Source organism: Podarcis pityusensis (genome assembly GCF_964106645.2).
Source record: "Podarcis pityusensis genome assembly, chromosome: 3".
Lineage (NCBI taxonomy): Eukaryota > Metazoa > Chordata > Lepidosauria > Squamata > Lacertidae > Podarcis > Podarcis pityusensis.
In genome coordinates this window covers 45,251,573-45,395,751 of record NC_138026.1, presented here as the reverse complement: position 1 = coordinate 45,395,751, position 144,179 = coordinate 45,251,573, and the positions used below count along the sequence as shown (strand labels likewise).

At 41.7% G+C, this 144,179-nt stretch overlaps 1 protein-coding gene and 1 long non-coding RNA gene across 3 annotated transcripts; both read right to left on the bottom strand.

The window, feature by feature from the left end:
- Nucleotides 1–95,895: 95,895 nt before the first annotated feature.
- On the bottom strand, nucleotides 95,896–114,494 carry MANEA (mannosidase endo-alpha). 2 transcript variants are annotated; one of them, XM_080997539.1, is made up of 5 exons: nucleotides 114,251–114,494; nucleotides 109,498–110,080; nucleotides 107,887–107,996; nucleotides 105,845–105,921; nucleotides 95,896–105,310 (listed from the first exon to the last, which is right to left on the bottom strand). In XM_080997539.1, exons 2-5 carry the CDS (start codon nucleotides 110,042–110,044, stop codon nucleotides 104,674–104,676), a joined length of 1,371 nt encoding a protein of 456 aa, XP_080853665.1. In that variant the 5' UTR covers nucleotides 110,045–110,080; nucleotides 114,251–114,494; the 3' UTR covers nucleotides 95,896–104,673. The 2 variants fall into 2 exon arrangements, with proteins under 2 accessions (XP_080853665.1, XP_080853664.1); XM_080997538.1 differs by having other exon boundaries at nucleotides 109,498–110,084; nucleotides 114,251–114,492.
- Nucleotides 114,495–134,786: 20,292 nt separating this feature from the next.
- On the bottom strand, nucleotides 134,787–142,255 carry LOC308474076. Its single transcript, XR_013984485.1, has 3 exons — nucleotides 142,121–142,255; nucleotides 138,754–138,804; nucleotides 134,787–134,917 (listed from the first exon to the last, which is right to left on the bottom strand). It is a non-coding gene; the product is annotated as an uncharacterized lncRNA (long non-coding RNA).
- Nucleotides 142,256–144,179: the final 1,924 nt, after the last annotated feature.

Below are 144,179 nucleotides of genomic sequence, written 5' to 3'. Positions count from 1 at the left end.
TGAAACTCACTCCATGGGAAAGACAATTAGATAAAGTACTTTGACAAATTGAGGAACTGCAGACTATAGAAGTAACCAAAGTAACCCTTCTACAGATGTATAGAAGTAACCCTTCTGCATCTCTCTCTCTCTCTCTCTCTCTCTCTCTCTCTCTCTCTCTCTCTCTCTCTCTTAGTTAGCAACAATGACTCATCTGCTGGGAAGCTATCATAGCAGTTCTGTATCACCCGGAGAGTCACTTCACAGAGGTTCTTCTTATATACAGTGGTACCTCTGGTTACAAACTTAATTTGTTCCAGAGGTCCGTTTTTAACCTGAAACTGTTTTTAACCTGAGGTGCCACTTTGGCTAGTGGGGTCTCCCGCTGCTGCCATGCCGCCGCCGCACGATTTCTGTTCTCATCCTGAGGTAAAGTTCTTAACCCGAGGTACTACTTCTGGGTTAGCGGAGTCTGTAGCCCGAAGTGTTTGTAACCCGAGATGTTTGTAACCTGAGGTACCACTGTATATTACGGCTAAGAGCAGATGACAGACAAACCCCTCCAATAATTTGTCTAATCCCTCTTTAAACCCATCCTTTAAAGCTGTGTAGTGCCCATCAGTATATCTTGTGGCAGTGAATTCCACAAGTTATCTCTAGATTGTGTACAGATGCACTTTCTTTAGTTTGTCCCAAAGCTAGTGATCATCAAATTCATTGGCTTTAGTATTATGAGATGAGAGCCAAACAAAAAGGCTCTTCCTCTCCTTTCTTCATACATCATGCATAATTGTGCAAACCCCTTCACTCTCCCACCCTGTAAATCCTTATTTTTCTAAACTCACAAAGCCAGAGCACTCTAAGCTATACTCATGGGCAAGATTTCCTTTGCTCTTTTCTACACAACTCTGCAGCATACTTTTTGAAATGGGCCAACCAGAACTGTCCAGAGTATTTCAGATGCTGTTGCACCACAGATTTATACAAAGGCATGGGAACTGACAGTCTACATCTATGAGCAGATATTAATTCTTAATGATAATTAAATGATTGTGCGCCTGTCCCCATTAGCTGATTAGAGTGCTACATTTAGGCAGCGAGATGGAAACGGCATTAGAAGCTTTCTTCTGTAATAATACGCAAAGCTGTCTATTCATCTTGTCCTGAGCTGGCATGGATGAGAGGAGGCATTTTCTCAAAGTGGGGAGGAATGGGGAACTGGGCTGCCTTGGACCCAACAAGGAGCCCACAAGGCAGCAGTGAAGGCTGGTGGTTCAGTGCCACAGGTAGCTCTTAGTTAGGCACGAAGGGGGACTGTGTTCTTTTGGGCATCTGTTTCCAGTCCAACTCTCCTGTGCTCTGCCCTTTTTGCAGGACCACTAGACACTCTTAAAAGGCATTAAGATGGATACCCCTTCATTATGTGGCCTCTCTCCTGATGCTATCCCTGCGGCATGGCTGTGTGGTCCATAGGACTCAAGAAATAGCGCCCGCTTGTCCTTTAAAGAGGAATGGTGTGTTTTACAACACAAAATTTGTTGAGAGGTGGACAATTTTTGTGAATTGTTGCAATGCAAATTTAGGAAATATTAGACTTGAAAGTCATTTATTTATGTAAAGTATGGGGAAAATGTCAGCAACCTTAGCAAAGCTTTCTATGTTGGAAGAATTCTCTGTACTTGAATTTGGTCATTCATTGCTCTTCCAAAGTAGCCAAGAGGTGTTAATGAGGTTATGATATGCTTTGTATATAACAGGTAAACTGTAATGATGATTTTTGCCCTCATTTCAATTTGATGTACTTGCTTCATGTAGGCAGATTTACAAATAGATAGATATAGAAATGCTTTGCTTTTCATTTAAGATAGATTGTAATGTGTCCATGCTAACCCAAAGAGTAGATCGTGGCTGAAACAAAACTACTGCTAAGGACAGGATGCAAATAATGTAACTGAGAAGAGAAGCCTGACAATATGATCTAGTCCTTAATCATTCTCAATGTTTGAGGTGGAGAAATATCACTTATGGGAATGCTAATGTAATTATAATTTTCATCCAGGTTTCTTCATTTATTATTAAAACGGGAAGATAGAAGTTATTGTGTTGCAATTACTTACCTGTCCTGAAGCAAAAAAACCCCAGTGACTAATTAGGGAACTTTTTTTAGGATAAATGTTGAAGCCAGATGTGGTCTGCTGACAATACATAACTTGAATGTTGCTCATTCTGACATGGGAAATGGTGAAAAGATTCAAGTAGAAATTTTAGGGTTTTCTAAATAACCCCTGTATCACTAGCATCACTAGGTTAACATCTGCAGTGTTTAAATTAACACTGATTTATCCATTGGGCAAAATATTTTTGGATGACACTGAGTCAAAGGGGTTCTCTGAAGCATTGGAATAGTAATAATTACATAGGTATGTGATGACCAATTTTAATTATTATGGATATCAGATGTAAGTAAAGGAATGGCAAGATTTAGATTGTGAGAACAAACTAACTCCATCTGATCCTTACAAGAGACCGAGAGGCTTGGCTTGCTTTGTGTGCTGAATCCAAAACTATGGCTTTGAAGCAAAATCTGTTGGAGTGTTAATGCTGTTAGTCCTTCCATCTTATGCTCAGCTTGCATAGAGGTGTAAATAAAACATTGTCTCATAAAAATGTCACAGTCTCCCATGGTTTTCATTGCAAGGAAACTAAACCCAAGGTAAGTGCTGGAACCCATGAAGTCTTTCGCTGATCAGAAATTGAGTGGCGCGCAACATGCAACAGTCTGATTTTTCCATTTTTCTTTCACTTAGCAATCTTGTAGTACAGTTATGCAAAAGTTCTCCCCCCCCCCCTTACATGTAGTTTTGGCTTTATTTCAAAGTAAAATGCTATATTAAAATAGAGGAAGAAACAAGGAACAAGGTCATCTGGGATGGTCTGTGTGAACCTTCGGCAAAAGGTCTCTTGTTCAGTTCCTGGATTTCTGTATACTCTGATGCTTTATTTCCCTTGTTTCATTACCATCAGCAATAATAATTGCCACCCTTTTAATAATACAGAAGAGGATAAATCACAGACTACTCTATTGCATTCTAAATCACTGCATTCTTTCAATATTTGTTTACAATATGCCTGAAATGATGAATGGTTAAAACCCCTATTATGTGTGATGATCCATTCTGAAGGAGGTTCATTTTCCTGCTTTGTGGTGTTTTATTGCTCAGCCAGGGTATACATCAAGGTGAAGTTCAGGCTGGGCACAAGAGAAGGCAGAGTTCAGACTAGATACAGGTCAAGGCTTTGAGGAAATACAGAGCTGTGAAGTTGTTCCAGCAAGGAAGAAGCTGAGATAGAACCCTTTCACAGCAGAATCACCAGACACACCCTAACTATCAGCACCATATGTGCTGCAAGATGATGCTCCCCTTAAAGGTGCCTGCCCTTCTCTAGTTATCTGCGACTGCAATGAAGCCAGGAAGGCTCAGGTCTTCCAAGGTCTCCCACAGTGGAGCCCTCAAGGTAAGAGGACACTTGTGCCTCACCAGGGAAGAAGAAATTATTCAACAGAACAGGTGACAAAAGAGGGCAAAGACAACCACAGTATATGCATATGCTAACTTCTATGCACAGATTCAAAGTTAATTTAGAAATAATTGATGCAGTTAAGAATTTTTTGTGCTATTCAAGAGTCAGAGCAGGAGATGGAGTGACTGCAGTCTAGGAGCCTTAGGGAGAAGGAAATGAGGTGACCAAAGGGGAGAAGCAAGGGGGAGAGAGGGAGAGAGCACCAAAGAGAGAAAAAGAGAAAGTACATAAGCATAAGATAGAACTGATAAAGCAGATCCGCTTCAAATTGCATAGCTTTTTCATTACCACCATCACTATCAAATGACAGATCACACCTGTCTCCATTGGCTAAACCCAAACAATCACTGATTTTGTGCTTTCCACAGTGCTATAGTGCAAAAACATGTTGGCACATGTTGCTATTCTCTGAATTCTCTAATTATTATTATTATTATTATTATTATTATTATTATTACAAGGGATCCCCTCAAAATGATCGATATCAGAGCATAGGTCAGTGACGGGTTCTGTGATTTGTTGTTTTCTTTGTCATCCTATGTGAAAAATGTGAAGATCCATGAAGATCTGCTGTGGTGCTGGCAAGTACCACATCTATTGTTCTACTGTGCCCTCCCAACACTGTAAACTTTAATGTGATGGTGTTTGGAGGATTGACCCTGTATAAAATCATGCAGATTCAAGATGATGCATTTTAATTCTAGTAGATTGTCTGCCATGGAATAACAAAGAATGTGAGTGTGCATGTGTGCTCATGTGCTTTCTCTCTTTCTCACTGTTGGAAGGAGTGGGGGAAAGAGTGTGTCAGAAAAGGAGAGGGTGGTGCCTATTATACTCTCAAAATTCCAAATGTGCCCACAAACCCCTAAAAGGCTGGTGTCTCTATGATATAGCCTTTCACAGGCTTAGTGGGCACACCTATAAGGAAACCACATGAGAACGCCGTTGTCCCTCTTAGGAATGTAACAATTGCCTGGATAGCCTTTACTGTATTCAGAATAAAGCTAAGCCCCATGTCACCAAGAGGCTAAAATATATAATTACCCTGTGGGTTCTTTTCATCAGCTGCTATCTTCGGCAAAGGTAATATATTTTTCCCAATACTCTAAAGCCTAAAAGAAACATAACCACACCAGAGAACTGGAAAGAAGATTAAATAATTTGAGTAATCACTTTGTCACTCCCTTACACTAGGACACGATGCACAATGCATTGCACTAGGGATGCTACCAGTAGTGGAGATATTCCCAAGAATCATTGAATGCAGTGACTGATTTTTACAAGTGCTGCATGCTGTTCTCCATACCTCATTCTAAAAAGAGTCACTGTTTAAGATGAAGGAGACAATCTGCCCAACCTGTAGTGTTATCAATATTATAAATTTTGGGGAAGGATGACCTGTGGAGGGCTAGATGTCTGCTACCTTCACTGCCACCAACAAGGAAATGCCATCATATTAATACCATTGCCTTAATATGATCTCTTCCATTACTGTTACTATTTAACTGAGTGCCATTGCAGTGATTCCTCCAAGTCTATTTTGTGTGCCAACATTTTCTTTCACTGCTCCTTTTTACATTAGAATGGCCAACTTAGCACCCAATACTGTATATAGGCCAGCAATACGTTGCACTAAATCCATCTGCTCTCCACCCCCTATATACCCATTGCATTTGACATCTGGCAAGGAAGGGTGCAGCCTACAAAATGCTTTTGAAATGCAGGATTTCTGATTATGTCATGTGTTTGTTCTGGCTACAGTGGTACCTCGGGTTACAGATGCTTCAGGTTACAGACGCCGCTAACCCAGAAATAGTACCTCGGGTTAAGAACTTTGCTTCAGGATAAGAACAAAAATTGTGCGGCGGTGGTGTGGCAGCAGCGGGAGGCCCCATTAGCTGGTTAAGAACAGTTTCAGGTTAAGAACGGACCTCCAGAACGAATTAAGTTCTTAACCCGAGGTACCACTGTACATCTTTGGGTAATAAGTGACTAGGCTTATTTATGAGAATCTCTGAAGTCACATGTTGGTGTGCCAGTTGTCTTTGTTTCAGCATCTTTAATTAATAAACTAATACTTCTTTTTATATACAGAAAAACACTCTATCTTTCTTGTCATTGTTAACCCCAGGGGTGCCATACTTTGGAGTGCATTCAAGCCTCAGTGTGAAAAAGATCCTAAAGGGAATATCAGAGTTGCATGTGAGAATGCAGGTTGTATGCAAGCTACATACTTCAGAACTTTAAAAATAGTGAATCTAGTCTCTTACTTTTAAAGTTATGATGTGCTTTGCTAGTAAAAAGTTATGGTGACATTAGAGACACACTAATATTATAGACACAGAAAAGAAAATCCTTTGCTGCCATTTTGTTTGTTCGGCTTGGATGTAGCCCTGCCAAAATACTTTAGCTGGGATAATGGGCCAACAGTGAGAATAAATCATGGGGGGGGGGGGGGGAGAGAAATTGTACAAGAGCAATAGATTTCTCTAGGTCACCTTTAATCCTAGCCTCAAGTTCATTTCAATTTCCACACTGCATTTCTTTCTTTCAAGTATGTTTGCTAATTGTATTTAATTTCCCAATTATCTGGTGCTTTGGGCATGGGCTGGCATACATGGTCATTATGGTTTAGGGTGAAAAGAAAGTAATCATTCTTTGTGTCACTCACTTTGGAAGATAATTATCTAGGAATGGGAGCACATGAATCTATTAAAATGTTCCTTACACAATATTCCTGGTGCGAATGAATTTGATCCTTGTAGGGACCTGCTACTTTGTTTGCAATCAGACACAGTTGTCTATTTTAAAGTCCCATCAATTTAAAAGGGATTTTATGATCCAGGAATAATTCAGAGGGATGTGCCTATTAATTCTCACAGATAATAACAACTAATTTGGATGTTTATTTTATAATAAGCATTTGTGCACAATCATCAATGTTACAATATTCTGTAGAACAGAGGTGGAGTACCCTCTTCAGCCTTAAGACCACATTCCTTAATGAACCACCTGACATTGGTGGGTGGGGCCAGAAGCAAAAGTGGGTGGAACAACCAATGCAAATGTTTACCTTTGTAAAGAGGCTAGTTTATACACAGACTCACATACCCCACACTATCCACCAGCCCTACCAGTTCCATTCCCAAGCTCTCTGCAATTGAGTATGAAAATATGAAGGAATCTAAGTCTGGTTGGCATTCCCAGTCACGGGGAGTCTTCTAAATGCATTCAGTAGAACATGCAAAGAATGTTCAGTCCTTCTACCCAATGGGCAAAGTTCTGAGGCTACACCTGGCAGGGGAAGAGATACTGGAGGCAGGGCTAGGATGTACAGTCCTACTCCTCCATTGACACATCTTTAGGTCGACACCTGAAAAGGGTTCATGGAGAACCAGAATGTGGTTTAACCTAGGCTTCAGGCTTTCAGCTTGCTTCCCCGCTTGATACAAAGTATGCATTTGCATATTTTCAGGAAGATTATGTGTCAGCTGTTCCTGTGGTCCTATACTTACAGCTTTGCCAAATGAGCAAATTAATAGACATTCTGCTCTTAGCAAACATGTAGATTCTGAATGTGCAGTTCCATTTTAGGAAATGCAGTAAGGTTCAGGTGAGTTCATGCCTAGCTCAAATGGTCTACAAATAATACATGTCTCTAAGCCTTGTGATCTCTACCTCAATGAAACTCAAAAAGTAAGCCAACCACTGATTTCTGTACCAGAAGATCCCTTTTTTAAGGCTCAGGACAGGCAATATACACTAAAACTACTTACATTAAGACCACATTCCTATTTCTAGCCATTAATGCCTGCTGAAAAGTTAGCATTGTGATTCATTTTAAGGATCTGCATATAAATTTTGATGGACCCCTAAAAAGGGAGTTGCCGAGCTAAGGAGCAACTCTCAGTAACATCTTTTTTTCACTCCTTTGTGCCACCAACTGTGGTTGTGTTGATTGCCACTGTTTTTATTCTAAGTTTTAACACTGCTGTTTAGTACACTTCTGTTCCATCAGATTTCTTACACCAGATGTATCATGGGTGTATTTATTTCCTGATTGACACACAACACCTTCAACAGTTTCATGAAATGCATAGCAACAGTGCAAATTTCCCATCATGACATTTTCATGCCAGAAAAATCTGCACCTATTTGATTTATGTCACACAGCTGTTAAAAACAAATCTTTCTATCAAAAAGGATATTGCAGTCTGAAGCTGCAGATGAAAATAAAAGTCTCAGGTGAATATATGTATGCATATATGTTTGTAAAATGTCTTCATGGGTTGTCAACACAGTGCCCATGGGTGCTCTTGTTCCCTCTAGTGCAGCCTTTCTCAACCTGTGGGTCCCCAGATGTTGTTGAACTACAACTCCCATCACCCCTAGCTAGCAAGGCCAGAGCTTAGGGATGATGGGAGTTGTAGTTCAACAACATCTGGGGACCCACAAGTTGAGAACCGCTGCGTCTAGTGCCTCCTATGGCACCTGCAAAAGGACTCACCAAATATCCCCTCAAAAAACCACAATTCATGAGAGACTGTTTGGTTTTCTTGCTCAACTTCTGTTTACACTGGCTCAGCCTTTCTGACATGCCGTCATGGCAGCCATTTTGTGTTATGCCACACCCCAATGGCAGCCATTAAACTTACTTTACTTTTGACAGAATGGCACCTGCAGCCTGATCTTCCTGAAGTGATATGATTCATTCTACCACTTCAGGATTCTACCACTTCATTTAGCTAAACACCTAGCAGTCCAACATTTCGTTGCCCCAGACATAGAAAAGTGCCTCTCTTTTCCACTTGCAAAACCAGCTGTTGTCTGCATTCAACTTTGCTGCAGTAGCCCTTGGCCTTGACAACTTCCAGATAAAAAAATCAAGATAAAATTTACATTACATAAATGACTATAGAGCATCAACAACTGCTTAAAACATTTACATTGCATATATAACTATTGTTATTTTAACCAGCCCAATATAGTCTCCATTTAAACCAAATTAAAAAGATCTGTTATCTGCTGAGGAGTCCCCTACATGCCCTGGTTCTTTCCATTTTGTTCACTTGGAGTTTCCTTGTAACTGAAGCATACAGTACTATTTAATCGGCTACAAAAGGATGAAAATCTTCTGATAAAAAACAGAGGATTTCTCTATCAGAATAAGTTGTTAACCTAGACAAAATCTTTCTCAAGCATTTTTTTCTCTTGGCCCATCGTATAGCAGACATTTCAGTACATAATGACATTTCCCTTCCAATTCAAATTGCAGACACAAATCTGTTGGGTGACAGGAGCCTGTCTGCATATGCCATCCAACATGGCATGAATTTTGATCTGTAAATGCAGTTTGAGAAAAACACTATGAAAGGGAAAGAATGTCAAATTTTCCTCAAGTTGTCAAATTTCCTTCCAGATACCTAGATTTTTTGATGGCCCTTTGAAAAAAAATATGCTGCTGAGATAATTTAAATGGTCACAACCGCCTCACATCAGCCCCATTTTTTACTTCAGATAACCTTTCCCTTAGTTTGTTTTTGCCTAAAGCTAGGTGATCCCAAAATTTGATCGGACTATTATTTTCAACATTTGAGGGCTCCAGGCTTTTTTAAGGTGGACTGGGTAGGCTGCATGACCACACACAAACCTGTTCTCCAGCAGAGGGAAACAGACAGGAAACAACTCATGAGGAACAGCAGTTGGTCCTGCCCCCACCCTGCCAGCACCTGGGACAGCGGTCTCACTCTGCCTAACAGCAGGGACAGCTCTGGAACTGAATTATGGGAAGTGAGAGAGAAAGAGAGAGAGCTTTACAAAAGCCACTTTGCATACTGAAAGAACAGGGAAAGGCGCAGCCCTTGGAAGCATCTGCAGAACAACCTTTTGAGCCTTCTCCCCAATCTGCCTGAGTTATCCCAGCGGTGAGCTCAGCCCATGCAGAAAGTAGGGTGCCTTTTAGCATAGCCATCTGCTCATCAGTCTGTTTGTTGGTTCGGGAGGGTCATGAACTCAAAGCCAAAGTAGTTGTTCCTCTAAATGGCATGGCTGAAGGAAAAGAAAGTGTGCTCATTTCTGATGCTCCCAGGACCCCAAACAAAATCAGTGGACACTTTCCCCTCCTGTTGTATAATTCCTGATGCACTTGCCATGTTTTCCAACCCCCTTCACTTCAAGCTGGTCTTTTCCCAGTGACCAGCTCTGTGCCAACGCTCAACAACTGCTTAAAACATTTACATTGCATATTCATATGGCAGAGAATGTATTTTAGGCTACAACGCTCCATTTAAAGAAGAAGTGAGGCATGCTGCATTATCACTCTTGCTGGAAGAAAACAAAGCAAAACAAAAGCAAGAACGCCACCAAGGTCATTTCTTTTTATTTCCTTTTTTTCTGTAGTCACTGCCATTTACAATTATCACTTAAGGTGCAGCCCTGGTCCAGTCATGACATCCATGTCACGAGCTGAAAGATCCCTCACTATTATTATGAGTGCCCTCTCCGCTATCCAAACACACACAGCTAATGCTGCTCATAGTGGAGTTAGCTGAGGGCAAAATTTATTTTTAGAAAAATGATACGTTTGAAGCAGCAGCCCTCCTGTTTAACAAATGAAAAGAGGAGTTGGCGAACTCATTTGAACTCTTCCTGCACATGAAATGGTGGACATATAAAGCGTTCTGACATTGATGCAGAAAACATAAGAGGAAAGGCTAAGGCTGTGTACGCATTACTGTTTATTCTGGCTCCGGTGCAATCCCACTGCTGGAGTCCGAAGCTGTGTGCACATGACGCTAGCCACAGTCCATATCTATGCTGTTGTTTCTTGAGAAATGCTGCTGTGTGGTGCATTTCCTCCCAAACCAGCTTCCAGCTGAAAGGAAAACATAAGCCACATGCACTTGAGACAGTCAGTGTGGATGACAGCACATGCACAGATGGCAGCTTCATGACTATGAGTTTAGGTGCAGGGAAACCAAATAGGTAACGTGCATTGGCTGAAGATATCCCTACCCCTTCTCTGGTGTGTATAGCAATGTGTAAATGTGACTTGAAAAGAAGCTGGAGCGAATGGCCTCATTGTACTTTAAGCCACTAATGTTGCATGGGCCTCAAGGATACTGCAAAGGAAGGGTGACAGCGTGACCCTCTGCGTATTTACTCAGAAGTAAGTGAGGCATAGGCTGTGTCCATGCTTCAGCCTCCCAATTTTGTATACACTGGGGGAAGGAAGTGTTGTGTATTGAGTCAAAGGATTTTATATCTGTATTATTATTGTCTGTATTTGCATTAGGGTAAAGTAACTGCCTTTTGGTTCCAGAGGGTACAGCTACTATTGGTTCATTTAAGCTGCTGTATTTGGATCCTCTGTCTTATTGGTTCCCTCCAAAAGGCAGGACTGTGACTGCGTGATATTGTTCCCTCCAAAATGTATCCTTTCTTGCTAGTTCCCTGTCCCTATAAATGTAGCTTTCCTCTCCCCAGTCTTGAGTCTTGTTGCTTTAATAAAGAAGTGTTACTAGAGACTGTCTCCAGCATGTTATATCAGGAGAGCTGAAATCACAAACCCCACGTCACAACAACTGGCGACGAAGGTGGGATCCGGAATGCTGAGGAGCGGTTAAACGCAGCCCTGCCTCAGAGTCCGGATTGCAGCTAAGAACAAGACTCACTGGCCAGCTGAGAAGACGACCCTGCCACAGGACAATGGAGAGTCCAAGGGTATTGGAGCCCTTCCAGCCATCAGAGCCCGACACGTGGGAAGACTACGTCGAGCGCTTCGAGTTCTTCGCAGAGGCTCAAGGGATCACCGATGCCAGCAAAAGAAGGGCCACATTCCTGAGCTACTGTGGGCCGGAGACCTTCAAGCTGGCCAAGGCATTGCTTGCTCCAGCGAAGCTAAGTGAGACATCTCTCAAAGATATTCTTGCCTGCCTAACAAGCCACTTGGCGCCTACTGAGACCAAGATGGCTCGGCGAGGCAGCAGCATGCTGGGGAGTCTGTATCTGCATTTCTGGCTGAACTGCGGAAGCTCGCTCAGCACTGCGACTTCCAAAATCTGGAAGAGACTCTCCTGGATCGGTTTATCGGTGGTCTGAGCAGCAAGAAGGCCAGAAGACACATCGTGGCTAAAGAAGAGGTTACCCTTGCTTCAGCCTTGAAGGAGGCCACCGCCACGGAGAATTATGAAAGAGAGGAGCTTGATGCCAGTCGCAAGGCCCCTAAGCCACAGATAGAAGTTGCGCATGCCATGGACGAGCTAGAGGCTACTCCGAGCCAGAGCCCAGTCTGTGGGGTCGAGTCAGTGAGTCAGGCCTGCACAGTGCACAAAGATCACCGAGGCAGGTGCCCAGGTTGTGGCGGAAACCATGAGCGGAAGAGTTGTCGTTTCCGGGATGCTATGTGCCGGACGTGCGGGAAGACAGGTCACATCGCCAGGGTCTGTAGATCGGCGGCGTTGGGAGCGACAGGAGCACCTAGACCGGAGCATCGCAGACCGCCCGCAGCAACCCATTTTCTAAAGGACTGCCACTACGTTACGGAGATCAACGGGAGGGTCGTGCAGTTCCCAGCACAAGGCAAGGCACACGTCAAGGTGAAGATTGAGGGTCAGCAGTGCGACATGGAGGTGGACTCCGGATCTGGATTCACTATCGTGTCGGACCAGACCGCGAGGACATTCTTCCCCAGGGGTAAGTTGCCCCCTCTGGAACCCTTCCCGGCAACCTTGCAGTCATACTCAGCGGGCCGCATCCATGTTATGGGAATGTGTGCCGTGAGAGTACAGTTCCGGGACAAACAGGCTGTACTCAAACTGGTGATTGCGAAGGGCAGTCGCCCCAGTCTCCTGGGCACTGACTGGTTCCCCGCCCTGGGACTGAGTATATCAGGGCTTAATTCAATCCAAACCTGCCCTGAGATGAGCGAGGCATTATGCAAAGAATTTGCTGGTCTCTTTAATGGAAAACTGGGTTGTTATAAAGGGCCTCCAGTTGACTTCGAGTTGGACCCTGGGGTGGCCCCAATCCGACTCAAACCAAGGCGAGTGCCATTTGCACTGCAACCCAAGATCGAAGCAGAGCTGGATAAATTGGTCAAGCAGGGAGTTCTCTCACCCGTGGACTCTGCTAAGTGGGAGACTCCAATCGTCACGCCCCTTAAAGCAAATGGGGAAGTCAGGATCTGTGCAGATTACAAATGTACTATTAATAAGGCACTCAGGGGAAACTCATACCCCATTCCAGTCGTATCACATCTGTTGGCTAAACTGGCTGGGGGCAAGGTGTTCGCCAAAATTGACCTGGCACAAGCTTACCAACAGCTGCCAGTAACCCCACAATCAGCGGAAGCACAGACTATTGTCACACATAAAGGGGCGTTCAGAGTTAACAGATTACAATTTGGAGTTTGTGTGGCCCCAGGGATTTTTCTAGGGCTCATGGAACACCTGTTAAGAGGTCTGCCGGGGGTCTTGCCATTTTTTGATGACGTTTTGATTGATGGAAAAGACCCACAGGAACTGGTTGCGCGTGTTCGTGCAGTGTTGCTCAAGTTCAAGGAGGTGGGGTTGCAACTGAAAAAGGAAAAATGCAGTTTTGGGGTGCCAACTGTGGATTTCTTGGGGTTTAAAATTGATGCATCAGGCATCCACCCCACAGATGCTAAGATTAAGGCCATCATCGAGGCGCCACGACCACAGAACAAGACGGAGTTGCAGTCATTCCTGGGACTTATTAACTTTTATCATTCGTTCTTACCCCAGAAAGCTTCGGTAGCTGAACCATTACATAGACTGTTGCAGAAAAAGACTGTGTGGCGATGGGGGCAGGGGCAGCAGAAGGCTTTTGACTCCTTGCGAGGAATGCTGAGTAGCAGGAGTGTCCTTGCTCATTATGACGAGTCAAAGCCTCTGGTCCTGGCATGTGATGCCTCTCAATACGGCCTGGGGGCGGTGCTAAGTCATAGGGAACCGGATGGGTTGGAAAAGCCCATCTCTTTCTATTCCCGTACGTTGTCGCCCACGGAGCGCAACTATGCTCAAATTGACAAAGAGGCGCTTGCAATTGTGGCAGGAATCAAAAAGTTCCATGATTATGTGTACGGTCGCCATTTCTACATTGAAACGGACCACAAGCCACTGTTAGGGTTGTTCAACCCGAACAAACAAACGCCACAAATTCTCTCCCCCAGAATGTTACGTTGGTCTATATTCCTGAACGGGTTCCAGTACACCTTGACCCATGTGCCGGGGAAACGGTTGTGCCACGCGGATGCGCTGAGTCGATTGCCCCTTCCTGGCGGGAGCACTGAGGATCCTGCTCCAGCGGAGCACATAATGATGCTGGAAACACTCCCGGGGGCTCCTGTAACGGCTACTGATATAGCTGAGAAAACGAGGAAAGATGCTGTTCTCTCCCGTGTGCTCACTTGGGTGGGGAGGGGGTGGCCAGGTGGTCCGCATGAAGACAAATTCAGGCCTTATGCGACTAGGCAGCACGAGTTGTCCATGCATAAGGGTTGTCTCCTGTGGGGAGATAGGGTGATCATCCCAGCACCACTGAGAAACAGGGTTCTTGAGACGCTTCACATGGGACACCCGGGAATGGTCAGGATGAAGTCGCTAGCCCGATGTTATGTGTGGCGGCCTGGAATGGACCAGAACATAGAACAATGGGTACGAACATGCAAGGCATGCCAAGAGGTGCGGCCAGAAGTGGCCAGAGCACCAGTCCACTGGTGGGAGCAGTCCAGATCTCCCTGGAGCCGGCTGCACTTAGATTTTGCTGGGCCATTCCAAGGAAAGGTCTTTTTGGTTATCGTTGATGCATATTCCAAATGGTTAGAAGTGGCGATGGTCCCTAGCATGGCATCAGCTGCCGTCATCAAGGTGTTGAGGCAGCTGTTTGCAACCCACGGGTTACCTGAGACCATTGTATCAGATAATGGGGCAGCTTTTGTATCCCAAGAATTCAGGGCATTCTTGGCTGATAACTTCATAAGAGGGGTCACATCCGCGCCCTTTCACCCATCCTCCAATGGGCAGGCTGAGCGCATGGTAAGAACAGCCAAAGAATCCATTGCGCGCTTAATGGAGGGTAACTGGTCAGCTCGCATCGCGCGAATGTTATTTTTGCAGCATGCGACGCCGTGTACCGCAACGGGCAAGTCGCCAGCTGAGCTGCTCTTGGGTAGGAGACTGGTAACGGTGCTGGATTATGTCCACCCGGATAAAATGCCAAACCATAATTCAAAGGCAACCCCCCCAGGCTGAGACTGACACAACAAGGTATCTCGCCCCTGAAGATCTGGTCTGGGTGAGGAACTATTCACGAGGTTCGCGGTGGGTGGCTGGTGTGGTCACCCGGGCTAGTGGACCTGTGTCCTATTATGTGACCTTGGAAAATGGGCAAGTGTGGAAGAGACATATAGATCAGCTGAGGCGTCGGGCGCTCAGCAGGGAGGAGCCAGATAATTCATCCCTGGCTAACGACGCAGAGCTGCAAGACCAGAGTGAAAATGGCCCAGAGGTGCAATCACCAGGGGCTTTAACAAATGAACCAGGGTCTGCTAGTCCTCACGATGACGAGGTACAGATAGGGGACCCTGAGATGTCAGGGACTCCATCTGTTCCTGACGAAACCCCTAGAGCAGCCCCTCTACCACAGGTAACACCCAATCCAGAACCTGCAACACCTGTTGTCAGGAGATCAAGTAGAAGTTGTAGGCCCCCACAGTACCTGAGAGATTACGTCTGCTGTGCTCACTAGGGGGGAAGGGGTGTTGTGTATTGAGTCAAAGGATTTTATATCTGTATTATTACTGTCTGTATTTGCATTAGGGTAAAGTAACTGCCTTTTGGTTCCAGAGGGTACAGCTACTATTGGTTCATTTAAGCTGCTGTATTTGGATCCTCTGTCTTATTGGTTCCCTCCAAAAGGCAGGACTGTGATTGCGTGATATTGTTCCCTCCAAAATGTATCCTTTCTTGCTAGTTCCCTGTCCCTATAAATGTAGCTTTCCTCTCCCCAGTCTTGAGTCTTGTTGCTTTAATAAAGAAGTGTTACTAGAGACTGTCTCCAGCATGTTATATCAGGAGAGCTGAAATCACAAACCCCACGTCACAACAGGAAGCACTCTGGGTTGTGGCCAACTAACATCTATTCACAGTAGATCCACTGTAATTAATGTGGTCCTGAGTTTGCCACATCTATTAATTTCAGTGGGTTTACTCTGAGCATGACTAATATTAGGTACAACCCTCTGTGTTGTATCCAGGGGTTTCCTTCCCTTGTACCATGCAGGCAACTTAGTGACTAGAGACATCTTTTCTTTTGGCAGGGCACTCTGAGTATGTTCAGGTGTTGCCTGTTCTGGCACAGCTAATTACTGATTGCAGCGCACCTTTCATTGCAACATGCTTGGGGTATTATATTCTCAGAGTCTCCTTGCACTAGGCATGCAGGCAACAGTCCACTGTTTGACTTATTAAATGAGGAGCACAAAAGGTAGGGGAGGCACTTCAGACTTCCAATCTATCTTCTACCTGTAATGCCAGTTAATTCCACTGGAGGCATTGTGGTTTCTTAAAGGGCAACATAAACAGCTAGCAAAGTGCCTCCAATCTGTCAAACTGTCACCATATAACCAGTCAGATGGTGTGGTTCTTGGAGGAAAAAGTGCATTGTGATTGCAAAGCTAAGTTGGTCAAAGCTTCAGGATTTCAATAAACTGGAGGGGTTACTTAAAATAACAATTTAAAAAGTGCCATGGCAGATGCCAGCCAAAATTTCCAGTTGTGTTCACAGACAGAGGAGAAAGAGTTAAAGGGGACTGTTTTCACTTGTCCTTTTAAAAAGGGCAAAAACTTAATGGAGGCTGTTTCTGGCCACCTTTTTCAAGAGCAAAACATTAGTGAAACCTATGAGACACTTCAAATATTAAAATATCACTATACTTATATAGTGGAAAATTAGTATGAAAACACAACCTGATTATCTTTGAAGCAGTCCAGAACATCAAATGGCTCAGGTTAACCTCCACAGATGTGTGTGTGGAGTGGCTACAGAGGTGTAGCCAAATAATATGATAAGACCCTCCCACAAAGGAGTTTCTTAGAGAAGGCACCCTCAGTTTCCGCACGAGTCCAGAGCTGGTTCAAGATGCGCTGCAAAATGTCAGGCACCTTATAACTGTTCCAGCAAAAAGCACCCACAAAACACCAAAGGAACAATATACCAGCAATATGAAGGCACAGGGTGTGTACACTGCTCAAAAAATGCATCTGCAGAAGGCAGCAAATCACACTTATGGGCTGTGTTTTACTCCCAAATATATGGGCAAAGGATTGGAACCTAAATTAAGTATTTGCAGCCAGCCTTGCATTGAGAGATGCAAATAGCTTATCACGTTGCTTTTAAATCATCCAATTTTCAACCCTACACGCTCCATCACTTTTCTTGCCTAGTAATGATATTTTAATTAGACTGGATTACTTAAAGAAGGAATGTTATAATAGAGAAATGAACAGCAACAATGTATCACACCCAGGTAGCATCAAACCACAAATTTCCCAAGGGCTTAAGCTGGTTCTTGTGCCTTCTATCTTATTTTATTCATGTGCCTCTAGACAATTCTCTGGACTGTTCTTTGCAGCAGGAGATATGCAGATGTCTTCCTGCTATGGAGATGTGAGGGATGATGGATTTTTTTGCTTGCCATCATGCCATTAAAAACACAAGAGCCCCACTGGAAATGAAGTTAACAATTCAGATCCTAAGCATGTTTATCTCAAAATAAGTCTCATTTAACTCACTTGGATTCTATGTTTTTGACCTGATTCAGAAATTCCTCCTAGGCCCAGGAATATCAGTGTGTTCACTTCTGTTGAATGGGGCAGTTCTATGCAAATAATCAAATGTGAGCATGGAGTCACTCCTTCCATTGAGATGAAAGGTGAAACCTTCCAATGCAGATGCTGATGTGTCTCAGATTGCACACAAAACTTTAGATTAGGTGTTCCATGCTTCGGATGTGAGAGTGGGACAGGATACTTCCAGATCACCTGCTTATTGTGCTTTCACCCTGATTTGGTTGCAGAGAGATTAGGGAATGCTGAATATTTTATAAGCATTCAAAGATTTGTTTATGGGGAGATTAGATGATGCTGTGTCAAAGCAAGTGTCATCCCACACTTTCCATTTTACTGCCACATTTTACTGTCACGAAAAGCCCAGTCTTTTGGGGAAGCAGGCTAGTTGCGCAACAACTCCAAATCAGCTTTAATTGCCCAGCCTATCCTGAGCATTTGCGGTGAGTTGACTTACCACACATTTAGCAAAATAAAATACCCTAATACCTTTCCCCTTCCAGTTCTATAGCACCAGCTTAATACTGGCAATTAAGGGCTCAACCCTTCAAATATCCATAGGAAGCAAGTGGCACAGCCCTTCTTTGACCACACACTTTGATACGCAAGTGAGAAAATGCCTGTTTGTATGACACATAGTTTTAAACAACCAGGCATGTGGAGAGGTAGGAATAACGAGGATGACAGGAGGTTGGATGCATGTGAGCTGTGCCGGGGCAAGCTGAAATGCAAGCTTCGTGGAGCCTCCTTTTATTGGCAGAGGTCAACAATTGGAAACAGTAGTGAAACCACTCTGAACATGACGTATTTCCATCTAAGCACATTTAGCAAATACACGTGTTAGCAGGTGTTTCCCCAAAATGTTCCCTGATACTTGATTACATCTGCGTCCCCGATCATGCTCCAGCCAAGTGTTATGTCTAGTAACCAAATCTGTGAGAGGACAAACGGTCAGGGGGAAAACCCTGTTTTCTAACGAAGAAGGCAAAAGGGCAGGGAGTGTGGGCACAACGCTCCTTGGCACACTGTTGCATGCCTCATGCGAGGTTTGCCTCAGCACAAGTGGAGCGTCACCTCCACATGGAGAGGTAGCACAAGCTGCTTGCTTTCAACACAATGAGAGTTTTTGACTTCATGGTGCATTCACATATCCCACTAGCATTCAGAAGTAGCACAGTGGTTTGCTGCGTGCATGCATGATAGGGCTGTCACTGTCAGCTTAAAAAGTATGGTTGTGGTTTGTATTCAATATGCAAAGCACTTCTGCTTGTAAAAGTTGGGACATCTGATTTTTGTGAATCTGCTGAAAAACTGCTCCTGCAGGTTAGGCAACCTTCTGGAACTTTAAGGGATAATCATAAAGTATCCAACTTTATGCAAGCACAAAGCCAGTAATGGATACTGCACTTTAATTTTGATGCTACTTTAAAATGATACTCAAGCTCAGATGCTGACACACTTCCAGAGGTATAGGGAGCTTTCCAGGTTCAGAACTGATGGTTTGTTTTTCTGTTATTCTTACAAACTCAGTAAATACCATTATTGCGAAATAAAATACTTCTGTAACATTGTCATTTGAACCTGGCACATGTGCAGAATTTGTCAGTCAGTTTTAAAGATTTTCAGCAGAGATATAGTAAGGAGCATTCTCACGGCTAGACAAATGTAGTATGAAGTATATAGACTCTGAATTGCAACTGCTGCTGAGTTTGCACTTTATGTATGTGTCAGGACTCCAATCATTTCAACCAAAACATGTGCTTATGAGAAGAGTTTCATCTTTTTCAAATCACCTCGGTGTATATCCTCCAAGTTCCTGCTTAAAATCTGGCTTTTTTTATTTTTTATGTAAGAGGAAACTAAACTTGGTGTTCCATAAATAATTAGAAGCAAATGGATACAGAAAAAACAAGACTTTTTAATTTACTGAGACTAGTAGCTAGCAAAGGAAGGGCAGTGGAGATTAGTGTTAGACAAGGAATTTGCTAGGGAAGAACAAAAGGATATGTTTGAGTGAGGCAGAGGCAGCAGCATACTAATTGTGAGAAACGGGGGGAAAAACCTCCACAGACTGATGCCCAGAGTACCACTGAAAAGAACACCAACAGAATACTAGTGTTGTCTCTGGAATCATAAAACAAGCTGCGATAAATAAAAAAGTGGGGAACCCAGCCTTCTCAGAACATGTGGAATGTTGTGGGGAGACAATGACAACAGCTGTGGCGGATTTAAAGAGTAATAAACCACATCTCATAGGCACTTAACATGTACTAGGAGATGATATATAATGCTCCCCCCCCTTCATTCCTTGTATCTCTGAAGTGGGGTATCCCTTTGATAATACATTACATGATTGCTGACAGCAACTTATAGCACTAGACTATTTCATTGCACGTTCACATATATGTAACGGAATGTAGAGTGTGCTCTTAATGAATCACTTGCCCCTCTTTGCTGCATCTTCAGCAATCAAGACAGAGGGATGTCTAGCAGCTACTTTGTATTATTTGTGTAGCTGAAGAAATACCTCTTTACCCTTGTCTTTGACAATGAGGATATTTTGTTTTACGGGGCCCATCCCTTTTGCTAAATTTACACAGTTTTGTTACGGTTGGAATGATTTTGTTTGTTCTTATAATTTTAACTGATTTTTGTGGTTTTTTTATAGTTGTATAATTATTGTCACCTGCCCAGGGCATGTGCGCCGCTTTGCCCCTGTGATTGAGGGGGGCTGGGCCACGTGATATCACCTTTAGTGCACCCAGCAATTATTGGAACTACTTTCAGGTGTGATTCAGAGATACTTGAACTAGTTTAGTGAACTTCATTAAACCAACCTAATTCACTCCAAGATAGAGCCACAGTTTAGAGCCCCCATGTAAAGGTACAAGAGCCCCATTCTCCCTTGTATCTGGCTAACATCTCCCCTGCCTTCCCTTTGCGTACCATAGATGCATGTCATGTTGTGTAAACAATCTCAGGCAGGTACTGCACTTGGTTAAGCACAGTCTTTAAGAGACTGGAAAAAATAGGAGGAGATCTGGCCAGGTTCCTAAAGGTGACTGTAGGAGAGTCCAGATGGCCAGATCTGATTAATTGGCACACTGTTTAAAAATGTGTAGTACAGCCATTAATCGTTGTGGCATCATTGTTACTGGAAAATATAAATTATGCTTTTACCCAGTAACATTACCAATCTAAAATTAAACTGAGGAGATACGCTCCTTCCCCTCTTTTTTTGTTTCTTAACATATACATAGCATCTAAAAAGTCAGTTTTATAGCACACATGGCAACTGAGGTGAAAATGTTATATGATAACTACTAGAGGGCCAACTTTAAGGAATAAGAAGGCAAGGTATCTGAGCGCACATTAGGGTAAGAGAGGGTTGACATGGAAAGCTAGGGTAGTAGCCAGAGATGTCTGTCTGTTGCAAGAAGGCATCTCATTTCCCCATTAATCATTCCTTAACCAAATGTTACAGGCAACTAATCTCTAGCTTGTCTTTCTGTTTCATGCTTTCAAAACAAAAGCAATGTTCAGGGAACAATCAAATTGAGTGAAGTTTTAAATTGGTTGCTCTCATTCGTTAGTTTCAGGAGGACTGTTAACTACAAACTTCCAGATTTGATACCCCCCCCCCCAGAATACAAAATTTTAACATCAGACCACTGATTCTGATGAAACGTTGAGTAAAATGAGTAAGCCTATGCAGCCCGTAACTTCTCACTCAATATTGACATTTTGTTGAATTCTGCTATTAAATTTTAAATGGAATATCTACAAGCACTTAGTCTTCCTTGCATTTAGCAGGATGTTTTCTTCTGCTGCCCTCTTAGTCATATAGATATAGAGATATAGATGATACTGATATAGATATAGATTGGTAAGTCATCACTTAAAAATTGATGACTGGTGGTAAAACATAATAAGTGCTTTAGTTGGAAAGCTTTGGTTATTTGAAGTGACATGAAAGCTTTGTCTTGGTTTTTAAGGTTGCCAGCTGATCAGTAAAAAGGCTGTTCCTACTCCTGAGCATTTAAGAGTATATTGATATATAGAAATCAGTAAATGAAGCTTGTGACTGCATGGCAATATCACCTGCTATTGTTGACTGAACCCACTTCTGTCAAAGACAGAGCTTAAAGGGAAAGATTAGCATCCATCCATTGTGTGTACTTTCACACATGCAGGTAATGCCTTGAAGTTGCAATAATCTGAAGCGGAAAAACAACTTGTGTTAACTTCTATTTACAGCTGAACAGAGGAGGCACATTTTTTCCAGGAGTGCCATTATATGCATTTAGGTTAATTCAGGCCCCATTGGATTTTTCCTGAAAACATCTGTGGGATTGGGATTTCTGATATTAAGCATGTTCTTCTTTATCTTGTTTGGTACACCTTAAGTGTAATTCTTATGCATAATGAAAAATGCCTTACAATTGAATTGGTTTTATTTTTGTTTTTTGCAGGAGGGAGGATAAAACACTTTGCACGATTTTCAGGCTAGCTAGCACTTGGCTCATTTGCCCTTTGGCTTCTTATCACGATCAGTTTGCAGAAGCCAATACCATTTTAAAAACAATGTATGTTTTCCAAATGACCGCACTTGTAGGAAGAAGGTAAGTAAAGAAGAAGAAGAAGAAGAAGAAGAAGAAGAAGAAGAAGAAGAAGAAGAAGAAGAAGCAGCAGCAAAAGGTGTGTGGGAGCATGACCCGAGGACCCAACAGGGAGCCAATTTAGGGCAGAGAACAGAGGGTCCAATTCAATTAACCAGCTCTGTTGGTGGAAGCCCTGCACAAGGACCTCTGCTTGTGTGATGGGGCTTTCCCCCTCTGTTCCCCATGCCTCTTCTGAAATTGACTCTGGGAGGGTTGGGAAGCGAGGGGGTGGTCCTTCCACCTGACAATCTGCAATGCTTGCACAGATGGAATGATTGGAAGAGTCCAAAATTGGATTCCATCTGGAGACTCATAGAAGAAGGAACGCAACAGCAGATGGAGTAGAGGTGGGAGTAGGGTAGGGGATTCACAGCTGGGATGCAATGCAGGCCACTGCAGTGTTTGGATTATTCCATACTTTAAGCCCATAAATAGAGTAAATTGAAACACAAAGCTAGACTTTATCAGCTAAGTGGCAGACAAATAAATGGCTGTTTTCCCTGCCCCTGCGTCTCCGTGCCAGAAAATATATATCCAGTTCTGGTGCCAGCTAATTGTGGAAAAGTAATGTCTCAGCATTGCTAAAGCACTGTAGTGTAGAAGCAACCAATTACTATTGAGCAGCACCAGTTAGAAAATTGAGAAAGTTAGGCACAAATAAAAGTCCTGTCTATTTCTGGCATGAGATATGGGAACTGAATACTGTGGGGCTATTCAGGCCTGGGTTTTATTCTTACTGATGACTGCTAGAAAGGAAATTCTGTATAGAAATCTTTAGGGGCTGCTTTCAAAGATCTGCTCCAAACTCTTCAAGCTCTTTTCAGACACCTGATCTACAATCTGTAGCCTTCCTGGGTGCCCACATGTCAATTAAAGCCCTTGGCCAATTCACAACAGTAAGGTAAGCTCAAAAGGCTGCAGACACCAAAACTCTAAAATGGGTGGAGGGGGGACCTTTGGCCTTCCAGATATTTTTGAACTCCAGCTCCCATCAACCCCAAGCAGCACAGCCCATGGCCAGAGGTGATAGGAATTGTAGTTCTCCAAATCTGTTCTAAATACATTATAAATCATCTTGAAGACAAGACAGAAAAAGGGAAGTAAGATTTGAGTATTTGGAGAAGATATTTAAACCTAACACTCTCTGTGACCCAAGTTAGACCAATAACTGAGATATTTTTAAAATTAGGTTGCACATGCCCAATTCTCAAGTCTGCATTTTCTGCCCTAGGCTGTTAAACAAGAAAGAGTTACATTAATAGAAGAAAACTGAAGGAGACCCTTTAAACTAAATGGACTTAACTTAGTCATGTTGATTGATTTCAATGAGAATGCATTATTATTATTATTATTATTATTATTATTATTATTTTATTCTGCCCTATACCCAAAGATCGTATGGTTCACAGAATGTTTTTGCCTGGCACCTAAAGGTGTATATTGAAGAGCCACTGCAGAGAAGGCTGGTTCTCATCTTGCCACCCTCCAGACCTCTTGAGGAGGAGGCACGTGAAGAAGAACTAACAGTGAATACAACCTGTGTTTTGTATATGTGTGTGTGTGCCGCTTTTCTTACACATTCAGTAAAGTTTATCATTTCAGACACACTCCTTGGAGATAGTTTGATCACCCCCTTCACCTAATTAAAACAGAGAAGCAGCCAAAATCCTACCCCCCCCCCAAGTTAAGTCCTGTATTCAAGGGTCCTTCCAAGAAAGTGTGTGCAGAAGTGTGGCTGAAAACATATAATGGCTCCTTTCAGATTATCCCTTTCATTAGCACAGAAGCCTAACTTTTGGAGCTAGCTCTCCAGGCCCTTCAGATGTTGACCCATCATCATTATACCTTTCCTCATGGCCCTGAAAACACTGACACTCTGGGAAGGCTTTTCCTCCCCTCCCAGTTTCTAAACTCTAATTTCCCTATGAACTACTCCCTGACTGGGCCAGAAGAGGCAGCCAGAATGCCTAATGAGCCATCACTGACTGATCACCTGACTTATACATCCTGGCTGCCTCTGGAACTGCCAACCTTTCTCCTTTAATTGCTCCCAGCTCAGGTTGGTTAGCCATAAGTGAATTGACCTGGCTGTTGCCTCATAAGGGCAGGCTCAAAACCCCACCATGCAGTCGTTGAAAGCACATTTATTTCTGCAATGAAAGAATTAGAAAAGGAGATGGAACGAATGCCGAGCATGCTTTCTTTCTTTCTTTCTTTCTTTCTTTCTTTCTTTCTTTCTTTCTTTCTTTCTTAAATGTTTGTGAATAAAACGTACTGAAATGAATGGATAGAGAATTGAATGTGAGGAAATAAGGCAGGGGAGGGGATAGCCACTCCAGTAAAGGTAAAGGGACCCCTGAACATTAGGTCCAGTCGCGGATGACTCTGGGGTTGCGGCTCTCATCTCGCTTTACTGGCCGAGGGAGCTGGTGTACAGCTTCCAGGTCAGGTGGCCAGCATGACTAAGCCGCTTCTGGAAAACCAGAGCAGTGCACAGAAACGGTGTTTACTTTCCCACCAGAGTGGTACCTATTCATTTACTTGCACTGCATGCGGTCGAACTGCTAGGTGGGCAGGAGCAAGGACTGAACAACAAGAGCTCACCGCCGATCTTCTGATCGGCATGCCCTAGGCTCAGTGGTTTAACCCAAAGCACCACCTGCATCCCAGCCACTCCAGTACTGCATTTTAAAAAGTGATTAAAACACAAGGAGTAGGCATGGGAACTTCAAATACATAATGTTAGAAGCTTTCATTCTTGCAGCCAAGTCCTACACCTGTTTACATAAAAGGAAGTTACCCAAGTTCAATGAGACTTACTTTCAAGGGCTATAGATTATATCACATAAGTTTATTTAGTACATTTATATACCACCTTTTCTCCAATAAGCAGAAGGTGTGGTATGTGATTTCCCACAGCATTTAATCCTCATGACAGCCCTGTGAGGTTGATAAAGCTACAGTTATTCAGAAACCATCATGGCCAAGTAGGGAATTGAATGAGCAACACCCCAATTCTAATCTGACATGCCAACTGCTACATCACACTAACTCCAATTAGTCAGCACAAGGCAGAACACTGCATTGATTATCTAAACAAAGCTGATCAATTTTTCAATATCATTTATCACCATCTTCATCAGAGGCACCTTTGCAATTGTTAATCATGCTACAAAGGAGTTGTCTGTGTACAGGTAACCTCGTAATACTTTTCACCATTTTGGATTTAGACCTGAGCCCATTTCACTTATGTTTAGGAACAGAGAATCAGAGTCAAACTGCTTGCCTTATAGGAAATTTTTGAAGCTATATGAATCTAGGGGAAAAGCTTGGTAAAATGATGAGGTGGGATGAGCAAATCTGTAGAGGTTTAAGTTAGGGATAGGCTAACTGTTGTTGTTGGGAAAAGCATCTGCGTCTCATCCAACCTGATTTAAAGACACCACAGACTCCACGGCTGCTAATAGTCCAAAAGGGAACACAACCCTGGCAAGTATACCTGGTACCCCTGGAATGTCGCACTGCTGAGAGATTGCTGTGGCATGTAACAATATTCTTGTATTGAGCTAACTGATGAAATGTTTCCTGTTTGTTCTGAAGATCTTTAGGGCTGCATAGCAGTGTCAAAGAGGCAGATAGAAAGTAATTTGTGTTTTGGAAGACACAAGATCTACCCACTCTGGAAGAATGGCAGATGAAGGTGATTGACTACATGGAACTGGCGGAAATGACTGGCAGAATCCGAGACCAGGGAGAAGAGTCGGTGAAAGAAGACTGGAAGAAATTTAAAGACTATTTACAGAAATATTGTAAAATTAAAGAATCTTAGAAGGATGTTGGATAGAAACTAAGAGCTTTTTAGCTGTAATGCTTTAAGAGATATGAAAAAAGGCTTACAATTGGGCAAAAGTTTAATGGTAAGGATTTGCTGAACCAACAAACTGAACTGGAATACAAAAAAGGGAGGTATGAGGAGGTCCGGGGAAATAAGTCTAGAGAAGATAGGTTTGGAAAATTAATGTCTTTTTAACTGTTTTATTTTGTATGTTTCTTTTTATCCTTTACTTTTTTGTTATATTTTAAAAATTTTTACTCTTTTTTCTGTATTTTGTATTTCTTCTATTTTTTGTAACTTTAATAAATATCATTTATAAAAAAGAAAGAAAGTAATTTGTGTTTTAATGAGTTTTTGAGTTTTTAATATGTTGCGTGAGCTGCCTTAGGAGACTTAGTTGTGAAAGGCAGCAGGTTAAATGCTGGAAAAATAAATAAATAATGAATATACATGCATGCTTTGAACATAAAACATACATGGTAGTTCTCGGTGTGTCTTTTCTCTGGACGGTCTTTGCCTCTACACCTATTGATGCTGTGCATGATGGTCTGTATTGTTGTCTGAAGGTGACAGTATCTTTCTATCAGGAAGGTTGTTGATTCGCATTAGGAAAACCTCTGCCTTATTGGTGTAATTTCTGTTAATTAACATGGACAGGATAACTCTTACGATGGCTTAGTGTAAGTAAAATAAATGGGTTTGTAGCCAACTAAGTTATACTCGGAATAAAACCATTGAAATGAATGGACCCAAGTAAGTCATATCTATTCATCTCAGTGGGTCTACTCTGAGCACAGCATAATTAATATGGTATATAACCTACGGCTACATATTTGATGTGTCTTATAACTGACACACCAAATGAAAACTGATTCACTTCAGGTACTGTTGCCTCCTAATTCTACTCCTGAGAGGATGAAGAAAGTAAGAAAGTTTTGAACTTTTATCAGTCAAGTATTGGTTGGTGAGAATTAAGGTAGAATCTCTGCTGGGCAGACAAGCAAGCCAACAGAGATGTTGCCTTTCTTTAACCCTACAGCATTGCTATGTTGTATATGAAATTGAGCAAAGAAGTGTGATCTTCTGGCCTGCTTGAAATATGTATTCTGATCTGGCTTGGTGCCAGAATGATGTGTAAATAATATTGAGTAACAATGAGGAGTTTACTAGAGAGTATTCAGAGGATAAGGAACTGCAAAAAAGAGCACAGAGGAAGGTGTAAAACAAATATTAACAATGAAATAATTATTTTATTATCTCTAAGTAATCAGAAATGCTCAGAGCTCATTGTTTGGAGAGGAACTCCTCAAAGTGGTAAGCTCTAATATAAACAGCAGAAAGGCTAACAAAGAACCTAGGGATTGAGGTTTAAAGGATTGTGTTGGGACAGAGGGATTTTTTAATACAAATATATCTGCCCCCACCTGCATGCATCCAGTTTCTTGTGTGTGGAGTAGATGTAATTCCATTAGAGATGGGCAGAGGAATGTATTTGCATTGTGCTGGTGCCTGTAATACTCTAGCATTATGCTGGCAGAATGGATACTGTTCCAGTGGCTGAAAAGGGGAAAGACGTGGAAATAGAAAACATAAAAATGGCATAAAGGTGTAGTAACACTAGCTTCCCAACAGTTGGGGGGAGGGGAGAGGAAGGGTGAGGCAGAGGGGATGTGGAGGCTGTGTGGGCACACTGGTGCAGAAAGATGATTTCAACTCCCCTGCCTCCTCACCTGTCCCCGTCCCTCTAGGTGGCAAAGACACCTGAAAAGCTAGTATTGTTGCTGCACCCCATCAAGTGAGCCACTTCTGTAAAAATGGCAGATATATCCTGCCCTGTGTGCTTGGAAATCACTACAACCCACCAGTGAGACCATCCCATCAGCAGCACCTACGCCAACACAGAGGAAGCCACACACGCCAGGGATGTTTGTGCCATGCCCCCAACAAACAACAAAGACTGACCACCAGGCAGCAACTATAGGCACAGCCAAGGAAGCCCTGTGGAACATCAAAGCAATAATAGAAGAATCTTGCTTGGAATCCATATTTTCTCTATTCAAATTTACCTCATTTAGAACCCTAAAGTCAAGGACACCACAAAAGGTTTTGAGCTTTTTTTAGACATACCCTAAAGCCACCTTTCCTTCGGACATCAATTCTGCCTTCAAAGTCCTGGTAAGGTCCAGGTAAATCCAGACGTATGGCAGTCTCATCAGTCCACACACGCACACACGCACACACACATTTGCCTTTGTATCAAACTTGAAAATTAAATCTGATTTTTCTCATCCACAACAAACAGACATTTTCTTTTCTCTTTGTCTCTGCCTCCAAGTTGTTGATTTGAATGTGTTCATTTTGCACAAACAGGCCATATATACAGGAATTAGCTGAGCAGTGCATGCACCCTTAAAAAATACCTTCCCCGCTCCCTCAAGAATTGCACAATATCACACACCTGAGAATTTGAAATGCAAGACAAGCTTGCACGTGCACACTTTATGTTAAATTCTGAAATGACAGAGATTTCCAGTTCCAAAACAGGAAGATGGTTGTGGGAGAAATCAATACAGTAAAGCAGGGACCACTACTGCCAGAACAGAACTAGTGTTAAGGGGAGAAAGGGGCATAGAAAGAGGCCAGAAAAACATGGATGCTTGATCCATCCTCAGGGGAGGGGAAGGCAATTGTCTATTCTGTAAACTGAAGTAGTTTCGGAGTCACATTTTTTAAAACTTATTGCGAAAACGTGTGGAATTGAAGCTGTTTGACAGAGATGTCATGAGGACAACACTGGGCATGCAAGCAGCTTCAAGTACATACTCGAGAAACCTCTGAATGCCTGTTCCTGTTGCCAGTTCCTATAATGAAACTGGGCATTTCTCCTTCTGAAGGTTGGCTATTAATGGTAAGACATCTAAGTAATCCTACCTGCCTTGTTCACTGCAATTAATTCCAAGGGTTCATAATCTCATATTTTCTCATGCCCGGGGAATGACCTGACAGTGCTTAGTGACAAATATCCAGCATTAAAAAATATCATTGCCATAAATATTTTTATACTGCTTTATCTAATGCTGACTAAAGGAGCTGTGAGCCAGAAGTCTTAATTCCCAGCAAATGCTACATTCCTCTCCCAGCAAATGCTACATGGGGGTGGGAAATGTCATACAGAATGATGTTCATAATATGTGGGTTACCCAACTGTTTTACACTTGGTGGACAGATGCTTTTCCTGATCTCCTTTCCAGCAGTGGGTCATAGCTGAATATATGAACTACCCTAAATAGGGGGGAAATAGTGTGAAAACTCTTCCTGTTGTGTTTTCATCTGCAGTAACTGTTTCACATGTTGCAGTCACAAGGTGAATGATAGGCAAGTGTGATCCCACCTCATTGCATGATGTCTGTGCAAAGGTGTATCCATTTGAAATTCTCACCTCTGATTTAAAAAGAGTTTGCCTTTGTTTCTTTATTTTTGTATAGTGGTACCTTGGTTCTCAAACTTAATCCGTTCCGGAAGTCCGTTCCAAAACCAAAGCATTCCAAAACCAAGACGTGCTTTCCCATAGAAAGTAATGCAAAATGGATGAATCCATTCCAGGAAAATAGCTTGTTAGGGAAACAAGCAGTAGCAGATGCATGTGGCAATATTTTCCAAAAGAGGACATTTTGTTTTAAATAGCACCAATACTAGGGCAGAATGTGGGACTTGGGTGGATGAACAGCTGCTGCTGCTGATGACAGGAACATCTGTAGGAATGGAATGGATGCTTCTGGTGGAGCATGACATGGTGCAGAACCAGGTGGGGATACCAGTCTAAAAATCTGGAAGATTCTGGTAAGAAACCCACAGGCAGTAGCAGTTGGTGGGAGGGGCAGGTGGGGCTCTGTTGCTCTCCCGGCTTCCCAACATAGTGGGTCACCACTGCTTGCTGAGAGGGGGAGGGACAGAGAGTATGGGGCAGCAGGAGCATCTCATTGGCCCCACTGCCATGTATCATATTTCCTGCACTTCCAGCCTCCCCCTCTTGATCAGTGGCAGCGACCTACTGTGCTGGGAAGTCAGGAGAGCAACAGAGCCCCACTCACCCTGCCTCAATGGCCGCTACTGGCTGCAGGCCCTTGTTTAGTGGTTGTCTTGTTGCTGGCACCATCTGCCTCAAGAGACAATGGAGTGTGTCTCTGGGAGTGAACTATTGTGTTTGTAACACCGCAGTGGCTTCTCACTGCAAGCCTGGGCAGTGTGTATGAAGGTCCTCGGCTGTTCAGATGACAGGACCCCCCTTGCTGATGTGGTCCAAAGGAAAGCAGAGCAATACGTTTGGCACCAGCTTGGCTGCAGGAGTCGCCAGAAGGAGAGTACAAAGCACCATCCAACTGTTTTAGAGACTCCACTATAAACTGACTGCTGCAGTGTGTGGATGACTCTGAAATATTTTATTTCTAGAATGTTCTATTGCTAACAATTTTAATCCTCAAACTTAGGATGTCATATTATGGCATGAATGATGTTCTCTGCAGGCACAACTTGTGATATAAAATGACAAATGATTTTGTTCTATATTTTACTCCCAGTGGAACTATAAAACCATACACCTCCATTTGTACCAGATCTGGCTTCAGTGAAATAAATAAATAAATGTGTCCTATGCTTTGCTCCTGCTAAACTGCAACATCATCATCAACAACAATGTATTAGAATGACCTTGATTCTTTTCAGGCTCATCTATCATGAACAGAATATTGAAGAAATAGCATGAGATAATTCTATGCCACTAGTAAGATTGACTCCTGTGCCTTATATCAAGAAATATGCATGAAACTTCAAGAAGGTAAGTCGTGTTTCTGCTTCCAATTGTCTGTGGCCTGATTTAGTGCTGTGGAAACAAGACTATATAAGCCTCAAGCTAATGTGCTTCTCCTCTCCTCCTGTCGTTCTTTGTACATATGAAGAAAAGATTGAAAGCTTTCACTTTCAGTTTAGATTTAATCATAGCTTCAAACTTGGGCAATTGTGGTTTGTTCTTAGCAGTGCTTTGTTCTGGGGAGACATAGGGGTACGCATACCCCTGAACATTTTGTGAATCTAAGTTTGGCCTCATTGAGGGGCAGTATTTCAATATGAGTAGGAAAATGAGAGTACCCCTAAACATTTCTAAGGGGAAAAAAGCACTGGGTGAATGTGTATTACATGTGTTATACATGAACAAATATAATTAGATATTGATTTCAAGAAACATTATTCTATCTATCATCTATCTATCTATCTATCATCTATCTATCTATCTATCTATCTATCTATCTATCTATCTATCTATCACCTAAATATCTTCTATCTGTCTCTGAAGTCAACAGGATAAAAAAAATAAATTAAAATCTAAAAGGACTTTGAATGCCAGTCTTTGAATTTCAATTCAGATTCCTTAACCCCAAATACTTATTGGGATAGTCCATCTGATTTCAAAAGAAATATGAAAAACATAAATATTTCCAGAGGCAGGTTGTTGAGGTATTAGTACTAAGGGATACATTGAATGGGCATTTGTTGCACTATATGCACGTTACTTTGCTTATGCTTCCATTTTGTTAACCCAGAAACTTCAGCTTTAATAAACAGATAAGATAATTCCTTCTTCAAATATGCCTCAGAGGGGGTGAGGGAAGGCGGGGGAAGAAAGAAAAGAGTATTCACAAGAGCAACTCTTTTAAATAATACCGAAAGCTTCAGCTGATTTTAATTAGAGCTGCTTGATCAGTTTCACACGAAAAGCAAAGCTATGTAAATTTGGCATTTAGCCAATTCTGCAAAAGCAAGGTGAGATTAAAAATTGCTCTTCCATAGCACAGCTCTAATGCAAACTCAGAGAAATCGGAATGGTAGACATGGGTCACACATGACAGTAAAAAAACTCCACATTCCCTTCTTGAAATATTTATTTAGTTTCACTTATGCAAAGTACACCAGGTCAAATATGTATAAGGTGACCTTTCATTTCAGTTTTAAAGACCCAATTGATTGGCATCACCCTCCTAATTTTTTTAGGGAGTAATCAAACTGAATGTGATCTACCAGCTACCAGTTCCATGTTCTGACCCAGGAGACATTCCCAATCTTATTGTACTGTGTTACATCATTTTGAATACTCAGCAGTGTACAATGAGAGGCCTTTGTTCACCCTTTGAGAATGATCGCCATCTTAAAAATTCAAAGTCCCATAGTTTAATGCTCAGCCCAGTGGCTCCAGGATGTATATGATGAAAAATAATGAAAATATTGAGGCAGACATGCTCCCAAGTTTTCCTAACAGTATTCTCTGTGAGAGGGAACTAGTAATCCATAGCGTCTAAAACCACAGCACAGCACAGCAAAGATCAAAACATAATAGCATGGAAGGATCCCGCCAACTTATCACTAGTGCCAGACTAGTGATCACTGTCAGTGCCAGACTAGTGATCACTGTCAGTTAGCCAAGCTCTTGTCATATTATTATATTATATTATATTATATTATATTATATTATATTATATTATTATTTTATTTATTTTATTTTATATTATTATACAGACCAGACCCAATACCAAAGTAGCTTACAACCTTAAAAGAATATCAGTACACAAAATGTAAAACCAATAGGAACACATTACAATAAACACAAATTAAAATACAATAATAAATTCAGTAACCATAACAATTCTCGAAGACATGTATCAGTAATGTCCAAACACCTGGGTGAATAAATGTGTTTTCAGGAGATGTATTTTAAAGGAGACCATCTCAGATAATCCTTTCTAAGTAGAAGCGTTTCAGATTGACACTTGAGATAGCTGCTGTTGGCAAACACAGAAGACTGTCAGTGAAAAATTGCACATAATAAGTTTCATAAAACGGGGGGTATCTGATTGATTAATTGATTGCATTCCTATGCATTCCAAAGTAGCTTCAAAACAACAACAGCAACATACCAGAAAGTCACAGTTACATCACAATTACAATTAAATAAAAAATAGAACAGTTGTTAATAATAATAATAATAATAATAATAATAATAATAATATATTTTTATACCCCGCCCATCTGACTGGGTTTCCCCAGCCACTCTGGGCAGCTCCCAAGAGAATATTAAAAACACAATAAATCAATCAATAAAAAATATTAAGAAAACAACCCTTAAAAGTAAGCTGAACATCATTTCATTCACCCATATCCATGCACTAGCCCAATCATTCACTCTATTAAAATACACAACCAACATGGAAGAGGACCCTGATATTTGAAGTAAGATTTCTCCCCCCCCCCTCTCTTTCTCTCTCTGACACACAAACAACACATAAGTCCTTCATAGTACTTATAAGTTCCTATCAAGACATGGCTGTTGTTAATGACTAATTTCAAACTTTGTCACCAATTTATATAGGAACAGCTAGCAGGGTTATACAGCTTAGATGGCTTTGCCTCTAGATCAGAAATGGGGAACCTGTGGTCCTCCAGTTATTGTGGGCGTCCAGCATGGTCATTGGTCAGGAATGGGGGGAGTTATAGTCCAGCAACATTTGGAGGGCCACAGGTCCCCTAGTCCTGCTCTAAATGAAAGTTTCCAGACATTGTGACCTGTAATTTATTCTGAGCAGGTATGTACATTGTCACCAGCTGGAGCATTCTAAACAGGCAGGATAATCTGTGACCCACCCTTTTTGAAATTGCAGTAAGAGTCTGCTTCAGAAAACACAAAAATAAAGGTTAGCCTGAGAAGATCCAGAGTGACATTGCTGCATGAAAACTAATCAAGCAGTTTGATTCTGTCGATTTAAGCTTGTATCAAGACAAAGTGTTAATTAATATAGCAATCTCTGTTGTGAATAGTTACGTGCATGTCTTACAGTTCATTGCCCATTTTTTCCTCTACCCATGGGTGTGTGCTTGCCAACTAAGGAAAACACTTCATGCGTCTGATAAAGTAGACTCTAGTTCATGAAAGAAAGTGTTAAATCTTTCAGATACCACAAGACTCTTTGTTGCTTTAGCCTGGTCTTAAGTTTCCCCAAAAGATCAATCATTTATGCACATATCGCTATCATGTTTCCAATCGTCAGAATTATCTGCAAGACCTTAGCTGTCCTAGGTATTATGTTGAAGAGTCATTTGGCCAAATACAACACACAAGTTGTGAAGAAGCTCTCTTCCAGTACACTGCAGTATGTGAGAAACAACAGTAATGATAGCACATACTGTTTCAGTACAGTCTGTCATATAAAGCCCATCATTGTATTTGCTTGCCAACATATATTATTCAGACAGGCAATTGGGAACTTTAGGGTGGACAGGAAGAATATAGTTTCTAAACAGGTGACGTTATTGATTGGTTCAACCTAAGTATTTCATGTTATCTAAAGATCCCTCTGGCAGGCCAGGTGAAGGATGACAGCAAAGGACCTTTCATTTTTGTTATTTTAGGTGAACACAACAGGGGGCAGGGAATTGTCCACAGGGTATCCTGAGGATTACTGATTCGCACAACCAGGAAGTCTAAACAACTGTCTGTAGATAAGATCTTGTTTCAAACAACAGCATTATTATCTAAGCTGAAACAGATGTGTCCACAGGTATAATAAAAGTTTGATAAAATGCATTCTTATTGATCTGAAAAAAACCATTACAGTCATTCTTACACATTCCTCACAGAGACATTTGCCTGAGACTTATGTTATCTTTTCCTCTAATAATAAAAAATCTGCTCTCCAGAATCCAATTCAGTATGAAGATCTGATAATTCTTTTACATGTTAAGAGTTTTTGTTCCCTATTCATATTGACTCACTTCATTAGAGTTGGGGCCCTGAATCCAAATTAACTTTCTCTGCTACACTCTCTGGAACTCCATACAAAGATTGTTGTAGAGAGCTTGGCAAAAACCTTCATGTGATGAGCCCTGGCTTTCTTCAGGAGCATCTATGTGGGTAATGCAGTCTGTGAACTGAAACATCTACAGAGAAAGACATACTTTTTAAACAGAGATTTCCATGATTGTGGCATTAAATGTTTCAGCTGCCATGATCATGGGAATCACTTCTAGGTGACGATGGTTGTATCTGAGGAGAACCTTACAGATTACATTTGTCATGTAAGTACAGTTCCAGAGAGTGTAGGGTTTGTATGGTATAACGATGTTGCATATTTAAACCAAAAACACCAGTATTGGGATTTATGGCAAAACCTGGTTCCTTAGAATGAGCTTATGTGCATCAATCACAATGCAGGTATGCTTTGGGTACAACTCCCATCACCCCTGGCTATTGGCCATGCTGAAAGTTGTAGTTTGAAACATTTGGAGAGTACCATGTTGGCTACCCATCACTTAATGTGATGTACTGCCACATCTGTCCCCTGTACAGAGGCTTGTGCCCTTAACTGTCAGAGATGGTTCAGAAAAGGTGATCACTCAAACACAGAGACGAGCAGGAAGTTTAATTGAACTACTCCAGTTCACCCTATGTGGGGCTACCTTTGAAGGTGACCTGGAAACAACAACTAATCTAGAATGCAGCAGCAAGACTGGTGACTGGGAGTGGCCACCGAGATAATATAACACTGGTCCAGAAAGACCTACATTGGCTCCCAGTATGTTTCTGAGCACAATTCAAAGTGTTGGTGCTGGCCTTTAAAGCTCTAAACTGCCTTGGCCCAGTATACCTGAAGGAGCTTTTCCACCCCCATCATTCACTGAGGATCCAGCTCCGAGGGCCTTCTGGTGGTTCCCTCACTGTGAGAAGCGAAGTTACAGGGAACCAGACAGAGGGCCTTCTCAGTAGTGGCGCCCACCCTGTGGAATGCCCTCCCATCAGATGTCAAAGAAATAAACAACTATCTGACTTTTAGAAGACATCTGAAGGCAGCCCTGTTTAGCGATGCTTTTAATATTTGATGAATTATTGTATTTTAATATTTTGCTGGAAGCCTCCCAGAGTGGCTGGGATAACCCAGCCAGATGGGTGGGGTAGATATAATAAAATTATTATTATTATTATTATTATTATTATTATTATTATTATTATTTCTTTATTTGAGAAAACAGCAAACAATGCAGAGAAGCATCAAGGCAGGACCAGCATCCTTAGCCTAGTTGCCAGGACTGATGGTTCTGGCTTCCCACTTCCCCCTAAGAGCCCATCTTCCTCTGGAGGTTGCTCACGTGGATGTAAACTATGGTGGGAGGGAACTCTTGCTCATTGTTCAACTACATGCATAGCTCTTCATGTCTTTTGAGATAAGGCAGGATCGGGGCCTAACACAGCAGGAAAGGCAAGCTCCTGGGAAGCTTCACCCACTGAGTCTGAACTGCTTTCTGTCCTTGGCTCTTCCCTCTCTCTCACTCATGCCTGTTGCTTCTTCAGCAGCCAACCAACCATTCCTTCCCTCTTCATCTTCTGACCCGTCCCCAGTCACCGGGCTCTGAACCTTCCTCCTCTGAGGCTTCCCCAGGGGGTTCGCCGGCTGGTGCCTCCCACCACTCCTTGTCATCCAGCCAGTCCCTGATATTAACTGCCACACCATGCTGAAAAAAACCCCAAGAGATGCCACTTCTTTCTTATTTCTGGCTAAAAAAGTCCACCTCTGTGAAATTTCTCAGGGCCATGTTAAAGAGATACTGAAGTTCCTGTCAGGATGAGAGGTGATAACACTAAAGCACTGAGTGATAATCTGGTTAAACAAAAAAATCAAGCATCCCAGACGGAGCTTTTATTTCACTTGCCAGCACCTCAAACACAGTAATTTAAAAATGGACAAAACTCACATGCTCAGGTGCGAGTCACTGAGCGATGACACACCAAGCCAGCGTGACTCATCAACCTATTTTCTTCTGCCTGCTGTATGATTACTTACTCAATACACTCTAGGGCTAGAAATCATTTATTTTTCCTTTTTATTGAAGATTGTCTCTGACGTGGTAGATATTTACCGTCTCCCACACAGTGTTATTTACAATTCTCAAGGATTGCACACTTTGCAGGACCACCTGGATTGTGCAAGCGTCATTTTATAATTGCCTCCATTTTGCTGACATTCAAAATCAAAAGAAACAATTTTCCAAAATAAGGACTCAACCTTCAGCTCTTGCTTTCCTTTTAGGAAAAAAACTAGTACAGCAAGGGATGTCACACTAGGTTTTAAAGAAACATAATTTAATGTTGTTTTATCTACTGGACCATTTTCAGTGCTTGGAATGAATTAATTCAGTTTAACAAAGTTCCCTGAATTTATTCAAAAATCTATACCTGGACGTATGTACCATCACTGAATGTGAATTAAGTTCATTTTGAGAGACCTTAGAATAAATTCTAGTTCTAGTTCAAGTTCATTCTCTTATGCTTTTATTATTATTAAATATCTTGGGGCTTTTAAACTTAAATATTCTAATTGTTAGAAAAATAAACAACCCACATCCCACTGTTTATATGTTTAAACACACACACCCCTCCCCTTAAGTATGTTTTGTACCTCAGCACAGCAGCAGTCCTCAGGGACGCGGGTGGCGCTGTGGGTTAAACCACAGAACCTAGAGCTTGCCGGTGGTCGGTGGTTCAAATCCCCATGACGGGGTGAGCTCCCGTTGCTCAGTCCCTGCTCCTGCCAACCTAGCAGTTTGAAAGCATGTCAAAGTGCAAGTAGATAAATAGGTACCACTCCGGCGGGAAGGTAAACGGTGTTTCCGTGCACTGCTCTGGTTCACCAGAAGCGTCTTAGTCATGCTGGCCACATGACCCGGAAGCTGTACGCCAGCTCCCTCGGTCAATAAAGCGAGATGAGCGCTGCAACCCCAGAGTCGGTCACGACTGGACCTAATGGTCAGGGGTCCCTTCACCTTTACTTACAGTAGCTTGTAACATTCTGAATGCTGGGGGCAATTGCCAGAGAACTGACCTGTAAACTGAACATGAACTGAACTAGTTTGCTTTGTAAAGGGAAGAACATGAAGTGGAGTTGGCTCCTTTTTGGACATGTGGGTCTTGAAGCAGTTGCTTTTTAAGATGAAGTTCCCAAATTATGGCTGTTTTACATAGATAACTGGTCAGATTTTGGTTTAGAAATGTAGCATTGCAGTTGATTTGGCACACTGCTAACGCATATGAAAATATTTTGGATCTCAGTTTCCTTTTTCTATAATGCTGTATGCTGTGGTCCCGAAGGGTAAGCAGAAATATCAAATATTATGTGGAGCCAAAGTGTCATTTATCCCTCTGTTGGGATTTGTTTTATTTTCAGAGAGTTGTTAGAGGAATTGTGTGGAGGGATTCAACCAAAGAACATGAAATAAGTTTAGGTGTCAACCGTCCATGGTTAAAAAGAATTCCACCTGGTATAACACCCCTTCAGAAGATTATAAGTTTCATTCTAACTCTCTGCTAATCACTTCAGCTGGAGGCAAAGTCTATACAGAGCAGGCATGCAATGAAATTATTCAGGGAAACAATTGAGCGAATTGTTAAAATTCCTCCCTCAGTAATGTTGAATATCGTTCAAAGCAGACTTCACAGAATTGAATAGAAAACAAACTTTGTACATTAGAGCTGCACAGCTTGGGATATTTGGCCAGCAATGTGGTATAGTGGTTAGAGCATCAGGATTGGTACCAAATCATGTGGTTTGTCAAGCTGGTGGGCATGCATGGCTAACATGCTGTGCATTTTTTTTTCTTGCAACAAGTTTTATTTATTGTGATTATTACATTTCTGTCCCACTTTTCCTCCAAGGTACTCAAGGCAGCATACACCATTCTCTGTTCTCATAACAATCCCATGACAGTCAGGGACTGGTCTTCCAGTGAGCTTCATGAGTGAGAGAGAATTCAAATCCTGCTCTCCCAGATCAGCACTCTGAACTACAACTCTGCAATGGCTTTACACAAATAGACTTCCCCACCTTAGACATCCATACTAATGAGGGTGTGGAGAAGCCATACATTTTCAGGGACAGGGCAAAGAGGCATATTCCCATAGCCCCTTTAAACCCATAGCTTCTTTAATGATGTCTATTTATACCAGTAATGCACAAAAGGAGATAGGCTTCGGTCGAATTATGTGCATGCTCCTGCAAGTGCTAAAATTAAATTTTAAAGGGGGATGGAAATAGCGCAAGGCAAGGCAAGGCAAGGCAAGGCAAGGCACTCCATTTTGACCTAATTCATCCTAACTGCAGTCCTCTATGTCCCCCTAACCTCTCAAGAAGAACATGAGAAGGAGATACATTTCAGTGCCAAGAGGCACTGAATCCATTCCCCATTGGAAAATACTTAACTGATTTCATAATGCACAGCTAATAATCTAGCAGATTAGAGAAAGATGCCACATAGTCTCAAATTTCAAAACATGATACATTTTGTAATCAAAGGATGATCCGTGCTGTGTTTGGCTTGGAAGATCAAGACCTGTGATTATCATGTTGAGCGATGCTCGTAAAACCGAGACCAATCTCAATGGGCCAGAAGAGCTCTAAAAAGGAGAAAAAAATATGGAAGAGATAATGCAATACATTTCAAATAAGAAAAACAAATTAGGTGCAACTAAAAAGAGTGGGAGAGGGCAACAATCAAAGACTTGCTCAAGATTGGCATGGAAGTCAGATATAAAGTTGTTGTTTTTTAATGAAAAAAATTAAATGAGTTCATGACATGTTTGAATTCTGATACTTTACACCACTTTTATCTTCAACAAAATCAGTTTGCATACTGAAAATATGTAGCAATGAAAAACAATCAAACTCCACCACAGCCAGTTTATTTAAATAAAGAAGTCCACCACAGTTCAACTGCCAGTGTTTAAGTGGGAAGTGACAGAAAGAAAATATAAAGGGCGAACAATCTCCCTTTTATGAATGAATGCATAAATCAGGAGAATAAATGATCAGGTATGGAGCAGAATGCATTCCATAGCCACGGTGCAATGTATCCAGCGGGAGACCATTATTTCTCCTTTTGAATTTTTCAGGACATTAATCCCTTCTTGTTTCAGTGAAACTGCAAGATTTTTTCTCTTTCTTTTGCATTTGGTTCTCAGGGCACTGTCGTTTCAGCTTCTCTGCTTTAACGATTCTTGTTTTCCCACTGAAATAGTTACAAGGTGGAACAAGGTCACATGGGTCATTAAACAAAACAAAACAACTTTTGATAGGCTTAAAAAACCCACACATAAACTGAAAACAGTTCTGCTCCTTACATTCCTACTTTAGACCAGTGGATTTCAAAACGTGTAACTTCAGAGTTCATACCTTCTGAGGGCCAATCTTGAGAACTTCATGGGCAGAGACTATGTCTCCACTGTATGCTGTATCTCACTCTCTATGCCAGCAGTAATCAGTGTGATACACTCAGTTGCAGAGAAGGTTTTTTGTCTCACCACAAGGGAAACAGACACACCTGAAAAGTTTAAATTGGATCTTTCATTTAATAACCTCAGCCATGTTGGTTAGAGCAAAAGCAAGAGAAGAAACATGAATGAGAAACCAGGCTCACAACTCACTTTCTGTTCCTAGTGGATTTTTCTTCTCTGTACAATGGGTATAGGGATGCGGGTGGCGCTGTGGGTTAAACCACAGAGCCTAGGACGTGCTGATCAGAAGGTCGGCGGTTCAAATCCCCGTGATGGGGTGAGCTCCCGTTGCTCGGTCCCTGCTCCTGCCAACCTAGCAGTTCGAAAGCACGTCAAAGTGCAAGTAGATAAATAGGTACCACTCCGGCAGGAAGATAAACGGCGTTTCCGTATGCTGCTCTAGTTCGCCAGAAGCGGCTTAGTCATGCTGGCCACATGACCTGGAAGCTGTACGCCGGCTCCCTCAGCCAATAAAGCGAGATGAGTTCCGCAACCCCAGAGTCAGCCATGACTGGACCTGAGAGCTTGCAGGGCAGCAGTTAAAGAAGGAGCAAAAAGGGTTTTCTTGTGTGTGTGTTTCTTTGTGGCTGATTAGCTGTTCTCCCTGTGCAAAGGTCAGAGGGGGCAGGGTTTCTGTTGAGGCAGGTGATTAGCTGTGGGAGGAGCTTATCAGAGCTTGCAGGGCAGCAGTTAAAGAAGGAGCAAAAAGGGTTTTCTTGTGTGTGTGTGTGTGTGTGTGTGTGTGTGTTTCTTTGTGGCTGATTAGCTGTTCTCCCTGTGCAAAGGTCAGAGGGGGCAGGGTTTCTGTTGAGGCAGGTGATTAGCTGTGGGAGGAGCTTATCAGAGCTTGCAGGGTAGCGGCGCGCGCAGTTTGATCCATCTTTTAGATTTAGGGGAGCTAGTCTCAAACGTTTGTTGGGGGAGACCTAGGTTTTTTTGTGGGGGGAGTTATTTGTCCTGTCTTCACGCTTTTTTTGATGGAGGACCGCTGTAGCCACCCCCAACGACACATTCTCAAGATGGAGGGGGAGGGAACAGCTGCAGTCGCCTGCGGTTCCTGCGCAATGTTTGCCATCTTGCCAAAGGTTGCAGGCAGCTTTACCTGCAGCAATTGCATGTTGATTGCCGTCTTAAAAGACAAAGTCCAGCAACTGGAGGAAAGTGTAGCTACACTCCAAAGAATTAGAGAGCTGGAGCTCTTCTTAGAAGCAACAGAGCACACCTTCTCCACCAAGGAGGAGACAGGGGACTCCCCTGAGAAGGAGGCTAGTTCACCAACACAGGAGCCAGATATATGGAGAAACGTGACTCAAAGAAGTAGGAGGCCCAGGGTTCGCTCTGATTGTTTAGAAATACACAATCGCTTTGAGGTCCTCTCCCCTAGCATGGAAGACGAAGAGCAGACTCCATTTGAGGATCTCTCCATCATTACAGTCGATCAGGTATATGAAGACGAGCAGCAAAGTCAGTCCTCAGGGAATGTGCAGGTGACCTTGGAACGGACAGCTCACGGAAGAACCCCGACCAAACCTAAGAGGAGGCGTGTAGTGGTGATAGGGGATTCCCTACTGAGGGAAACAGAAGCAGTGATCTGTGGGCCTGACAAGATGTCTCGGGAAGTGTGCTGTCTCCCCGGGGCTAAGATCCAAGATGTAACTGAACGACTGCAAGGAATCATAAAACCCACTGACAAATACCCCTTCCTCTTGGTTCATGTGGGTACCAATGACACTGCAAGCAATAGCCTCCAGAAGATCAAAAGAGACTATGAGGCTCTGGGCAGGAAATTGAAGCAATTAAATGCACAAATTGTCATCTCATCTGTCCTCCCAGTTGAACGACGTGGCCCAGGGAGAGAGGGGAAAATAGTGGAAGTCAACAGCTGGCTTCGCAAATGGTGTAAACAGGAACGGTTTGGATTCTTAGATCACAGACTGCAGTTTCTTGAAGATGGACTTCTGGCAAGTGATGGGCTGCACCTCACAACGGTTGGGAGAAATGTTTTTGCCAAAAATCTCAGAAACCTCATCAGGAGGGCTTTAAACTGACTAATGTGGGGGAGGGAGACAGTGCTCCTGAAGGTAGGAGTCTATCAATTGATGAAGATGATCATCCAAATGTCATAGACCAAATGAAGCAAACAGCACGCAGACCTAGTGGTAGGAGGAAAAAATCGTTAAATAAGAGACACGGGGGAATGATTAATGGACTACAATATCTGTACACTAATGCACAAAGCATGGGAAATAAACAAGATGAGCTTGAGCTCTTGGTACAGCAAACTAAATATGACATAATAGGCATCACTGAAACCTGGTGGGATAAGTCCCACGATTGGAATGTAATAATGGAGGGATACAATCTATTTCAGAGAAACAGACCAGACAAGAAAGGAGGAGGAGTAGCGTTATATGTCAGGGATGTGTATACCTGTGAAGAGATCCAAGATTTAGAACCTCAAAGCCAAAGTGAGAGCATTTGGGTCAAAATTAAGAGAGAGAAGAATAACAGTGACCTCATTGTGGGAGTTTACTATAGATCCCCAAGCCAAACGGAGGACATAGATGATGCCTTCCTGGAACAGATGGCCAAGCATGCAAAAGGAAGGGAGATAGTAGTAATGGGGGACTTCAATTATCTGGATATTTGTTGGATGTCAAACTCAGCCAAGAGCGTAAGGTCAAACAGATTCCTCACTGGCCTTGCAGACAACTTCATTGTCCAGAAAGTGGGAGAAGCAACAAGAGGAACAGCCATTTTAGATCTGGTCCTAACCAATGTTGATGACCTGGTTAGTGGGGTAGAAGTGGAAGGATCATTAGGCGCGAGTGATCATGCTCTTCTGAAATTTACTATACAGCAGAAAGGAGCAGCCAAGCATACTAGGACTCAATTTCTTGACTTTAAGAAAGCCGACTTCATAAAACTTAGGGAAGTGCTGGGTGAGATCCCATGGACAGTAATACTAAAAGGAAAGGGAGTTCATGATGGCTGGGAGTTTGTTAAGAGGGAGATAGTAAAAGCACAACGTCAGGCAATACCAATGAGACGGAAACATGGAAGGTGCCTAAAGAAGCCAGGGTGGCTATCTAAAGAACTTTTAACTGAGTTAAGATTAAAAAAGGATGTGTACAAAAAATGGAAAAGGGGGGAAACCACCAAAGAGGAATTCAAACAAATAGCCAGCACGTGTAGACACAAAGTCAGAAAAGCTAAAGCACAGAATGAACTCAGGCTTGCTAGAGAGGTTAAAAGCAACAAAAAAGGCTTTTATGGGTATGTTCGTAGCAAAAGGAAGAACAAAGAAACAGTGGGGTCACTCAGAGGAGAAGATGGTGAAATGCAAACAGGGGACACAGAAAGGGCTGAACTCCTCAATGCCTTCTTTGCCTCAGTCTTCTCCGATAAAGAAAACAATGCCCGACCTGAAGAATTTGGAGCAAATGATTCAGCAAAGGAAACACAGCCCAGAATAACTAAGGTGATAGTACAAGAATACTTGGCTAGTTTAGATGTATTCAAGTCTCCAGGGCCAGATGAACTGCATCCAAGAGTATTAAAAGAACTGGCAGATGTGATCTCAGAACCACTGGCAGTCATCTTTGAGAATTCCTGGAGAACAGGCGAAGTCCCGGCAGACTGGAGGAGGGCAAATGTTGTCCCTATTTTCAAAAAGGGGAAAAGAGAGGACCCAAATAATTACGCCCAGTCAGTCTGACATCAATACCAGGGAAGATTCTGGAGCAGATCATTAAGCAAACAGTCTGTGAGCACCTAGAAAGGAATGCTGTGATCACCAATAGTCAGCATGGATTTCTGAAAAATAAGTCATGCCAGACTAACCTGATCTCATTTTTTGACAGAATTACAAGCCTGGTAGATGAAGGGAACGCAGTGGATGTAGCCTACCTTGATTTCAGCAAGGCATTTGACAAGGTGCCCCATGATATTCTTGTAAAGAAGCTGGTAAAATGCGGTCTTGACTATGCTACTACTCAGTGGATTTGTAACTGGCTGACTGACCAAACCCAAAGGGTGCTCATCAATGGTTCCTCTTCATCCTGGAGAAGAGTGACTAGTGGGGTGCCACAGGGTTCTGTCTTGGGCCCGGTCTTATTCAACATCTTTATCAACGACTTGGATGATGGACTCAAGGGCATCCTGATCAAATTTGCGGATGACACCAAATTGGGAGGGGTGGCTATCACCCCAGAGGACAGGATCACACTTCAAAATGACCTTGACAGATTAGAGAACTGGGCCAAAACAAACAAGATGAATTTTAACAGGGAGAAATGTAAAGTATTGCACTTGGGCAAAAAAAATGAGAGGCACAAATACAAGATGGGTGACACTTGGCTTGAGAGCAGTACATGTGAAAAGGATCTAGGAGTCTTGGTTGACCACAAACTTGACATGAGCCAACAGTGTGACGCGGCAGCTAAAAAAGCCAATGCAATTCTGGGCTGCATCAATAGGAGTATAGCATCTAGATCAAGGGAAGTAATAGTGCCACTGTATTCTGCTCTGGTCAGACCTCACCTGGAGTACTGTGTCCAGTTCTGGGCACCACAGTTCAAGAAGGACACTGACCAACTGGAACGTGTCCAGAGGAGGGCAACCAAAATGGTCAAAGGCCTGGAAACGATGCCTTATGAGGAACGGCTAAGGGAGCTGGGCATGTTTAGCCTGGAGAAGAGGAGGTTAAGGGGTGATATGATAGCCATGTTCAAATATATAAAAGGATGTCACATAGAGGAGGGAGAAAAGTTGTTTTCTGCTGCTCCAGAGAAGCGGACATGGAGCAATGTATCCAAACTACAAGAAAGAAGATTCCACCTAAACATTAGGAAGAACTTCCTGACAGTAAGAGCTGTTCGACAGTGGAATTTGCTGCCAAGGAGTGTGGTGGAGTCTCCTTCTTTGGAGGTCTTTAAGCAGAGGCTTGACAACCATATGTCAGGAGTGCTCTGATGGTGTTTCCTGCCTGGCAGGGGGTTGGACTCGATGGCCCTTGTGGTCTCTTCCAACTCTATGATTCTATGATTCTATGATTCTAATGGTCAGGAGTCCCTTTACCTTTACAATGGGTATGGATCATGGAGTGTTGCTTATTCCAACAGTCTCCACACATTGTTAGACTGCAATTCCCATCGTCCCACATCATTTACCATGTTGGTTGGGGTCTGCTGAAAACTGTCATCCAATGACATCCAGAGAGCACCATGTTAGCCACCGCTGCTATATGCCTTGTAATGGTGAAAGGAAAATGCATTTTGGTAAATCATTTGGCACATGGTGAGCAGTAGAAACTGCCCATGCTTCCCTGGTATGGGACAACATTTCATTTGCCAAGATGTATTTTCCAATCAAACTTTAGGGCATCCTTTGAGGGCTCTTCTACATGCAGTAAGCATGTCTACTGTGTAAATTGCTCTTTGACACTGAGAAGCCCTCTATTAACAACACTCCCCATGCATCATATTCAAACCTGCCATTTTGGGCAGTTGTTCCATATTGACAGAACCCTTCTCACATTCAATAGCAAAGCCAAAGCTACGATCATTCGCACAACTCTTTTGCTGCAACGTAATGGGCTTTGTACAACAATTGGTATTATCAAAATATTTTTTTCAAAGCAGCAGCTTTGAAATAAAGGTAACAAATAACATTACGTGTCAAATTGCTTGTAGAAATTACATCTCCAGACAGGGTTTGCCTATTTAGCAGGTGCTACAAGCAATACAATGAAGTTTCCTGCTTAATATTAATGGGCAGGGAATTCGAAAGACTAAGTGCTGCCACACAGAAGGATTGATTCCTCGCAAATGCAAAATGGGCATTCTGTGGCACTTGCAGGAGTGCCAGTTCCATAGACCGAAGCGGCCAAGTGGGCACATATGGCATAAGGTGATCCTTCAAGTTTACTTATTGATTTGTTATCTTCTAATATTGTACCCAGAGTGACTTACAGCATAAGGGTAACAGTGCTACACTATAAGATTACAGTACAAATAACATTCTTGGTGAAATTTGACATGGTGGGGGGGGGGGGAGGGAGAAGTCCTGTCTAAAAATCCTACAATTACCAGAATGTCTACAGTGTTGCTATTAAGTAGAGTTATGTACCAATTAACTTGGCATTTTTATTAATTGCATCAGTTACTTTTACAATGAACTTTGAAGGACTTCTTAGCATATTTTAGTAATGAGCCCAAGAGGTGCATCTGAGTCTGCCTTGCCTGCTGCTGATACCGCAACTTCAGATTAATTTCTGGTAGAAATCAATTAATGGGGTCAGGTGAAGCCAATAAAGTACAGAAGTTATTTGATAAATATCCCCAATGTGTTTTGCTGATGTTCATGAGAATTTGCACCACAGTCATGAGATGCATATTGCATCTCCATCTGATAAGATACAGGTAATGGTATTTTTTTCTAAACACAGCGATGTTTAGAGGCAGTGTTCCTCTTTTGGACAAATTTCCCTGATGAAGATAAGTGAAATGTACCAAAAGTTATGGGTTAAATAACTTATTGGTATTTCCTCCAGCATTCTTTCTTGCCTGCAGCAGTGTAGGACCTGCCATTTCTGTAAGACCAGATCAGAAATAATGGACACCAGCTGAATCAAAAACCCATCGTCATGTTTTAGGTTGACCGTGGCTCCCACAGATCTACAGATCTGCACTGCTGATAATACACAATTAAAGTGAAAAATGCTGTTTGATTCAGAAGATACCTGATGATTCACACCTAATGAGAGTGTGGCCCTCTTGTTGCTGGGGTCATTTCAGCCACCAGATATGGAATTAAAAAAAATATTTTTGACCATGTGTAATTCCATGTGTAACGAGAATACAAAATATGATAAGGTTACAAGACGTCCCCGTTTCTGGGGACAGTCCCCAGATTTACAAATCAGCCCCCATACAAAATCCATTGAAGTTGAAAAGTGACCCCGGATTCATTGAAAAAAATCTGGTAAGCTTATAATATGAGCGATTGGTGGATAGAACATTTCCCCATTTGATGAGGCCCATGTTCATCCAGGGGATTAGGACACTGCTTTTCTCTACCTTAACATGTTAGCTGCAGTGAGATGGGCTTAGTGATGACAAATAACCTTTATATTAATTGAGCGAATTAAAAACATTTTAATAAACAAAGAACTTATGTGAGTTTCTAGCAATAACATTGCTAGGTGGGGTCAAGTTTTCAAACCCCACTACTACAGATGTGAACTGTTCATATGAAGTGTGCATAGTTTGTGAGCTAATAAGTCAAACATATTTCACTACTCTGGTGGTCCACTGGGACCTAAATATATACCCTGTGTTTGTTGCCAGCTGGTTGGCTATGTGCAGTTTGGTAGGCGCATTAAAATAACGGACCACCTCCTTCCTTATGATCCTCCTTGCCTATTTAGAATGCTCTTGCAAAGAAGACCTAGATTATATGACATTGCTATTTAAGGAACATTTTTCTGATTTGCTTGGGGGAAAGTTAACTCAAAGCATATGTTACCCCCCATTTCCCAGTGCATTATCGCTTTCATTTTCATTTAGCTTTCATTATTGAAAAAAGAAAAGAAAAAAGAGAGGCTCTTTTGGGGAAGTGGGTTTGTTTCGCAGGACCTCTCAATCAAGCCAAACTTGCCAGAATATAATTGAACCCCACCTGAAAATAGTGACAGTCTGGAAATGCCCTGTGTAATCTGATGGTTGGCTGTGGGCTTCTCAACATGCCCTGCTGCTCCTGCTCCTCCCACCCTCTTAATTTTGTCTGCTATTAGGAAACAAAGACTTTAATTAAAAGATTTTAATTAAAATCTTCTTTGGTTCCCCCCCTTACTACTCTTCTTATTAGTTATTGTTAGCTGCCTTGGATTGCCTGTGTAAGGAAAGTGGAATATAAATTTTTAAAGAAGCCTAAGCAAATAATGTATGTATGACAAATATATTAACATGTGTATTGCCCTAAATATTATTGGGGAAATAGCAGCATTGAGTATTTCTCCAATATTCATTCTTGTGGCAGATTACACATTTCCTATGTAATGGTGCATATGATTTCCCTCTACAAGAATGATACACTACAAGAAAACAACAAGGAGACTTGTGACACCTTAAAGACTAGTAAATTTATTGTGGCACAAGCTTTTGTGGACTATAGTCTGCTTCATTAGATGCATGAAGTGTTTTCCTCTGTTACAGTAATATATACACTTGGTTTGGGGTTTTCAGGATTGTGAATATTGAGGTCAGGAGGAATTGAAAAATCACTGTTTACAGTTTTGCTCCAGGCCAAACATATATAAACTTGTAACTAAGGATAAAGCATCATGCATCTGATGAAGTGGATTGCAATCCACAAAAGTTTATGCAGTAACAAATGTATTAGTCTTTAAGGCACTACAAGACCCTCATCTTGTTTTGTCTGCAAGAGACTAACACATCTAAGCCTTTGGAAATTATAAGAAGAGAAGTATTGTGATAAGGTGCAAACTGAGCCTACTGCAATCAATATGAATTTGCCACATACTTCAAGAGATTGATTCTGGTCAACTAATAAAGCAAAACCAGAGATTAATGTGAAAAGGGGATCACTTGAACATGCCAGCATTTCATTTGGTATGTGCTTCAAGCTTCAGGCAAAGACTCAGATCAATGTTTCCTTTATCTCAAATGATTTTTCTCATCCCTAATATTGTCGTATTTCATGCAAAGGCCTTCTTAATCAATAAAAAATCCATCTAAAAGTTTTAATAAGTGTGCCATAATTGAAGCTCTTAACAATAAAATGTTCAATAGCAGTATAAAAGCTCCCATCAAAGACACATCTCTAATTACATCATGTTATTTTAGGTATCTTTTTGCGTGAGAAAGAGCTAGGGTGAATGTTAAGGTAATTATATCCTGTAAATAGAATAACAAATTATCATCCTTGGTAAGTCCTATAAGCCTTGCTCAAACTCTTCATAGCAGAACAAGAATACTGGGATGCTTGCAATGTGGTATCTTTGTACCAGAAACAGGAAGATTTTCTGGCTGGCCTCTGTGAAACAGAGAGTTTGACTACTTGGATGTTGAATTTAACCAGCATATGGCTACATGGCAATGATGAGCGGCACAAGAAACAAAATCGGGCAGAGCATGAAATGGGAATTTTACCTTCTTACAGTAAGCTTGTTTCTTCACAGACACACATCCCTCTCTATCCTTCATCCAGAAGCATTATCAGAGCTCACAAAAACATTTCTGCTGGGCGACGTTTGCTCTGATGGGCCTGAGGTTCCCCATCCCTGCTTCACCCTCTGCTGAGGGGTTGCCATGGCAGAAGTGCAAATTAAACGAGAAATGAAGACAATCCCTTCCAAACACCTCATTGTGTAATACAGACAAGACATCAATAAAGAAAGGAGAATGTACTGAAAATAGCACAGACTTTATATGGCTTTGCCTTGCTGTTCATGGCTAACAGCAACCATCTCTGAAGGAGGCAAGGTAGCACAGTTTCATACATATGCTATGTGAGAACTAATTATTTTTGTTCTTAAAACCTGGCATCTTGGTGAGGATGCCATGGCGGACACAACTAATTGGTCAGGTAGTCAAGCACTTCATTTGTGTTGCTATGGATACTAGAGCTAGGAGAATTGACTGTACAGACTTGGGGTATTGCTAATACACAGATCACTCTCAAACGCTATAACAAGAGTCAAGTTTCTTCCTTGAACTTCATCCAGTACGTGAATATCTCAATAAGTTTTGAGAGCTGTAACAGAGTGCAGATTATGTGAGAAAATGAGCATGCTCAGTCTTAAATTCTTTTGTGTGGGATGCAATTCAGGCTTTTTGCACCCACGGATACTGCACACATCTTGTACTTATAGCTCCTCAACACTGGTGGGCACTCTGGCCATGATCTCCAGCTGATGTGTGATGGGCATCAGCGTGAAGGAGGCCATTTCTACACATGTAGGGTTTCCCCCACAGGGACAGCCCCCCCCCCCGACTGAGTGGGTATATGAACATATAGATGGGGAAGGAGTGAAGAATGACTGTCCTCTAGGTCCATCTCCTCCCTATCTTTATGATCGCCCAAAGCTGGGAACAGATACTGTATACGCAACTCCTCCTCCTCCTCCTGTTATTTGTATGCTGCCTTTCCACAGTTAAAACAATGCTCAAGGTGGCTTCCAATATGAAAAGAGTACCCCCCCCCCAACCATAGCTGTCAACTTTTCCCTTTTCTTGTGAGGAGTCCTATTTGGAATAAGGCAATTTCCCTTTAAAAAAGGGAAACATTGACAGCTATGCCCCAAACCCCAGTCCTTGCTGGGAAGCAGCAGCAGTTCTTATGAAGCCTGTCAGGCCCCACCCTAGGCCAGGTGGAGAGAGGCAGGAATGGGGCCATTTTAAGAGTTCCTGTTCACGTGGGGTTTACATCTACACCAATGATACAAATGGAGACATTGTCTACAACTTAGGGAATGTAGGGTAGCCAGATACAACAGAAGACAGGGCCCCAGCACCTTTAATAGCTGTAGAAAGGAGGGAATTTCAGCAGTTTGTCATCTGCTGAGATCTCCTCTTCTGTACAGCTGTTAGAGGTACAGAAGCCCCATGTTTTTTTCTCCACCTTGCCACCCTAGTGGAAGAGAGTGGGATTCAGCAAACAGGTTTGTTTTTTTTCTGCTCTAGCCAGTCTGTGCATTCATATTCCCACATATGTCTTGGAAACAGGGGCTTAATTAGTACATTCTAGGGTTTTGTAGTCCTGCCAACCTAGCAGTTCGAAAGCACGTCAAAGTGCAAGTAGATAAATAGGTACTGCTCCAGCGGGAAGGTAAACGGTGTTTCCGTGTGCTGCTCTGGTTCGCCAGAAGCGGCTTTGTCATGCTGGCCACATGACCCGGAAGCTGTACGCTGACTCCCTCGGCCAATAAGTGAGATGAGCGCCGCAACCCCAGAGTCGGCCACAACTGGACCTAATGGTCAGGGGTCCCTTTACCTTTACTAGGGTTTTGTAATGTAAATGGAAACACAATAAAGCCAGCATAGAGGAGCCTCTAGTCATTTGAAACTGGGAAAAGGAAGAAGTGCAGGAAATGATTCTTAGCCTAAGATACTGTGCTTCAGCATCCATATTCCCACCTGTGAAGTACTGTACTGAGAATGTTACTCAAAAGAACAAAAGCAATAAATAGACACCAGTGTTACCCAACCCATAGTTCTATGGTGACCCAAATGGAATGGAGGACCAGGTTCTAGAACCTGTAATAGTTGTGTAGAAGAAGGAAGTTTAGTGGCTGTGTAATTCACAAATTCTTTTGCATTTGGCATTTTACAAAATAAAAAAGCAACTACAGTGGTACCTCGGGTTAAGAACTTAATTTGTTCTGGAGGTCAGTTCTTAACCTGAAATTGTTCTTAACCTGAGGTACCACTTTAGCTAATGGGGCCTCCTGCTGCCGCCACTGCACAGTTTCTGTTCTCATCCTGAAGCAAAGTTCTTAACCCGAGGTACTATTTCTGGGTTAGCGGAGTCTGTAACCTGAAGCGTATGTAACCTGAAGCGTCTGGAACCTCAGGTACCACTGTAATTGGTTCTAGCACCTTTCTGGAAAGCTAGGATTTCAGGATTAAACAAATCCCAAATTTCACAGCTGCAGAGGTATGGCTTCTTCTCCTTTCTTGACAAGATGCACCACAGATAAAGATAAATTACATTTTGATTTTGTTTGTTAATGAAATTCTGAGTACCTGAGACTCTTGATGCATGTTGAAAACCACCTGGCAAAGACAGTGGCCAACCATCTGCAATGTAGCATTTATGCTTGGGCACCTGCAAGAGAGGCAGAATAATCATCAGACCTTAAGGGGAAATGCAAAAAACAGCAGGGATAATAGCTGGGGAAGAACTTAGATAGGATATGGTCAATATCAAGAATATGGATTTGGCTAAAGTGAGGGGGAAGCTTTAGGATGGAGAAACACAGAAAAACAATTTGTGTGTTTTGCAACTAGGGATGTAAGAAGTCAATGATTTCCATTCTGACCCATGTTCATCACATGCAGTCCTGTTTCCATTCCATTAATGTTTGGTTTCCAACAAAAAACTATATGATTCATCTTGCTGTCCCTTGTGGTAGAAAGTATGTAATTATATTATGATTACCATTATTCTACCATTAGCATTATTTCACCTTTACCATTATTCATTTCATTGTAAAGGAAATATAGTGTCCATTGGAGTGGGCAGGCCATTAATTGTGTATTGTTTGTGAACTGAAAAAACAACAACATAGAATACCAGTCATATTTGCTGGATTAATTCCTGTTCCCGACATGGGCAAATTAGCAAACGTTGGCAATCTCCACTCCTGTTTCCATTTCTGTTGGATTTCCCCAACTTCCCAATTTGCAGTTCTGGGAAATCAAGGTTCCAAAACACACATGAGTCTTTCCCTTTTTTGGCGCTCTTCATTGAAGACATGGAGAGTGATGGGCATGGGAGTATCATGAACGTACCTATGCACATTCTCCCTGCAGACTGCCTGAATTTGGCCAGGCATAATTGCATCCAGATTTGTTCAAACAACATTGCTTAGAAACATAACAAGCAGACTGATTGTCCATTCAGTCCAAAGCCAGGGACAGAGTGATGTTAAAAAGAATGTCAATAGAGGGAGGGGGAGTTTAAATTATATATGGAAATGTTCCTAAACTTCTGTTTCTGCTTCACTTTCCTGTTTGTGGTGCTTGGGAGCTCAGAGTGATTTCCCGTAAGCAAGTCCTGGTGCTTTTGGTCAGCTCTGTATTGGGCAGACTCAAGGCATGCAGCTGGTGACAAGTCAACAAAGAGCCACACAAGTACAGCTTTGAAATTAAAGGCATCAGACTGATGTCCCCTTGTTCTAATCATTAACATCCAATAGAATCTAATGGGGTTTTTCTGTGATTTGTTAGCTTAGCTATATTTAAAGCTGATTACAAAACTCAAGTGGTAGCCTGGATTGCTCTCTTCCCCCTGCATGGCCTGATCCAGCAGCTTTTCTTATGCTCTCATTTCCCTTGCTCTGTAGATCTTCTGTGACCATCAGAGCAAGAATGAACCAAGGTTTAGCCCTGAAATATGTGTTTAGCCTTCATCCTGGAACATGTGGAATAATAACAAAGGCAATGGTCCACCTGAGCATGTCATTAATTCATTGTACTTTGCTCCATAACCAGGGTCCTCTGTGTGAGCAGTGCAGGGAGCCTCAGGCATGAGGGCCAAATCCAAGTCTCCAGGCCTCCCTGTCCAGCCCTTATGGTTCTTTTCAAGCTACTTCCTTTCTTTCCTGGCCACAGACCTTTTATTAGCTCTGCTTTTGCCTGGATGGAATGTGTTCTGATTGAGGTAATATCCATATACCATACATTTAAAGCACTGGTAGCACATATTTAAAGTGCATGACTTCTCTGGAAAAGAAGGGAAGAAGGCGGGAAATGGTACTGGTTGAACCACAGTGTACCCAGACTTACAATTTTGCATGGGAAGCCATGTGCTTTCATTGTGCTTCAAATGCATAAGGAGGATGTGACTTATGACTCTTGCTTGCCTGGATAAAGATATGTGTGTGTTGTTGTTTAGTCGTTTAGTCGTGTCCGACTCTTCATGACCCCATGGAGCAGAGCACACCAGTGTGTGTAGAAACCACTAATTTGTGTGTGACTGGAATGTAGCCTACTGCACAAAGCCAAGGGACATCTCTGTAGTTCCACCTTCTTTGTGCATCTATCCTCACCCACCAATGGTATGTGCTGTTTCTCCCTCCACCCGGAAGTTGCCTATTTGGGGATGCAGCCATCAGACTGAAAAAGTTCCCTAGCTTAAGCAAATAGATATAAACATAAAATAAAATGAATAACAATGACAGCACCACCCTAAATTCCTGACGGTTAATCCTTCAACACCACAACACAGAGGGTAGAGAAGTCCAATAACTGCAGCTAAACCAATGCAGCCAACCAACCCATGGTAATCTGGGATTGAGCAGAGGGTCTCCTAAATCAGAAAGTAACAAGCTCAACCTCTCTCTCTCTGTGTGTATATATTTGGGGAAGTGATTTTCAGTTTGCAGTGCTGTTCATTAGAGCTGTCAAAGAAATCTTACAGCACAATCCTAACCATTCCTATTGGGTTCAACAGTTCTTGCTCCCAGGTAATTAGGGTTCAGACTGAGGCCTCATTAGACACTTAACTGCATCAGTTTTCATTGACAATGGATAGATTGCATGCATTTGCAGCCCTAGTGTATATATGGATGTTCACAATAAAAAGTGTAGAAGCTGGAATCAATGAGTCTAATACCCCCATCCTGCAACACATCACTAAAAGCAATATTACATGGTTCATCATTGTGTTACAATGAGCCAGAATGCTGAGGTGAGGTCAGAAGGGGAGAGTTGTGGCAAGATCTAAATTTCTGCTTAGAGTGGAATACGATTTATATATTTCACTCTAGAAAAACAGGCCCAGCAGCCAATCTTCAAACTTTGCTCCATAATGTACTGACATGGATATATTTCCAAGACTCCCCAGGAGGGATCCTGTAAATACCTGGCCTTGCTAGCAGTAATCCTTTCTTCCACAATTTGGCCTCAAGCAGCATGGCTTTATATACCTCAGTCCTGTCAGCTCCTTTTCTGGTTAGTTGAACAGCTTGAGGAAGCAAAGACAATGCAGAGACTGGGTAGGAACATGGCCTTAAAGGCCCAGAATCATGCCTGTATTACACAATGTTTGGTAAGAAAGTACTAACAATTATTGACTAGGAAGTGCTCATTGGGCTGATGACATCCAGCAGGTATTGATCCTGTTCCACTTTGGGGCAGTCAGCTGGTGTCTCTGTCTGTCTTGAACTGTAACACAGGGATGAGAAACCTGGGGTCCTCCAGGAATTGCTGGGTTACAACCCCATAACTGATGGGGGGGGGGATTCAATTCAGGTCTCATTTGAAGTCAAATCTATCAAATCTGCACTTTCCAAAACAATATGCTATCTGAAACACAGGTAGCCTTTGAAATTTGTACTTATCTGAACTATACGATATAGTTCTCTACCCAAACAAGAACTACAAAAATGATTATTTTTTTAAGGGAAAGTGTGCTTAAAAATGAAGATATTAGTAACAGACAGTGTGGTGTAGTGGTTAAGAGCGGTAGACTCATAATCTGGTGAACCGGGTTCGCGTCTCCGCTCCTCCACATGCAGCTACTGGGTGACCTTGGGCCAGTCACACTTCTTTGAAGTCTCTCAGCCCCACTCACCTCACAGAGTGTTTGTTGTGGGGGAGGAAGGAAAGGAGAATGTTAGCTGCTTTGAGACTCCTTCGGGTAGTGATAAAGCGGGATATCAAATTCAAACCCTTCTTCAGGGAAATTGCTTGCATTGTACAATTGTACATTGGTCAAAGTGCACATGACAATGAAATTCACACTAAAATGTTGGTGAATTTTCATGTGGATTTTCTTAAAATCACAAATTGGTGTAAAATATGGAGAAATTAATTTAAGACTAGAAAAATGAGAAACCGAGATAATCGAAACTGACAGGTCCTTCCATCCCTAATCCCTGACCATTAGCCATGCTGCATGGATCTGAAGGGAATTGTAGGTTTTTTAATTACGCTTCCTGATCTTTTCAAAGAAAGCTCTTGCAATACCAATTACATATAAAACAGGTTCATCCAGTGGAAAAATCAGTTTTACATAATTCAGCAAACCCAGTATGCAATCTGCTTTAAGATTTCATTTCAATTTATTTCCATGCAAAAGCAGTCTCAAGTTTTGCTCCTCTATATTGGGAGAAGTAGTCCCATGTGATGCTGATGAATAAATGCTCCATGCAAGATTGAAATTTCACCTGGAATTTTGTCCCTTGGGAATTGTGGTGAATGCTTCTAGAATGTACACTAATTGGTCTGATAAATCATCCACTCAACACAGAAAGAAAGAAAGAAAGAAAGAAAGAAAGAAAGAAAGAAAGGAAGGAAGGAAGGGCGAGCAATATTTGGAGAAAATGTGCAGAACTAGATTGTGGGCTCTGGGTGGAGGTCATGAAGACTCAAAACCTCCACATTAAAACCCTCTGCCAAAGGAATATAAAAACCAAGCTTTGGAAGCTGTAGCAAAATTACTAGAGCAGTGCTCTGCCTCCTGGAGTCTCCTTATCAAGTGCCTGCCAAATGGAACAAAGAAAGCAGATTCCCAAATTAAAGGAAGGTTAAATGCTCTTTGGTCTTTATAGCTGGTATAAATGATTAAAGAGGTCTCTTTAAATGTTCTTTGTTTATCCCGGTGTTTAACAATGTATTATTGAGACCTTAGGGATCCTTTTGGCTCTGTTTGCATTATGATATATGATTCTCATCAGTTATGTGTGTGTGTGTGTGTGTGTGTGTGTGTGTGTAGAAGGTGTGTCTGAGAGAGAGAGGGGGGGGGGAGACAGGCTGCCTCCCAACACAGTAAAGAACACAATCTTGGGAGGATCCCACTGGGTTTATTTTGGTTTTCATCTCAAGCACCCACCGTGAATCAATATGGTTCACAGAGGCTTTCTCCAGTAACTCAAAAGCAGTTGACATATTAGGATGCATTAGTACAGAGAGAAGAGGGAGGAGGGGGGCTGGAGATGTCAATAAACACGTAAAAATATTGCAGTGTTTACTCCTGTGATTTGGTGAATAATAACCCAGGTGATAACACAGCAAGCGGAGTTCCGCAGAGCATGTTATGTGCCATGAGGCAGATGTAATCATTCGGTTCTGATATTTCAACTCTCATTTACTATCAGCACTTCTCAAGCCAGATATATGCCATAGCACGCCATTCCCTCTCCATCACGTTCATGCAGTTTGGCTTTCACCTTGTGCTGTACCGAGGGACTGACAAGGGCAGAGCCCTGTTCAAATGGTCCCTTCGCCTCTTCTGTCACCTGGCTCCATCCTGCCAAGGGTTTGTCATTCTGACATTTTCCCATAATATAACTTAGAAGTCCTTCACCGGGCTCAACAGCACTGCTGGCAGTGCTGTGTATAGTCTGCTTTTGAGTATTGCTCCAAAAGCACAACAAAACATACACATTGTGCACGTTGCCCCTTTGACTAAAGTAGCATAATCTCTGATGGAGAATATGCTTCTGAGATTACTTTCAGATGATTTGTTTATTTAGCATTCATCCTGATTTGTTGCTACAGAGTTTGAAAGGAGGTTAGGTGACATTGCCTATTTACTGAGCATTCATACTGTTTGTGGGGAAGTTAAATGATCTTACAAGGGAGTGGGTGGCACTGTGGTCTAAACCACTGAGCCTCTTGGGCTTGCTGATCGCAAGGTTGGCTGTTCGAATCCGCATAATGGGGTGAGCTCCCGTTGCTCTATCCCAGTTTCTGCCAACCTAGCAGTTCAAACGCACATCAGTGTAAGTAGATAAATAGGTACCGCTGTGAAGGGAAAGTAAATGGCATTTCCGTGCACTCTGGTTTCTGTCTCAGTGTTCCATTGCACCAGAATAATAATAATATAATAATAATTTATTATTTATACCCCGCCCATCTGGCTGAGTTTCCCCAGCCACTCTGGGCAGCTCCCAGTAAAAGGACCCCTGACATTAGGTCCAGTCGTGACCGACTCTGGGGTTGCGGCGCTCATCTCGCTTTATTGGCCGAGGGAGCCGGTGTACAGCTTCCGGTTCATGTGGCCAGCGTGAGTAAGCCGCTTCTGGCAAACCACAGCAGCGCACGGAAATGCCGTTTACCTTCCCGCTGGAGCGGTACCTATTTATCTACTTGCACTTTGATGTGCTTTCGAACTGCTAGGTTGGCAGGAGCAGGGACTGAGCAACAGGAGCTCACCCCGTCGCAGGGATTCAAACTGCCGACCTTCTGTTTGGCAAGTCCTAGGCTCTGTGGTTTAACCCACAGCGCCACCTGCGTCCCGGGCAGCTCCGAATCAAGTGTTAAAAACAGTACAGCATTAAATATTAAAAACTTCCCTGAACAGGGCTGCCTTCAGATGTCTTTTAAAGATAGGATAGCTGCATATTTCCTTCACATCTGAAGGGAGGGTGTTCCACAGGGCGGGCGCCATTACTGAGAAGGCCCTCTGTCTGGTTCCCTGTAACCTCACTTCTCGCAATGAGGGAATCGGCAGAATTGGCGCTGGATCGGCTTAGTTATGCTGGCCACATGACATGGAAAGCTGCCTGTGGACAAACACCAGCTCCTTTGGCCTGAAGCGAGATTTGGCTGGACTTAACCATCCAGGGGTCCTTTACCTTTACCTAAATGATGTGACATCAAGTAGATGTTATGCCATATTTCTTTCCTTCCTTTTTTAAAGTGGTGTATAGAACTGGTAGGCCACCCCCTTAAAAAAAAAAAAAAGCCACATGGTTAAATGTTGCTATTTATTCCTGAATATAAACAGTATGGAGTCTATTTAGTCCTGGGGCCAAATGTGGCTCTCAAAACCTTTCTATCTGGCCCTTGGGACTCTCCCCAGGTCATGCCCTCTTCCCATGTTACTGCCCCTACTTAGCACCTTCTCTGACTCAAATGTGTCCTTCAACTCTGATGATGCATTTTGCTTGACTGGATGGAAAATAGAGGAACGTGTGTGTGTGTGTGTACCTCTGGTCCTGCTCATCTTGGAATGCTTCTCAAAGAAAACACAACCACTGAATCAAGGAATCTACCCTTGATTCAAAATATTTCATACTCACTGGTTAAACCTACAGAAACATTACTTCCTACTACCTAGCATTAAAAGCATTGATGCACATATTAGAGGCATTGTCATTCTATTCCGTGGTGAAGATACTTTTACAAACATGCACACAGAAGCATGTTGATCAAATGTAGGCCATGACATTAGGGACAGGAAACCCACAAAGCTCCAGCTATTGTGGACCGCAGCTCCCTTAATCCATGGCCCAATCAGCCATACCGGCTAGGGCAGAGGGGACTTGGAGTTCATCAACAGCTGGAGGACCACAGGTTTGCAATCTGTACATCACATGCTGAAACCGCTCTACTGTAATCCTTGGCAGTTCCATTCAAAGGATCTGGGATAGCCTGTCAAATATGCCTGGAGAATAAGTGTGTGTATGTGTCTCTCCTCTGATTCTGGGTACAGAGCACTCACGTGTATCATGTTGTATATATCCTCAGCACAAGGAGTTATTTGGCAGGCTGGCATTTCAATGACATTCAGAATCTCTGCTATGCTACTCTTTGAGAATGGCAACCTTTGCTAGTTCCATGCATGTCATAGCACAAAGCAGTGAGAGAACGGCTGTTGAGAGGTGCCATCTAGACACCTAGAAAGAGAGATTTCCCTGTTCTCCCTTCCTTCGTTGACAGCAACCCCCTGGGTCATGTGCCAATCCAAAGGCAAGCTTTTCAGCATTTGGAGAAACCTTTTTCGGCTGTCCTTTAGGACTCCTGACATTAAAAAAAAAGAGCAAAAATCATACAAGTATAAATTTGAAAGACTGTGTAACGTGTCTCAAAAGCAGCACACAAACTCCCTTTGGAACAAACATTTAGACCTTACACCTCTGTCTCAAACTAATATCTGTAAAATAGAGATCCATAAACCAAGCCATTAACACAGAAGATGGAGTCTTACTTGAACCTACTTCTTTCAGAAACTAACATATATACTTTTTACAGAAATATAAGGTGAATAATAAAGAAAATGATATAACCTCATGGTCTATTGACTTTTTAAGTTTGAACACTGCAGAAAAATACTATTGAGGCTTCCTCTCTGGCCAAACGCAGCTAAGAGACCAAATAGCCTCCTCTGCCTTTATTACCACTAAGAATCTACAGGCCTGTGTGGAGAAATCCATTGCATCCCAAGGGGCTCTTTATTTGGCAAAATGTCTCCAATTACTGATGTGTAATAGCCATGTATTACATCTCAAGCAGTTTATTTAATATATAAAAGACTTTGGCTACCGTCAAGTGCATACTTATAATATGCATACATCTTCCTCATTAGAAACAAACACACACATGCTCTACTACAACATGGGGCTCGTAATCCAGATCTTCATTAAGACCTTCATTAGAGGTCTATTTCCAGTGGTTTTATATTGGATTTTATCTCATCACTATGCGTGGTTTATCTGTATTGTGGTTTTTTCATGTGTTGGAAACTGCCCTGCAATTACTATGCAATGAAGAAGAGTGCTATATAAATCTGGTTAATAACGAACAAGCATACGTCAGACCTTAAATCAGGGGTGTGGAATCGAGTCCCCCACCCCACCTTCCGGGGCCCTCAGCACTGATTCAGAGTGGTGGTGCTGCCCCCAGACCCTACCAAGATAGGATGAGGTTCAGCAGAGGGAAATTCAAACTTCAACAAAGGTATTCCTTCAACCCATTGCTTACTCGACACACAAATAAACAAATGTATGTAAAGTGGATCAGTGGGCATGGTATAGCCCCCTATCCATATATTTTAACTGCATGTTATAAAGAACATTAATGTAGGATTCATCACTCACTGGTACTCACCTGCACATCGGTGCTCCTTCTTTCACTTTTCATTTCACAAGACACCCAAAACTGGATAATTTCAGCACATAGACTAGAGTGCATGATTCAGACAGAAAATGGGTATTTGACAATGACACTTGGGAAATATAATTCAGGGGTAAGAATAAGCACACAGGCTTGAAATTACCCAGACAATGTATCTCTCAGACAGCTTTAGAAACTAAATGCACAGGAACAGCTACAGAAAATTGTGACATAAAATTAGAGATGTGGAAATGGTGACACTCCTCCGCTAACTGGTTGGCGACGAGGAGCCTGCCATAGCCGCTCAATTCAGGCAAGTGTTATGGAGATACTGCAGATGGACGGCCATCAATCCTCTTCAGTGGGAGATTTTACACTTCATAAAGTTACAAGATGCCAAAACCCCCACAAAACCAATTCCCCGAGTCTCTGAAAAATACATACCTTTCTGCAGAGTTTTATGGAATCATCTAAGGCAGAGATGGGGGATCTGTGGCCCTCCAGCTGATGATGGACTACAATCCCATTATTCCTGACCACTGGCCATACAGCTGGAGCTGATGAGAACTAGAGTCCAACAACATCTGGAGGGTCACAGTTATCCCACCCCTGGAGGGAAGTGTCACTTTAAATGGAAAATACCCCCAAAAGAATACTATATGTATTTTGGTACAAACTCCCAGCCACCCAGTTGCAAAGGTCAAGTACCCCTCCTCCAGGAGGAATGGTTTTCAATTGCTAAGACATGGAGATGGAATGATATTGATGGATAATTTCAAGGATTAAAAAATGGGCTTGAGAGAAGATATAGCTTCTGAGCTCACAATGCATTTGAATGCATAATGTACATTTAAAAATGGAGAACAGTAATAGGGGTGCAAGAGGGAATATGGCATATGCTAGGTTGGGAGGTTTGGGCTCTCTATAATAAGTAGACAAATGCTTGGCTTAGGTCTTTCCCCTGCCCTTAGAGAAGGAAGAGTCTTTTGGAGAAAGGAGAAAACAAGATAGGGTTCCAAGAGCCATCAATAAACACCTCTGTGAAGAAAATTTCATCTTTAGAAAACCTTCTGTTTGCAGAAAAAGTGTGAGGTTCCTGCAGCCTAAGCTGTCAAGCAGAGCTGTGCACACATGGCCTTTTGAAACTCTACCTTATTTGTATAAGAAATGTGGTGGTTGGAGGGACCCTTTCATTGAATTTCTCCATGGTGGGGATGAGTGAGGGGAGGGGAAAAAAATCTATCAGTAAATTCTCAGGGAAGGCCACACCATTAGCAATGGCTGTAGCTCTGCGAAATTTTGACTTCGTTTTACTGCCAGGCCTTAAAAATCAAAAAGCAAGTTAGGGAAAGCAAATTAATGTTAGCAACCCTGATTTTAAAGTAGGCAGGTTTTACAAGCATGAGCAATTCTCTCTTTTTCAGAAGCCTCCCACAGCTCATCCCCACAATAAGATGTTGGGATCGTTTACCTTAACAGAAGTGTGCAGCTTGTGGGAATCAGTTTTCACACAATTAATATAATGATGTTCAACATACTTGCCTTAACTTCAATTGCCTAATTTCACACAACTAATCTGAAAGGACAATTTGAATTATAATTATGTTGATAGTTACATTTTTCTCTTCCTCTCCCCCTCATTTTCAAACATAAGCCCGCCCACATGCAGTATTATTATCTTTCTGACATCAGCTCTGCTTGAATTATTTCCACTTACAACATTGTGTAAGGAAAAGGAGCTTCAGATTTCAAGGAGTCGTACTTTCAGGGAAAATAAATGAGAACATAAGAAGTGATTTGCTGGATCAGGCCAAAGGCCCATCTGGCCCAGCATCCTGTTCACACAATAGCCAATCGGCTGCCTGTGCAGGACCCGAGTACAATAACACTTTCGTCACTTGTGATTTCCAGGAACTGGTATTCAGAGGCAGATTGCCTGTGTCAGTGGAAGACAAATGCAGACATCATAGATATCAGAACTGTTTGATTTTCTTATAAAGCCATCCAACTTGGTGGCCATCGTGACATCTTGTGGAAGTGAATTCCAAAGCTTAATAATTGCTTTGAGGTTTTTTCTACATTCAAGTGGTGTATAAATTTTATGGAAGAAATAATAAATAAATAAAACAATAAATGTGCTGTGTGAAGAGGTACTTCATTGGGTCTGTCCTGAATTTTCCAACCTTCAGTTTCATTGGATGACTCTGGGTTCTAGTATTATGAGAAAGGGAGAAAGTATATGTGTAAATATGTCTATCTATCTATCTATCTATCTATCCATCTATCTATCTATCTATCTATCATCTATCTATCTATCTATCTATCTATCTATCTATCATCTATCTATCTGTCATCTATCTATCTATCTGTCATCTATCTATCTATCTATCTATCTATCATCTATCATCTATCTATCTATCTATCTATCTATCTATCTATCTATCATCTATCTATCTATCTATCATCTATCTATCTATCTATCTATCTATCTATCTATCTATCTATCATCTATCGTCTATCATCTATCTATCTGTTCTCTTTCTCCACTTAACATACAAACTTCTATCATGTACACAATTCATTTTTTAAAAATCTAAAAAGCCCCAAATTTTGTAACATAATGATTCCTAACATAGAATCCACCGCACCATAGGCTGACATCTTCATCAAGCTACCCACAATAACCCAAAACCTTATTCTTGGTCAATTACTGCCAGTTCAGATTCCATTAGCATATATTTCTAAGTAGTTTTTATTTGATTGTTCTAATATGCCCCCCTTTATATTTGCTTACATTGAACTGCATTTGCCATTTTAGTAGAGTTTGGATTTGATATCCTGCTTTATCACTACCCTAAGGAGTCTCAAAGCGGCTAACATTCTCCTTTCCCTTCCTCCCCCACAACAAACACTCTGTGAGGTGAGTGGGGCTGAGAGACTTCAGAGAAGTGTGACTAGCCCAAGGTCACCCAGCAGCTGCATGTGGAGGAGCGGAGACGCGAACCCGGTTCACCAGATTACGAGACTACCACTCTTAACCACTACACCACACTCTCCATAAACATAGTTTGGAGACATCCTTTTTTGTTCAAACAGATCTGAACAATTTGGTATAACCAGAAAACTTGCCTACCTGACTGCTCACCCCTAACTCTAAATAATTTGTGAAGAAGTTACAAAGCACAGTTCTGGCTAACTCATCCTAAGGGTACTCTGCTTTTTTTACATCCATCTACTGGAGAACTGTACATTTATTCCTAAACTCTGTTTCCTGTTCTTTAGTCACTTACCAATCTACAAGAGGACTTCTCTTACTCCATGACTGCAAACTTTACTCAGAAATCTTTGATGGGGTACTTTACCAAAAACTTTTTGACAGTCCAAGTACACTACATCAACCATATCACCTCAACTTAAATGCTTGTTGATCCTCTCAAAGAACTCTGAAGGGTTAATGATACAGCACTGACCCCTGTAGATACTATGCTGGTTTTGCTGCAAAAAAACCTGTTTTTCTGTAGCCTTGGTAATTCAACCTTTAATAAGGTTTTCCACCAGTTTTCCCAGAGTAGACATTAAGGTAGCTAGCCTGTAATTTCCCAGATCCCTTGTGGATCCGGTTTTTTTAATAAATTGGCATTGTACTGGCCACTTTCCAGTCCTCAGGTATGGAGGATGAACAAGTTTAATATTTTTGTTAGAAGATCAGCAATTTCATATTTACATTTAATAACTCTCAGGGGAGTGCTATGATTTTGTCTCTCATCACCACTATTTGCCTTGGTTCCTCAGATTTTCTTCCTGAGAAAATTTGTTCAGGCACAGAGATCTGAACAAATCAAAATCAACAAGCTTCCTCCTTTCATGACAGCAGGAGAATATAAGACATCAAAGTGAAAGGTGTATTTTCTGACATGTGTTCACATCCAGTGACTCCCTCTCTCAGAATGCGTGAGTCCATTTACTAGCAGCTAAATTCTGCAGATACAACTGTGACTTTCGATGTGCAAGCTACAGAATAATTCTCATGTTGTGTTTTGCCCAAACTCCAGTGCTGCATCCTTAGTACCCACTGTAATAAACAGGATGGCAATAAGGATATCTCTCCAGCTCTGGCATGTTGGATAGATCCTTGTTTTCCTAGTCTGGAACAGAGCCACCTTATCATAGGGTTGAAAGGGACAAGATGGAGCTTTGGGTGGGGAAAAAATAGGAGATGAATCAGAAGGAATGGTTTGGGGCATGACTAGAGGATGGGCTGAAGGAATGAAGACAGCAGGTCTCCCCAAGAAACAGAGACCTGATTGAGCTTGAAAGAAGATGACAGGAGAAGGGGAGAGGGTGGAGTTGCCAGAAAAAAGGGGGTGAGGCTTAATACTTTTGTAACCGAGAAAGCCAACTAATTCTAGTTTTGTCCCTATCTTCCTCTTTACTGAGTTCTTTAAGAGGCAATACTGAGACTAAAGAGTGGGAAGCTGAGAAGCAGTGCCACCCCTTGGACTAGTTGTTAGTAAGAAGGCAGGCAGGTGGGGGCTGGCTGAGGGTAGATTTAGGTTGGTGGGGTAGTGCCTCATTTGCCCTAAAATATCCACCTCCGCTGCTTAATTCGGATTATGAGGCCAACCTTCCTCTTGTGCAGACAATAGAAGTTCATACAAAATTGGCATATTTTAAAAAGGGCTCCTTTCCCCAACCTTTCTCTTGGCAAAGAAGATACAATGTGCTATTTAGCTCTCCATGACTAGGACTGTTGTCTATTTCAAGTGGAGTCTGACATTTTTAACTATGCTTCCCAGCAGGGAAACTCTGCAGTGCAGAATCCTAGAGGGAATTAAAGAATTGGTTTCCTGATTAGAAACCTTTGGGAAGATTGTTACAAAGTAAATGCTGTAATTTCCACAAAAAAAGAAGGGGGAAAAACTGGTCGGCTGAGTTAATCAGCAGTACTGTAGAGTTTTCTTGCTGCCAATGATACTTCAAAACATCTTTAGAATGTGATGATCTCGCTGCTCTGCATTATTTAGTTTTTTTCTTTTAAGATGACAGTTTCCTTTCAGTTTAACACAATCTATTATTATCATCGAGACACTTTCAAATATCCTATGGTATTTACTTTTCCTAATTGGACGTACGCTCAGAATTAAATTGACAGCTCATGTTCCTTCCATTTCAATTTCATAAGCTTAATGTTGGACTCAGATCTGTTATGGAAAGCATTCATAATAAAAAATGAAAAAAAGAGTTGGATCAATACATGTAGTGTAGGTTTCAGCTGGGAAAACATCTTATTAGAAATGTATTAAACGTACAGTGTTGCTTTCCCTTTTTTGTAGCTTTAATTTGGTTGAAGGAACCAGGGATAGGTTTTATTATTATTATTACATTACATATTTCCATTCCACCTTTTTAGCACTGTGGAACTCAAGGCAGTATACATGGGGTTCCCAGGTTATCTCTCAGTCAGGCACTGACCCCTAGACCTGTTTAGCTTCAACAAAATTTCTGTACTCCATGTGCCTTTAGATCAGGGTTAGCCAGATTGGTAGACCCTGGCCCCAGACAGCCCCCAGCAACACAGCCAGTGGTGAGGGAAGATGGGAGCTGTAGTCCAACAACATCTGGAGAGCCACTAACTACCCTTGCTGAAGACCATGCTCAGGTTTTCATATATGTTGCACCACCATAAAGAAACACAGCTACAAAGGAGTAACAACAATCTCCTTAGAGCATGCTTATACAGAAATATAGTCGGGTTACATCTTTCTCTGTCACCAGTGTGTATGTGGCACATTATTAGCATAGGAAGAAGCATGTCCAGGTGCCTATGAACTTGCAGTCTAAAGCCAGATGGGAATAAAAAGTGGGATGAGAATCAAGACAACAAAAGGAGGACGCATTACAGAACAAGTGGTTGCTCCTCTGCTGTATAGATTGTGTCATCTGCTCTGATCCTGGGATATGTATATATAGTACTAGCTGTGGCTCAGATCAGCAGACCAGTATTGGCACATTCCCATCTCACTGTGCCTCCGCTGTGATGAGGAAACAGGTATCCATGTAAACACTTCCAAACCTGTGGTGAAATTCCATTAGGGAATTGTGATTCTGGGCAGCAGTGGATGGTGTGTTGGGGCAGCAGTGCTCACCTGACTTCTGGGCAGTCGCGTTGCTACTTCTTACTGGGCAATAGAGATGAAGGGGTGATGTGGTGGTGAGGTCAACGCAGCATAAACGCGTTGGCAGGGCCAACTTCTCTCCCCCAGTAAGCAGCAGCGATGTGACCAACCAGAAGTCAGCCTTGCCCCACTACACTGTCTGCTACTGCATTTATGCACTACTTGTTTGAAGACATAAATATCCTCTTCATACTTTAGATATACTGGGAGAAAAACCCACTACAAATGGAAACTAGACTGTTACATAAAGTATAAAGTTGATCCATTAAAAGTTGTCACCAGAGTACCTTGAAGGCACAGAATTCAGGACAGATTGCAGATGACTACTTGGAGCAGAAGAAAGCACATGACTCTCACAAACCATCTAGGTGTAGCTTGAGGACAGCGATAAAAACTTTATGAAATCTAATGAAGTGCAAATACCTCTGCATTAATTAGTCTGCATTACAGACTGTTTAGAATCCGAGGTTGGCAGCTAGAATAACAAATGTGCCCTTGTGATTACCTCAGGAAGAAAGGGAAGCAGTGAATCAGGGTGCATAGGTTAAAATTGTGAATGAGACGAAACAAAACACAGGTCTAATTTGTTGAATATACAGTGTCCATATGAGATGCTGTGGTTTGTTTGGTAGCAGCAGAAGAAGGGAATAGGAAATTCTTATGTCAGCAGATTTGACTTTAATTGACATGCAATCTATATCAGAAATAGAGCATGTTATAGCTGACTTACGGTAGTTATCAGTGTTGATGAGAAAGTGAATAACAATTATTAAGGGCAGGGGGAGAGGAGAAAAATAAACCAAACAGCTTTAACTGGATGATGGGATAATGTGCCACAGTGCTAACCTATATATATATATATATATATATATATATATATATATATATTAAGGTAGATAAATGAAGCATGTATGGTGATATATTCCTGGTATTTTTATTAGCCAAAGACAGTTTAAAGAAAATGATCATAACTTGTTTCACTGCTGCTAGTTGTAAGAATGACCATGTTTTCGATTGACACAGCAGTGACTTGCTTTGCCATATATTTTCATATATTTCATTTTCATACAAACATGAGAGTCGTTGCCTTAGGAACAGAAAAGCCATTAAAATGAATTAAAAATGTGTCATTGAGAATCTAGGAAGAAAATGCACTGCAGTGTTCAGAGCTGAATGCAAATGCACCTTGACAATATAAGGGATGTAATGTTCATAACACTCTATATCTAGGGATTCATGAGTCAACCACTGATGGGCTATGAGGTCTTGCAAAGATGCTTTTCAATAACAGGGCAAGGGTGTTGGCAAAAAAAGGAGAGAAAATGCTTCAGTGGTAGTCCAACTGGTAGTAGTATTGCCCAGTGACTTGGATCGTGTGGATCTTGTAACAGTGGCAATAATGATGGAATCCAAGACAGAAGAACAAGAAGAACTAATTGTGAGTTGTCAGGAAGGAAAAGAAGGAAGAGGGTGAAAATAGAAGGTTTGGTGTCACCAAAGACATTAAGCCTACAAGCTCATGACATAGCCCAGCCATTGAAGACCTGGAAAGAAGAGTTAAATATCTAGGTGAACATTGCAATGGCAGATGTGGGATGCAAACATGAAATTGTTTTTATACTTGATGGGAGAAAGAGGCAAACATATAAGGGAGACATTTTCCAGAAGCTAAAAGAGGTGACTGCAATCTTGAAGAACCACAAGCCAGAAGGGTCACTCTCTGAGATGCATTATCAATTTGGAAGAGAATTGAAGAATTATGTAGGGGAAAAGCATAAGCCAAAAACCTTGTGATACATCTTTGCCAGTGTTTTCTAATAACTGCCTTCCTGGTAAAGTTAAAAGATGGGATGATTTATTAGAGAAGTTTCTGGCTGGAAAAAAAATCCTTGAATTATTTCAACATGCATTGCAGAACTGGATCTTTCCCAACTATTTATTTATTATCCCAGTGGATGCTGAAGGAAGGGAAATATCAGTGGAGGAAAGTGGAATGAGCATATTTAAAACACTGACAGTATCAATATTCTGGTTTTCAACCAGGATAAATTAGCAAGTTTGTAAGTGCAGTGGAACAAACAAAGGAGTTATTTAAGTCCAGCATAAATTGTTTATGTGAACATTTAATGAAGAAATAATTTGGGACCCTTTAAAAACTGAATGTATTTCTGAAGGATGAGCTTTTTTCAAAACTGCAGAAGCATACTTTAGACAAATTGGATAACAAATGACAAAACTTTCAGTTTTCTTTCATCTGCCTATGCCCATACCACCCTGAACACACCTGAGCTTGTCTGATCCTGGAAGCTAAGCAGGGACAGGTCTGCTTAGAACTTTTTTCACAACTAAGGCATTATGGGTTGTATCCAGCATTGCTCAAGTAGTCTTATGCTTGTGCAATGGAACTGTCCCTTCTTCCCCTCCCCCTTCATACCCAAAGACCAACTCTGAAGCAGATTTGCAGGGTGCAAGGGAGGGGAGAAGAGGAAATTGCATACTTGTCAACTATCCCACATTGAGGTGGGACATCCCTGGCTTCTGTTTGGATTCCATTATGTCCCATTCTACTTTTTACAGTGTATTTGAAGCAACTGATTGCTGCTTTGTGTATGGCAGAGGGAAGGGCATTCCACTCGCCAGGAGTAATAGTGGAAAAGGCCCATTTTCAATTCACCACCTTATAGTATTCTATAGGGTTAGGGTTCCAGGAATAAAATTTCCCCAGATGATCTAAGTGATCATGGGGTCTGTGCAGCGGGGAGAAAGTCTTCTAGGTAGCTGAAATAAATTTTCTGTCACATGCTACACAGAGTAGCATCAAACTCTACTCAGGGGAAAACCCAATAGTATGGCAGAAATATGATTAGTCCGGAGGCCAGCCTGTATATTTGTTGAGATGCTGGCCATGTAAGAAATATTTCATGAGGAGCCAAAGCCGCTACCAAGGTCCCAGCTGGGTGTCACAGTTGTGGCTGGAGGAACTGGGAAGCTGAAAAGTGAACAGTGATGAGCTTGCTTTATTCCATAGACTGTGTGCATAAATGTTTGCAAGACTGGGCCCTGTAGCCGCAACTCCCTACCCCCACACTGGGAAAGCAAATGGCATGCTTTTAAAGTCATTCTGAAGGGCTTTTAAGCTAAAAGGGTAATACTTATGGCACAAGCCTGAGGGAGAAGTCACAACATGTAATCCTTTATTTACTTAGGCATCTCTCCCGCCCCACCAGGCACTAACAATCTCTTGGCATATGGCCAGTTTTGTGTTTAGAAGCAGAGAATGGTATTGCATAAGGTAAATCAGCTCCAAAAAGTCCTCTACAAATCTGCTCCTTTGTCTAAATTGTTATAACCATATTCACTGGCACAAAATGTAGCTGCAGAAGCCTTGTAAATAAGCCACCAATGTTACAAGGACATACCTTTTAGCATGCACAAATTGCAAGTTTCTCCTTTGATGAATACCCCAGTTTGGGTAATTTTACAGATGGCTTATTTACTTTTTGGCTGGTTAGTGTTGGACTATATCTAAAACTAAAAGGACGGACCTATGACACCCTCGATTTTGAAAACTAAAGAGGCATGGCATACATTGTCTTGTGAGCTACAATCCTGTGATCCCTGTGCACACATTAAATTAACTCTATAGGGTATCCCAGAATTAAGATAGAGACACAACTTTTTTGTGGAAGAAATGGGTTGATTGTGGCATGCATATCTATATATCTGTATCGATATCTATCTATATGAAAAGCTGATAGGTTCAGGTGGGGAATTTTTATCATTTCCTCTTTATCCAGTTTAAATATCAGTTACCAGCAAGTGCTGTATGGCAATATCTTCAAGTACAACATTTACCCATGTCTATTTAGGGACCATCTGCTTTGACGACTTCAGTATCTCCTAAATTGGGAGAGAGGCGAATTGGCAAAAACACCACTCTCTCTGTTCCATGTGCAGAAGTATCTGCAGGATCAAATAACTTCCATCAAGAAAGGGGGACCCACTATACAGAGCCCAATGTTCAGTTCACAGAGTTATGACTCCCTCAGTTTTTCTATGGCTTTTCCTTTGCACATTGATAAAGCAGTGCCAAACAGGACTTGTTTCACACTTAGAACGAAGGCATGGCATTGTGGACTGAGATACAGTCACAACTTTATTATTTCCCAGCCTAGGGACATAGAAATCTACTTTTTACCAAGTCAGACTATTTCCCACTGTTTGGTAAACAGTTTAGGAATTATATAAAAGATCAGAACATGGTTATCCTCGCATAATCTATATTATCAAAGCCATGTGCACCAAAAAACATAACTGCCTTGGTTTGTTCCATGGTCATACTCTGAGTAGAGTTGCTTGTGTGTTTTGTCCTAGCTTTTTCGGTTTCTATTTAGATGAACAGGAAAATTCACTGCAGTAATTTAACATTTTTATTCCAAATGCAACTTTCAGGATGATAATCAATCATCTCTGGAGGTTGTAGGCCTCTGGTATTTAACCATGTATTCACGGGCGTGTTGCAATTGGGTTGTAATATTGACATCACTGAGCAGGATGGGATTCCAATAATTGCTGGAGTATTAGATGGTACTCTAACAAAATAATAAATAATCCTTTTCCAAATTACTTGTATATTGTGCAAGCATTGAAGGCGCGTCTTGAATTGTTACAAATCAAACATGATTTTGTGTCTCCTGGCAGATACTAATGCACACTAAATCAATTTAATTACTTTTCTTCAGACTAGCCACTCTGCCAGCTGAACAATACCTTCAAAGCATATATTTTTTTTTTTCTTTTTTTAGGCCTTTACCAGCAGTTCAGCATTATGATTAACAGTAGGCATTGGGCCACACTCTTCACTAAGTTATATTTATGTCATTTTTATCTCACCTTTTCTCTGTGGAACTCACAGCTGTAACTATAAGGTTGCCAGGCAGACTCTCATCCAGGCCCTGAACAAACAGAGACTTGCTTACTTTTAGAAGCATGGCTTTGTCATGTGCCTTCAAACTATTTCCAATGAAAACCAGTTTTTTGATTTTGCCTTAAAAAACCTAAAGTGGACTGCGGCTGGCATTCATGTGGTAGTTTTTTTCTGCTGAAAGTTGCATTTTGAGACCTGAACTGCCTATCCTATCCACTAATTTCTATGTTGTTTTTCTTAAAAAGTTGTTCCCTTCAGATTTTCAGGCTCTTGCAGTGTCTGTTGCTGCCCATTGGGACTGGTAGGGCAGAAAGCAGGGAGCTCAACAGTAGGTGGCGCCAAAGCCAATGACAGGCAGAGCCAGCTAATGCTAGTTTGGCCTGCGTCCTCTTTTCTGCTGGGTTCTACAAAGGCAGCAGTCAGACTAAGGAGCTGACAGCCAGACTGGATTTAAGTAAGAAGGTAGAGAGGCGGGAGTTGGTTAGGAGTTACTGAAGTTGGTGGGACAGTGCCCCATTTTCCTGAATGGACCAGCCACTGCTAGTGGTTCCCTCCTGCTAAGGAGATTTGCTTCTATTCTGCACTCTTTCCCACTTGCAAAGGTTGCATTGCAGAGAAGAAGGGCATGTTACAAGTAACATGCTAGAATATGGGCTGGACAAAAAGAAAACCAGTATTTGTCTGGGAACATACATACCTGAGTTTGGGTGTTTCTCTGTATGTCACAGCAGAATTCTATTAGTGGTCACTATTATCAAAAGATGAAACCTATTTAAATATGGGTTTCAAATTGCAGATGCCATAAAGGCAATAGAGAAGGTACCCGTTTGCCATCTTAGGGACCTGATTGTTTTCCTGATAGGATGGTATCTGCAAGCCACCCTCGCCTGCATAATAAACTGTTCATGTAATGAGGAATACCCTTTGTTCAGATACCCAGCAAAATCCTTACTGTTTTACAATAAATACAAAGGCTCAGTACCGTATCGTCTTAGTTACAGAACATTAATAAAGCTGTGAGAGTCCGGGACTATGAAACTTCTTGATATATAATGCCATCAAGCTTGAACAAGGGAAATGCCTTGAAGGAACACTATACAGCAGCACCACTGTCTACCATTGATTTTGTCAGCTATGTTTACTTCAAAAGGGTGCCAGATTTCTATACAATAACCCATTGCCACATAAGACAGGGCTCTCTGTTCAACAAGCAGCCACAGCTTTTCATCCAGAATTTTAAATACCTGACATTCTGAAGTGAAAGAAGAAAATAACTTTGTGTGGCCTTGCAGTACAGGCGACTTCATTTTAGGTGCAATTGATATGAGCAGGAAAGTGACCCGAAAACGTCATAAAGATGTCACTGAAATGCTGCTAAAAGGGCAAGGTGAGGGCAGGGAAGAATGGGGTGTTTGCAGACTTTTTCGATGGGTTTCCAATTTCACACTATTTCACTCAATGACCCAGAACAAAACCCCTGCAGATATGGGGAGTTGCCTCTATTTGGCAAATGGCATTTGAGAAATATCAAATGAAACTTTTATGCTGAAGCGTATGAATTTTATAACAATGGCTATATACCAGCTACTCTTTGTCCTGTGCGTCATGAGATACAGCTCTTCATCTGGACATTAGAGTAACTGTACAAACCATGGATACTTAAGCCCATAGCTTAATACACACATAGCCTGGAACAGGCTTAAACTCGTTGACATTGTTGGCATACTATAGATAACAACCTATGCATTACGTTTACCTGCATGAATGACAACATGATGAGACAGCTGCCCTTCACACTTCTTGTGAACTGGTTAGGTATTTTCAGTACTTGGGAAATTCAGTTCATTCAAATTCATCCGAAAGATTTGGAGGGCAGGGGAAGAATCAGCATTCAGAATATTACAAACTGCTAAGCTGAAGTATAAAATATACTTAAGAAGACTAAGAAAACATCAACAACACACAGTCAGGGGAATGTGAACTGTTTAATGTACCGTATTTTTCGCCCTATAGGATGCACTGGCCCATAGGACACACCTAGTTTTTTGGGGGGGAAATAAAGCGGGGCTGGGGCGGGGGAAGCCCAAGCTTTTAAAAACGCACCTACCATAGTTTTTAGAGGAGAAAAGGATATCTGCCTGAAGCATGGGGTGCTCTGCTTGAGCGCGCCCCGCGCTCCGGGCAGCAGGCTGCTATCCGCAGCCTAGGGAGCCCTGCGGGAACTCCCGCGGGCTCCCCAGGCTTGCTGATAGCTTCCTGAAGCCTGGAGAGCGAGAGGGGTCGGTGCGCACTGACCCCTCTTGCTCTCCAAGCTTCAGCGAAAGCCTGCATTCACCCCATAGGACGCACACAGATTTCCCCTTCATTTTTGGAGGGGAAAAAGTGCATCCTATAGGGCGAAAAATACGGTTTCCCCCCAAAAAACAACATGTTTATTACCTGCCCTTTACCTCCAGGTTCCAGGATGGGCTGCAGCAATTTAAAATTCAATATCTAAAACATTTGAAACAAATTATAGCCACAGAAATTATGTGTGTCCTGAAAACATATCTCAGGTGTCAAAGGTCAGGGTAAAGAGGGGCATCTTCATCTTTAAGCTTAAAGGCCCAAAGAGTCTAAAGAGATTTTTTAAAAATAAAAAACACTTGCAAGAGAATGAACTTGCAAATGAATTGGAAATCATTCAGAGTTCTATCCCAAAATGAACTTAATTCATATTCAATTTACCTGGTAATTATAGGAACTATAATTGGAACCCCTAGTTTGGGGCTTGAAAGGGACCAGATGACTTACTCCTAAATAAGTCTGAGGGCAGCTGTGAACTACCACTGCCATCTCTGTTGGAGAGCCAGCCCAGGGTGCTCTCGCTTCTTGCTTCAGGGGCCAGTAGAAGCCACCCATCCAGGAATGGTGTGGACTGGCGGGGGCACCTCCATCAGCCCCACGGAGCTGACTCAGCTCACTCTGCAGACCTTTCCTCCCTCTGCCCCTGTAGCAGCTGCACCATCAAGGCAGATGAAGATGTACCTCAACACACTTGCCCAGGTTGGAGGAGAGGGGTGTGGAGTGGTGAGGCCACTTCCGTCACTACCACTGAGCATGCTCAGAATGCTCCCCTGTCTGTAGACTCACCCTCCCTCTCTCAGTCTAGCAGCTGTACCATTAAGGCAGCAGCCAAGGAAGCAGGATGTGCAGTGCAGTGCAGTGCAGTGGAGAAGGGTAATTTTGCAGCCTAACCTGCCACCCAGGGCATGTGCCCATCTCCCAATCCTGGGCCTGATTTTGGTTTAGAACAAGTTGTGAACATCCAAACCAAGGAAACATGGCTGAAGTGATTTTTGTTTTGTTTTGTTTTTTGGTCCCCGGTAGTCTGAATGGGCATTTTGCATTGAAATTGCAGGTAATGTCAAACTGCTATTAATCACCCACTGCTGTCAGCCAAGATGATTAGCACTTTTGATCTCTATTGCTTTCCTGAGTGCAATTACCAGCTAATTACCTCTCTGTCACTTAATCAAGGACACTTTTTCCTAAAAAATATTTTTTATAAAGCTGATTGTGCTGAAAGTTGGCTTTTTCTATAAACTCAGGAACAATATAAGGCATGGCTTGTATTAACACACAGAGAAAGATGTATACAGATACAGAGTTTCCAAATTTTAGAATGTTTGCAAAAATAAAATTGCAGTAAATGGAATGTTATTAAGAGCAGATCATGCTTCTCAGTGTGGCCACAGGAGATACAGGAAAAAACCGCATTATATTGTCTCCTTTACACTTTTTAAATCTGCTTTTACAACACTAATAGAACACTCCACACCTCGCTGCCTTAATAGGCCAAGAAACATGGCTATGGGAATCATATATTATACGCAGAGATTTTATAGTAAACTGTAATCCATCGAAAAAAATTGCCTTTAGCTAAACTGTTATTCCTGTGTATTGTGGTTTAAGAATTAGCTTTTGATCTTCTTGTTTCACCTCATCTCTTTATCCAGGCTGCTTCAGTAGGAAAAGTGTGGGAGTTGGGGTTTTTTTTTTTTTTTTTTTTTTTTGCATCTTCCTTTTAAGAGAGGGGGAGAAGTGAAGAGGGCTGATTCATTCCTTTTATATTCTAGCATTTTAACAGTCATACATGCTAAAAATGGAGCAGCAGATGCTTTTCTCATGTTTACTTATTTACACGTGCTTGTAGCCCATCCTTTAACAAATGGTCTCAGAGTGGTTTCCAAAAATATTGCAGCTAGGAAGAAGATGCACCATCATTAAAACTGTTAACACTAAAATTGCAGAACCGGCGAGGACCCAAAATTAAAACAGCAGCAGTAGAGATAGTAAGGTTGTTCAAGGAAGACCCAATCCTCCTCAAATGGGTCCTGCTCCTCCCCCCACCCCAAAAAGAACAGTCAAGCTCTTAGAGAAAGTATTAATGTTTGCATATCAGGGTGCTTCCGGAGGGAATGCTCCTTGTTGTTGTTGCTGTTTGGTCGTTTAGTCGTGTCCGACTCTTTGTGACCCCATGGACCAGAGCACGCCAGGCATTCCTGTCTTCCACTGCCTCCTGCAGTTTGGTCAGACTCGTGTTTGTAGCTTGGAGAACACTGTCCAACCTTCTCGTCCTCTGTTGTCCCCTTCTCCTTGTACCCTCCATCATTCTCAACATCAGGGTCTTTTCCAGGGAGTCTTCTCTTCTCATGAGGTGGCCAAAGTATTGGAGCCTCAGCTTCACGATCTGTCCTTCCAGTGAGCACTCAGGGCAGATTTCCTTAAGAATGGACAGGTTTGATCTTCTTGCTCCTAGAGATTCTAATTACTTCTTTCCCGCTGTAAGCTACAATGCAATTTCAATTGATCATCCTTACTTCATGGGGTCTAGCACCTTTTTAGGTGTGTGCATCTCACTGTCTTCTCACCACACAGCATGTTAACAGCATTGTTCCTTCCATTCCCTGTCCCTCATGATCATCACTTACCCCTTCTCCAGACATTTTGAAGGGGCTGCTTCTCAGGCATTTTAGCACTGTGTGCAAGTGAGGGTCAATAATAATAATAATAATAATTTATTATTTATACCCCTCCCATCTGACTGGGTTTCCCCAGCCACTCTGTGTGGCTCTCAACAGAATATATAAAAAAGCAACAAGACATCAAATATTAAAAACTTCCCTAAACAAGGCTGCCTTCAGATGTCTTCTAAAAGTCAGATAGTTGTTTGTTTCCTTGACATTTGATGGGAGAGCATCCACAGGGTGGGCACCACTCTGCCTGGTTCCCTGTAACCTCACTTCTTGCAGTGAGGGAACCACCAGAAGGCCCTTGGAGCTGGACCTCAGTGGCTGGGCTGAAAGATGGGGGTGGAGACGCTCCTTCAGGTAAACAGGGCCGAGGCTGTTTAGGGCTTTAAAGGTCAGCATCAACACTTTGAATTGTGCTTGGAAACTTACTGGGAGCCAATGTAGATCTTTCAAGGCTGGTGATCTGTGACTTGAGTTCCGGGTCAGCGCCATTGGTGAATAGCGGAGTTCCTCCGACCGGAGGAACTAGCTCCGTGAAAACTGGGTCTTCCCGCCACGGCGAAGGCGGGGACCCGCTAGAAATCCCAGGCGGAGGAAGCCTGGGAACGTGGGGTTCGGCAGGGCACCAGAAGCGCCCCCCCTACTCATTGAGTTGGTATGTAGGTGTCTGTGGAGATATACCTTTTGCAACCTATGACTTTGGCACCTGTGACACCTTCTCCCCAGACAAGATGTTTAAGTTTGAACTCAGAGGGATAGACCTGCAGGCACCACTGTAGCTCCTCAGATATGGGTTGTTGAAATTCCAATGTGTCTTCTGCATGCAACAATCAATGGAAACAGGGATGGTTTGTATCATTTGGGCTGCTGAGAACAAAATGGCTAGGTTGTGCTCAGCTGAGCAAAGGGTAGAGATGTGGCAATGACCCATACATCACCACGCTTGTAGCTAACCGCCTACCCGAAGTCATTCCATTAATGAGTTTCCCCAGCAGTGGTGACCTCAGATGTACAATGCGCTATTTTTACTTTATGGATTTTCTGTGACAAGATGAAAACCAGATTTTAAAAAAAGAAATAGGAGCTAGCATTGATGATGACAACATCTTGCAGAAGGTGCAAAAAACTTAAATGCATGAGCAGCACTGATTACACAATAAACCTTTATCAGGAAGCACCAATGTCTTTGTAAGGACAGTACATTTGCATGGATGGTAATGCTGCTGTTTTCAATGGGAGCGACCCTAACAATACATGCAATCATTTAGAAACACCAACAAAGGCATGGTTGGCTCCCCTAATTAAAGAGCTAATTGAAGTGTGGGGTTAATTTCAGGATGCAATTAGCTGCACAAGGACTAGTGCTGAAGGAGCTTTAGATCAAAGAAAGGGAAACAAAATAGCTCTGTAATGGGCAAGCAACAGAGAAGGAAGGGACATCCCCAATGCATCATCCACATTCCCCAGGGACAACTCCTCCCATAGTGCCCCATTTCCATATCCACACCTTCAAACAGTGTGTGCTGCTGCCCCACTCCTTGGCTCCTTAATGGAGTTTCTGCAAGTAACAATATTATGGATGAAGTGATGGCAAATTATGGGAGAATGGCAATTGGTTGTGATGTCATGTGGTCACTGTAAAATTTTGTAGTGGAGTCATGGCAACTGTACATTAAAACTCTTGTCTAGAAGTACCTTCAGTCTGTCTAATGCTGAAGGGCCAGTGCAAACACTGGTAACTTTAATGCCTGGTGACTTCCCCTTACACGCTGCACTGAGCAGAAAAGGACAAGGAGCACAAATCCCGATCAGTGGATTGTGCTCCAAGGTGCACACTTACTGGAGGCAGCACAACTACTGACAAGCTTTCTACATAATAAAGGGTGAATATAGAAAAACAAGAGGCCTGGCGGGATTTGTACCTAATTTCATTTGATGCCATTGCATAAAACTGGAAAATTTCCCTTGAGACATCTATTAGTGCAATTTCCAGATAGCAAATTGAGAACATATTGCTTGTATGGTATACCTACCAGAGAGCATATTTCTCTAGAGGAAAATATTAAAGGGCCAAAGTCCACTGTGGGCTGCCACCTACTGGGTATTCTAAATGCAGCTGCTTGTTATGGGCTATTCTTCAAATTAATGGCCATTAAAAGGTGGCAATAGCTGAAATCCTCTAGGAATAGACAAGAAAATAAGCTGTCTGGCACATAGGGTTATTTCTCTCTCTCTCTCTCTCTCTCTCTCTCTCTCTCTCTCTCTCTCCCCTCTCTCTCTCTCATGTTTGTGTGTGTAGTGCTTTATTTGATTAAAAAATGAGGTGCTGGTACTTATATTTTGAAAAAAGTGTTGTGGGTGCAAGCACAAAATGGTGCTTGTACATTGTACTAGTGAGTAGAATCACAAAAAGCAAACATACTGATAGATAGATATAGATAGCTGATAGACATTCAGACAGATAGATAGATAGATAGGACCATCAATGGATACCAGCCATGATGACTATTGCTCACCCTCCATGATTGGAGGCAGTAATGTTTCTGAATACTAGTTGCCAGAAATCACAGAAAGCAGGGGAGAGTGATCATGTGCTTGGGTGCCACTTGCGGATTTCTTACAGGCATCTGGTTGGTCACTGTGAGAACAAGGTGCTGGAGGAGATGTGCCATTGGCCTGATCTAGAAGGCACTTGTGTTCTTAAAAGAAAATGGCAGAAAACAAAATTACAGGTTACAAGTTACAGTGATCTAAACAAACTGTCCCCCCAATGCGGGGATACCTCATGTTGCATAATCAGATTTGCTTTCCTTCCTGCAACAACCCAGTCTTCCCAATAAGCTCTAAAGAAACTCTAAATCCTTGAAAGCAGATTGTTTGGGGGTGAAAACATCTGCAGTAGGGACGCAAGAAAATGAAAAACCCCTTGTGTGAGTAGCAATCACCCATAAACCGACAGAACTGAGAAAGGTGATGGACATGTGTCATCTCTGCTTCCAGCCCACAAATGCATATTACATTCTTCTTAATAACGAACCATTAGTATCCTATCCTGCAAGATGTTACTTCTGACGAAAACCCACCTGAAGGCAACGCAATCACAGAATGAAACTGTACAATGGAGCATTGTACTTAAACGAATGTAGAACAGTGTCATTTGCAATAGAATCACATTGTGGTTTTGCGTTCCCTGTAGTAATTTGTGCTGACAGAGTAACATGACTCTGAGGCCTAGGGCAAGGTTTTCTGCAGGACTCCTTAGAGCATTCTGCTTTTATATATTTGAAATGTACACAGGTCTGACATAGCTGCCCTCTGCATTTCTCCTAGTAAAGAGCAAGCCAAGGCTTCTGAGCAGTGTTTAATATAGAGCTGCTCTGTTGCTGTGCTATATTTAGAGCCAAGATTCATTGGAAATCAGTACCAGAGACAGCAACTCTGGAACTCCAGACACCTTAAAGACCCATTGGAAACAGCCTCTGGCTCAGAGCAAAGGCAAAGAGAGCACAGACAGTCCCCAAAGCCTTGTATAACTGCAAGAATTACCTGTAACAAACAAGATCTGATGTTGTGTATGTGTGTGCATAAAGGAAAAGGGGGGTGGTTTGTGAGTGGTATTACACTCTTATTTAATTTCTGAAGTCCCTGACCAGCCAAAGCTTTTACAAGGACAGAGACAAAAGTAAAAGTGCTTACAATAAATGGATATTACTAAATGTAGTTATAAATATCCATACTTGAGCTGAATTGAATGCTCTAAGTGGTCTGTTTACATGAGAGCTTGCTGATTTCATTGGGTCACATCAGGAGATGATAGATAGAAGATAGGTAGGTAGATAGATAGATGATAGATAGAGTATATAGATATAGATACAGTATATAGATGTAGATACTTACCTAATGGGGTGTTGGGGTGGCAGGAAAAGTTATATTGATCATTTATAATATAGTTGAAACCCTTTACAGACATATTTGAAAATAAACCCTACTGCATTCAATGAAGTGTGTTTAAGATTAGAAGGGTGCAGCCTAAAACCAACACACAGAGAAAAAAGTAGTAATGTAGCTAAGGCTAGACCTTGGGAGAAGAAACAACATATACCATCCATCAAACAAAAAAGTGACAGTTGTCCCGAGCCTTTTCATGAGACTTTCCACCTCTTGTTAGGATTGGATTTTCCCTGAAAGGTCTCATTTGGGGTGCCTATTGGAAACATGGTTTTAAAAGCTGGGTTGTGACTCTGTTATGTGATCACCTCATTGCCGCAAACTCTATGGAAGGGGTTTCAAGTCCCCTAGTCCTACATGGAACCTTATGTTTGTTTTGGGGTATCATGTATGCAACTTATGTTTTTGACTATTTCAGTGTCCCCGACCTGTAGGAAGAGGTTTTGACTTCCTCCAACCTACAGTGTGAGAGGTGGAAAATTTTCTTTTGAAAATGTGAGTTAGCTCCTTCACCCCTGATGCCAATGGATATGTTTTGAGGCCTTAGTGTGCCTCTGGTCCTTCTGAAGCCTTTGTAGTTTCTGCTGATATAAGCTAATGTTATAAGCTAAGTTCCCCAATATGTGTAGCTATTAGCCTGACTCCTGTCCCTGTCCCACCAAAGCACAGCTAAAATGCAAGCTCTGACTTGCAGCTATTCAAAGTCTAGAGTTTCAAAATGCAATTGCATCCTGGAAATTGCATGTGTGCAATTGCCAAATGTATAGGAAACATTTGCACATTTGCAAGGAACACAAGTCTATCCCTCTGCTGAGATGTATACATCTCTGTTTTGACCTCCTCACAGAGAAGAAACTCCAGTTGTATACTTTGTGCAACAACTGAACCCCTTTCTCTATCATCTGCTCTCTGCTGAACAGCTGGTGATTCGAAGGAGACCCAGAGGGCTGGTGAAATCCAGATTTGGACCACATCTACCCTGCAGGTCTGAAATTTCCCATCTATACTGTATAACATTGCAACCTAAACAGGTTTTCAGTTGTACAGTGGTACTACTGGTTATAAACTTAATTCGTTCCGGAGGTCCGTTCTTAACCTGAAACCATTCTTTATCTGAGGTACCACTTTAGCTAATGGGGCCTCTTGCTGCTGCTGCACCGCCACCATGCGATTTCTGTTCTCATCCTGGGGCAAAGTTCTTAACCCGAGGTACTACTTCCAGGTTAGTGGAGTCTGTAACCCGAAGTTTTTGTAACCTGAGGTACCACTGTATATAGAAAGCTGCTGCAAAAAAAGAAGTAAATTACGCATGCCCTTTGATTTGCTCACATCACAAAGTTCACACCACAAATTACTATGAAATTAATCATGGTCAGTATGGCAATGATGGAGATCATATATGAACTTGAACTATTTTCCAGAAGTCCAATAAAGAGCCCAATTGGGATTTTAAAGTTTTGAGGTCTAAGCACTGAGCATTTTAGACCTCTGCCTCAGCTGTCATATATCACAGCAATATGTCATCTTCAGGTAGAACAAGGGCAACATATTTTTTATAACTGCCTGTCTTGATTTTGCTCAGCTACTGCTTTTGAAATGGCCTTTATAATGCAGGCTGCAGTAAATGTCATTCTCAATTTGGTTTTTCTTGACCAGAGCTGATCATGCTGAATTTCTATATATGGTTTTCAGTGTTACCACCTGCCTGCCAATTGGGCTGAATGACTTCTCACTGCTCGCTTGTCTTTCATACTTTGCTGCCTCATTGAAAGTCCTCGAGAGTACTATCTTTGTGGAAGATGGAAATCATACCACACTTAGCAACCCACTTTTCAAACCTCTCTCTCTCTTATGCCACATCCCATATAAATCTTCATATCCCATCTCATAAGGGTTAATGAACTATGCCACACATCCTTAGTTCAATAGACAACAATGGTCACCCTTACATGTAAATTGCACTTCAACATATAGGCTTTGGTTATGTATTTGTGTATGTCTGTCTATCAAGACAGGAATGACGAAAACCCCTCAGAGATATTCAGGCCCAGGTGGGAAATGCAGAATTATACGATGGGAACAATGATTGTTGCCAGCAGGCCTAACATCTGTGATCTGTCATGCTGCAATAAAGAAAACATGAACAACAGATGCTGTGTGCATGCAACATGAGCAAGACTATTATAAGATGTCATATTGCAGTATACCCAAAGTATACTGTTACCCAGGGGCTTTTATCTTTTCAGGATACATTGCCAAAACTGCTGGGAATCTGGAAAGAGCCGATACAAATTTGAGTTGTAGAGTGGATTGCTTTTAGGTTGTCTCTGATGAGTAAGTAGACAATAAGTAAATATATTGCTGAAAAGATTGGGGGAGGGAATGGAGGAGGGGAAACTTTACTTTGTCATCAAGTTTATTCATATGCCATTTACCCAAATTATGGTCTCATTCCCTATAAACATTTAGTGAAAGATCTCTACTGTAGTTCACTAATAGAGTAAATGCTTTACATTCATAATGTTCCATTCCCAGCCGCTCCTGTTCCAAGGTAATTTGGATGCAAAAGACTTTTCACTGAGGTGTTGGAGAGTGCTGCCCATCAGAGTAGATAGTAGTGGCAAAAGATGTATCCTTTGCCTAATTCTGTATAAGGCAGCTTCATACGTTCACATGCAGGGGCAGCCCAATACATTTCAGTAGATGCAGCAGATCTGCATGTACTGTACAGTGGTACCTCGGGTTACAAACGCTTTGGGTTACAGACTCCGCTAACCCGGTAGTAGTACCTTGGGTTAAGAACTTTACCTCAGGATGAGAACAGAAATCGCGTGGCGGCGGCACAGTGGCAGCAGGAGGCCCCATTAGCTAAAGTGGTACCTCAGGTTAAGAACGGTTTCAGGTTAAAATCGGACCTCTGGAACCAATTAAGTATGTAACCAGAGGTACCACTGTACATTCATTTCCACAAAGGGCCCTGCTCTTCCACTGAAATGAGTGAGACAGCTGTAAAAACAAGAGCTCCTTGGGTACTTGGGAGTAGTAGCGCTCTAGGCCAAGACATAGAAGGAAAAATATCCTGTTTTCTTCCAGAAGCTTTTTGTCTGAGGTCCCATGAATTGCATGTATCACCAGTGTGCGATACACTTCTCCTGTATATAATTGCCTGCTATTGTGTGGGAGGCAGTGGAAGACAGAAGTGCCTGGCGTGCTCTGGTCCATGGGGTCACGAAGAGTCGGACACGACTAAATGACTAAACAACAACAAAAATTGTGTTCTGTTGGGGCTTGGTGCCCATAGGGAAAGTGATAATGAATACCAGGAGAACATCAGGCCGTGGGCCTCTTCCAGTAGGCCCCGATAGCTGAATTGACAGAAATGTTGCCCCAGCAAAGGCTTAGAGGCATCAGAAGCTCCATTCATAGAAGCTGCTTACCACATTTGAAAGATTTGTAGACTTTTCTGAAGGTGTTTGATCCTGTGTGGCGTGGAGCTAGGCTGCAGGGGAACATGTGCAAAGGGGGGCAACCAAGATGATCAAGGGTCTGGAAAACAAGCTTTATGAGGAACAGTTGAGGGAGTTAGGTATGTTTAGCCTGGTTAAGAGGAGACTGAGAGGAGAAAGGATCACCGTCTTACAATGTCTAAAGTGTATGTTCACTAACACAATGGGCTATATAAAGGTCAAGAGCACCAAGACTAGCATGTTTTTCATTTCAAAGGGGGGAAAAGATGTTATTGATACAGTGAACAAGGGGATATACTAAAAGGTTCATTTTCATGCCACATAGGTATTGCTGAAATATGGACTATAGATGCAGCATGTTTGTAAACCTCTCTTGATTTTTCAAGTGCTTTCTTCCAGTCCTTGAAACCTTTTAAAGTAAGGATATCTTGTTTTGACATACAGGGTTTTTTTTAGAAATCCTGGGAAGAATAGCAGAAAGCAACATCAGCTGATGGAGAATACTCTGTCCACTCACATTTCTGGAAGCATTTTAGTCGGAAATTATGCCTGAAATATACTCAAGTGTCGAGTGTGAATTTCATGCTCTTTATTCAGCTCATAGTATCAATGAATGAATCTTTCCCCCAAACGTCTAACTATATATACATTATTTACACAATGGGCCCCGTGTGATTGGCTAATTCCGGGCTGCTCCTGTAGGCTAATCAGGTTGCGGATTCACCTCCTACAGAAGCCTGATTGGCTGCTCCTGCAGGCCAATCAGGTTGCTGATTCACTTCATCCAAGAGCCTGATTGGCTGCTCCTGCAGGCCAATCAGGTCACTGATTCATTTCCATCTGGAGCTGGATTGGGTGGCTCCTGTGGTCCAATCAGACTGCTGCATTCTGGATCCTATTGTTCTAGAATTTGCTTATAGCTACAAGCTTCTTTTCACCTGTGCTCTGTCCCTGCATTCGGATTCTTTGGTAATGACAGTGAACTCTTGAACTTGGCTTTAATGCTGCATTAGGTATTTTTCTTTTGGATTCCACCTAAAAAACAAACATGTCCATACTATAAGTTTAGGAAAGGGCAGAGAGAAAATTAACTCCTTCTTCAGCGTCCCTCCTTTTAAGTCTTGTTCATGATTTTCCTTCCTGTTTGGACAATTAGGGAAATTTTTAACTGATTGCTGTATAAAGACTAACCAAGGAAATGGAAACTTATTGTGGAAAGCAATTGGTCCCCATCCCCCCCAGAGAAACCCTGCCCCTCTAATGGAATTGGCTCCCTAAAAGGCTTGCTGTTCACACAATAGTCATCTAGGCACCAGGAAAGATCTTTTTGTTCTCCCAACCATTTTCACTCTGATGGGTACATCTATTTAGTGCTTTTATATCCTTGTACTGCTTTTCCTTGCTGGTTCTATGCTGGTTTGAAATAGTTTTCAGCTGCTTTGCTTGTGCTCTTTTTCACCGCTTTGATTTATTTATAATTGGCTTTTATTTTTTGAGTTGCAGTTTGGATTCCATTTGATATCTTAATGGGCTTCAAATTGCCAAGAGAATTCCATTACATGGGCAGACACACACACACACACACACACACACACACACACTTACACACTGTGTGTGTATAAATACACACACAAACAAAAACACACACAATATGCTTCCTTAATTAATTATTCTATTTCCTGAAAGTTTAGCCCACATGAAATTACTTTCATTGACTGCTATTATATTCTGTCTTTTTATATTTTATGTTTTAAATAAATACAGAGAATATGACAAGCATTATAGGAATAGAAACTATTTCCCTAATTACTCTATTGGAAGATATTAAAACACTGGGGATATGACTCTGGGGAAGATTTCAAAGTTCTTAATGTATATTGTTTTACAGCTGAAAACTATCCTACCAATTTGGGCAAGACTTAGAAACTTATCAATCAGTAGACCAAAAACGTGTTCGGGTGTTTCCATGCACATGTCAATGGTTGAAGCAGGGATGGAGGTAGGATGGGCACACAAGCTGCACCCCCCCATCCCTTGAAACATAATTTGGTCTTGATATTTTTGCATGATTAGTGATTTATTTAGTGCTTGAACATGCTAATTGAACCTCCTGAGGGTAAGGAGAGTATTGAATTGGAATTGGAATTTTAGGGAGCCAATTCCCAGCTCTACCTCTCTTTTAAATCAGAACCAGTGAAGGCGGTGAAGGTCCTGTGTGAGTGTCTGGAGGCGGTTGGAGGATGGATGGCGGCTAACAGATTGAGGTTGAATCCTGACAAGACAGAAGTACTGTTTTGGGGGGACAGGAGGCGGGCAGGTGTGGAGGATTCCCTGGTCCTGAATGGGGTAACGGTGCCCCTGAAGGACCAGGTGCGCAGCCTGGGAGTCATTTTGGACTCACAGCTGTCCATGGAGACACAGGTCAAATCTGTATCCAGGGCAGCTGTTTACCAGCTCCATCTGGTACGTAGGCTGAGACCCTATCTGCCTGCAGACTGTCTCTCCAGAGTGGTGCATGCTCTGGTTATCTCCCGCTTGGACTACTGCAATGCGCTCTACGTGGGGCTACCTTTGCAGGTGACCCGGAAACTACAACTAATCCAGAATGCGGCAGCCAGACTGGTGACTGGGAGCGGCCGCCGAGACCATATAACACCGGTCTTGAAAGACCTACATTGGCTCCCAGTACGTTTCCGAGCACAATTCAAAGTGTTGGTGCTGACCTTTAAAGCCCTAAACGGCCTCGGTCCAGTATATCTGAAGGAGCGTCTCCACCCCCATCGTTCTGCCCGGACACTGAGGTCCAGCTCCGAGGGCCTTCTGGCGGTTCCCTCACTGCGAGAGGCCAAGTTACAGGGAACCAGGCAGAGGGCCTTCTCGGTAGTGGCGCCCACCCTGTGGCACGCCCTCCCATCAGGTGTCAAAGCGATAAACAACTACCTGACATTCAGAAGACATCTGAAGGCAGCCCTGTTCAGGGAAGTTTTTAATATGTGACATTTTAGTGTATTTTTCATCTTTGTTGGAAGCCGCCCAGAGTGGCTGGGGAAACCCAGCCAGATGGGTGGGGTACAAATAATAAATTATTATTATTATTATTATTATTATTATTATTATTATTATTACTATATTATTGAAGCACCTTCCACTGAACGTTCTTAAAAGCTTTCTTCAGATCTTTGTGCTAATCCTGCAAAGATCTTGGGAGCAGCCACTGCAACAGAGACTTTGGGGGCAGGTCTTGAGTGTGTACCCCTGCCCCCATTTAACCCTTCATATGTTCAGGCAAACACCTGAGCATGGCTACAGTTAACACTTGAACCATGGTTAAACAGCCATTGTCACTTTGTCTACCTAACATAAATAGATACATGGACCAGCCGAACTCATTATTTGAGTGATAAACATCTTTTTGAAAGCCTTCACAAATGACAGAGTGCCAAGGTGAATGCAACTGTTGAATACAAAGCTGGAACTGACCTTTCCGTCTTGCTGTACGGTATGTTTTTGTTGTTGTTTAGTTGTTTAGTCGTGTCCGACCCTTCGTGATCCCATGGACCAGAGCTGTACGGTATAGATAACGCCTATTTTTAGCACATTTAAGGCAGATTTCTATTGTGATGGTCATTTGATACCCAAATTTTATCTGATCTCACCCTGGTGAGATTTCCTTCAGCATCTATATTTCTCATGGCTTAAATTTACTGTATCCCCAAACAAGGACTTGCTCTGCTTAAGATCCTTTCCCAAACCTTTCTCTTTGGAAAAACATTAATAGGAAGTGTTATGATTTTCTTCAATGTGCCTTGAGCACTCCCTGAGGAACAAGTGCCACTGAAAACTTGCCTGTGAATATATTTAAATTCAGGTGGAAGCATATGAATTTGAGATCTGCTTGCCTTGAAATAGACATGCCAAAGCCCAAGGTTCCTTGTTAGCACAGTAGTTCTATGACACATGTGTAGGAACGTAAGAAGTTGCCTTGCATCAAGCCATTTAGCTATCGAGCTCAGTATTGTTTACATTGACTGGCATGGGCTCTCCAAGATTTCAGACAGGTTCTCTTTAAGCTCTACCTGGGCACCTGAATGCAAAGCAGATGTTCCACTACTGAGCTACAGTCCTTCTGTGCTTTCACTATAAAGCAACATGCAACAGACCTCCTTTCCTCCATCTCACCATTGAAGCTAACTGGGATTCCTGCTTGTGCAACAGTTGCTTGTTCCCAGGAGACTGCATAGAACACTGAACATTGAAATCAGTAGGACTTAAGTCCAAAACTAATGTTCAGTCCATATTGCCAAACGATGTTCTCAAGTGTCTTCCCAGATTTCAGGGAGCCTGAACGTCACAGAAATAAAGTGAGCTCTATGACATTGTGAAGTCGCTCAGTTCTATATGTATTTCACAGAAGGCACCCTGCAAAAGCAAATGTAATCCTCTGAGATGAGAAAATTAGACAGCATGCTGCCAGATGTTCAGAAATGTAACATTAATCCTGATTCAGCAGCTTTCTCTTCAGTGCAACTGCTGACAGAACGATCAATAGAGAGGTGAAATTTGTGGTTGGTGGTAAAGTAATGAGTATTTTATGTTTTGAGCTACGGAGTGACCTTCAGAGATCAAGTTCAGGGCCAATGGAAAGCACAAGTATAATCGTCTAGGGTTTTACATGTGATTTGGACATGATGATTAGCAGGAAAATATTTTCAGCCTCCAGAGTCTGCAATTTCAGGCAATCATGGTTACTGCAGGCAGCAGTAACTGCTGTGTTCTGCCAATGTGTTTATTATTTAATAGCTATGTTTTAAGCAAAATCATATCCAATAAAGAAGGCAAATGCATTGCCCTCAGAAGTATCAGTTTGATAGGGTGGAATTTAACAAGCGAAATAAAACAGTCAACGCTTCCAAATCACAGGATTATACCACCTTTCAAGATCTTTTCCATTGCTAGCCTTCCACACTGCCCTGTATGCACTCGCACACACATTCACATTCATACACATGTGGATATGAGTCTGTGAGGCTGATGATCTGGAAGTTGGAACTAGTACCAAATATGGTGGCCAGGGTGTTTAAGGGAGTAGTGAGCCAGTTCTCAGACAGCTGCCTTAGTTTCCAGTTAACTTCTAGGCCCATTTCAAAGTACCTGTGTTAACATTTAAAGCTATGAATAGTCTGGGGCTCAAATAGCTGAGAAAACCTACCTGTTCAACAGAAGCAGCTCTGTATTAAGTGAAGCATATAGCATGTGAGCCTGTGGAAAAATCTTTTTATTGGTGAAATTAACAGAAGCTAAGACTTCGACACTGTTAGCCACATAATTACCAGGCATTTGCATAGCTGAAATTTCAGCTCCATGGAATTAAAAAGTATCAGTTCATTCCTGGGCTCTGACTCTGAACCATTTTTGACTTTTGATCCCGGTCTAATGAGTGCAAACCATGTTCTTTAAGTAGGGATGGCTACATTTCCCTTTTATGTGTGACAGCTTTTGCTTCATTTTTATTCCTTCTTGGAATAGTTGATTTCCTTTCCTTCAACTGCATTTTATGATTTCTGTTTCAGCAGAACTGAAAGCCTTAGAAGGACAGAAAACCCCTTAACATTCCCAGTGCAGAAGACAGCAGTGCAGGTAGAAAGCTCACAATATAGTTCTGAGATCTAAAAGTGCATTGATTATGCAAATTAGGCATTCACAATCAGAAAGCAGTGGAACTTTGGAATGAGGAAAGGGGAGGAATATGCTATGCATGGGTTACTACATAGCTTGCTTGCAGTTGATTGGGTAATCCAATTCAGTATCATAGAAGTAAATGATACTTTTAAAAATAAATGAAAGGATAATGTAGTTCGCAACATTTATTTTGGAAGTATCTCCATGCTAAATTACAAAACAACCCCCCCCCCCCAATAACCTAAAGTAATGTGTTCATTCTGTGGTTCTGCTACAGCTGCTTGGATAATATTATTTCTTCTTTATTGTACAACTTACATTTATTTTATTAGAGTCATTTCCAGGAATGTTTCTGATGATTCTGTAACAGTCATTTTCAAATTGTTTTCTGGAGAATGATTGAGTTTCTTGGATTCTTGTCTGAGGGTGTTCAGTGAGGAAATCATTAAAAATGGTAGATAGGGTTCTCTGAAAGACAGTTTGTCTTCACAGATCAGAAGATCATCAGACACTTTGTCTAAGTGTGTGTGTGTGTGTGTGTGTGTGTGTGTGTGATATGAAAGAATCAAGTTCTATCACAAAACAGAAATAATATTAACCTGTTGATCTACTGAACCAAGCTATACACATGCAGTTGTGACACTGGTTCAGAACCCAGATGAGACTTCCAGGTTGGCTGCCTGTGAAAATCTGTAATACACATAGAAGTCACTTACCTAAGACTAGGCTCCATGGAATTCAATTTACTGCTGAACAGGCATACTTAGGATTGTCCTTTCAGACAACTTAAGAACATAAGAAAAGCCTACTGTATCAGGTCAGTGGCCCATCTAGAAAACCCTTAAGCAAGACCCAAGCACAAGAGCACTCTCCCCTCCTGCGGTTTCCAGCAACTGCTATTCAGTTGACAAAGGGACAGCAATGGGTACACTGTCATTAACACCAAGCTAAATAAGCACAGATGGTTGGATGGTGTTCTTGAAGCTTCCAGCATGAGTTTGATCAAACTGCGGAAGGCAGTGGAGGACAGAAGTGCCTGGCGTGCTCTGGTCCATGGGGTCACGAAGAGTCGGACACGACTAAACAACTAAACAACAACAAAATAAGCACAGCTCTTTACATTACCTCCACAATTTTAAACAACTTGAAGATGCTTTCTGAAGGCCATTTGCTTATAGCCTTATTAATTACATTTCTATCCCAGCTTTTCCTCCATGAGTTGGCAGAACTAGATATCTGCTGACCACCCTGCACTCCAAATGAGTTTAATGCCTGAAAGGGGCTTATGGGTTTTCCATTGTTATTTCTCTGAACTCTGAATAAAATACACGACTGTGAGACCAGGTCTTTCATTAATCCTAGCAGTTATCCAAACAGCTTAGGCATTTGCTTTTTGAAATGTCAGCAAAGCATGGAGATTCCTGTGCCTACAAGCCTGACCCAAGCTTCTAAATGTAAGGAAAATGACACTTTCCTTTCTTTGCTATAGCATTAGAATAAAATCTTCCATTCAGACTTTCCCAGCTGAGACCTATTAATACTCACAACAGGGCAACATTTTAATTTTCCTCTCTATTTCCCCTGGAGCAACCAGGTCCTGATTTGTTTGCTTGTTAATTTTATTTTCTGAATCATCTCACTGCTGTATGAGGAAGCCAGAGATTTGAGATGCCATGCTGTGTTTCCATAGCAATGGCTTGAGTCTCTCAGTATGGCTCTGAAGGCCATACCCTAGTCAGCCACGCACTGCACATTTCCATTTATATAAAAACAAAAAAAAATGTATTTTCTGCATAGACAAGCGATGGCAGAGCTCTCAAGGAGCACCATGATGAACAATGGAAAGGGAGCTTCAGACATTTACTTCTGTCTCATTCTGAAAAGCAGCATTTGAACAGCAAATCCAAATTCAGTAGGACAGTAGATAATTTCATATCTGGGTACAGAGGGGTGGTTGTTTTAGCTCTTGCATGTATTACAGTACTGATTCAACTGTGTATACGTACAACTATAACCATTTTTCTAATGGCACTTAATTGGGATAGCAAATGCTCATACCACATCCATTTAGGTGTGCAGTTCCTCATCCAGGTAAAGATTTGTCCATGGAAACCTGCTTTCGCATTTAACTACTGTACCTCTCTATCTGGACTAGCACTTATGAAGTCATTGTGGCTCTATTTTTATTAGGCTGAAGTAATGAAATTCAAATTTGAACTGGACACATTTATTGGACTTAAAAGTGCTGAAACTCTCATCAATATTTAAAGGTACGCTGTATGTCTTGATCAGTTTGTGGCTTCGTAAGTCAAATTCAGTGTTCTGCCGTGAAGGATTGAGTATGGCCACTGAAATAATGGATTTAATATGCTCTCTGTTATCCACGAAATGAGGGTTTGATCCACCATGTTCCACATAACTGTAGCCTAGACTTAAAGTTGCTGAAGCAACTAGGGTTGGCATTAGTTGCAGCTAGAGAGGTTTGCAAAGTTCTCCTGAACAAGGCTTTGAATGGAACTTCTGGGGCTGGTTAAAGCAAAGTTCAGAAGCAAGGTGAGCTTTACAAGCCTATGTTCTCCTCCAACTTTGATTTTGATCTGAGCTGGAAAATGCCTAGCTCTTCCCCTCTCCACACTCCAGCTCTTGACTCCTGTATCCTAGCATGGTATTATACATCATAACCTTGGAAAGAATCCAAAGGCAACACAAGGAGAACCTGAGAAAGTTCACCCATCACTGGTTGTGTCAGTCCCATAGTTGGTCATTTTTGGAAAAACCATGTTCCATCCAAAACAAATTGTTCTATATTGAGTTGAAATAGCCTAGGGTCATTTTTATTTGGCAAAGCATTTATTTTATGCTATTTTTTTAAATCTTGTCCTACACTGCAAAAAATGTTTCTCTTCAATCCCTGGCATCTCCAGCTGAAGGACTTCAGACAGTAGGTCTTGGAGAGTCCACAAAACTCAGAGTATCACTGCCAGTCAGAGTAGCCAGTACAGTGGTACCTTGGGTTAAGAACTTAATTTGTTCCAGAGGTCCGTTCTTAACCTGAGGTACCACTTTAGCTAATGGGGCCTCCTGCTGCCGCCGCACCACCACCGCACAATTTCTGTTCTCATCCTGAAGCAAAGTTCTTAACCCGAGGTAATATTTCTGGGTTAGCAGAGTCTGTAACCTGAAGCATCTGTAACCCGAGGTACCACTCTACAGTGGTACCTCGGGTTAAGTACTTAATTCGTCCCAGAGGTCCGTTCTTAACCTGAAACTGTTCTTAACCTGAAGCACCACTTTAGCTAATGGGGCCTCCTGCTGCTGCCGGAGCACGATTTCTGTTCTCATCCTGAAGCAAAGTTCATAACCCGAGGTACTATTTCTGGGTTAGCGGACTCTGTAACCTGAAGCGTATGTACTGATATGTGGACCAATTATCTTAATTTGCATAAGACAGTTCCATATGTTTCTGTGAAGCAGGCTCAGCTGAAATATAGTGATTGGCCCAATGTAATCTCCATAGAAGGGGGATGGCTTGAAACCCAGTCTCTCCAGACTCATCCAGAATTCTAACCAATACACATACCTGGTGCCTCTTGTTTATAGGACAGAAAATTCTTCTTATTATTTTTTGCTTAAGAAGACCATTTAGTATTCATAAAAGGGAGGAGAGGAGCCACATTTAAAAACAAAAACAAAAAATACCTCTAGCCCACATGCAGGTTCTTTTCTGCCACTCAATAGGTTTAAAACAGACATTGCCTAGTTGTGAAAAATACACTGGAATCAAAGGATGCAAAATACCTATTTTCAATGTCATTACGTCTAAAAATCGCAGGCTATTCTATTCAGTGTGCCAGAGCAGTTTCTTTCTGCTCTTACATTTTACAAACATTTTATCATTTAGTTTTTAAGATTTCAAGCTACAAAGCTTGTCCCTTGGGAAATTATTTTGCACAATAATAGCGCTACCTATCATGATGCCTTCTCTGACATTCAGCCAAGTTCTTCTTTTAATTTCACTTATTAGATTCACATATAATGCTATTTACTTTTGCTCAATAACTCATTGCCATTTAATGTGCTCAGCTATGTGCAGACATGCATTCCTCCTTTATCAGCAGCAAACATAGCCTGCACATATTTAAACTCGTACTTCCTTCTTAAAGCAAGTTTGACCATTTCTAGCTATTTTGTTGCTCAGTCTCGCCTCTCATTCCTCTGGTTTTTCACTAGTGAAATCAGCATCACACTTTCACTTTAAAATGTTCTCAGTTACACACATTGTCAAAAATTGTGGCTAACTTTTCACAGTTTAATTTTATGGTGTTTGTGTCTCTTCTTCCCCCGCCACTCCCCCCCAATTGTCCTACCAAGCTTCCTGCTTGCTCCCATCTCAGTGTCTTCCGAACAGCTTATATAAATAGTGGCAAAAACAGAAACGATAAAAAGGTTAAAGACCCACGCAAATCCTCATTGTCAAATGCTATTGAGATATACATCCGTAGGATGATTCATGGACTAGAATCTCTACAGAAGATAGGAAAAAGTCAAGTGGTTTGTAAGAACATTCACCATTTGACCCTGTAGAGATAATGGGTGGGGAATCTATGGTCCTCCAGAAGTTCTTGGCCTCTCATTGTGTTTGACCATTAACCATGCTGGCTGGAGCTGATGGGAAGCAACAGTATCTGGAGGACTAGGGTTTCTTCATCTTGGCTTAAACCTTGCAAAGGTATGGCATCTAACCCCTGTACCATGGAATATTCATGGAACATGTATGTTGTTTATTTTCATCCTCCACGATGGGGGCCATCAGTACCTCCTATCATGGTTGTGGAAAGGTCTCAGTAGATATCTCATCAAACACCCACAATGCATGAGAGACTGTTTGCTCTTTCTGCTCAGTATGTGTTTGCCCTGGGTTGGCCTCTTCTATATCAAACATGCCAACATTTACATGGATGCCAGGATTAGATACCTTCCTTCCCTTTGGTTCCGATGGTGGAGAGGTACAAAGAGCTTCTCTCTGTGAGCAAGTGTGGCAGCGGTTGTTGGGAGGTGCCTTTCTTTCCATCGATGAGGGCACAGCCACACCATTTCCATTAAAACACACACCCTCCTCTTTCTGCAATCCTAACATTTTATATTTGCACTTAATAGCACTAACGTAGGTCTTCAAAACAAAAGTGTGGGAATGGAAGCTTCTTTGGATTCCATGATATGGTCTGCCGATTGTCCTTACCATAATACGGTACAAAGTACTGAACACTCTTCAGTGCTCGGAAGGGATGCCCAGTGGCAACTATGTCATAACACAGCATCCATCTCTCTATTCTAATTAAATTAGCAGTTTAGATGTGTAGACAGTGTGATCAGATCTGCACTGTTTGCTAGAATTTGTAGCCAAGAGGGAAAGAGGTGAATTCAAAATGTGTGGCAGGGACTTGTAAGCCATGGGGAAAGGGAACCGAGACAGCAGGAATGCAAGCTGGAAGGGGGCAGCTATTGTGGGCAAGCCTGAGATGATTCTGGAGAGCAAGCTGATCAAACTCCAAAAGGGGCAGGAGTTGGCAAATGGAAGCATTCTCTTGTCTGCTACTAGTTGAGGGAAAATTTTATTAACTTAAGACTGGAAGCAGGACAGCTAATCTCTGAAACTTTGATAACCTTGTATAATGCACTGAAGAATACTGAATATGTGCTAGTTGCAATTCAAAAGGTAGCTATCTGAAATAATGCCCCACTAAGTAGAAAAGTACACATTTTCCAATTACTTCAGTCAAATATTATGAGACTATGCAATAACAGAAACACGGTAATGAAAATTTTATTTGTTAAAACACATAGCCCAGAATTGTTTGCAGTCCTTAGTTCAAGTGTTAATTATATTACATACTATTTAACAGGATTTTACGATTTTTGAAGTGCATTTTCTGTAAATTACATTTCCTGAGACATGCATAGTATTTTAGACTTATATATGTTTTACACATCAAAACACTGTACATAATCAGTGGTGCTCAGTGGTGCACAAAGTAAAGTACATCAAAAATACATTAACAGTTTAACAGTGATAATGTGCCACAGAAAGAAATGTACACACCTTGCATAATTACATTTTTTAAAGCAAGTATTATTTTAACTAAGGATGCAAGTAGTTTATGCTTCTAAATTGTATGAAAACACAAGGGGAAAATAATTATTTTGTTCTCCCTCTGGGTTTACAAACACTTATAGATTACATATTAACAAACTGAATCAAAGAGGAAGACAATCTTCTTTTTTTATAGGAAGTTAGAAGGTGACACTTTGAATTGCCCTTGGTTAAAGTTTTGGAGCCTATAGTTTATTTCAGTAGCTTGTAAGATATATAGGTCTACAAGAGAGTGAACTTCCACTCTACCATAGGAATTCATGAACCTACAAAGTTAAAATAATGTCAACCAACTTAGATTCTTGAGGCTCTTAACTTCAAGCCTTCACAAAAGCTCACTAAAGGATCTGGACAAGATTCAGGTAGTTAAATGAGGCTAGCAGATCCCAATGATCTGGTTTTAAAAGTTGAACACCATATTATTGCATTCCAAGCAGATATACCTCAGATATTTCCTATGCAGAAAATACTTCTACAAATAAATGATGTAATTATTTAGTTATATGCCAATTATTCAGTTGTATATACATTCCTTTTTAGCCATGATTGTCCAACGTTTGGCAGTACTATCATATTGTGGGTAGAGTGTGCAACATCTGAAGCGGCCCTTAGGGGATATTTTCTGTATAATGCAGAATAGAGCTCATTCACCTTTAGCTCCCATTGTGGGTGTAGTATAATTAAGGAGTTTTATCAGCAAAAGATACTAAGATATTAGAGTCTGCACTATTTTATAGATAGGAAGAAGCTAGAAAATTCTAATCCTCAGGCTCAAATCATACCTCACATTTTCATACCTATTTCTGCCTTTCGCAAGTTTGCCAACTCTGTTTTATCAAGCTTCACAAGCATTAATTGCACATATTCAAACCTTTAATAACAGATTGACAATACATTCAATGTGTGTTTATAAAAAAAAAACAAGTCCCACTTTCTTCAATGGGGCTTACTCTCCAGTAGGTATATTTAAAACTGCAGTTTAAGAAATGTGACGTAATTTCAGCCAGCTGTTACTGGACATAAAGTCCATGTAGAAGAAAATCTGTGGCAGAGTGGGAAGATGCAGGGGAGAAACTTTTAAAAAACCCAAAGCTTAAGGGAAATGTTTTATTTCACATCATCCATTGGTTCCCCAATGAGCTTTCAAAGATGTATATATTGAAATGTATTCAGCTAAACTATAAATCTTGGAAATAAGAAATGTTGCTGTTATACCCCATTGCCTTTGTTTTTTAGGGCACATAAACTGAAGAGTAGCTATAGAAAATGGATTTCAGTGTAAGTGAATGCTACAAAGCAAGTCAATAAAGCAGGCAACTCGGAAGATTAAACTCCGTTGTGACTGTTTCTTGTGCTTTACTTTTTGTAGTCAGGTACAGGAACTCAAATACAAAATAAAAGCATGCCACATCTATTGTGAATAACGTATAATGTTAAGTTGAAGTAGGAACTCAAGTCTTTCCCCAGGGGCGCATGTATACCATACCCTTTCTGCAGAGGAAGGCGTTTAAATGAAAGTATGAACGTGTCATTGTGAACATGCATGCACCATTTGTAACTGACATGCAACTGTGTGGGCTTTTTACTCAGAAGTGCATTGGATGCCCATCGAAAAATTAAACAATGCTTAACAGCACTAAGGGTCAATATCTAGTAAAATGCATACAGTACTTTAAAAAGGCACTTATTCTCCATAAAAGCCTCTAACAGTCAAGAAACATTTGCAAACATAACAGTACATAAATACAGTTCATAATTATTGTTCATATTTTGGAAAAATGCTGGAAAAATAGTCAAGCAATTAATAGTGATTCAAATTACGTATTAAACTAAGAGAGAAACTCCATGTGTGGTGTATTTGTTGCTGGACCGTTAACACCAATGAAGACTGCTAGCTGGAAACTGAATTTTTGAATATGTCTCCACATAAACACACCACAACCTCCCTGTACATACCAAAACCAAAACTCTCCCTAAATTCTATTTTTGAATGTGCAAAAGATTTGTTTACTGCAGGTAACTTATTCTCCACCTGCAATATAAAGAGCTACAGTTCTGCAGCAGCTGGATCATACAAGTATGCTCATTGTACTTTAAAAAAAATGGGTGGTGCTTTATGTTGAACAATTAAAGAATAATGTCATATGCTTGAAAATTCCCAACTATTGCAGCTCCAGCTATTATTTTAAAAGAAAGAAATGGTCTAGCATTATCTTGTTTAGCTCTCCTCTCAACCCCACTGCTATAAACTTTCAAAACAAACCCACATATTCATATACCTGTTGCTGAGTTACAGTGACTTTCCCGCACAAAGGAGCATGAACCAAATTTGTTAACTTTAAAATTAAATTGCACAGGAATAACTTCAAAGTTATACAGTTGGCAGGGAAGGTAAACAAGAGAAGGAATGATATGACAGAAAAAAGAAGAGGACTTTTTGAGCTAAGGGCATAATTTCTAGCTCACTTGGGACTTTTGCAATGCTCTTGCATATAATATCTTCATCCCAACTGACAGAAAAGGAAAACACAGTTGACGGATATCCATCAGCGGGCATGAACACTAGAAATTATCTGCAACATTCAAACCCAGGAAAATGATCTTCCACAAAATCCCAACTCACCAACTGAGCTGAGAAAGAATTGCAGCATTCAATACAACAAATTTAATTCAAGGTGGATGTCAAATTGTTGTTAAAGTTGGTGATGCTCATGGAAGCATAACACGTAAGGATTGTTCTGCACTAAGAAAAACTTTGGATCCAAATATCATGGCTTAGACAATGTAATTTTGACTCCAATGCAAGCCATAGCCTATGCTACACATATTTCACTGACTGGTTCTTGAGCAACCTACCAAGCATCAATCTCTTCCATACAAACTCTTCCCTCTAGAGCAGGAGGGAGTGATCTAAATTAGTCCCAGAAAGAAAGTATGGGTTGTTCAATTAGCTCATTAAGGCATACAGTGGGAAAATTAACACAATTTGCTTAAGCCGGAACACATTCACAATTAATCAACCTAATGTTTACAGTATGTATGCACAATATTATTTTTATGTGGAGGGTTCTTCCAACACATTTCTCCAGAAAAACAAAAGAAAGCAATTGTGCCTTATTTAGCTAAAACAAAGGGGAAAAGGTAAGAGAAACCTATCACAAAACATACCACACTTTTCACTCAAGCATTATTGTACCAATTACAACACATGAGCAGAAAAATCCTATGGTAATGGTTGTGCATGTGTGTGGCTGTGAAGATTCTTTGGGGAAGCTCCAACCACTTCCTAAGCCCCATCAACTTGCTGAAGTCAGGACAGAAGGTGGCTGGCAAGCTTTTCTCTACCTTTCCCCCCAACCCTTTCAATGGGAATGATTAACTACACCAGCTCCAGGACTGGTATAATTAAAGACTCCTCTGGGGAACCTGTCTGGGAAGGAGTGTCCTGTGGACTCCTAGCTGCTGCACCACATCCTGACCCAGTGTCCCACACCTCTCTGCTTGATGCCAGAGAACCAGCATAAATTCTATGCCCACAGAGTTTTTCACAGGTGTATCAGGGGTCCTCTGGGAGCATAAGTACCATGCCTCCAGAATGGCACTTACGTCACTTCTGGTGACTCCTCAGCCCTTAATCAGCTGTAGGATTGTGTCCTTACATAGCTTTTGATGGTTCAGTTTTTTGAAATGTGAGCTGGGCTTCCAAAACAGCTTCAGCATATATTAACAAATGTTTCACCAAAGAAAGTATCTATTAAGCTATTCAGTATGCTTTCCACTGAAGTTCAAAGAAATCCCTGGCAAATAAGAGGCAGAATGAACATTTCAGAAAATACGAATCACACGAACTCTTACTCCAAGAACAGTGTTCCTGCAGTGTTCTTTTTTCATAGCATACAGAGTACGTTTCATATTTTCAATATAGGTGTGTACAAAACGCTGTCTAACGTCTCATTCATGTATTCATACTAACACTGTGCACATTAAAAGCCTTACAACTATTTATTTAAAAGTAAATTAGAATAATTTCATTTCTCATAAAGCAGACCTTATTATTGTATAATTGAAACAACTGTTGAGACACACACTTAATTCGGACAGAAGAGAACGGAATTTGCAAGCTAGGTTGCGATTTGTAAAAACCTGTAGCCCTGCAGATGAGCCCTTTAAGCTCTAAATCAACCACTCTGGAATTCAGACTTTCCTTCCTCATAGTCACCATGTGACAGTGGCTTACTATAGTATGAATCATGCAGTGAGGTCTGTTCCTTAGTCTGCAGACAGTATTATTATCTTAAAAACCCTGGTGCAGGGTTTTAAAAGATTACTGAAGAAGTGTGATTCAAACTTATTTGACTGTACTTGCAACAGTTGTCTGTCTAACTCATTGCAAATCCAAGTGGAACTATACAAGTGACCTGAACCTAAGTATATGAATAAGTCTTGAGTACAAGCTTCCTTTATGTGCTTTCCAAGCCTTGCTGTACTTCTGAGAATAAAAGCTCTCACTTCTCAGTGGTATTCACTATGTAGCCTATGGACCAAATTGTATTATGTAAGGATACTCCTTGAGATTTACTTCCCATCACGTATCCTACATGCCCTCTACCCAAATGTCAGATCTCCCTCCTCTGCCCTGCCCCCCCCCAATTCCCGGTTACAATTTCCAAACACTCTATGCACCCCAACCACATATTTAGCAGTGAAAGCAAGAGTGTCAGATTAGATCTGCATTCAACTCTCCATATTATGTATATGCTATGTGAATATAACAGTTCTATGAGATAAGGTGAAGAAATCTCATTGTGATTAGAATTGCAAAAGCAAGTATAAACTATCTGCTAGGCAGCAGCAGCAGAGAGAAGAAAGAACTATGTCTGAAAAAAAATCTACTTCAAATGAACAAAATACTTCAAAGTTGCCTCCTTTCAAAATTTCAAATTTGGAAAGGAAAATGATTGCCAAAAAAATTCTCTAGCTGACACCGGGACCATTTTGCAGATGCCCTGAAGCCCTAGGTGGGAAAATAGTGAAGCTATTAGGGTATCCTGGGGAGAAGTGTGCACACTTAAGCTGGAAGCTCCTTCAGATCCTGAACTGCTCACACTGCTGTAAAGACAAGTCAGTTTTCACTTTAAATGCAGTTATTTGAGCAGAGCTATAGACTACAAGTTGCAGCTGTGTATGCAGCACTACATCTGTTGCTTTGGATCACAGCCCTTAGCAGAATTATAATGAAATAAATGGAGAAAAAATATTTAAAAGCTTATGTTGCGATTTTCTTTTAAGAAACGCAATATGGTTTTTAAACAAAATTGATTAGATGTCTAAAGTGCCTAAGCAGTAGTAGCAAAACTGGTTTCAAACCATTATTACTCCAAAATTTAACTGATCATGATAATTTGAAAGCATTACTTTAAATACACCATAAGGCAAAGAAGGGGCCTTCTAGATTTTGCTGGACAACAATACCACATCAACTTTGGACTGCTGGCCATACCGACTAGGGCTGACAAGGGTTCGGGCTGAACAATATCTAGAAGGCTATAGGTTCCCCAGCCCCAGGTCTAAGGGCATATAATGATTCTAGGAAATCTGAAGGCATCAACATCGAAATTCTGTGCACGCCTATTCAGCTCCACTGAACTCAGTGGGATTTACTGCTGAGTAAACAAGGACAGAATTGTGCTGTAAGAAAATCAAATTCAATTAATGAGTTGTCATGCACAGAATTTGGGACAAGTGACAAGTTCCAAGTTACTGTCTTATTTTTGAGCTTGATTTTGTTTCATTTTGTTACTATATGGGACTTCATACAACTAATTCAAATAGTAATTAGTAAGTGCCACGATTAACAAACAGCCATCAATTCATCCCCAAAGGCAAAGCCAGTGTTGGTAAAGCTCTTTCACTGATGAACACTGAGTTTCACAACAAATTTTAAAAGTTAATATTGACATATGGGAAGCACAATGCACCCAAGTGGATGTGTGTGCCTTACCTCTAAACTACAGCCTATTTGGGATGGATAAAGTGCAGCTCACAGTATTTTCCATCGTATTAGCTACTCTTATAAATTGGGTGGATGGATGAATCAACAGAACTTAAGTAATTAATCTTCACATTCTAGCTATACCATCAGTGTATGGATACCCATTCATGGCCCTGCAGTGAAGGTCTGCCAAAAAATCAGTTACCATGACCTGAAAGGCAGAGAAGTGCATGTACCAGAAGATTTTTAATTTAATTTTGTGCAAATTGTTACAAAAGTGGCAATAAACAATCCATTTCAGCTTGGCTGGTGTCCTTGGTTCAATCTGCTATCTATCTATCTATCTATCTATCTATCTATCTATCTATCTATATCAAAAAGCCTTGAAATTGTCTGTATTTGCAAAGTCACTGAGTGTATTTTAGGAGGGGAAAATAAACATGTGGATCTCATCTGCATGAACACCAAAAACCATTTATCAGTAGCTTAAAAAGGGATGGGCCTTGCAGAACTGCTTTGGATTATACCTCTACAAGTTGTTTTCCAGCTTTTCCTTCCTTCCCACTTACTTGGCCTGGCAGCTACAACAACAACGGTACAGAGGCCTTCAGTAGGCTACTCCTACTGAAACTGTAGGATGTTTCCTGGGCACACAATGGTCTGTTCAAAGGACTTGGGCTTCTTGAAATAATTGCATTTCTTAGCAAGATGCTAGGAAAGAAGGAAAGCATACAGGAAGCCTTCCTATGTTGCAACCACCAAATTACATAGTGGACCAAGCTACAGGGGCTTGTGGAGGAAATTGCTTGGGCTTTGTCACACTCCTGGTGATGTTACTGGAAGCACAGCAGCTGCAAGCTGGGCTCGGAATTTGGTTCAGAATAAAAACAAATTAAAAACAGAAAATAATTTGTTTTGTTAAGCTCAATTTCCAGTAACACTATAGGGATGGGGTTGCCCATCCCTGGGCAAAAAAGGGAAGGGCAAATCCTTTTGCCTGCAGCATAATATAGTTTTTTTTAAAAAAACAACAACTGCAGAACCGAACTCATAAAATAAGACAATGAATCCAGCTTGTGTGTTTGCTATATTAGCTTTGGATAAGTGTCTAGGGAGCACATTAGAGAGGCACTTTCAATTTGGAGATAATAAGGCACTCACTGAAAATCACAACATCCAGTAGCCCATTAGTGAGAAATGATTCAAAGCCCAGGTGCTCTCGTGTTATAGTCCACTCACCCCCAGACTGCAGCTGGCAGTGTGTTTGGAAGAACACAGTCTTTACTATCCAAAGTTGGGTGTCTCCAATTTCACATGGAATAGATATTAACACCACACTGGGGATATACAATTCTTTTAAAAGGACATTTTTAAAGCTGCTACAAATGCTCACAACCAACAATTTATACTATTCCGAATTATTGTTTTCTGAGTCTGTACTCTAAAAAGTTAAATCCTGCTAAACATTCTAGGCACTCAAAAACATTTTCCTTCTTTGAAAATAAATTCCTGTATTTAGGATCTAAAGCAAAGCAAACTGAGTGTTCTGCTCATGCGGCAATGCCAAACAAAATGAGTAAATGTGCCTTTAAAAAACCTAACTGAGACAATTACTAATTATGATTATCATGATAATTTTAGTTCACTCATTATTTCTACCAAATTAAGTGCAAAAAATAAGGAGAACATGTTTATTTTTCTACAAAATATATAATATACATCACGGGCACCTACCACCAATTCCTGTGGTTTGAATTGCAATGAATGGGAGTAGCATAGGAAAATCAGGCAATGTTCTTCTGCAGCTCCAATACATTTTTTAAAAAGTGATTCTTGTTCTGGAAGGTTCCTTGGTGAGTTCTCTACTTTCCCACTGGAAAAGATGCTTCACGCCCCATATACAAATTAATATTTAAGAAACTGTTGTAAAAGGTTTTGTTCATGGTTCTTTAAAGGGCCTGACCTAAGGAGCACATTTAAGTGCACCACAGTGGTTTCCATTCGAGTGCAAGGATTTGTTTTGTTTTTGCACACCTCCTCACCTTGCACTGGAAGTTGTTTCTGAGGTTTTCTCACTTTGAGGGAATTCTTCAGGAACAGGGAAAGCTCAGAATTCCAGCTGGGTACAGAGACCCTAAGCAACTGTTTTAGCTGGAATAAGCTCTGTATCATACTACTAGTGTTATAAATCAAATATTCTAGACAGTGTACTGGTGATATACAGAACATTAAAAGGGACAGTATTTAGCACTATCAATGTATTATAAGAACCCGAGGGGCTAATATTGCTTGCCATTGTTATCATTACTCTAAAAGTGAACATTTTCTCTTCGGAAAGCTATAGCAATAGTGCAGACGATATCCTCACAAATTAAAAAGTTCTTGATTTATCAGCGAGACACAGCGATGGCCCCATCATGGAACTGCCAAGTGGAAATGCACCTCATGTAAGCCACTGCTCTTTTTCTTTGCTGTATTTTTCAGACCACTTACGAGTGAGCTCCAGATAAATATTTGGCTTATGTGGCTGATAGTCGAGGTAAATTGTCTTTCCAGTCCTCTTCGGAATGGCCTTTTCAATCTGAGTTCCTTCATGCCATTCATTGAAAGAGGTGATAGAGATTATTTCAGGGCGTACCAGAAGCGCAGCGCTGAACGCAGTCTCATAGTATTTGCCATTGACGCGGTTCCGTGTGTTGTGGCTGTTCCATGGTCGAATGCTGGTGTCTACATAGCCTGGGCCCACGCTTGGAATAAACAGCAAGTTTTTCGTGTCACAAAAGGCTTTCAAACTTGGCCAGTTGTGATGGCTTGAGCCGTAGGAGAAGCCGTTGGTGGCAAAATATGTATAAATTCCGTCAAAGCCACTTCTATGGATTTCATGCTTGTGTTTTTCTTCCACAAGAAGGGCAATGAATAAGCTATCATAGGGTGTATTGCGTATACTCTGGGAGCCAGAGACAGTAAGCAGATTTGCCCACATTTCAGGGATTGTTATATAAGAATCGTAGACATAAAACATGGGAAGGGTTCTACGTGTGCTGACTTTATGTCTGTAAAAGGCTGGATGGGCTCCATATCTAGAAAGGAAAGAAAGTAACCAATATAAAGTAAATAGCCTTCATTTTTGTATCATTGGGTGTTAAGCAGTGTTGTTTGCTCTTCCCAAATTTATTTCCATTCAAATGTGGCATCATCAACATTAGATATAGTAAAGGATGTAAATTTGCCAATGTAGTTATGCACAATTAATTTTATTTAAATTAGTTATTTCCACACTATGAAGAAAAAAAATATTCTATTGCTTTGCTTCTAATTTCATATTTCATGATACTTCAGCTAGTCAAGGCTAACTAAAGGTCTAGCAAGGCAGAAAGCATGAAAAATAACCTTAAGACACAGCAATAAAGATAACAAAACTGGCAGTTGAACCAAATCTCTCTGACTTGAACAGGCAGAGAAAAATCAGGTGATTTGAACAAGAAGCAGAGCTATTTGTGTGGATTAAGAACGTTAATTGATAGTGTGCTGCACAACGAAACAAAATCACATGAAAAACACTGGACAGAGTTAAGTCGTAACATCATCATTCAAATACTTGAGGAAGTGCTTACTTGTCTATGATATACTTGATGTTGCTGTACATACTGCGATCGTCTCTATCTTTGTATGGCTCAATATGGAAAGTGACCTAAAAAAAATGAAATATTAGATAGGTGTTTTTAAATAACTGAATAATCTCAACATAGTGAAGGTCAAATACTTCTATTTATGAAGTTCAAAGGTGAGTGTGTATCACCAGTCAAAACATTACTGTCTATGAACAGAAGGGAGGTATCAGCAGGCTTAGGGGAATACCAAGGTTTGCAGAAGTTATTCTTGAAATCTCCATTTTGAGTCTAAATATTCTGCGTTTGAGCCATAGTTGCACAAGCAGAAGCTGTAAGGTTTTCCTGCCTTCTCCTCCCCAGTATAGAACCCTCTGAGGATCAGAAGACTGCAGGAAACCACTGAAGGCTGTTTCCATCAAAAGCTTGCACAAGCCACCAGTTTAGTACATCTTACCACCCACTCCAGAGGTAGTTCTTTGAAACAGCTGAACCACATATAACACAATTATGCATGACAATGCAATTAGCTGGCACTTACAGAGATACCAGTTGTGATAAAGTCACTTTAGACAAACTGTGATAAATATAACTTTCAGTCCTATCACTAGGTTGTGGTATTCATTTGGAAACCAAATGAATTAAGAATAGGCAATTGGAATTTGGTCAAGATTTGTATCCAAGATTATGAAGTAAGGAGATAAAATGTACAGCCTGCACAAACCCTTTGGGAACTGCATTTGTTTCAGATGCAGTTTTACTTTAAAGTGCATCATGAGACAGAAACCTAGCAAGGGCAATGCAAGCAAGAATGAAAACTCCAAGCAATTCAACCCAGGAGAGTTATGAACTTAAACAAGGAGCAAAATGTTCCAAGTGTTAGTGCAACATAGCACTCTATTATAATTCACAATTCAACAGAATAATGTAAAGCCAATAGAAGTGCATGCAAAGTAACTCAAATATACTCCTACACAACAACCACAACAAAAATGTAACTGTGATTAATATAAATTGCATTTCTAACGGGTGTGGGGAACCTTTGACCCTCCAAATGTTACTATTATTTATTAAATTTCTATACCACCATTCATCTGAAGATCACAATAAAAAACACACAAAAATACACAGTATAGTAGCAAACAAAGCAAAAACAAACAAACAAACAATAACTCTAATCATCCTGGCCAATGGTTGTAATTCAGTAACATCTGGAAGGCTAAAAGTTCCCCATATCTGAGGTAGAAGTACCAACTAAAGAGTTGCTTTTGTGGTATTGTAAGCCTAGCAAGAAATATACAGAAAAATGGCTGCACCTCATTTGCCAGGCACTAAAAGCACAATCCTATGAGTGTTTCCAGAAGCACCCAGTGCACCATTGTATGCAATCTGTGCACTGGATTCAGTGGAAGTGACTCACAGGTTAATGGGCATGCATTGTAGCCTATGAATTCAGTGGTACTTCAGAGTAGACATGTATACACAGAAAGTTGCTCTTTAGCTACAATAGTGTAAGATACTGTAGCTAAACTGGATACACAACACTAGGCTGTTTCCTAGTTCTATCAATGTAGCACTTCACCAAACATTCCTTAGCTTGGAATTCTCAAGCTGTGGTCTGTGAACCACTAGTGGCCTGCAAGCTTTGTTTATGTGGTCTGTGGAATGTCCATATTAAATATTCATATTTATTTTCCATTGTATTTTATTGCTTCTTTTCCTCCTTATATCCCAATTGTAATACAAGAAATAAAAGGAGCAATAAAAACACGATTAAAAATCATCCAGCATCCAGCACAGCACATTCCAATTGCTATAACACTCAGGGAAAAAAATCGTTAAGTGGTCTGTCAAGACCATCAACAATTTTTGATTGGTTCATTGGTGGGGAGGGAGTTTGGGCAGCAGCACCTTAGCCAAATGAAATTACATGCAATTAACTCAACTCCTCAATTTCCGATAGGACAACTGTGCAGAGAGTCTAACTTTAGAACAATCAGTCCATCATATCTACAACTTTGACAAGTCTAAAACTTCAAATAGTGTACCTTTAGTTTGTACTTATGTGCAATATCCAAAATTGTTGGTACCAGGGCATCAACAGGTTCTCCATTTTCATCACCCATTCCAGGTGGGTACCAAGAAAGGGCCAATACCCCTAAGGAACAAAATATACATTTTACCTATGGTGATGTTTAACCAATTTGTATTGAATGTCTTTTTTAAAAAGCAATTTAGCAAACAAAGCATGTACAACTACTTTGAGATTTCAGTATCAAACATTTCAACACATAAGCCAATAAAATTGAGTTTCTTTAGCTATCTTCAAGTATCTCCAAGTCACCAATTAAATCACTACTGTACTAGCTTTATTGTTTGTTTGACTAATTTTTAAGAATGGGCAAAAAATAATCCTTACACTATCAGGTGGTAGAACAGGGTAGGTCTATACCCTTTTCATGCCTAATGGTTGGAATAGAACCTTAACAGACAGAGGAAACCAGCCTGTGGGGACAATATGGCTCCTTTTACAGTGGAACCTTGTGTTACGTACCGTCCCCCTTGCGAACGCTGCGGGTTATGAGCTCCGCTAACCCAGAAGTAGATGTTCCCGGTTGCGACCTTTGCCTCGGGATGTGAGCGGAAGTTGTGTGCTGGCAACGCGGAAGCAGCGGGAGGCTGCATTACTGAAAGCGCGCCTCATGTTATGAGCTGTTTTGGGTTACAAATGGACCTCCGGAACGGATTAAGTTCGTAACCAGAGGTACCTCTGTATACAATTCCAACTCATTTCTGGGCCAGTAAAGTATGAATCATGCAACAATCACCTCTGTTTGTATCTGTCTCTAAGAACAGAAATCAAGGGAATGCTGATGGAGAGGAGATGCATAGGTCATATTTAATTTTTTTGAGAATGAGAGGCAAGGCAAAGCAAAGTGTAAAAAATTGTCTGTTTGCAGGAATAGGGGAAGTGCAACTGTATCAGTTAAACAGCCTTAAAATTGTGTTTTAAGATGACTTAAGTAAACATCATTAAAAATGTTTGGGGAGGTGAACAGTGGATGGGGTGTTGCCAAGCAGACAGAGGACAGAAGTTGAGCTCTGCAAAACTACCAGCATTAGCCACTGAATACATGGTTGAAGTGGTTTCATTTTTCAGCTGCTCTGCCCTTCTGCCTCTATAATCAGGTGGCCATCCAAGGGAGTGGCTGAACAAACCAGAATGCCCAAGCTGGGATGCAGTAAGAAACCAGTTAGTTCAAACTGCAGCTGAAAAGCCAGCTTCAAACTGTGCTTATGGATCCTCCTTCGTCAACTCACAAAATCCATGATTAGTGAGTAAATTTCAGTACAGGTGTACAAGCAAGCCATAGTTTAGCTAAACAGAATAGGGCACAAGTCTAGTAGAAGGTGATAGTCCACGTAGTTACCTTCCAAGTTCCTGGTTTCAATATATTTTTACTCAATCCCTGAGAAAAGACATTTGTGATTCATCCTAATTGTCATATGTCATGGAGAACACAGTTAATAATGGGGAAATTATGTCAGACTTTCTCACAATTCAGTTTCAGCTCAAAGAAGGGGGAAAGTGACTTATCACACCAAAGCCCTGAATTCAAAACGCTTAATGCCATACAGAAAAATAAAATACCATTTACCAATGGAAGCTGAGCTCATCTGCTTCATGTGCTCTTCTATGACAGAAGGGTCTTTGGAGCTGTAAGGTCCAAGTTCAGGATAGAAGCTGGAGCCAATATCCTCCGGAGGACTGTGCCTTCCTTTTGGATAATCACTTGCAATTTTGGGATCCCAATGTGTTAACAATGGGTGGTTCCAGTGAATATATTTTCCATCAAACTGTGGTGTCCCATACCAGCTGTAGTAAAACACATGAAAGTTGTAATTTGGGGAAGGCAGATGTTCTTCTAGCTTCCTTACAGAAACGGTGGGTTTTTTTAAGTTCATTGTTAAAGGGTGAACATTTTTTGCGTGCGTGAAACTTTCTTCCTTAGCTCCGCTCTGCACATTGAACTTATTTCTTAAATGTGTTGTTCGTTGCTGAAAATCTGGTAACAGGCCAAGGCCAAATGGATCTCCAAAACCAGCTCTTTCAGGTCTCAAAGTTTTCAAGGCCATCATTATGGAGCATATGAATAAAATAAAGAGCACCAGAATGATGCACGTTCTCCTGCGAAATCTTGCCATGATGTCATTGTAGTTCAAGGCACACGTAGGCGGCTTCTAGCTGCCAATGATTTAAAAAGCATAATGTTAGGGTTTGAAATGTTGCAAACAATTTTTTAAAAACTATTTAACATTTGTAAAGCACCCTAAAAATTTCTAAGCAGCCCCTTCCTGCAGACTCAACATATAAGAGACAAAAACATGAAATAAAAGAAGGTTAAGACTAGAAAAAGAAAGCAAGGGCCAGATCTGGGTCCCCCTTACCATGATGTTCTTTCTTGGTCTCCTGGCCAGGGTAACATTTCTGGCGGGAAACAATATCCCAAAAGCTGTTCCTCTGGCCTATGGATGAGTCCACTCTGGCATCTCCCTTGTCTTGTTTTCTTTAGGCAGGCCTTTGGCCCACAAGCTAGCTTGTAAATATGTTTACATATTTTCCCCCACCGTTTGCCTCTTGCAAAACACCCACCACTTAGGTGTGGCTCTCAGAAGGGTTCCTCAGAAGGGAGTGTACCGGTAATCCATGGGGTGAAAAAAATTTGTCCATCCCTGGATTACAGCATTACTTCAGTCACCCAATGACATCAGCCATTCTGACATAAGGAAGAATAACCGTATGTCAGCTTGGTACAGAATTTTGATTTTCACTTAAAATGTAGATACAACAATGAATCTTCATTCAATTTTGCTGTATAATAAACATTCTACAATTGTTATTGGATTTATCTATCTGGCAACAAATAACTCAGGAGTTAACAATACTTTTTTTAACATTACTGTTCTTTTATTGTGTTGTGTAGCATTTAATTTTGTATTAGTGTTATGATGGTTATGTTTTTACTTTTTGAAAAAATATGTCCCTTGCTAAAGCTGTAACAAATAAACTGTGAGGTGAAAGAAAAAGAAAAACTGTAGGGATGAAACTTGATGGACGGAATGTTGAGATAAGAATGAGAGGGAACAATAAATTCTCCGTGCGGAATAAGAAGCTTCACAAATGTTAGGCTGACTTCTAAATATAGTCAATTATCATCCAGGACATGAGATAGCTTGTCACAAAGACACAAGACACAGAGAAGCACAAGACACAAGCAATTTATCACTGGCAAGTCCACCTATTGTCTACCAAAACCCAAGAGAAACCTGGTTAAGTGGGGGGGGGCAGGGAGAGAATGTTCTCTACCTGTGTAAACATTCCAAGTTTTCAAGCATAACAGAGGCAAGGAATGAAACTTGATGTGCATGTTCAGTGCACAATTACACATTTCATGTTCAAACTCTAGCCCCTACACCCATTTTCAGGAAGGTCACAAAACTCCTACACAGTTCCATTACTAGAAAATGAGGTACTTAAAATAAAAGAACAGTGCCACACCTTTTCTCCTTAGTGTAATTTCACATTAGAAATACAATTTTCTCTCTCCTTTGAGTACCAGTTTCCAATAGTTTAAGTTGTGTTATTATTATTGGAAAATAGGGTTGATCAAGACAAGGTTCATAAAGATCTCTTGTTTAAGAAGAAAATCAATGCAATAAGATTTATCCTCAACATTAATCAAATAGACAATGTTCTACAGTATATTAACATATATTATAGAAGCACAGGAGGTTCTTTCATTGTAAGCCTCAAAATTCTATAGCTTATAAAAATGCCGTCTGTTGAGCTAATAACTTGGCTTACGTTGTCTAGGCTGAAGAGGTCTATGAAAGTGCCAAATTTCTAACTGACCTGAGAAAGGTTGCCACAGATAACAGAGTAAGTCGAGAAGTGCTGAAAATTTACACTTTGCCCTGTCCCCTGCTCTTTAGTAACATAGAAAGTTGCCTTATACTGAGCCAAACCCACTGGTCTATTCAACTCATTATTGTCTGCACTGACTGACAGGGACTCTCCAGTATTTCAGTCTCTCCCAGTCCTAACTGGAGATGCCATAAAGGACTGAACCTGGGGCCTTTTGCATGCAAGGCACTGAGTTGTGGCCTTCTGCTATTAAGACCACATACTGTATAACTGATTTCAATACAGAGTTTTTACATTTTTGTAATCTGCCCTGAGACTTTATTTTAAAGGTCAACTAAGAAATATAATAAATAACGATTCTTTCCAGTTTTGGTGAAACTTGCTGATCTATTTCATTCAGGCTTCTTGTGGAGCCCTCACTTCCACTGGCTTGGTGAAGTTCTGAAAAGCTACTCAAAAGTTATTAAGATTTCCTCTCTCATTAAAGTCCATGGTAAACAAGTACAGACACAGGGCTTATGTTCCACGTTATCACATGCATTGGTGGAGGATGCATAAGCCTGCCCTATCCCACAGTGAACCCACTTCCACACACTCCACCCCACACTGAAACTGCCCCCACATATCCTTTGCTTCACACTTAAAGCACCACCACAGAAACAGACACAGAATTCCACACACAATCTCGATACACACCCCATACTTAAACCCACCCCTACCCCCTGCCTACCACCTAGTGTTCTCCTGATATTGGGAGAAAGGCAGGAGCGAAGTAAACAGCAAGTTAACTTTTAAGGTCTCAGGGAGTCAGTCTGCCAGGCAGCAAGATTACTGAGCAAGAGAGGATATTACCACCCTGTGCAGACTTACTCAGAAGCAAACTTTTCTGAACACAGAGGGTAAAACCTATTCATTTGCTTATTTCTACACAGCTACTAGCTTGTTTGTGTTTTGCTTTTGCAGAATCATTCCCCACATTGAAAATACCACAGGGCTACTACAACAATTAACAGTTATGAAACCATTACTTCTCTATTTAGCAGAACCCATTATTTCAATATATTTTCTTTTCATAAACTAAGTAATATTGTAATACAAAACCAGTACAATGTTGGGTATTTTTGCGGGCCCCAGGCACTCCATCCTCCCTTGCAGGATTGGGCCTGAAAGACCAAGGAAAAGTGGGGGTGCATGGAGGCAAAGTTGCCAGTAAGCACAATCTGTGACAATGTACAACCTCCTTGCTGATCACAGGGTATATTTCTTAAGGTTTCATCAGCCTTAACTTCAAATGTCCTGAGTTTGTGGAGTTTGAATCAACATCAGAAAGCCTTAACTCGTATTTTAAAACTAGCAAGTTTTTTGATCATTGAATATATAGCACACACTGTCATCCGTGAATATAATAGTTTGCAAATAAATAATGCATATACAATTTTGTACTGAGCTGTATCTTATGAAATTAAAAGTAAATAGCCATGACAGCCATTCCACACAATATCAGCTACTTTATCAGCTGAACCCACTTTTTATAATACTGTATACAGAGAGGAATTAAGGATATAGTATACTAGTTGCTCTTCTGTGACATTAGTTATATTACAATGTAACACCTAGTTGCATTAGTGTAAGCCCTATTATAACAACTTTTCTTATATCTATTTAATCTAACAAAGTTGTCAAACTTCTGATAACCGGGGGCAAAGTCACAGGCTGGCATGACATCTGTTAGAAACCGTTAACCCCTTCATCAACCTCTCTGAACGGCATGCAAGCAGAGCCCTCCTTCGCATGGGGGAAAATGCACCCCGTGGTTTGCTTCTGGACGAAGTGCCAACCCTTGACCACTTCCACCCCAAACTGAGCTCAACCTCAGTCTGGGTGCTTACTGCAGCTTGGGAATTGGTGAGAGGCAAGGAATAACCCCTTGCAAAGCTCAGACCAAATATCTAGAAGAAATGAATTTAATCGTTGCGTGTATGTGTGTATTTATGTACACGCATAGGCGGGGTGCATGTCTCGCCGACCCTAACTGTATTTTATTTTTGGTCCTCGCGACACCCCTGCGAGGATGGCCTAATTACCACAGCTGGGATTTGAGCGCGAGCCTCCCCAGCAACGGCTGCGCCAGCGCACGTATCCAGGCGCCTTACCTACCCAACCGGGCAAGGTAAGCCCCGCAAGCGCTACTTCACCTGCGCAGCGCCCCCGGCTCTCGACGGGGGCGCCTTCCGCCGACCACCTCGCCTCGGGACCCCCATTGCTCGACTCCCGCCCCCCTCGGAGAGTCACGTGAGGCGCCTCGGGCGCGCGGGCAGCCTTTCACCTCCCCCCACCCACCGGACCGCAGAGAGGACCCTCCCCCATTTTTGTCGCCGCCGCCGCCGCTGTCATTGCCAAAGCACAGAAGGAGAGCAGGCAGGGTGGAAGAAGGAGCCTCCTCCTCCTCCTCCTTCGCCTTCCCTCTTTCCCCGCCTCTCACTTACCCCGAGTTCAGAGCCAGAATCCGCAGGGACTGGAAGATCAAGGGTCCTGCATTGATACTGGGGGGCGGCGAAGGGGTTGAAATAGAGTTGCAAGCGGGGCCAAAGGCTAACCAGCCTCTTTTCCAGGTCTAGCTCCCCCTAGACGTTGATGAGCTCTCACGCGCCCTCTCCGCCGAGCATGCGTAGTAGCAGAGGGAGAAGCCGCTGCTTGCCCTTAAGCTCGCGGGAAGAGCTACGTAGTAACTAAGCCACTTCCGGCCTGCCCAGGAGGTGGGGTTGCGGGCTTCACGCCTACCCCCCACGTGAGCGGGGGCTGGTTTCAGCCCCCACGAGAGCAGGGGAATCCCGGCCGGCTGTATCTGCCCTATTTAGGGCCGGCGCAGAGGGGGCTCGCCCTCTTTTCCCCGGCTAGTCCCCACGTTTGTTTCCCCGCATATCAGCTGTTCCTGTTTGTCGGAGATCTTATCTGCCTTGCCTGGAGCTTTCCTGCCTTGCTTCTTTGTTGCCTTTGTTCTTGAGCTGCAGGGCACCTCGTGGAATATGCTGTAGCTTCACAGAAAAAGCTCCCTTTCTTTTACAGAGAATTTCCAGCATTCGCTGCTGGTGTTGCTTGATTTCTAAACTGCTTGATGTTCAGGAGTTGTTATCTCTAGTTTTGGAGCTGAAACCGATTTGGGGCTTTTCTCCTTCTGGGGGTTTCCCCCTTTGCGCTCCATTCCAGCTGCTGCAGTTTAACACCGGAGCTGTAATTGAGCTAAAATCACTGTGTGTGTTTGTGTGCTTTCCTTCCAGCATCTCTTTCACGTCTACAGTTTTACAGGGAGCTCTGTGTGTTTTGGTGCAAGTTCCCTGCCCTCAGGAGCTTCTCGTGCCTGCTGCTGCATGCCCCCTTCAGAGGAATTTATTCAGCTTTGTGGAGCTTTTTCTGCTGTGATCCGTTGCTTGCCCTCGGCTGTTGACTACCTGTTCTGCAAGGAGCTCAAGGAAGAAGTTTGGCTCCTCTTCGTTATTTCCACGGAGGGCGCAGCGCACCCATCCAATCAGGTTTTGCTGTTGGGGCTTCAGGTTTTAGCTAGGGGTTTGTACTGGGGAGCGTGGTGCAATTAGGCGGAACGGCAGCTGTGGGAGGAGAGTGGGCTGCGTTTTGTGCCGGTTGTGTTTCATTTTCTTGCCGGGGTGAGGGGCAGAATTTCTTGTTAAATAATCATTTCAGCAGCATTCTTGAGGGGGTGAGTGGCTTCCACAGAGCATCGCTTCCTCTACAGGCTGTTTTATTTTCGCGCGGAAGTTTAGACTTGGAAAGCCTCGGAAGCAGCTGCGCCGTTGCCTGGCAACCAGCGCACCCCGGCCATTTCATCCGCCCATGTGCCCTTCTGGGCGGCCGCCATTTTACTATAGGCATTCCACGTGGGAAGTAACTTTACAAACCCTCCCTTTTAAGCTTAACCGGCGAGAAAACCAGGGGAATAATTAACGTTCATAAGGGGTACGTGGGGAATGCCTGCAGGTTTTGCTCTTGAGGCTGCGGAATTTTTCAGTGTTAAAGGGCTAGCGTTAAGTGTTTTCGCACGTGTTCATTGTCGCTAGGCAACGGGAACGCATTACGACCGCCATTTTGATTGCCCACGTGGCCTTGCAGTGGCAGCCATTTTAGGAGAGGCAAAACCATGTGGGAGCTATCTCCTTTTCGAGTGCCCCTCACTTTCTCGTTGGTTATAAATTCAAAAGCAATATAAACAAAGGAAATAAACATAAGCAATATAAACAAAGGATGATGGCGCAATTAAAAGAGCCTAGCTTAAATAAGAGCGCACAAGGGGCTGCAGGGAGCCCTTCCTCTTGGTGCATAAGCTTGTATAGAGCTGGCTACAGCGTCTCTGGCTAGGCTGATCTTAGAATTGATATCCTATAATTAATTTGACTGCTTTTGTTTATACTTACACTCTTGAGAATTTCATTAGTCAATTCATAGTTATAAGGAAAAAGAGATCCGGGTTTTATATCATTTGATTTATTAAAGGGCTTCTTCACTTGCAAAATAATCTTTGCATACAGGTTTATAGGGAATCTAAAGTAAATAGCTCATGCCTCTGCTACGTTCATCTCTTTCTGGTATTTCATCTGTTAGTTTATAAGTATATATTTAATCTGGCAATTTAATTCATTTGGTTGATTTTGATAATAGTGCTTAAGGGCTCTTGGGAGCTTTGCTTTGCTTATAGGTTTGTTGCATAAGTCAATTTATCATTTTTCACTGCTGTATTGCTGGGTTACAATTTATAATTCTACCTCTAGCTTGCTGCATAGCTGCTTACATTATCAAAGGTTCTCTTCTGTTTAGTATAGACTCAGTATTCCTCTAAATACATTGCTTTGAGGTGTGGGCTGGTATTTTGGACTGCTATCCAGTGCAGATAATACTGAGCTACGGTGATATTGTTTGCAGCTAAATACAATTTGTTGGAGATTAGTTAGGCATCTTTGGGTCCTTTAAACTTACCAGTGCAGACAATACTGAACTACCGTGATATTGCTCGCAGCTCACACATATAATCCAAGCTAGTTGGCGTTGATTTTACAGAACCAGAACGGTATCAAACTATGTCTGCTCAAGAGAACCAGCAATATGCCGCTATATCTGGGGTGGCACAAGGGAACCAGGAGGGGTCCCAGGCCTTCGTAGTGCCTAGTAACCCACAGGCTTTGGCACTGTTGTTCAATGCTTTTTAGACATTTTATAGGCAGTATAGGCCCGCAGACCAGGTGGCAGCGGTACCTCTGGCGCTCACCCAAGAATGCATCCCGGATACGCCACCTAACGTTGTGGACCGCCCTGGCACCTCCGCGGCAGTGCTGAGAGCAGCCAATGATTCAACAGTGGGTCCGTGTCCGAGATGGGTCAGGGTAGCCTCCTGTGCCCTGCAACCCACAGGCCTAGTCAGTATTTCCTCTGCTTTTGAAACCTTTTACCAACAATTCAGGCCCATGGTCACTGCGGCCTCTTCCCAAATAGTGAGTACTTCCGTCCAGCAATGAGGAGCTCCCTTGCACTTTGGTCTCCTTATTTAGGGTTCCACATTCGGGTAGCAATCCATTTATGCATCCTCACATAAATGCAATCCATTTATGCTTTCCTCTGGCGCTGTGGCGGGCACTGCCTCATTGCTAGTGTGGAAGTGAGAATAAATTTGCCATTTCTTAATCTACCAGATTTGCACAAAACAGCAGCTGTGTTTGTGTGTGTTGCCTCAAGCCAGGAAAGCTGAGATCTATGGGTACATGTGCACATACACCTTTTGTGATGCACCAAGCTTGCACAAAAGAGCAGTCCAAAATAAAAATAAGTGATGCCTCACTCCAAGCTAGGTAAGGAACTGGCTGCCTGTTACTTCCTTTCAGGATGGAGGCCTGGCCAGGACCGCTTTCCTGTTATAGCTTGTGGGGTTGATGAGGCATGTGACCCTCACCTGTTCTGAGTCTACTCTAGCTGAGGAATTACACAACTCCTTTTCTGAGCTAACGAGGCCCACCTGGGCTGCGGGTCTTTGCCTGCCTTCACTCAGAACTGAGAGCTGTAAGCTTTGGTATCCCGAGGTCAGAAGTAGTACATCCCATATTGCCAGTTGAGGCAAAACAGGAAGTCCCACCCTGCTCTGCCACACCACAACACCATCACCACCAGTGGGACACTCTTCACTACTGCCACACCTGCTAGTGGCAGTGCAGCTGTACCACAAGCTGTATCACCTCTGCCGCTAGTGGAGAAGCAGTGCTGGCATTGGTCCCCGAAAGAGCTTGCAAGATATCTCCCAAATCTCAAGAGATCTTTTGCTCTCCTTGACATCTTGCAAGTCTTTGCGGAGATCTCGCAAGATCTTGCAGGAAGCACTCACCTTTAATTTTTTTTTTAAATACAAGTTTCTTAATCTACCAGATTTACACAAAACAGCAGCTGTGTTTATGTGTGTTGCCTCAAGCCAGGAAAGCTGAGATCTATGGGTATTTGTCTACATGTGCACATGCACCTTTTGTGATCTACCATGGTTGGACAAAAGAGCAGTCCCAAAATAAAAATAAGCAACACCTCATTCTAAACTAGGTAAGGATTTTGAGTTGTTCATATGTATGGCTGCCTATTGCTTCATTTCCTCCCTATTTCGTCCCCAGGACACAGGCCTGGCCAGAAATGCAGACCATCTTGCAAGACTTTGATGAGACTTCGCAAGATCTTGCAGGAAATCAGCACCTATCCTGGCACCACTTCTCTGGCAGAGGTGGGGGCGTGGCAGGAGGCGCCCACAAGGGTGCTGCCTTGGGGGCTTCTGCTGCCTGAGACAGCTACTTCATGCCACTTCATGGGTGGGGTGGCCTTGCCTGAGGTCATTATGGGCATACACACTGGTATCTGTTTACCTGTAAGCACATACCTTTATTTTATTTTTAATATGAGTTTCTTAATCTACTAAATTTGCACAAAACAGCAGCAGTGTCTCTGTGTGTGTTTGTGTGTATGTCCCCACGCCTGGAAAGCTGAAATCTATGGGTATTTGTCTACATGTGCACATACACCTTTTGTGATCTACCATGGTTGCACAAAAAAGCAGTCCCAAAATAAAAATAAGCAATGCCTCACTCCAAACTAGTTAAGTATTTGGAAGGCTGTTTGTGGCTTCATGCCCCTCCCTTTCCTCTCCATCTCTTGTACCCATGGGAATAGCGAAGTGGTGGCAGGGTGGTTGTATCTGAGGATGTGCTTCCCCCCCAGCAGTAGCTTTTTGTCCTCAATATTCTATTTACTGGGCATTTTACTTGTGATTTCAACTTTGAATTTCTGAAAAAAAGCTTTTCCTGAATTTTTTCAGAATTTCTGAAAAAAAGAATTCTGAGAACTATAGTTCACTATGGGCACCGGGAATTTTAGCTCTGTGAGGGGTTAACTACAGTCCCTGGGATTCTTTGAGGAAAGTCATGGTCTTTAAGTGCCCTGCTTTAACAGTTTAAATAAAGATTTTAAATATTTTTATTGTGCTTTTTTAATGGGCTTATTTTATTGTACATTTTTATTGGTGGGGTTTGATTTAATGTTTTGATGAAATTGTTTTAATGTGCATTTTAATCATAGGTGTTTATACTATTTGTAACTGGTTTTATACTGCAAGCCACTTAGAAGCCACCTTGAAAATCCAATTAAGCAGTATATAAAATAATAAGTAATAATGCACTTCCACAAGGGGAAATGTAGATGAGAAATGAGAGAGACGTCTGTTTCTTCCATGATCAGTACTCTCCCCTGCATCACCCACAGAGCAAGCAGAGAGGGCTTGATATTATTTCTCTCTAGGCAGCACTATGAGCTCAGTCTTCTCTTCAGTAGTTCCCAGGGAAGATGAGAAGAGAGAGGAGCAGCTACAGCTTTTTCTTGGAGAATTACAAGGACACACTGGGAAGAACGGGTGTGTCTTAGCTTGGAGGGTCCTCCCAGTTCCCTGCTGCTTCTGATGGGAAGAAAGGATAGGTTGCCCATTAGTAACCAGTCATTACTAATTAATCACCTCTACTTATCAAGAAACAGTGGCTGTTCGGCTACTTTTCTTTCAAAGGAGAAGCTGCACCGACTTTGTGCAAATGCACCTATGCTTATCTGCTAAAGATTGACTGATTGCAAAATGCAGCCTGATCTGTGCCAGATCCCTGCACCGTTCCTGTAAAGGATTATTCAGTAGCAGATGGTGCAGTGGGATATGGTGGGGTAGCAGTGCTCACCTGACTTCTTGACAGCAGAGTTTCTGCTAGTGCATTTACACCACACACCTCCCTGCCACCTTGCTCCTCCCCCCCCCCAATATACAGCAGTGACTCAGTAGTTGGGTGGTCAGGGAAGAACAACATTGCCACTACCACCACCACATTGTCCACAACTAGGGTAGTGAGCCTTTGTCTATTATCTTTGAGAATACTTAGAGAACAGGTGAAGTCCCTACAGACTGGAGGTGGGCACATGATGTCCCCATCTTCAGAATGGAGGGAAAGGAAGACCCAGGTAACTACCGACCAGTGATCTTGATATCAATACCAGAGAAGGTCCTCGTATAGATAATTCAACAGTTGGTCTGTGAGCATTTAGAAAAGGATGCTGTGATTACTAAGACCCAGTATGGGTTTCTCAAAAATAAGTCATGCCAGACCAATCTGGTTTCTTTTCTTTTCTTTTCTTTTCTTTTCTTTTCTTTTCTTTTCTTTTCTTTTTTTGGTGGAACTACAAACTCAGGAACATAAATAAAGTTAGGGATTATTTATTTCTGCTGTAACTTACATGAGGAAGTGGCAAATGAAATGCATGGTACTGGCAAGAAAGAGATCCTGCGCACAAAAAATAAAAGAAATGACAAAACTTACCTAAACGCAATTAGTGTATATGTGAATTTTAATGACATATCAATTTACTTTTATGGTATTTCAATACTGCATAATCATCATTTTCTAATTGATTGAGTATTAACATCAAAGAAAATTAACTGAATGCTGTTTCATCACATTTCCAGAAGCCATCAAACATTTTCAATTACTGTTTCAAGCAATATGCATAAACAATCTTTTGCAAGAAATAACACACACTATTTATTTGTATACACTTATTGGGTAAGACAACATTAGAATGCAAATGACAGGAGCAGCCCTGCAGGTATACAAAGCCTCCCTCTGCCAATATATGAAAATCAAAGGGGCATGTTAAGCCATCTCCTGTTTAACTTAGCCCCACTTCTGTTGGCCCAAAAGTCTCCACCCACTAACCCACATTGACACTGTGAGTTAAACAGACAGTTCTTAACTGTACTTCTATGTCGCCCGAGTTCTCTAGGCTGCTTATAATAAAGGTTAAAATTGTAGAAGAAGAAGAGAACGATACACCACTCTATTTGCAAAGTACACAGGCAGAGTAAAACAGAAACATTTCTGAAAGGTCATGAAGCTGTAAAATCCAATTTATGTAAATGTTGCTCTGATCAGCCTCTGGTGGCCTCTAAACATAGCATCAAGTGAGTGCCACAGAATGGCATTCATCTGAAGGATACCATAGGCAGCCTCTGGCAGACTGTCTGTGCTCCTGCCAAATGGTCCCCCATCACCAAGACATCCTGCTTTCACAGCCACCCTCAGCTGTCAAACCTATGACCTACCCTCCAGTAAGGAGACACTTACCAGGCTCTGGATTTGAAGCTCCACTGTTTGATAGCCCAGCAATGACTCCCCAGGTAACAATATTATTTTTAACTGCCTTTTTATAGTGATTTTAATTGTATTATTATTAATTGGGGTATAGTGCAGATTAATAAAATAAATACTAAATAATATCTCCTCAGGCTATGAGGTTTGTTATTCTCCTCATATCTGATAATATTCAAATATACTTCTATCCCACCAGAGTTCAGAAAATGTTTTTTTCTCCATATACTGGTAATGAAACACTGTCCTTATCTAAGCCCTTGCAGTGTGTACAAAACTGTTAACATGAGGAAGGCTGTTAATGAGATACTGCACCATATTAAGATATGCAGCCATATGAGAGCACAGATCAATCTAGCACAGTATTGTCTACTGTCAGTAGCACTCTGGACAGCCTTTGCTATTTTTGTTCCATTCCAGACATTTTACACTACAACTCCCATCATGCCCTCCACGGTCCTGCTACTTGAGGCTCTTTTTAAAAGAGGAATTCATGCAAATGTTCTTTATGGAAGAATGTTATTATAATGATAATTAGTTACCAGCATAGAACTGATTTGGAAACTGCAGAGCCAGGTGCTAAAATCTAGAGCTGGGAATCAGGGAAGAGAAAGAGGCCTCTTCTGAGCTGCACTCAGTCCAGTCCTGTGTGTAGTATTTAGCTTCTAATAGGCAATCTGTAGTTTACTTTGCTTAGGCTGCAGTCATATGTGCATTTGCATGGGACTAGGGCTCATTGAACTATGAGGAGACATACATAATTTACCACAGTCAGCTCATTTAGATCTTGCTTTTCCCATACATGTATCCTGAATACTAACAATTCTATAAAATCAAAATGTAGTATAATTTACAGCTGAACCAAGTAATCCAAATACTTTAAGAAATCTATTATACAGAAATGTAAAACAGAAACTGACATAGACCAGTCCTAAAATTATTATTTTTTAAATTGCTGGAGGTCTTCTTAAAAAGGAAGCCCTTGCAAAGCTTCCAAACTTCCTGCAGGTTAGCACTTAGGTAGAACTCTCTAGCTGAGGCATGTATAAATTGTGACCAACCAAGCCTAGCAAATACCAACAACCATCAGACTTCACATAATGTGAACTAATTGGTTGCCACACTGGTACATAAAATGTAAGATGCAACCTGCTGCATCAAATGAAAGGTCAATTTAGACCAACATCCTGTCCCCAAACTGGCCAGCCAGGAGTCTCTGGGAAGCCTGAAAGAGGAAAGCCTTCTTCCTTGTTGCTCCCACTGTTACTGCCTCTGAATCTTGAGATTCCACATTTACCGTAACTAATACTCACTTATAGACCTATCCTCCACAAATATATCCAACTTCTCCTTTAAAGTCATCTGAACCAGAAGCCAACACCACATCTTGCTGTACTAACGTCCATAAATGAATTAGGCATTGTGTGAGAGTTGCATTTGTGCCTGAGAGAGGAGAGGAGAGAAACTCCAGGTGGTCCAAAATCTACAAAATAGTATTTATTGTGAGCTCAGTGTATTTCAGAAAAATTGCTTACTCAATAGCATTTTTAGCACCAATTCTGACATGCCAGATACTGACACTACAGTACCAGATGACGGCAGAAATGTGCCAATCCTGAGGTAAAAATTGGGATGGGGTTCACGGGCCAAACAGAACTGTACACAGAATTCCAAAAACAGCTGCACTGTAAATTAATATAAAAACAATGTGTCGAATTTGTGGTAGGGTTTGGCTAATTTTTGAAGGAGATATGTCAGAGCAAACATACAGTCTTATTTCTTTTTTCACCACCTTATCTCTAAATCCATTTTGAGAAGGTCCTAATTTCCTTTGAACAAAAACAAAAGCAAGTGTTTCAATTGCTACAGTATTAGAAAACAAACAAGACAGTACCAGGCACTTGTTTTTTGTTTTTGTTAATTTAAGACCTAAGGGTTAATTAGCACAGTGTTTCACAGCTTCAGCATTGTATAAATCAGCAAAGTGCTGAAAGAAGTGAGAATACAGGCTACAGTTTTATATTGGAGTCCATTAGCCTAAAGAATAATGTCAGGACTTTCTTTACTCAAGTCAATGAACTGGAAAATCATTATCAAGCCCCATTATGGTATATCTTTTCTGCTGCAGGGTACTGAAAGTTTTCATGGGGCCATGACTTCATTATACTATTTGATGTTACTTATGTCGTTCTGAAATGCCTATCCTGCATAAATGTGGATTTGAAGTGTTGCTTTTTCTCTCTCCCTTAGGCAGATTATCATCTTGAGTATGTTATTACAGTAATTCATGGGAGATTGAAGGAAATGGAAGGGCTAGAACAAACGTGTGCAAAAGATCTTCAACATCCTGCACACGTGTGATTTTTCCCACCACCATTTCCAAATGAGGAGAAAAACTACTATTGCCTATTATAGCCTTGCTTCCAAGTATGGTAACAATATGACTGTACCAGCTCAATTTTGGTGCATGGCGTGTAGAAATTTGTCACCAAAAGCATTATGGGGAACTAGTGTAGTTTGGACTTAACTGCATGTCATCTTTGTTTGTTGTTTTAGAGGGGGGTTTTTTTTTTGTTTTTTTTTACCTCCATCTTCATTCAGCCAGTGTGGTATAGTGGTTAAGAGTGGTAGACTCATAATCTGGTGAACTGGGTTCGCGTCTCCGCTCCTTCACATGCAGCTGCTGGGTGACCTTGGGCTAGTCACACTTCTCTGAAGTCTCTCAGCCTCACTCACCTCACAGAGTGTTTGTTGTGGGGGAGGAAGGGAAAGGAGATTGTTAGCTGCTTTGAGACTCCTTAGGGTAGTGATAAAGCGGGCTATCAAATCCAAACTCCTCCTCTTCCTCCTCCTCTTCTTCTTCAGTGAAGTTCTCAGTATGGTTTACATGAAACCAGTTCTTCAATGAAACAGCAGCACTCAAAAGCAATGAAGTCATAATAATAGAGTAAGCAGCATTACAACCAAGATCTTTTTTATTTTTTTAATTGTGTGTCATTTGAAAAGTGCTTCGAAATGGACTAACTGGTGTATGGGAAATATACATTCATTAGTACAGAGAGAAGAAGGCCGATGAAGGGCAAACTGAAATAAAATGAAAGTATATGTAACAACGACTGCTGATGCAATAATAAAACCCACACCCCTATTTTGGAATAGCATTGCACTAAGAACGAATATCTGCCCATTCGTGAGGAAATCAGTCTATGAATCAATCTACAATCACACATTTTTCTTTATTTACAGGGTGGATCTGTATAAATGCACTGCTGCTAGAGATTCAGATCAAACTTTATGAAATGGTGAATCATGCAGTGGGAGATGTTCACCTAAGTTCTTAACCCTCCCATGTACAAAACATACAAGAGAATCTGGAACAACTTTGTCACCTGAAAATCAGGCTGTGAAGTTACAGACGCTGGTTTGAGTCCACCTCAAGCCTTCCTTCTAAGTCATTAATTAGTTCTGTACTTTTAGCCAGAGAGCAGGACACTGCAGGGCTGGTTCCATATTTTATATTATTCATTCATTCATTCTGAAGATTTATATCACACCCTTTGCTGAAATGATTCTTACGGCAGGAGACTGCAACACTACAAAATCAAACCCCCCACATCCAGAAACACTCTCCAGGCTGGAGTGTGCTTCTGTTAATTTCCACAGTCCAAGGCCAATGCACAGTCAGAACAGAGTATTATTGTTGACAGGATGTGGGTAAGCAGCCTCTGTGCAGCAACTGTTCTCTGGATGGTGGCTGAAGCTAGGCTGGTCTCCCCTTAAGCTCCTTAGAGTCAGTGGGGTGTAAAAGCTAGAAAGTTGAATTTGGAAGTGCTGAGTCATGAAGACCTCTGGTAGCCTTGGGCCAGTCACCCCTTTTCAGTCTAGCCTACCTCGCATAGTTACTGTATGGATATACAATTGGCTGCTTATAAATTGCATAGAACCGTTGCTGAATAGGCGAGACATGCAAGGAATAGACATATTGTCAGACTAGGGACAGATGAAGCTCCAGTACTAATGCTGTGGACAGCTCCCAAGTGCTGAAATGTTTTTTTTTAGCTTCCAGTTCCCCAACTCAAATTATTTGAGAGCATTTCTATATATTCTTGATGGTATGTGTGAATGATGATCTGTCCCCAGTTTGGTTCTCTTTGTTTCCTTCTGTTTTCTCCTCTACATTTATTAAAAATTGCATGTATGTGTCTGACGATTTTAGGTCCATCCAATTCACAAGGCAATTGTGGAAGTTGAAAAGTTACCGGGCAATTTACTTTATTTATGTTCTTTAGTACATTTCTACTCCATTCTCCCCAGAAAGTATCCCAACAAAGTGCTACTTCATAATTTCTACAAGAGATTGACTCAAAAATTATCATTAAATTACCAGTCATTTCTGCATCAACAGATGTGTTTGATGATTGTTGGTAGTTTTATTGTTATCCTGTCATGGGGATCTATACCTTGGATCAATATTTCTGTGGTACTGGAAAGCACGATTAGTGATTTGCACTGCAGTCTACCAATTTTTTATTTTATTTTATTTGATGGAGTGTTGTTTTGGAGACTGTGTAAAATGATGCAGGTTCAACAGAATCCATTTTAATTATCCTGAATCTGACTCTTATTCAGACCTCATGGAAAAGCATAACTTACATGTACACTTTCTTTCTATTTGTTTGGAGTAGGGAGAGTGTCCTCAGGGGAGGGCAAGAGAAGTAACCGGAGAAGGTAGCACCCATGATGCTCTCAGAATTCTAAATGCATCCTTGAGCTTCCTCCCCCCCGAACTGGCCACCCTGCTTGGTACAACCCCTTGAAGAGTTGTCTGCAAACCTTGAAATAATAGTTGGCTTTATAACGATTTCAAGGTGAAAGATTTTAAAATTAAAATGTGTGGTATTCTTGTTACATTTTAATTTGTTCATTCTTTTTTAAAAAAAACAAAAACCCATTGGCCCTTCTTTTGTGCATTGATTTTTGCTTTGCTTGTTGTGAGATAGGGAATTTCCACTACTGTTGGAACCTCTTTCTGTCTTGCCATAAAATGAAATGTCTTATGGCCCTTTCCTGCACCTTTTAAATGATCACATTCTCTTTTATTTACTGGGGAATTGCCCACTTGTGTCTCTTTCTACACACAGAGGTTCCAAAGGCCTTTTACACCAAAAGTATCAGAGCAGACCTTTTATAAATTTCAGCAGAATTAAATGGATAAATATTATACCCAAAACACAACAGTCTCCTTTTTCTTGTTGGTTACTGCTGCTCTTCAGCTATCTAGCCTCTCTTCTGTTCTTTTTCATTTCACTTTTCATTGATGCATTTTCTTTCTTCACAATAAAACAATTTCTACAAAGCAGCCCATCAATCCCCTTCTTTGCTGCAAATCAACCACTATCCTACCCTGTGCCAACCATAAAAACATAAGAGCAGTCAAGCTGATGAATAAAAAGTTGAAAAACAAAGGTGGAAAAGTGGAAATGTGAAGTGGTAAACTGAAGTGGTGCAGTAAACAATCCTAGAATATTCCTAATCATGATATGTTCCCCTTGTCAGCATTTAGATATGATCAAATTTTCATTTAGGAAAATGTCATTAAGGATTTGTAGATTTTGCCTTTGTGTAAATTGCATTCTTCTGGACTACTGACTATTCATAACCCATTTACCCTCAACACATTTAAGATTTGGAAGTGTTGGCAACAATACCTTTTTCTAGCCTACTTGCCACTGTTCCCACTTGGTTATCATACTCAAGTTGATGATTCATATGTGGCTTGACTCTATCAAGCACAGCTGCCTTTCTAGAACACTAACAGTATATTAGTGGGGTGGTGTTGGTGGTATGGGAGAGATCGTCAGCTGTACGGTCCAATAAATCTGGTGATGCTTCCAGACTGTTGCTATTTTGGGGGGTGGGATTCATTCTCATACCTGCAAGTTAAAGTCGATCTGGTGGTATTGTGCAATAAATGCCTTTAGACATGTTGAACAAAAGAGGAACCTAGGCATTGCATATTGCTCTGCTATTTAATGCTATAAAAATTGAAATAAATATATAAAAAAGTTTTAGGACTCTATGAGCAACAGTGCAGTAGCAAGAGATAACAACAATTTCCCTTTGGGATCCATGTCTCTCACTTTCTTTGAACTTCGTCCTTTGCTGATGGCAAAACATGGCTCCCTTCTGCCTCCAAGGGAAGGGAGATGGATGGTAAATCTTTCTACAGTCCCTAATACGTTTCCTTGATTTGTTCATATAAGCACGGATTGACAAAGCAAATATAATCTCTAAAATGTCTGTGGCACTGGGTAGTTCTTTACACCATTTACACAAGGAATATGTATATCACATATACTAGAGAGATAGAAGACTTTAATGGATAGCAGTGAAATATTCCCTCAGTAGTTCTTATTCTCAGTCCCATGCACTTCACTTAACTTTGGCATGTCAGAGTCCTCATCTGGTGAATGTAGCAGAGACAAACATTTTTAACACCAGCCTGTATTGTCATCCTCATGGGGAATTCAACAATATGATTCTTTTAATCTAATGGATTAAATTGACTCAATGTATTTTAATCCTCCCTAAATCACAGAAGCTTCTGCATATTTGATTTACACATTAGTACCAGGCGGCTTAATTCTACACATGCATTATTCCATAACCAATCTGCAGTAGCTACTAAACTGTATGCACTGTGAATCAGTCACAGTATATTTATGAAATGCGATGTGAGGATGTATTCATTTTTCATGCCTCCTTTTGTCTTAACGCTCTTACACTGAAAATGAAATGGATGATTCATAAAGGGAAGCTACTTTTACTATGGTGGTGAATCTTTTAAGGGGGGGGGAGCCTTTGGGGAACAGATCAAAATAGATAGAAACTGATCCATTGAAATCTATGTCACACTTCATGTGGCTGCCCAGCTACACGGTGTTCTACTGATGTAGGCTGTAAAAGTATGTTGGTGGGGGTGAGATGCATACATCTAGAGAAGTAGAGGCCATGTGAAGGTTCAATGCTCCCAAGTGACTATTCAGGCAACTACTAGAGTCCCAATACTCTAGCAGGGTCCACCACAGATGCATGCCCTTCCACACCTATCTTTTTTCCCCTCTGGCATTCCATGGATGGAGAAGCTTGCCAGATGCCATCTTAACTCCCTCCAGTACTCTGGATCAATGCTGTTGCCCAGCTGAGCTCCAGTGCTTGGAGGACCATCACCATTACTGTTGCCCCTGCAGTGTTTCATGGAGCTCTACCACCATAAATGCTGACCATTCACAGCAAGGTAAATTTGGGGGAGGGCACTGTGAAATGCTAGGGTCAGGCAGCCTACTAAAGCTTCCTCCCAATGAACTTATTATTGGCACTGTATCTCTGCAGTGTGTTTTCCCTTAATTATACTGGTATTCTTGGGGTGCTGACTAACTTTTGAAGGTCTCCCCAAATAAATGTGTTTTTAAAACAAGTCCATGGCACTCAATATGCTGTCTAGATGCCCTGGAAGAAGGTGAGAATAGGATGCTAGACTAGATGGGTCTTTGGTCTTTTCAATGTGTGTAAAGGTAAAGGAAGGGTACTAAGATCTCAAGGAAGACTGCTGATTGATGCTGCTGTCCTGATGGTGGCAGGAGGTAGCTTTTAGTAACACCACAACTGGATTGCACCTATTCTTACTTAGGCAGAATACAGTGGACCCTTTTAGTGCGTATACATTGCTCTGGTACAATGGCGTGTTCTTAGTGTTCAATATTGGCATAGAAAACAACCATATAAATTACCTGCATACAATGGTTTTGTTATGGCATCTGTATGGTACAAAGTTGGGTATATTTGTATCAGGGGAAAACGTAACATGATTAAAGTTCTTATAGATTGCAATCCAGTTTGGTGGCTTTAATAAGGAAACTGAAGACGAACCAGGCGATTGCCATGTATCCAGTGGCAAGGCTCAATGTTTGTCCTATTTTTCACATGTTTATTCCAATAAACACTGTGGAAATCAAGGGGACTTTTATGCCTAGCTCTGTACTGGGTTGTGGACAGAAGCTGCCAAACTTCACATCAGTAGTGGACATGGGTTTTTTTTGTACTAAGTTGTTTTAGCAAATGCTGAATATTAAATGTTGCTAATCTTACTGCTCTGAAAGTTTTCAAGAAAAACATGCCAGGTGTTAATGTAGATTAAAATAAGCCTGCTCTACATGTGAAATATAAGACAGCACTCACTGCAAGCTGTGCCTTCTGAGTTACATAGAACATGACGAAAATGAAATTGTCAGTGACTAGCTTGATTTGCAACAAGAAAAGGAAACAAGAAATTCCAGCTATACTTTCTGTGGAGCCCTTCTGCATGAACTATAATTTAGCTTGCCGAATCAAAAGAAAGAAGAAAATGGGCACTGATGTAGGGAGCAGCTAGAAAAAATGTATAGCATTCAAAAGGCATGGGACTTTCATCTGTCCACCTGCCAGTCCAGTCTTAACACAGTACTCCCATATTTAACCATCCAAGGTGTGATCCCAAATGCACTTACTGGATATATCAATGTGATAGCTCTGCATGCTAAATACTAATAAGCAGTGGGGGGGGGGGGTTAGGGGGTACTTAAGGGTATGCAGTAGGGACGCGGGTGGTGCTGTGGGTTAAACCACAGAAGCCTAGGGCTTGCCGATCAGAAGGTTGGCGGTTCGAATCCCCACGACGAGGTGAGCTCCCGTTGCTTGGTCCCTGCTCCTGCCAACCTAGCAGTTCGAAAGCACGTCAAAAGTGCAAGTAGATAAATAGGTACCGCTCCAGTGGGAAGGTAAACGGTGTTTCCGTGCGCTGCTCTGGTTCGCCAGAAGCGGCTTAGTCATACTGGCCACATGACTTGGAAGCCGTATGCCGGCTCCCTCGGCCAATAAAGCGAGATGAGCGCCGCAACCCCAGAGTCGGCCATGACTGGACCTAATGGTCAGGGGTCCCTTTACCTTTACCTAAGGGTATGCAGTAGTGGCACCTCTTTTGCTGTTGTTAAAAAGTATGACACTTACTGTAACAACTTTATAGCGAGTACCGGCACCTATTTTTTCTAGAAAAAAGCACTGCTGATAAGCATGAAGATACTGATAAACTTAGCTTACCCATTTTTTTTTTATAACACATATCCTTATTTAGAGGAATTACAAACTGAGATGTCAGTGCTGGTAAGTCAAGGTGCATAGTCTCACTACCACTCAGCACTGCTACTCCCACCCTTGCTGAAGTTCCCTCTGCCTGCATGCAAGGTGTCTGCAGTTGCACTATATGGGCAGCAGTGCCAAGTAGAGCTCAGTGTGCCAGAATTCTCTGACCCCATCCTATTGACCCACTTTGTGTTGTGGGTGGGACCACGATGGCGTTGGTGAGTCCAGCACCAGAGTGCCAATGTCAAGTTGCCTTGTCAATCACCACCATTGTCATGGGCAGCAGTAAGGAACGGGAGAGACCATGACATTGAAATTAGCACAGAACAATATAAAAGTAAATGCCTTGAGTATAAACAAGGGAGTGATAGTCTTCTGCATTTTCAGAACAATTCTAAGAATGTCTCCTCGGAAGTAAGTTCTGTTGAGTACAACAGGGCTTACTGCCAGGATTGCAGCCTTGATATTCTGCACAAGACACGGTTTTCTTTCTCTTAGGCCCAGAGGTTATGGCTAAATAAATAAAAAAAGAGAGGGAGAATCTATTTCCCATTTGTCATTCAACTTCTTCCTGACACAGGAACACTCTTCTTTGGATAGCAAAATCTGTGGAGGTTCATTTTCAGGTCATCACTTTCATGGGGAAAAGATTTTCCCCCACCCATAAATAATGTATGTTTTGATGAAAAAAATGTCATCAGAGTGGAAAACTGTCTGAGCTACTTTAAGTCAGTGTTTTTTGCCTGGCAGCTGTCATTGTACATTTTTCTAAAAAAGCAATGCTGTAAAAATAAAGAATATGGACAGTAGCCTTTGTGCTATAAACATTAAATAACTTTAATTTGACTGTTCCCCCCACATTTTCAGCCATTTTGCTTCCAGTCCTTTAGGAAAAGATGTGGAGATATCTGAAGGTGACATAGATGAAACTTTATCATTAAATCTGGCGAGGCTCAACTAAACAAGAACAGAGCTGATAGTTTGCCTCTCCTAAATGCAATGCCTATTATTATTATTATTATTATTATTATACCACTTTAAGAAAGAAAAAAACAATCTCAAAGTGGTTTACAACCTACATTAAAGCATCAAATAAAACAATCCAGAATAAAACACCACTGAAGAAAGTCAAGTCTACGTTCAAAGCAACATAATTAACAGAAAACTAAAATACTATCTTAAAGATTTCAAAATAAAGCATTACTAAAGGAAGTCAAATATAAAATGCACGTTTAAAACAGCATAAATGGCAAGAGAATAAAATATCATCATAAGCATAGAACATACCTGCTGCTGTTGCTGTCAATCTTGCTAATGGTGGTTCATGATGGTTGGTGGCTATGGAAACTCAGACTCGATGACCTGGGTTTGCACTAAGAGACATCCAAGATGTTCTCTGGTCTCTTTGCCAGTCTCAGCTTTTGTAGCGGGAATCAATCAGGGCTCTACCCTCCCAGGCCAGGTGGGAAGAGGCCTACATGACAGGGAACAGGTCTTTTGGGTTTCCTGTAATGCAACTGACTCTTCTTCCTTGGCATAGACTAGGCATAGCCAACCTGGTTCCTCATGAGATGCTATTAGTTATCAGCTCCCATCAGGCCCAGCCAGTATGGCCAATGGTCAAGGATGATGGGAGTTGTAGTTCAGCTACATCTGGATGGTACCATATTGGCTACTCCTCACAAAGAAAGTGTAGTTTGGGGGAATCTAAGGCTAGGAAGCCCTGAACCTTCTTACAGCCATTTTGGTTATATTTCAGCTGTAAACCTTCTAACTGTCAATTTTCTTAACCACCTTAGTCCCATGCAGGCATTCTGATCACATGCAAAACCTTTGAAATGATAAATAAATAAATAAATAAATAAATGATTAATATATCATTCCGCACACTTTTTAAAAGCTGTTTGGATTAGAACTCTTTAAGAAAGTGACAACCCTAAAATAAAAGGAAGTTAAAATATACATTTCCCGCAACTTTTTTGTCAGGACATCTCTGTAGCTTAGGGAGAGCAGCAGCTCCTTTCATGGGGCAGCCTCAATATTAGTAGCATATGCTATATTTGAGGCTGCCCCATGAAAGGAGCTGCTGCTCTCCCTAAGCTACAGAGATGTCATCATTATTTAGACAGCATAAAGTACTGTAAAGCTGTGGAATAGTGAGGAATAATTCTTGACCAGCAAAGTCTCTTTCCCTCAGGGATCTGCTAGGGAGAAAATGAGAATTCAGCAGGATCTGAAAACGAACAGTTTTCAAAGCAACCCAGTGGCTTTTAATAGTACGCGGTGTAAATGGGCCTTGCTGCTGAACAAGATGGATGAAAACAGCTTCAAATGGCTGATCGTTAAAGCAGGAAAACTCATCTTACTTCAGCTCAGAAATTGCTGGGGAAGTGTACAATCCTATTAATGTTCTCTCACCTATTACAAAGGGAGAAGGAGAGAAACACTTTTTTTTTAAAAAAAGCCATTGACTTCTTTTGTATGTGAGGATGAAAGGAGAAAGCCCTTACTAGAAATTCAGCGTTTGCACAAAATGTGCCTATTCTACTCAATGTGACCTATGTATGCATTTTATTTAATACATCAGGCACATACAATGACTTAGGCCAGCCAGCTCACTTTGTGCTTCATGTCTTCAATAGTCACTATTGCTTAGAAGTATCAGGGTTCAGCCTGGCCTGGACCACAGGAAGGCCTCATCTGAGAGGGAGGCATGGGACACTGTGAAAAGCCCTAGCATAGTGGGGCTTCTGATGAGCCACTGTGCTTTCAAGTCCCAAGGACATATTACTTCCCCCCCCCCAACCTCATACTCCCACCTTAACCAACAAATCCTATTTTCATCCCCCTGAGGATCAGAAACAGACAACTGTGGACCCAGTGAGATTTCCAGAGTCTAACTGCTAGGATCAGCAGAAGAGGAAAAGGTTTATTTGGGAGTTTGGAGAAGTCATAGAACAGGGTTGAGGAACCTTTGCCCCTCCAGATACTGCTGAACTACAACTCCCATACACTCCAGCAAGCATGGTCAACAGCAAGAGGTGATGGGGGTTGTAGTTTAGCAATATCCAAAAGTACAAAGTTTCCTCACACCAGTCATAGAGGGACCAAGTGTACATTGTCACCCAGTAAGTGAACAGAAAGAAGAGATCCAGGCTGTGGAGGTATAAAACACCTGGTCCTGTTAGGGCCTGTGATGGGAGGTCAGCTCTCAGTTGCTCTTTTTTGGGTATCTCTTGAGGACTTCTGTCTTGGCTTCAGTGCCCTCCCAGCTTCATTGACATATGTGCCTCCCTTGGCTTTGGGGCTGCTCTAACATCTATGCCTCTGTTGTGCATTTTGCTACTGGACCAGTTGCATGCTTACTTCTGCATCAACCTAGAATTGCTTGGCCACCAGGTATGAAGAATAGAGAGAAAGATGATGACCGTTCAGTTGGAGCTACTACAATAAATGTCTGTTAGAGACTGCACACACTTAGTGGTGGTTCAATGTTAAATCAATTTTAGGTTCTACTAGAAGATCCAGCTCTGAAGAGAACCAGCATTACAACAGGAATGGAGACGGGCTTGCTATAGATAAGAACTTTCCACTGAAGAGGAATAGTTGAATGCAGATTTCTCACTGTATGCAATGCAATACAGTTACTGGGGAAAGCAAGTGAGAAGAGTACTGCTCTCCTGCTAGTGGGCATTAGATTAGCTACTGCTCTCCTGCTACAGGCATTAGATTAGCTACTGTTAGATCAGGATGCTGGACTAGGTGGGCCTTTGACCAGGACTCTTCTTATCTTCTTAATTTAATATTTCACCAAGGGTAGGCAGCGAGTGAAAGAGAGAAGAGCAGATGATTTAGGAGGGAAGGATTGGTTGGCAGTTTTGTTTAGGTAAGTCAGGGGCAGCCTGTTTTGTTTCACCACCTGAGGTGAAACTGGAAGGTGCTGCCCTCCATGCGTGCTGCCAGCCCCCCCCCATCACTCCTGCCAAAGCCATGCTTACTGGGTTTGTGTGGTTGCGGTTTTCTGGATTTCAGTGAGGTCTTGCAGGAGCCCTGCACAATCTCATGGGGCTCTTACACATTCTGCCCAGAACCTGAAAGCTGCTGTAGCCACTTTTCCATCAGTGGTGGCTTGGGGGGCACATTTGCAGAGTGGATTCTGCTACCTGAAGCAGCTGCCTCAGTCTGCCTCATGGATGGGCCAGCCCTGAGGTAAGTAAAGCAAGTAGAGACCTATTTGTGAAAGCGAGGTTCCCAGTCCAAGTGTGTCTGAGGCAAAGAAAGAGAAGGAAAAACAGATAAATGCATGTTGCATACATGAAGCCATGCCAGTGAGCCTACATTTTCAAATAAAGTGCTCATTCCAAACAGCACTGCATTTTATGACACATAATAAAAAAAATTCCTGCACTCACATTGACACTTAACAATTTTCTAGTGAACACTACTGCAATGAATGTGAGGTTCATTTATAGAATATTTGAGGCTGCTAGCATTACTGAAAAAGTTAATAGCACTGCTTCTGTATTATAGATGTGAAATCTGTGATTGAGTCAGAAATGCCCGGGACTGCTTATGTTGTGATGTTCCTGATATTTATTCACTGATATCAACGAGGTTTTTAAAAGCATCGGCTTCAAATCAAATTTCTAAAAGTTTGACTAAATGACATTTTTTATTTGCTTACTTACTATGAGCCAGATTCAACTACCCAGTTCCATTAGCAGAATATTCCCACTAATCAGTGGGGAATGCCCTCTCTCTCTCCTCCACTGTCTCTCTGCCAAATCTGCTGTAGAAGTTTGGGAGAACGTGCAGGAAAACACATCGGAGAGGAAAGGGGCAAGCAGAAATGCTTGAGCTGACAGAACAATCTCCTTAGTGCTGCCTTGAATTTCCCCTTGTGTTAACAGAGCTGTTTGATAACAGGAGTTCCCTAGGTGGCTCACAAGCAAACCATTAATATACAACATTAAAACAATAAAAAATATAACTATTTTTTTTTAAAAAAGGTAAAACTCTGCCAGTTGACACAGACAGTACTGAACTAGATCGAGTGGGGACCTTTTCGATTCCTCAGTGACTTGGAAGAGGGAAGAATTGCAAAAGGCTCCTCCCTGCCATTTAAGATCGGAGCCCATGCAATTTTCCTGGGAGTGGCAGAGTGGGAGAGGGGAGAGCAGTCGGCCCATGCTGCCCCCTACCTCAGCCCACCAGCTTGCCAGAGAAGTGCATGAGCTGCTTCAAACAGTGCTTTTGAGAAGTGCTTGAAGGGAGCTCCCATTGTCCAATTTTTGCAGAAACAGCACTGCAGAGGGTGTCTCAAAGTGCTTTTTTGTATCTTCCCCTACTTGCTTCAAACAGTACTTTTGAGAGGGGTTTCAAGACAAACATGTGATCATCATGCACTGTACCAATGTAATGCTGTATATTATGGTTTGAACTCTGTCATGGTTTGAAACAACACCTGGGCATTTGATGGCGGAAACATGCTGTTCCTGGCAACCCTCAGATCACTAGTTCAGTAAGTGTTCTTAAAGTTTTTTAAAAAATGTTTTAAAACTGTTTTCAGTTGTTGTTTCTTTTTAGAAAGTTTTATCACTGCTGTGTCGGCTATCCTATGTGTTTTGGGAGGAAGGGGAAGATATGAATTGACTAAATATAATAACAACAATGATAAATTTCTTATGGTCCTGCTCAGGCAGTAACAAAAGGAAGTTTGCTGAGTCACTGTATGTAGAAAAATTCTATGTTCTGCTTGATGGGCCACAGGTTTCACAGACCTGGGCTAATAGTTCATAGTGATTTTTTGTTCTAGCAAAGTACCATATCTACGCTCATGTAGTTACCCATTAACTCAAATTGACTATACTCCCTAGTTTAATCCACTATACTTCCCCTGTTTCCTCTGGCTCATTAATCTCAGTCTCCATTCCACTGCAGAGATAATAGTGCACCATTAAAAGGTAATAGTGTCTAATGTAGACATAGCTCTCACGTCTGAAAAATGCACAGAGAGATACAGTTGCTGGCCCCATCACCAGCAATGCTGAGCGGCTGCATAACATTTTGTAAATACCAACGATTCAGCTAGAACCTCTCAAACTGTAATATGCTATTCTGAGATAATTAGGAAGCAGAGTGAAGGCTAGAAACTTGCTCAAGATGTAAAAGGTTTGGGACAATCTGTTCTTAGCTGACGTGATTCCAACCAAGCACAAATGTCATGCCCAAAAAACATGGGGTATAGATCAGCCTTCCCTAACCAGGTGCCCTCCAGATATTTCAGACTACAGTTCCCATCAGCCGCAGTCAACATGGCCAATGAGCAAGACAGATGGTGGTTGTAGTCCAACAACATCAAGAGGCATCAGACTGGGGAAGCCTGATCTGTAGTGTGTGTCTTTTGTTTGTAGCATTAATCTCTTAAACTACCTTAGCATATGTATTGGTTCTTGAACGCAGCAAGGGTGAGTTATAGTTGGAATACCTGGTTTTTAATTTTGACCTATTCAATTATTTGGACAAATCAAATCAAATTTCTACTTTTCATATCCTTGTGAATCTACTTAGTTACTTATAAGAATAAGAGATTGCCATAAGAATTAGAAAGGTTAGTTTGTCTAAAAACTGGGGCCAAACATGATGCTTGATATGGAGAACTTTGACCCATGACTTCTTTTTTTAACAATTGTAGATGTGGCTCAGGACACTAATACCTCAAGGACTGTCTCTCTTCATAACAACTGACCTGGACCCTATGATCATCATCTGAGGCTCTTCTTCACGTGCTCTCTCCACAGGAAGATAGCAACACGAGAACAGGTCTTTTCAGTGGTGGCACCCCACTTGTGGAATGCTCTGCCAAGGAAGGCTCATCTGGCATCATCATTACATATCTTTAGATGCTAGGCATGAAACATTCCTTTTCCATCAGGGCTTTGGTTTTTAATTATCTGTAGCCATTTTGCATGGGTGGGATATTTTAGCCTAGTTTTTTTTTTTTTTTTGTAAATAATAATTTTATATTCTTTTTTAAAATGCTGGTTTTAATGTATGTATGTATGTGTTTGTTTTTTTGCTGAAAATATTGTGGATTGCTTTGAGTTGCTATGGCAAAAAACAACTAATATATTTAATAAATAAACAATAATTGCCCATGGGCAGTGTGTGTTTGTTTTCTTTTCATTAAACAGTGTCCTGGTAATCTGCAGTCCCAATTGCCACTTGAGCATGCTGATCTGAAAAAGCCTGATGGGAGAAGTTACCTCATGACATCTTCCCTTGAGCATTGATGCATGGGAAACAACGGAGACTGACTACAGAGGTTGCCTCTAGATTGTCAGTGTTTTGCAAGAGGGATTTGGGCCCACACTGGAACTTTAGGTTGCATAGTTAAAGTGCTCTATCACCCATATGCATCAAATCCACTTTAAAAAGTCCCAGACTTTTTCTGGTTTGGACAGTGACCCGGAAATGCATTGAAAACTGTGAGATGAATGAATGATTTGCTGGGGAAATTTACTGCAAGCAAATCAGGATGAATGCTCATCCTATCATATAACTGCTCCATAAATAAATCAGAGTGAATATGCAATACAGACTGGCTGGTCTAACCAACATGCAAGTCCTGTGCAAGCATATCAGGATGAATGAATGCTCTTTTGGAGGAGCCATGAGCTAATATCATAGGGTTTTCTGTAAACACCCAGGAAGGCTGTAGATTGCAGAACACCAGAGACATGATTTGAAGAATGAGCAGAAGGACACCCCGAAAATGTGGTACATACAAACAAAACCCTGCACCCCACCTATGAGAATTTCTCCAAACATTTCTTTCTAATTCGATAATTTTAAAATGCAATTTATTTTCTCATCAATTGATGGAGAACATTTTTTTTAAAGGGAGACTTTTTTGGCACAGCATTAATCCAAGCCTATAAGCCTAAAGTATCCTGATGGTGCTGAGCTGTACTTCTTATGTGTCTGCTCCTTCGTCTCTATGTTGATAATTCTTTTTACAGCTTCAGCTTGTGCTAAAACTCAATCTCTGCTTCACTGAGACCATGCCAGAGCTATTTTAAAAATAATAATGTGTCACTAACCTCTTAATAACTTGATACCTCTGAAATATAAGATGGTGCCTCTTAAACTAGCTAAGAAGCAAAATATTGGAGAAAACATCATTAGAATGTGATTGCTTCACTGCACATCGGTCTACATCATTTTTTTATTTATTTTTTGCTTTTCACAATGTGCAAGGACAGAGCAAACCTTAATAATCAGCTCTCCAAGTAATTGAATAGCCTGGAGCTTCAGTTAATAGGTGTCTGTCAATTTCATTTCTGTTTTTCATTCACCCCCATATTTTATTCCAAAGGATGGCATAACCTGTACAGTAATAATAATAAAAAGTTGCTTCTTTTAAACTCAGGCACGTACTTTTTAGTCAGACAGCTCTTCAGGCTAGCAAGTTTGCAGTTCAAATGTGTATTTTTGTGAACTCTGAAAATTCCAGCCAATCACTGACCAGTAAATTTAACTGAGTGCAAAAGAAATATGTGCACAATTGTCGCCAAAAGGAAGTGGCAAACAGACAAAGTGGGAACGGTTGTCCTTGAAAAAGACATGAGCCAGGCCCAAGCCAGTGGCTGTTCTGCCCAACTTGGAACACTGGCTTGCGCTACATAGCCATTTTTCAAAAGTGATGGCTGCCCTTTCTCTTTGAGTGGCAGTGGGAATTAATTCCAGAGAGAACAAGAGGGCAATGGTTGTGAGAAAGATGAGACACAAGTGAAGCCCTCTTGTTCATGGGACACCCCCCCCCCCAATAAAAACCTAGAGTCAGCCCTCTGCGTCACTTCTATGTACTTTATAATATAGCACATGCTTGGCCTAAACAAAATGTGACATAGCAGTACCGCACAAGTTGCTGTGATTTTATGACTATGTGAACAGCTCTTATGAGATACAGATAAAAAACTCCCGGCAACAACAAGGAGCAATCTGAAGTGGAATATGAGAGAGAGAGAGAGAGAGAGAGAGAGAGTGAACTGGTGTATTGTTTGCACTGATGAAACCTTGCTGCCTTTCCCTGCCCTAGGCAAAATGTGAAAATGACATTTTTTGCCTTATTTTGGCCCAGCAGATTTTGTCAAATTGTACACCTGGGAAACGTTTATTAGCAGATCATGCATCTGTTCCTGGGGCCCTCCAGTGGTATGAAGGAGCTCTGTATCAAGTGGATGCAAAGCTGCCTTTGCTCCATCCCTGGAATGCCCCAGGCTAATCCCAGCCAATCCTGGTGAAAAACATGACCACCAGCGGCAGATCCACCAAGATGTATTCATCTATGCTGTTGGCATAGGGAGACCTCTACCTTGTTTCGCAAGCCAGTGAATCTGGAGATTAGGGTTGTTTTGTAAATCACACTCCAGCATAGCCCAAAGATGGGAAAGGCCATGCTGATAGACGGGGCCGGCTAGGGGTGCGGGCTCTCAGGGGCGCCAGGCCAAGAGGCCCAGACTGAGATTTGGAGTCCGGGGATTGAAGAGCCAGGCCAGCCGCTGCCAAGTGGAGCAGAACCCGTTGGAGCGCCGCAGGTTTTTTTGCTGCAGGTGCTGAGGCAGCTGGGCGGCTCCGCCCTCCTACACGCCTGGGATTGGCAGGCTGTCCGGAGGCCCACCCAGCGCATGCACGCTGCTCACGCGAGGCGCGCTTCCTCCCAAACCTCTGCAGGGTTTGCTCTCCTCCCTCCACCCACAGCGGCATGGGAGAGAGTTGCATGCCACCCCAAAAAGCTCAACAACTTTGGTGGCCTGCCCCCCCAAACATTGGGTGCGTTGGGCAGTTTTTTGCACCCTGGAGCCACATATGCTAAAGACCGCCCTGCTGATAGGCATGGGGGATACAGCAAGCACAGTGAGGTTTTTGTTAGCTATTCATAGAACGTGGATGACTTTACATGGTTTACAAAAGACACCATTTCCCCAACAGCAGCGTTTCTGCACAGAGGCTCTACGGGATTGAAAGATGGATTAGATGCTGAAATAGAAATAAACAGGATAGGAAAATAATGGTTCCCCCACTTATAAACTGCACAAAGCATGAAAGCCGTGTGCCGAGGCTAGCTAGCTGCTGAGTCTGTAAAGAGGGTTTGGAAGTAAGCAATGCAATTTTTAAAGTAGGCCATGAGAATTTCAAACTTATTTCATAAATAGGCTCATCAGCAGCCACACATTTCTTGGAAGTAAATCTCTCATAGATTCTTCTGACAGCATCATTTCAAGCACTAGTTAGCAGCCTGGCAGCAGTTCTATTTTAATCTCCAATTCTCTGGTATTCATGACTTGACCATAAACCCCCCTGCTGTGATAAGGAGCTAGCCTTACAGCAAATTAACTGTGGGACTGTTGGTGAGGCTGGGAGGATTTGATGCATATATAGCTAAAATTGGAGGAGGTTCAGAAGCAATGAGCTTCTCTGGGTTTGATCCTATGAGATTTTGAACTCCTTCTTAAGATGCTCTTTGATGCCTTAACTTGGCAGGCTTTGGGGAGCCAAGGATATACATGGAGTTATTTCTGTTATATTTGTGGGATGCATCAGGCTTTTTAAAGCCTTTTAAAGGGATGTTATCATCCCAGACCTAAGAATGAGGTTTACAAATGAATTTAACAAATGGCCCATTTATATGTAAAACCACAAGCCAAACTATCAAGATGCTATGCACTGCTGTGTGTTTAGAGGATGAAGCAGAAATAAGTATTCTGCACCGTTTGCATCTGCTAAGCTACCCTTCTTGGGCAAGATCTGCCTGCATAGTATTTGGTTTTGGTCTTCCAGTGCAGTTTCTGCAAAACATTGACTGCTGCAAGAACTGACCATGCTAGATAAAAGCAAATCGCTTTGTAATGCACTTTGCAAAAGTGCTAGCTAATTAGTTCGCGGATGGATTTCACACTGCATAAAGAGCTTTGCAAAGTGCCGATTATTTCACAGAGCATCCAAGCAGTATTTTACAATATTTTGTTTTGAACTAGTAAGCTAGGTAGTTGTTCATACAATTTCTTTGACCATGGAGGAAAAAAAGTTAAAATACAGAGGAACTGTTAAGTAAAAAGGTTTTTTTAAAATGGGACACTAGATTCTTTGTGGGATGGAGGGAAAGAGGCTAAGTTCACAATGTTCAAATTCTCAACTTCAAAGTGTGTGTGTTGTTAAGGATGTTATTATTAGGGTTGCACATTGGCTGAGATGGTACACAGCAAAGCAGGCTGGACATTTTAACTCTTTCTGAGACTTAGAAGGATATTTTACTTTGCTGTACAGCAGCAGGGTCTCCCACAAGTCTTTCCTTCAGTACATTTCCACCTAGCAATATTAGCTAAAAGATTCCGACAAGTACTTTGTTCCTGAGATTACAGGGTATTAATAAAACTTAGAAGTCTCATTGAAATCCGTGAGACTTACCTTTGGGTAAACAGGCCCCCAGAGCTCAATCCAATTCATCTACATAAATCTCATTGTGGCCTGGCCACAATGGCCTGGAGATGGCCTACAATGGCCTGACTGCAACAGCCACATTGGGATGGCCACATTGGCATGGCCGCAATAGCCTGGCAACAATTGACACAATGACCTCACCACAATTGCACTGCAACAATTGACACAATGGCCTGGCCACTATAGAAACAATGGCCACAATGGCTTGGCCACAAATGGACACAATGGAAAAATGCCAACAATAGCCAGGGCACAATGAACATAATGGCCTGCCACAATGGACATAATGGACACTGTAGCCTGGACACAATGGACACAACGGCCTGGCTACATTCAACACAATGGAAACCATGGGCACAATGGCTTAGCCACAATGGACACAGGAGACACCATGGACACAATGGCCTTGCCTGAATGGACACAATGGAAACAATGGCCTGTCTACAATTAACACAATGGACACAATGGCTTGGGAACAATGGAGAGAATGGACACAATTTCCTGACCATAATTCACACATTGGACTGAATGAACACAATGGGCTGAACAAAGTGACTACAATGGCCACAATGGCCTGGATAAAGTGGCCAAAATGAACACATGGCCACAATGGAAATAATGGACACAATGGCCTGGACATAATGGACACAATTGACACAATGAGCTGGCCACAATGGAGGGAAAAGACAGACTGGACACTATGACCTGGCCATGATGGGCACAATGGAAACTGTGGTCTGGCTACAATAGACACAATGCATAAAATGGGCACCACAGCCTTGCCTCAGTGGACACTATGGACACAATGGACTCGGCACCACAGCCTTGCCACAATGGCCACAATGGCCTGGGCACAATTGACACAATGGCTACAATTGCCTGACCACAATGGCCACAATGGAAACAATCGGCACAATGACCTGACCTCCATGGGCACAAATGGACCTAATGGACACAATGGCCTTCCCACAATCGACACAATGGAAACAATGGCCTGGCTATGATGGACACAATGGAAACCATGGACCAAATGGCCTGGCCATGATAGACACAATGGACACAGTGGCTACAATGGTGACAATGGCCTGGCCATAATGGAAACAATGGAGACAATGCCCACAATCACATGGTCACAATAGACACAATAGACATAATGGCATGGCCACAATGGAAATAATGGCCTTGCCACAATGAGCTTGCCACAATGGCCTTGCCACAATGGCCTTGAATGGACAAAATGAAAACAATGAACACAATGAACACAATGAGCATGGCCACAGTGGGCACAATGGGCACGATAGAGACATTGGCTTTGCCACAATGGCCATAATCACCACAATAGACACAAAGGCCTGGTCACAATGGCTACAATGGAAACAATGGCCTGGCTGCAATGGACACAACGGAAACCATTGACACAATTGACACAATCACCTGGCCACAATGGCATGACCATAAAGGACACAATGGAGACAATGACCACAATGGATAAAATGGACACAATCGCTTGCCACAATGCTCAGAATGGACACCATGGAAACCATGGGCACAATGGTCATGCCTCAATGGACACAATTGACACAATGACCTGGAAACAATAGAAACAATGGAGAAAATGGACACAATGGCCTCACCCAGTGGCCACAATGAAGAAAATGGCCTTGTCACAGTGGCCACAGTGGCCTTGCTACAATGACTACAATGGACACAATGGAAACAATGGCCACAATGGCCTGGCCACATTGGAAACAATGGAAAAAAATGACACAATGGTCTCGCTGCAATCACCATAATGGAAATAATGGCCTGGCCACAATGGACACAATGGAAACCACGGATACAATGACCTGACCATGATGGACACAATGGACACAGTGCCTACAATGTACACAATGGCCTGGACACAATGGACTCAATGGCCACAATGACCATAATTGCCACAATGGCTTGACCACAATGGACATAATGGGCAAATTGGCCTGACCACAGTGGCCACAGTGGCATGGCCAGTGTGGTCACAATGGGC

Coding starts and splice junctions, on each gene's coding strand:
- MANEA (XM_080997539.1), bottom strand. CDS start 110,044: ATGGCAAGATTTCGCAGGAGAACGTGCATCATTCTGGTGCTCTTTATT. Junction 107,997..109,497: donor GATGAGCTCAGCTTCCATTG/GTAAATGGTATT, acceptor TTTGTTCCTTAG/GGGTATTGGCCCTTTCTTGG. Junction 105,922..107,886: donor CACATAAGTACAAACTAAAG/GTACACTATTTG, acceptor CATTTTTTTTAG/GTCACTTTCCATATTGAGCC.